General features: G+C 51.3%; 4 protein-coding genes across 7 annotated transcripts in view; 1 reads left to right on the forward strand and 3 right to left on the reverse strand.

Annotated features, from left to right (window-relative positions):
• The first annotated feature begins 23,439 nt into the window (after nucleotides 1–23,439).
• On the forward strand, nucleotides 23,440–39,991 carry sulf1 (sulfatase 1). The gene is given in 19 exon segments (XM_048977685.1): nucleotides 23,440–23,542; nucleotides 23,544–23,615; nucleotides 23,617–23,656; nucleotides 24,424–24,660; nucleotides 25,749–26,139; nucleotides 26,887–26,976; nucleotides 28,989–29,139; nucleotides 29,251–29,426; nucleotides 29,521–29,649; nucleotides 30,096–30,152; nucleotides 31,254–31,389; nucleotides 32,163–32,373; nucleotides 32,811–33,060; nucleotides 33,405–33,501; nucleotides 33,586–33,680; nucleotides 34,565–34,737; nucleotides 34,816–34,958; nucleotides 35,469–35,592; nucleotides 38,514–39,991. Coding segments are annotated over 19 exon segments (3,276 nt in total). The 5' UTR covers nucleotides 23,440–23,482; the 3' UTR covers nucleotides 39,158–39,991.
• A 167-nt stretch (nucleotides 39,992–40,158) lies between these two features.
• LOC125709212 (solute carrier organic anion transporter family member 5A1) lies at nucleotides 40,159–71,611 on the reverse strand. 2 transcript variants are annotated; one of them, XM_048977452.1, is made up of 10 exons: nucleotides 62,677–62,866; nucleotides 60,773–62,206; nucleotides 51,884–52,016; nucleotides 51,422–51,639; nucleotides 48,589–48,753; nucleotides 46,455–46,653; nucleotides 44,946–45,105; nucleotides 43,943–44,184; nucleotides 43,767–43,831; nucleotides 40,159–43,388 (listed from the first exon to the last, which is right to left on the reverse strand). In XM_048977452.1, the coding sequence occupies exons 2-10, from the start codon at nucleotides 61,725–61,727 to the stop codon at nucleotides 42,940–42,942; spliced, it is 2,586 nt and encodes an 861-aa protein (XP_048833409.1). In that variant the 5' UTR covers nucleotides 61,728–62,206; nucleotides 62,677–62,866; the 3' UTR covers nucleotides 40,159–42,939. The 2 variants fall into 2 exon arrangements, with proteins under 2 accessions (XP_048833409.1, XP_048833410.1); XM_048977453.1 differs by lacking the exons at nucleotides 60,773–62,206; nucleotides 62,677–62,866 and adding an exon at nucleotides 71,566–71,611.
• Nucleotides 71,612–93,612: 22,001 nt separating this feature from the next.
• On the reverse strand, nucleotides 93,613–97,951 carry prdm14 (PR domain containing 14). The gene is made up of 8 exons (XM_048977686.1): nucleotides 97,366–97,951; nucleotides 97,118–97,171; nucleotides 96,857–97,017; nucleotides 96,193–96,463; nucleotides 95,827–96,029; nucleotides 94,956–95,057; nucleotides 94,412–94,631; nucleotides 93,613–94,020 (listed from the first exon to the last, which is right to left on the reverse strand). Exons 1-8 carry the CDS (start codon nucleotides 97,949–97,951, stop codon nucleotides 93,857–93,859), a joined length of 1,761 nt encoding a protein of 586 aa, XP_048833643.1. The 3' UTR covers nucleotides 93,613–93,856.
• Nucleotides 97,952–101,203: 3,252 nt separating this feature from the next.
• ncoa2 (nuclear receptor coactivator 2) overlaps nucleotides 101,204–142,884 on the reverse strand; it is a 42,701-nt gene continuing 1,020 nt past the window's right edge. The window contains exons 1-21 of one of the 3 annotated variants that reach the window (XM_048976005.1): nucleotides 139,958–140,573; nucleotides 123,942–124,049; nucleotides 123,514–123,686; nucleotides 121,272–121,375; nucleotides 119,994–120,171; nucleotides 119,597–119,785; nucleotides 119,343–119,444; nucleotides 118,435–118,575; nucleotides 118,199–118,346; nucleotides 116,914–118,039; nucleotides 113,906–114,122; nucleotides 113,647–113,826; nucleotides 112,904–113,113; nucleotides 112,661–112,784; nucleotides 112,081–112,246; nucleotides 111,701–111,985; nucleotides 109,983–110,054; nucleotides 108,717–108,948; nucleotides 105,415–105,592; nucleotides 105,129–105,318; nucleotides 101,204–104,216 (exon numbers count right to left, since the gene is read on the reverse strand). In XM_048976005.1, coding sequence (XP_048831962.1) covers nucleotides 104,205–104,216; nucleotides 105,129–105,318; nucleotides 105,415–105,592; nucleotides 108,717–108,948; nucleotides 109,983–110,054; nucleotides 111,701–111,985; nucleotides 112,081–112,246; nucleotides 112,661–112,784; nucleotides 112,904–113,113; nucleotides 113,647–113,826; nucleotides 113,906–114,122; nucleotides 116,914–118,039; nucleotides 118,199–118,346; nucleotides 118,435–118,575; nucleotides 119,343–119,444; nucleotides 119,597–119,785; nucleotides 119,994–120,171; nucleotides 121,272–121,375; nucleotides 123,514–123,686; nucleotides 123,942–124,030 — 4,116 coding nt within the window. In that variant the 5' untranslated portion in view covers nucleotides 124,031–124,049; nucleotides 139,958–140,573 and the 3' untranslated portion in view covers nucleotides 101,204–104,204. Of the gene's footprint in view, nucleotides 104,217–105,128; nucleotides 105,319–105,414; nucleotides 105,593–108,716; nucleotides 108,949–109,982; nucleotides 110,055–111,700; nucleotides 111,989–112,080; nucleotides 112,247–112,660; nucleotides 112,785–112,903; nucleotides 113,114–113,646; nucleotides 113,827–113,905; nucleotides 114,123–116,913; nucleotides 118,040–118,198; nucleotides 118,347–118,434; nucleotides 118,576–119,342; nucleotides 119,445–119,596; nucleotides 119,786–119,993; nucleotides 120,172–121,271; nucleotides 121,376–123,513; nucleotides 123,687–123,941; nucleotides 124,050–139,957; nucleotides 140,574–142,884 lie in introns of those variants that run through there. The other 2 variants (XM_048976003.1, XM_048976004.1) reach the window with 2 other exon arrangements.

Below are 142,884 nucleotides of genomic sequence, written 5' to 3' on the forward strand. Positions count from 1 at the left end.
ACACGTATGAGAAATAACATTAATTTTACAGTTGCCACCCCCTCACCAGTCTACAAATTTGACCACCCCTACCCCCTCCGTAATTTTTTTTTTGTAGATCCCACTGTAAATAACATTGGAGACCCCTGGACTAGGCCAAAACTGAACAAGGAGAAAAAGATGAAAGAGATGGATGAACAGATGATTGGTCCAAAATTCCTGACATAACACAGCTTCAAAGACATTTTAGTGCCTTTTAAATTAATATGAGTCAGTACATTTTTTACAGGAGTTATGAAACGCTAAAATTGTTCAGTGTAATAGATTTAGTAGTATTTTTCTCCCTCACCAATGACATCAAATGCCACAGTTATTGTGTCAAAGATTTTGATTTCAAAGGTTGTTCTCCACTGCCGAGACCTGACTGGTTGGGTTTGGAGGACTTTCTACATGTTGGTACATCTACTTCTCCCATTAGGTGGCTTTTGTTGGTCTCCGCTGAGGGACAAGCCACGGCCCATTTAGCCATGTAGCCGTCTGTCATGGTATGAGGTGCATCTGAGTTTGGCTCTGGTGCAAAACACCTGAGGCACACAAGAAAACAAGTGGTTGAAGAAAAGACCAAGGACAGCCCACCACAGCTAACACGATTGTGGGGAAACATCCAGAGATGCTTTTGTTACAGGAATCTCCTGGGTTGGCCAATTTGCCATATGATGAAGCGGCTGCATTTCCAGTTTGCGGATTTTAGTTTTAAGCTACCCTATTGGCTGTTGAAGTCTATCTAAGGCATTCACTGGCCAATCAGGTAGTGCTCCGCTCATGAATATTAATGAGTTTTCCTGAACCATCCTTCCTGAACCAAATTCGTGTCCGGCTTGGTCCATATTCCGCAAAGTAAGGAGAACTAGCCTTTGGCATCCGGGAGCAGAGGGCCACCCAGCGACAGTGTTCCTGGCAAAAGGGGGGGGGGTGGTGCACCCTGGAGGGAATGCCAGTCCATCAAAGGATACACACACTTACACTATATGGGCAATTTAGAGACACCAGTTAGCTTGGCTGCGTGTTGAAACCCGCAGGACGTGGGGAGAACATGCAAACTCCACATGCACACAGAGAAAGGCAGGATTCAAACCCCAAGCCGGAAGGCGTGAGGCGAAAGCCCTACCATGAGCTACCATGCCACCCAAGAGTAGTGACATTACACAAAAAAAATGTGGGAGGTAGATCATTTTGTTCTTAAAGAGATATTATGACAGTGACACAGCCAGTCTGTTTGGAAGCAGCACAGTCCTCCTGAAATGGGAACTCTTAAAGATCGGGCTTTTAATTTCAATTTCTGTTCAAAGCAGGCGCCTGTGATATTTTTCATCTCGGCCCAAAAATATAAGGAGCGGCACGGGATCCATATCACCGTACATCTGTCCCTCATAGAAGGGATGAAAAAATTAACAACAGATTGAACGTGTCAGAGTCGCAGAGTGAATACCACACGCGCCGTCAGTGCCCCCCCCTTCCCTGGGGGGCAGTGTGGGCGAGTCTGCTCTCATTACGCCCTCGTGGCTCCAAGCCTTGTCTCCAGCAGTGATTTACGCTCGACGTCATCGGAGCTCAAAGCCGCCTGGCCCATGCAGCGCCGTCCCACGATTCATAGCAGTACGGCCATAGTAGGCCTCATTCTTCCGAGGCCCAACTCAAGCGGCGCGGGACAGACGGGATCTCGATTTCCTCTGATATCGCCTCCTGCCTATGTGACGACCACATGGACACGGGTGCTCCTAAGCCCTGCCCCCCCCGCCCCCCCCCCCCCCGGGACACTGTGGGCCAGCTCTGCGACCTGACATCTGATCTGTGAGCAGATCTTGCTGAGCGTGGACATTGATGGATTGCAGGGACGTGAATGGCGAGCCTCCGGTGAGCGACGGACCGCGGCCTCTTGGCTGCTCTCAGCTCCGTCGTAAATCCATGATACTCTTCACCCTCGTGTAGGGAGGCCCACACACTCTGCTCGTTACGGTAACCGCCACTCTGACACTCTAGCCGTTTCCCGGGGACCCGGCGACGCCGTACACCTGCCCTGCAGCGTCGTCCTCCAGGTTATTTTCGCACGGAATTAGGACTCTGTCAACCTGAGATCTGATTACCTTCCCCCAGACAAAGAGGGGCCGGAACAAACTTGTGAGTAATGACTGGTATGTGTTGATTCCTCCGTTGCCTTAGCTGATGGGTTGGGGGCAGGGGGGGGGGGGGAGAATTCTTCAGGGTTGCCCCCCTCACCCCCTCACCGTGTTTTCAAAGATAAGGATCCCCTCCCCATTGTTCTTCTCAAAGTCAACTTTTCTTCATGTCATCAGTGTTTACAGAGCAGTAACTCAGTCTCTCCCCTGTTCAGCTGGGGTTGAAGTGGCCAGGTTGAATGACGTGAATTAGCGCTGATTGATTTACATGATGTCAACGGCGGGATCGCTGTGATCCGGCCTCAGGGGCTTCTGGCTGCTACAAGCTCAAAGCTGCGCCCATTTACGCCGCTGGATGATGACACTGATGTGGGAAGGAGCACATTGCGTAGGGTGAAACCGCACCAAGAGAACCGTGAATCGCTGAGGACGGGGACTTGCCACGTCCAATCAGCCGAACGTGTCTGCAGCCAATTGAAAAGCTCAGAGGAGGATAGGAAGCCAGAAGGTGACTCTCCATTGTTGAAGAGCCTCTTTGTTCCTCATTTGTTCTGGCATGCGGCATGCAGAGATCCTCCCCAGATATCTACTGGGTGTGGGGAGGGGGGCGCGGCCTGTGTCGGGCCTAATGGATGCTCAGTGACAGGGTTGAACGCCAAACCGGAGATGTTTTCTCCTTGAGTGCAGACCACGCCACCCCTCTACTGTGGGCGGTAAGAAAGGGATTCTGCAGGTCGAGTCTGTTTCCGATAGTCCCCTGAGGCACCTGTTGAGGACACCCAGGACACTGATGTTGGTGACCTTTGGCCGGCACACCGGGTGACTTTGGATGTTGACGTTTTGGGCCCCCTGGCTATCGTGAAGCTCTCAGTGACACTTGCTAGCCTAGCCTCTGCTAATCCTGGTTAGAGGTAACATTGATGTCCTCCGTAACACTTGCTAGCCTAACCTCTGCTAATCCTGGTTAGAGGTAACATTGATGTCCTCCGTAACACTTGCTAGCCTAGCCTCTGCTAATCCGCATTAGCAGAAATGCTCACGACTTTTTCTACCGCAAGCCCTCAGCGACGCCTGCTACCCGAGCCTCCGCTAATACTCATTAGCAGTAACGTTCATGCCTATTAGCCATCCTGTGCTGGGTGTTGTCAACACGCTTCCCATTCACAGGCCTTCGGGCGCGCTGGCATTCAGGGTGGGCAGAATCTGGAGAGAGCGTTTGTTAAAAAAAAAAAAAGACTCATACATTTTTATACGGGCCGCAGTGTCAGGCAAGAGGAACCAAACACAAAACTGCAGGCCGGCTAGTTGCTTTGGAGACTCGCCCTGCAGTTTGAAGAGCAGAAACCCCTCTCACTGGATGTTGGAATATGGAGGAAAGGGGGAGTCTTGCTGTCACTCGGGGATGAACACGACCCCAGGACTGTCCAATGTACATGGACGTTATTTCCTGTGGGGGTGGCGACTCCGGCCGACTGCATGAAAACCGATCCCACATTGTCGGAGGTAGAGAAACTGAAAAATAAATGATTTAAATATTATTCCAGGTAAATACGGTCCCTAAAAAAACCCCTAAAAATGTAACATTTGCAGCTAATCATGGTGCTTTATTAATGAATTATTTCCTGGTATTTAGCATTTCTTACAGGGTCCTCCTGACGCAGCTGTGTCACAGGTTTCTGGCATGGAAACGCTCATTAAGCAACTGGCGTTTCATCGGGAATTCATCTGGGCCCCGGTGCAGCAGCACTGGGCGGTCAGTCCTCATGCAGCTTAATCTGCGGGATTCAGTTTCAGCGCCTTGTTGCAGGCTTGTCCTTATCTTAACCCGTGAAATTAACACAGAATTCCTTTAAGGGCCCCGATGAATCCTCCGGAATGGGTCAGGTGTGCGCTGCACCTGTGAGGTTACTGACGTCGGTATGATTTAACTGAATGACGCATTCAAGCACAACTGGGTCGCAGTGTTTCTGTTAGGGGGCGAAAAGGTAAGAAATACAAAGTGTCTTTAGTGGAGTCAGTATTGAAATATGTCAGTGTAGAGGGTGCTTGCAAAGGAGGGGGGCATCAATTGGGCTCCTGGGGGAGGAGGGGGCATCAGGTGGACCCCTGCCTGCAATAACAGATTAATTCGTACAGGAGGCAAAGATTTCACAGAAAAGCAAACGGCATCCTGCTGACCCAGCGGATTTGGGTCCGTTAAAGATGTGAAGAATGTTCCAGGAGTCCGTGACTTATTAAAACATGGCAGCGGACGCGGCCCGTCTGCCAGGTGTGTCCCGCTTCCCGGGGAAGGAGGCCTCTGTTCTTGCACGCTGACAGGAAATGAAGTCTGCGGAGAGACAGGCCGCCCCGCTTAGGAGACCAAGGGGCTGAGGAGCAGCGGAGATCCAGCTTAAACTCTGTGACCCCACATGCCAGACCATGGCCCGGGCCCCGCGCACGCTGCTGGGGGGGTTGCTCCTGAGAATTCCCTGCACACCCCTGTAAATAAAGTTCCCATATCCGCTCCTCTTGTTTTCAGTTCCTGGGGCAAAGCACAGCCATATCGGGTGGAGGCTCAAACCGTAATCAACCCCCCCATCCTATGTGACCAGTGGCAGGATGCTTTAGGGGGCCACAGCTCCCCCAGCGCAAGGGATGCTGCACTCCGGTCATTTTGGAGGTTGGAAGTCGGAGCTGGGAATGTTCCAGTATACTTGGATATTCTAGAATACTCAGGATTTCTTGCTTAGCCGAATAACTTGTGGGATTTAAGGTAGTCCGGGCTAAATGTGAGTGAACAGAGATAATGTCCATTTAACCTGCAGTACCTTAAATCATATAAGTTATCCGGCTAAGCAAGAAATCCTGCTTTTTGGTACTGGCCCCTGATTTGGCAAACCTTTACCAATGTTTTTGGCAAGGGGCTGGAGAATATGGTTTGCTCTAGCCAGTATTAGCCAGTGTTAGCCAGTGTTAGCCAGATTAGCCAGTGTTAGCCAGTGTTAGCCAGTGTTAGCCAGATTAGCCAGTGTTAGCCAGTGTTAGCCAGCGTTAGCAATTTCATTTGATACCAACACATTATGCTGCATTTTGCACATAAAAACACTGAAGCAACATGTCCATAGACAGACTTTGGACAGTATTGTGTGTGCGACCAATTTAATGATACACAAACAAGACACAAGTACTAAAGAACATTATGTAACCACAACTTTCGTTGACGAAGGGTGCAGCCATCTTGAATTCTGAGGTTGAGAGTGTAGAGGTTCTTCTGACGTTCTGAGTCAGAACTCTGACTTCAGAGAGTGTTCCAGTTGAAATTCCTGACTAGGAACTCGGCTAATTCTGACTTCCGAGTTCGAACGGAGCACACCAAGCCTCCAGAGGAAGAAAGCCCTCCATTTGCAGAGCTCTCGTTCTCATGCTCGTCGCTATGCTCCTATAGTGGCGATCCAGCCCCCACCTCCCTCGCCTCCTGCTTCCTGGTACCCACGTGGGCATTCCGAAACTCCCCCGTCACTGCAGTCTTCCGAAAAACACAGTCTGTGGGGGGGGGGGGGCGCCTTTCTCTGCTCTTCCCGAGCGGAGAGATTGGGTTCACACTCACTGATGAGCCCGTGTGGAACCGGCACCGACATCAGACGCCGGGCCGGTAAATGTTCTCGGCGTGCTCCGTGGTGAGAAGCACGTCCAGGCTCGTGGGGCGGGGGGGGTGGGCGTTAGTCTCCCTGATATACCTATTCAGACCAAAAGCCCCCCCCCCTTCTTCTGTGCCCCTCTGGGAACAGCGGCCGCTAATTAGCAGACTTGGGGAATGGGACAAAGGCGGGGGTCACAACACTTAGGTGATGCTGGGGGGGCAGCCTCTCCTCTTTCATGCATATGCAAGCACATCCGGACAGGGCGGGGGAAGCACTGACAAAGGAAGGGGTGTGCAGCCTGCGGGACATTCACAAAGCAGGGCGAGGGGCCGCGTTCACCGAGATGTGGTGTCTGTTTGCCTTTCAGTCACAGCGCCCACCCCCTCTCCTGCCAAGGAATGCCTGCGGGGGGAGGCCATCCCCTAATTGGATTACTAGCTCTTCTGTCACACCGTGCTCTTACTATGGGCCGGAGGGGGGGATTCCAATGGGTGAAGAAGGCACCCAAGCTAACACCCATAACATAACATATGCAACATATACAACATGTATTACAAAGAGAGGGTGTTGTGGTGGTGCAGTGGTTAGCACTGTATGGGGTGGCATGGTGCTGCAGTGGTTAGCACTGTCGCCTTTCACCTCTGCGACCTGAGTTTGAGTCTCCATCATGGTTCCATGTGTATGGAGTTTGCATGTTCTCCCCGCGTCGTCCTGGTCCTCTGGGTTCTCAGGCTTTCTGCCCACAGTCCAAAACCACGCTGAGGCTAATTGGTGTGTGAGTGACTGGCGTATCAGTGGGGCCTGCGATGGATCGGCGCCCCATCCTGGGTTGTTCTTAGCTTTGTGCCCATAAGCTCTGGACCCCCTGCAACCCTAAATGGGACATCTCTGTGTCTGTAGTTCGGGGCATCTCTGTGTCTGTAGTTCGGGACATCTCTGTGTCTGTAGTTCGGGGCATCTCTGTGTCTGTAGTTCGGGGCACAGCTATCTTAGCTTAAGCAAGCTCCTTGCTTCTTGCCTGGTTACTCTTACTGTGGTAACTTGCCACTGCACAGGAGGGTGGTCTCCAAAGTCCCACCACATGCCTCTCAGACTGTCCTGCTGCCTCTCGTGTTATCGTGTTACGGGACTGTAGGGCCTCGGGCCCCCAGTGAAACATTCAGCAGCTCAGGCACGAGAGGCACGATCCGGAATGATCCGGAACAGGATCACCTCCACCAATCTGTAAACAGGCAGCTGGTGGGTGATGAATTCCGTGACTGTGGGTATGTGCCCCTCCAAACCCACGCCCTCCACGAATCGACAAATTGCTGGGAGGGTAAAGACCAGCATAGAGTGGTGACACAGGCTGAGATAAAGTCAACACGGACAGGGGGGTGAATTTGCTGAGTGCGGCTGTCCGGTAGGTGCCCCCGAAAGGTCCCCGGGACAGAAATATTACCGGAATCTGCACCTGTTAAAAAGCATGTCCTGTGTGATGTTCCAGCCGTCGAAATGCCCCACGCATTCGTCACAGGAAACCGGTCCACATCAGCGGAAGGGTGCATCAGACTTGCACTGACCTGGCAAAACGGCGATTTGTGGTAACTCCTCTTGTCATGCAGACCCTGCTTGTGACCAAATTATACCGAGCCACTTGGGCACGGTGACATTTTGATCCCATATTTCCATGCTCGCGCGGCTGCAGAGAACTATATTTACGCGGTAGTTACCAGGAACAGCACTGCAACCCAGGCCAGTGGGCAGAGAATGATGACACCAGTACGTTAACCCTGAAGAGATCAGCCTGTCCTACGCCAGCAGATAATGACCTTTACGAAAAAACCTTCTGTTAGATGTTTACTTACTACCTACCTGTCCTGCAGTTTAGGAGGGGACACTTACAGGTCTGAGGCTGTTTGGGGGCAGGGTCTCTCCCAGGCGCCGTGGGTGCCCTTTGGGGGGGTTGGGGGACACAGCGGATGTGTGGGATGTGTCAGCTCCTCATCACCTTCACCGGTAAGTTTCAGGGTCATTGAACGGACAGCTCCCCCCCCCAGATCTCTCAGTCACTGCATGCTTTCTGGGATTATATTTAATCACCCCCCTCCTCCCAATACACACACACCCCTCATCGCCTGCAGATTTTCCGTCTTGCCCTTCTGACCCCCCCACCTCAGTTTAGCGGAATATGTGGCCCGATGTCAGTTTCTGAGGTGGGGGTGGGGGTGATCCCATTAAGTGCTCACCGAGATGGCAGGTATCCTGGTGGGTGCAGGACACAGGGAGGGGGTAGTGTGGTGCGAGTGTGAACGTGGCCAGCCTGCTCAAACCTGCAGCCCCAGTGTTCCTGTGAGGGCCTACGGCGCCCTCTGCAGGGCCGGTGAGGACAGTCTCCCCTTGTAAAGCAGGATCATGGCCATTCCTGGTCTGCGATTCCTCCCTAAGGCAGCCTTTAGTGTTCTTTACTGATCCCACCTGCACACTAACAATGATGACCAATCACTGGTGCCCACAAATGTCCTTCTGACTCTGTCCCCTGACTCTGTCTCCTGACTCTGTCCCCTGACTCTGCCCCGCCAGCTATCCTGCTCTGCTCTGTCTTGACGGCTCAGTCCCAGTCACTCTGACCTGACACCTCCATTTCCCCCAACTCCCCAGCTCTTTCCCTCGGCCTGGCTCCGCCCCTCTGTCTGGCTCCGCCCCTCTGCCTGGCTCCGCCCCTCCTGTACGGTCAGGCAGCACCATAATGAAGACATTGATATAGATGTCCTGTGTAAGCGGGAGGGCTGGGATTAATGCAGGGGGCCCACTGCTTCCTTTAAACACACACACACACACACACAGGATGCTGGGATGGGGGCAGCAAAGTGAGACACCAACGCAAGGTTCTTCCAGCACCTCCCGTGGGGATGAAAGACCGCTAAACTGCTGTGACGACTGAAGGGAACACGGGGCCTTGGCTTCACCTGGGTGTCCGTGCAGATCTGGGGACGTGAGGGTGGGAGAGCGGAGATGTGCAGACCGAGGTTCACTCTGACAAGATGCCCTTTGTGACAATCCATGTGTGTCACCCTTGTGTCACCCCAGACGTCGCTCCCAGTGTAATCTCCTGGGTCACCTGGTGGGTCTGTACTCAGGCATCAATGTAGGTACCAGCCGGGGGGGGGGGTGTGAGTTGGGTCAAACAGCTGTCAGTCAGCTCGCGTTTCACCCCCAGCATCCAGGCCAGGAACCTGAAGTACGGGGACCACGGGGTCTATCGCTCCATAGCTCCAACCTGGGGGGCACAGACAGCTGCCCCCCATCTGCCGGGGGTGGGGGTATGAGCCTCCCTGCTGTGATGAAGGGTGTCTGACCCCCATGCACGCCTGCCCGCTCTCCCCCGGGTAAACAGAAGCGGCCTGATGACCTCAGTGCCTCCATGACAGTTGTTGTCACTGCACATCACTGCATGTCACTGTGTGACAAGCTGGAGCAGCACATCAGACATGGAGAACCCAGATGCTCCTCAGAAACCCCTAAACTATGGCCCTTCTGGCAGAAGATTCACCGATAGGCTCAGGAAGATTTTTATTAAAGTGAATTCAGGGTTAGGGCACTGGTGGACGACCAGGTTTTTACATCTGCTGTAAATTCATACGACTAGATTTAAAACAAGGATCTCTTATTGAAAAGGTACGGCGACCAGTATATGACGACAAAGACTCTTGGTGGTTTAAAACCTTTGAATGTGGCTCAGGACCTGACCTACTGCTTACAGCAGAATAAATGCTGTAATATCATATATCTTTGTTTAAAGATCAAACATAGATAAATATGAACAATAGGGCAAGCAAATGAAAGAATTTGAGAAATGGCTTCAAACTAGTCCTGGTTTGACGGTGCGTGGTTACGATTCGCCCTACTGCGAGAATGTCACTTTAACGCTGGACGGGGACATTTGGGCGTCTTTAGGGACACATCCCTGCGTGCGAACACTCAACAAATACCCCCATCATTCCCGTCTCTTTTCATCTGCGAGCAATTAGGTTGCGCCAAACAACTTGTGAAATCAAATGTTCCTCTGCAAAGATAAGCTGGTTTGCTGCCGACGCGGACATGGGTGCGAGCAAAGAGGAAAGGCGTAAATAAAACGTTCAGCTGCGTGACTCACTTTGAAGGGAGATTTCTCTTGTGAAAGCTAACAAAATACAGATTTTTGGAATACAGGGAACAGAACAAAAATTTATGTCTAGGACATGCAGATTTAAAATCTTTGGACTGGGCTGCTCTGTGAATCAAGGCCATTATTTCCGACAGGTCTTCCAAGAGCTACTCGAAACCGCTGCAGGGGTAATTTGGACAGAGTTGTATGTGATTGTTTGCTAGTCTGCAAGAAACAGGACATGAAAACCAGCAGAAACCCAGCTGAGCAAGTCCCTTCAGGATAACACATCAGAGAAGCTGTTGGAGCAGCAGGAATCAGTGCTCATGCCCCCGGTGTCAGTCACCGAGCCCTACTCATCTGTGGGGTGGAGTACCGGTGCACCACGGGATGTTGGAGAGAGGGGCAGGAATGCAAGGATGGGTTTCCCCAGGGGGCTGAAATGCTAAATCTAAATATGGAGATGGTTACCCTGCGAGTGTAGGTTACCGGGACGAATTCTCACCTGCTTTTTTCCCGTTTTTAAAAGGTGGGCCTAGATATGGTTCAGTTGGACTTGGGCATGGTGCACATCTATACTGTGATCGCCAACACAGACATAATGTCAATGATGTGACTGGGACTCACATGTGCACATCTACACTATACACGCACCAAACTTGGAAAAAATGGACTGTACAGATTGGGTAGCGGCAAACATTCACGAAACACTGTTGGAAAGGGATGACTGACAAATATATCAAGGAACAAATGGTTGCAACACACAAAAACGCTGAGATATTTGGTAAAATCAGGGCCTCTCTTTGAATACGAGCAGCACGATTAAATGAAAATCACTGCTGCGAGCTCTATAAATCTATGAGGACCGTGTGCCATCACGCCCAAACAAAATAAGGACTTTATTCGTGAACTCCATCGTGCTGTGTGATAACTCTTTTCTTCCTATCAATTCTTCAACACAAAAAAAAAATCACAGAGTGATGAAAAAAAGCATGCTTGGGCTCGTATCGTTCAGCGCAATGTGAGCGCAGACCAGCGGGGGCAGTCATACTCGTGCACGGCACAAGGCACCCAGGCTAAGTGTGACTACATCCTGAGACGGCAGCGAAGGCATGAACTGGGCATCCGACTTGTGCTTGGCGAGATTTTTGTCCAGAAATTTTTCTTTGAATTAATAACAAATATATAAGCTAAAAGTTCAAAAATGCACAGGGTTTACTGACTTCTGCACGCATCTTCAAAAAGGGAAAATTAAAATCTTGCTGCAGCTTTCACAGAACATGAAAATATTAAACACGGGCCCAGCTAACATGGTGAAGGTCTGGTTTGCCCCCCACGTGGAAAATAAGGGCCCAGGACAGCATTAATGGGAGATCCTGTACAAAACAGAGGGTGCTCACTTTGAATTCTCATTTTGTTAGGTGCTGCTGTTGTACCCTTGAGCATCGCGCACAGTCTGATCTACGCCTGTAAAATACCCAGTCATGTAAATGGATCTGGGATACTATGGATAAAAACAATATGATAAGAAGCAAAGTATAAATGTATTCCAAGAAGCAGAAAGGATGTTCTTCCCAAGACCCAGAAGTGCAGCCAAATTATGCTAGAAGGATCCTTATTTTTTTCCATTCCAATCTGAGCTTTGAAGTGGAGGCTGAGCCAAGACCCAGAGAAAGACTTTTCAAAGGGCAGAGTATCTGACCTGAAATGAGATGATGACACCGCAGTAACAGCTGAGCCGAGGACGTTATACAATAAGGAGAGGCTTCAGTTCAGCGAGTGTTTGGCTACGTGCGAATGAAGCGCTCCGTCCGGATGGTGTAGGAGCCCAAGGCCTTAGCGGACGCTGTAATCCAGAGAGCAGCAGCCATTGTGAGCCTCTGGCCAGCCTCAAAGGCCTTTAGAAATTCTTGGCCAAGAGAGAGGGAGGGAGGCAGAGGGAGCTGGTGGGGGTGGCGGGTGGAGGTATGGGCAGGGTGGGGGTGTGACAGGAACGGGGGAGGGGGCCCCTTTGTGAATTCAGGCAGTTAGACTTGGGTTTAACTTCCCCTGTAAGCCCTGCTTTTATGACAATATGAACCTAGAATAGTCTTAAATATGTTAAGGCCATTTCATTTAACCAAGTGTTTTATTTAGCTATTGGCCACTTAACGGGCATTAAAACAGTACAGAGGTGCAAAGGACTGGGGAACCACTATTCTCACTTTGTGGGATCTGGCCGCACGCGGAGCCCCCTTTACAGACTCGGGAAGGTATTCAGTCCTCATTGGCTTGTTTTTATTGCTGCCTTCGGGATTCGCTCACTGCGAAGCTGATCAGAAACTACTGAAAAACAGTTTGATCATACATACAGTCCGGGAAGAAGTTTCCACCCCACTGCAATCCGACAGCGCAACACAGAGCAGTAAACTTCATAAACGCACAGCACTCCTTACAGGACAGAACGACATATTGCACTTTAGTGCGCCATATTTCAGTAATTTTATTTATTTACATGTATTTTAAATATTTGTAATTAATCTAGCCATATCTTCCTCCTTAGTCGTTTTTATTGTGTATTTATTCCATAAATACACACCTCTGTGGTTCCCGTGTCATATCTTGACTTTGCCTTTTTTCTGTTGGATGTGTAAGCTGTCAAGTGGATCGTGCGAATAAGCATGTGTATCGATGTCGAAACTGGGCTGGACTCCCTGCACCCCTGTTCCGGAGCAGGGCTGCTAACTGCCCATTCCCCGACCTTCCTCGGAGCGTTTGGTGGCGTTTTACCGTCATCGTCTGGGTAGTTTACAGGTGCCGAGGCTTCAGGGTGGGGCTGGCACTTGCTTAAGGAAATAAACCTAATGAATGTGCGCCTGTTTCATAAAACTGATCAATGCATTTGGGGTCATTTCCTCCGAGAGGGTTTGATCACCAGGACCAGGTGTGAGGTCCGCCCAGTGCCGCCCTTTCTGCCTTTTGTTTCTATCCTAATGCAGATGGTTTGGTCACTGGGGGTCCCGTTATAAGTCCCATCCAGACCGAGGCTTGTCAGAGTTCACGGGCGTGAAAACACGCACAGGTCCAACCTGCCTATTAATCAATGGAAATGCAAAGCGCGTCTTCAGCTGTTTTTCATAAAGTTTAACTGCGTCCGATACCTTTTAACAAATACGCACTCTCGCTTTTAATCATTTTTGCAGACGTAACGCGTAATGGCCCATCCTGTGGGGGGACAGTGTGCGGGCTGAGACGCTTCGGTTCGCCTACTGATCGGAGTCATTTCCCCGGCCGGCAGACGGTGTGTGAGCGCAGCTCCGCTTCGCGTAAACACGCCACGGCTTTTATGACTTTAACTCGGTGGGATCAGAGTGTTTGCACGATCGTTGCGGTGCATGAGTGTGTTGGCGTGCGTGTGTGAGTGCGCGTGTTTGCGGGTGCCCCACGCGCGGTCCCGGAGACCGAGGGCTGGTCGGGGCGCACGGCGCAGACAGACTCCGCTATTCACCGGCACCTCCTTCTTTAACAGTGATCGCTATAGTTTCCTTCTTTCTCTCTCTTTTTTTAATTTCGCACCTCCACCCCCCCTCCCGATCTTCCCCCTCCCCCCGTCCCCTACCCCTCCCTCTCCTCCTCCCCCCAGCCCCTCTCCCCCAGGCTCAGGTTACCGTGGCCGGACTCTCCAGGCGCACAGCGGCGTTTCCCCCTGTCCTTGTCCCAGCCTCCTGCCTCCCAGAGCCACCCAGCGGCCCCTCTGATTGGACCCCGGCGATCGGCGGCGCTGAGAGCTTCGGGACGTGTTTCAACAGATGGTTGGGGTTAGTGTGTCATCACACTGGAGAAAGGATTAGAGAGGGAAGGTTGCCTTCCAGGATCTGTGTGGTCCCCCAAGACTGAACCTTTATGAGAGGACCAGCCTGTGGGAAGCAGAGAAGCCTCCATCCAGCATCAGGTACCTGTGTAACCTTCACTGCCGCCGGGCACGTCCGTGATCGCGGGTCAGTCTGAGCAGGACGTCCACGCTCTTCTGAAGATACAAGAGTCTGCACGCTTAGCAGACATCCACTTAGCATTTTTTAAGCATGGCTAGGGAACAAAAAAAAGACAGATTTTATTCGCCTCTGTGTCTCAGCTTGTTGTAAAGTTGTAGTTTGATCACAGAAGCTCTGTGAGACTGTGTGTGGTGTTTTATTTTGTGACTGTGGAGCTCAGCATGCGCAGTCACCCACGGGGGTGGTAACTGGTGAGCTGTTAATGGCTTTCATGCAGCTTCTGGAGGTGTCATGAGGAACACTGCTCTCCCGTGGAGGAATGCCCTGTTTTTCCATCTGGGGGGGGGGGGGGGGGGGGCGCCGCCGCCGCCGCCGCCGCCCGCCGCATTTGCGTGACCCTGCGTGACACATGTCCGGCATGCGGCGGGTCCCCTTGCACAGATCGCCGGCTGTTCCCGCGCGCACACCTGAGCGGTCTGTGGCGCCATGTACCCGTGCGTATCGCCCTCTTTGCTTCATGTTTCGCTTGTGTAAATACTTAATATCAGTCTTGTTTATATTCAGCACGTCCTGGCCAGGGCTGCCGGCCTGCCTGGTAAATGGCTGCGCTGTTCGCAGACGTCTTCGGGAGGCGCTGTCAGGTCAGCGTACTCCTGGGAAGCCCTAAATTTATGCCTCAGTTAAAGTATTTCGCCAGGGGAGTGCGGGGTGGGGTGTGCGGGTGGTTTGAGCTCTGCCTGGGTGAGTGGAAATGCGATGTACGACTGTTAGGATCTGCCTGTGGCTGCCGTGGGACCCCGCTGGCCGAGATGGGCCCCCTGTCGCCAAGCCGGGCGGCACGACGGCCTGACCTCTGACTGATGTCAGCGTTTGTATTTTACTCTTTTTGCTAACGTGTAGATTGGAGCAGAGATGCGATAGTTGCGTGATGCGTAACGTAGACCTGGTGTAGCAGCACAGGTTATAATGAAGTATGAGATGATTGGCATGCGGGAGAGGATTATATCCCATCTCCGGGAAACGGGGGGGTGGGTATTGCCAAATCATCTCCCTTTGACTACCAGCCATTTAAGGGGATCGTAACAACCGCCCCCCCCCCCCCCCATGCAAAAATGAAGCCACACACATGGTACAGCCCCCCCCCTCCGCAAAAGAGCTGTATACTGGAGGGTGCTATTGGGCTTTCAGATCTGCGGCACCCCTGTGAATATCTTTTCAGGAGGTGCTCTGGTGAAGAGCAAGGTTCCTCAGACATGAATTGGGCGTTTTCTCCTCTCACAAAGACAGCCTTTCCCCCAGGCCACTGCCCCTTTGGACTTGCAGAAATTTAAACTGGATTAAATATGTCTGTCATTTTAAAGGGCCATTTAGTCCATTAGGACGGAAATGATTTTATGTGATAGCGCTTGGAGTCGTTAACTTTATGGCTGTTGCTAAGCACACTCGACCATCCATGGCGACCAGGCGTGTGTCGCTGTCCCGTTTGTCTGTGGGGGCACTAAATACTCTCACAGTTGTGTGTTGATGTTGGTGGTGGGGGGCTGGTTTGGCATCGCCAAACATGAACAATAGCAGCAGCAACCGCAAGTCACCGGCCGCTCCGCACCAACACAAATATTGTTTCATGGGTTTCTCTGTGGCCACTTGGGTTTGCTGCCCTGGGAGACCATCAGGGAGATATGGGCTGTGGGCGCTGTCTGGGCATGCAGGGGGTTGTGGGGGTGTGTGCTGGCCTGCATATTCACATGCGTGTCCGTGACAGTGGGAACACTGGGGTGGTTTAATTGTCCACGACGTCTGAATGCCCCTCTGCACTCCGAGCTGGAACGGGACCCGTGTCTTGCTGTCTTTACCCAGAATCCCCAGGGGTGGCTCGCAAAGGAATTTCTCACGCTGCTACAGCATGTTAATCATTGAGTATTTAGTGTTAAAGCTGAATGATTGGGGGGGGTATCCTGCCCCCCCTGCTGGTCAGCTGCCCCCGTCTGCCTGTCTATGTTATTCATCTGTGGCGTGTTCAGAGCGAGATGCAGTGTTCGGGAGGTACCACTACCCGTGTGCAGGGGAGCTCCTGCCGATACCGGGCCGGGTTCGACTCGGTCCTCGCCGCCACTCTGGGCCCTCGGGGACCCGGTTTGGCCCTGGGCTTCTGTGACTTTTTGCTGTAAAGTCCGGCTGGCTGCTGGCCCCTCATCCCAACCTTGAACCGCGATCCCGCCACCGGCGCTGAGACCCGGGATCGTTACGGTTATGTGTGGACTCCACGTTCTGCCAATGTCAGCTGCTGGGATCCCACCCGGCCCTCGTTCTTCTTATGCTGAGGAGGTCCCAACGGCGCCCCCCAGTGACTGCTCATCACTGATGCAGGAGATGTGCAGCCACTGCTGCCCAAGGAAGCATCTCCTGCTTCTGCCTGAATGGAAGGCGCCATTCCGGATCCCGCTGCCTGATCCGTTGTCTCTTGGTTGGTTGTCTGATGAGGTATACTGGTCCCCTCTAGGGTGCAGTATGGAGTGAAACGATCTGTTTGCAGTTTGAAAAGTGACAGACTGTCCACTGTATCTCTGACAAGCTGCTCCTGGGGGGGGGGGGGAGGTCAGTGCTTTCATCCCAGAGGGCAGCTTACTCACTACACAGCTTTCCTTAAAAATGCCCCCCCCAACACATTTTGTTCAAGTCTGTTGCTTTATGTGCCAGAGGACAATGCTGCGACCCCCCCCCCCCCCCCCCCCCCGCACCAGGACCCTGTGCCGATCAGTCGTCGTGGATCTGAAAAACGTTTGTAAACATTTCCATGCTCAGGCCATACTGGTGCCAGGACCCCGATCCAGATCCCAGCAGATATGTAATTTTCAAATTCCATGATGTGTCATTTTCCAATTACGCCCCTGTGGCACGATCGGCACGCGGGGTTCTGTGGAGAGTGGGCGGGGCCTCGCCGGGTCTTGGCGGCTGGCTTCGGCCAGGCCTTAGCAGCTCAGCGCTTATGAAAGGCTCACTTGTGCAGGCAGGTGACGGTAATGAGGCCTCTGCTCTCGCTGGGCGACTTGGGCCCAGGTTCGAGGCCGCGTTATGTCCTGGCGATGCGTTTAGATCTGTGTTTCTCAAACCAGTCCTAATTTGCTCTCTCCCACTTCCTGGATGTTGGGAGGGAGCAAAAACGTGGACAGTTTGGGGGTCTCTGAGGACTGGTTTGAGAAACACTGGTTTTGCAAGACACCAGAGGGCGACATGGAGGCACTGCTTGCCAACCGACCCGGTTGTCCAGAAATGGACCTATGGGCTTGAAATCACCTGGGTGGCTTCCAGAGAGCTTTCGGGGCACACATGACCCTCCATGTAACCCAGGTGTCCCGTATGTATCTCCAGCTCTCCACACCTCCCTGCCTGGGTATGGAGGCCTGCTCCCTGTCTGCTCCCCTGGCCCAGCTGTTGCTGCGTCCTGCTAGTTCTCCTCCACGGTAAATCCAGCTGCTTCGTGTTTCGGTTCAGGGGACTGGCTGAGCTCCGGCAGGCAGGCTGGACGCCGTGGGCACCAGGGTTAGACTCTGCCCCGTGTAACGTGATGTGCGAGGCCTCTCGCAGGTTCACAGGGCTGCCGTTTCATCTCGGCCTGACCTCCGCGTGTCTTCATTTTGCTCCTATTTTTAGCCGCTGAATTGCGCACAGTGCCGCCGTGTGAGTTAGTGCTTGAGGGACTGGGAGCCTTTTAATGCTCTGGCGTGTTGTTCAGCTTACTGGAGCCGGCTGGGGTGTCTGCATCAGCACTTACTGGCTGCCTCAACGCCTGTCACGTGTTTGCAGATGTTAGAGTGAGGCTGGGCTGGTGCGGGCCGTCTCCAGCCATTTATCCTGATCGAATCCAGCGGGACGCCTCGACCCGCGTGCTAAAACGCTCGCAGATCGCTTACGAACCGGCACATGGTGTCAGAAGCGAGCGCAGCTCTTTTGAAACCTGCCCCTTAGACAAGTGGGCCTTCAGAAGCCGCCGTCGATCGTTTCCAAACCAGTACGGGCCGTTAAACTGGTTCAGCGAAGCCGCCCGTCAGCCTAAGTGCTGGCAGGCCTCGCCTCTGACTGGAGAAGCAGATATCGGGGTTCCCATAGCAGAACGGAAGCAGGAAAATGGGAATTTGTGTCGGGATGAGCTGCTGTGCGTCACGTTGAAAGGGGCCGATTTTATTTATTCTGTGGATTTCCTCAGTGGAAACTTGTTGAAACGATTAGCATGTTTTTCAACTTCTTCGTGCCAGTGCGCCATTAAGGATTCTGCTGTTCGTCCAGTACAGATAAGGGAGGGGGGAAATCCCCTCTCCCAGCTCCCCACGTCACCTTTTTTTTTAATCTTCTTCTCACTTTATTTACTCACTGCCCTTGATTACGTGTGAACCGCCATTGCGCTCGTTTCCGCACAAATGGCCCTTCTCTTAATGTCCAGCGCAGTGATGATTTAAACATGGAATCCCTGAACATTCATCCCGCAACATGCTGTGTGTCGTGTCAATAAGTGACTGTTTAGTTTTCGCTCTTGTCCTTGTCCTGTGAATGAGGGGCAAGTCCTCCCCACCTGTTTTCTGTTTCCCTCATCACCACAAGCCGTATAACCCCCGTCCCCCTCAGTTATACCACCCATGGCCGATATGCCCCCCCCTACACCATCCCCTGCCCCCCCGATCCATATCGTGTCACAGGCTTGCCGGGAGGTGGATCACATATGGGTGTGTCTGGGGGTGGTTCCACAAATTAGTTGCAATGACCTTCACATAAATTTAGAGGCTGGGTCTCCACAGCCACGAGCAAAGATTTATGAGGAGCTGGGGGGTGAATACCTCACTCCGTGCTGCGATACACCCCCATGTCTCTCAGAGGTTGCGGGGGTGTCCCGCAACCCCTCAGATGTACAGCCTTCTGTGCCTCCTGGTCGCCGGTCAAAATCCCAGGGTCCCAGAGTTTAACATGTGCAACAGGTCTGTTTACCCCAGATGGAGATCCCTGTCCTCCAGAGGGCGCTAACGCTTCCCAGCGCAATACTTTAGTGGCGCTGTGTCACCAAAATCCCCCCTCCCATCTTTTAATCATTTCCCTCTTAGTGTTAACAAAATCCCACCAGTGTTCCCAGTGGACCCCCCGGTGACACCCGGAATACATCTTTGAAGTCTCCTGAGCAGCAGTAATTAAATGATATATTTTCATGCGTCCATAATGAAGGTCTGGCTTGCGGATTATGAGGGGTGGGTATTAATTAACTCGTAATTAAAACCCGGCCACAGTCAGCTGTCAGCTTCTGGATGAAGTGAATGCCTTTAAAAATGTGGTTGTCCAGGGGCGTCGCAGTGAGGTGGCCAAACTAGACCCAACTACTTTACTGGGGTTTATATTTTGCAGATTGCGGACATTATGCATTTTATCCGTTCATTTGGAGAGAGACGCCAGTATCGATTGGTGGATGCTTTGAACAGCTCTGATTGGCAGAATTAAATGCTCTGTATTTTGTCTTTATTTTTTGGTGAGGGGTCAAGTGGGGCGACCACAGAGTTACCAGAGGGGGTCATGGCCACTCCTGCTCCCACATAGATTCACCCCTATGATCATCTGTGTCTGGTTGGCAGCTGTTTATGCTGATGTCTTCATAGTCGTGTTCTCTTTATACCGTTTCGGGGGTAACGTGCCGACATTGGGTCCTGCGCTCTCTTCTCTGAGGTCCCTGAACAGCTGCCACGTCTCTAAGGTCCGTCGGACTCTTTCTGAACCCATGCATGATGTTTGACAGCCGTTTCTCGTAGAATCGCCTGGCAGCATACGGTGGAAATCCACGTCGTCACATAGCCGGTTTATGATGGTTTACGACGGAGCGGGTCCATCTGGCGCTCGATGGCCACGGCAGGTGGGGCTCGTGTTTGTGCCGTGGTCTTCTCCGGGATCCTGGTGGAGCTTGAACAGGATCTCCAGCTGTAAGGCCAGGCCGACTCCCGGGGTCCTGCTGCAGTCGGCAGGAGTCGTCGTCGCACGGACGGGTAGCTGCAGAGGCGAGCCTTAAAAACATCTTCCGCTGCTGGCGAGAAGCAGCTGCGGTCACCATCCGAATGCTGACGGTCGTTCCTGATTGATCTGTTTTCTCAGAATCCACAGAATGGGAGATGTTGACTCTGCCCAGTTACACCGCATTCCTATGACTGACACTATGCGTGACTTTCTCCGCGTTTAAGAGGACCCCCCCACACACACACACGCAGACACACACACAAGGTCATGGCTACATGTCTGGTTAGCATTAGCTGGCATTTAACTCGACAGCGTCATGGGGGGGGGCGTCCGTGTCTTTTAGTCGTAGACCTTGCAGTTCGTTTTATGTTAAAAGTCTTGCTTTGGGTGACGCCTTATTTTCTATGGGAGGATTCGCCCATCGCCCCCCCCCCCCCCCCCCCAAAAAAATAAAATAAAAAAGTGAAGATGCATTTAGTTACGGTCCCGGCTGGAACAGTTTGCTGGTGATTAATCTGCGTAGCTTGGAGGTTTGACAGCAGATGGAAACCGCTTCAGTGAGTCGGCCTACGTAATCAGGGCCCTGCCTGGCAGCTCGCCGCTAACGGGAGAATAACACCGTCACCGCAAGAGATAAGCAGTCTGTCTGTCCGCTTTACGGCGCAGACACAGCCCGTCGCGGCGAGGGATCAGCTGAGCACGGTAAGTCCGGCGTCCGTCTGTCGTGACGTGCCTGTCGTGTAACTCCCGCCATGTTCCCGCGAGTGTCTTTTCGTGGCCTGTTGTGTCTGTGGTTCTTTGGTGTTGGAGATGCCGGGACATGGGACCGCCCTGGCTAGTCGCACTCCGCAGTCTGGCATGGAGACAGGCTTCTGGCCTGGGGGGGGGAGGGGGGGGGGCGTTTGACAGTGATCCCTGGGGAATCGGCAGGCTGTGAATGCAATTTGCTCAGGCAGGGATTCTTCCGGATTAAAAACGGCTCTGACGCGCCAAGATCCCGTCCGCCCCGCGGGACCATCGTTCTTTTTTATTTATTTATTTTTTTTTGCACTGTAACACGTCGAATCGCAGCTGAAATTCTCCGACCATGCGGGAGCCGTCGAGAGAGAGCTCGTCTCGCAGGATCCCACTGAGACATGCATCCCCTGCGTTTTCTGGATTCGCCCACAGAAGCCAGTCCCCTGTACTGTACTGTAATTTACTGCACGCAGAATTCAAACTATGCCACACGAGTCCAACGACCCCACCCACCCCACTCCCCACCCCCCTCCCCCCGCGCACTCCGGCATCTTGGCAGCCAGAGAGGTGAAATCTGCAGTGCCCAGTGGAGTTTGCTCATGCCCGGCTTTCAAACAGTCATTGTCCCCAGTGACTGGCCTCTTCTGAATGGCCGATTTACTTTTGGGCCATGTCATCTACTTTAATTATAGTCCCCCCCCCTCCCCCCCTGCTTTGAGCAGTAGCGGGGAATCGAGAGATGGGCCGTTGAAGATGGCCGGGAGCTGCTGCTGAATGGAACATTCTCATTAAAAGGCGTTTGTAAAGGACCTCCTTCAGTCAGGACCGGCGTCCTTGTATTCGTCAATATTGCCTATATTTACGGTGCAGGTCACCCCTGGAGAGAGACCCAGGAGAAAGCTGCTGGTCTCTTCCTCAGTGCCTTGGAGCGATACTGCCGTAGCTCTGTGTTTTTTTTGAGGGTGTAAGGACCACGCCGGCCTGCCTCCCAATAATGGCGGCCACATGCAAAAAGAGCAAGAGTTGGTGAGCCGTCTCCTCCTCTAGCATCTTTGTAGCCTCGACCTCCTCACCCCGTCGCGTGGCCGTGTCGAATTCAACAAGACCACGTCAAGTAGCCACAAACCAACCACTGTTGGCACCACAGAGATGCACTGCTGACCCAGCAAGAGCCACGGTGACCAGCGAGCCGCCTCACAGTGACAGCAACCCCAGCTGATGTCAGATCTGATGATCTGGCCAGGAGGATGGACCTGGGGCCTGTCGACGTGCCATTAGCCTGTCGCCCTGTAATCCATCTGTCTGACAATTGCATGTTTCTACTTCTCGCCTTTCTGCAGAATCGGTCTCTCTCAGCCTCCGAGAGCATAACAGTCCTTCGAAGGTTAGGATCATCATGAAGAATATGAGAGGACCCTCAAGGCCTAATGGCCCTTCAGGCACTGATGTGCAAATGAAATGTCTGAGCTTCTCTGCTTTGTCTCATGTTCCTCGAGTACTGATTACTTTTGTTTGAACTTCTGAGTAGGCTTTTATCTCCTTAAGAGTCCAGCATCTGTTTGAGCATTTATTGTCCCAGTGTGCATGGCTTATTTAAACGAGATGGTTTCTCGGCTTCTTCAGAACGTCTGAGGGTCCTTCTCTTTGAACCTGGGTGCTGGAAGGAGTTGTGTGCCAATTATGCACCTTTCTTTTATCAAACCCAACAAAATTGAAGGTGCTTACTTTCGAGTGTTCGTCTTGATAGTGCTTTTGCACTTGTTGGCTTCAATAACCTATTATGGCTAATCCTGACATTGCAGGTAGGACCACAGGCAATGTAGGGGTCATTAGCTTGATCGTCACACTGTACATGTCCACATTATGCTGCTCTCCTGCGTCACGGGCTCTCGGGTTTGTGTGTGGAGGTGGGTGGAGGGGAGCTCGCTGGGGGGTGTGGGGTACGGTCGTGAAGCCCAGCAGTTGTTGTATGATGGTGGCCAGTCCAAACAGTGCCAGTAATTTTTGCAGGGCTGCTGGAGCTGGGTCTGTGATGCACTCTTTCCGAGAAAATCCTTAAACCCACATCGGAGAGCCCCCATGTTACTGCCGCAAACGTGGTAAAACGGGGCATCCAGATGGCGTGTTTGTCTTATCAGCCACCATGCTAGACCGCTGAGTGCCCTCACTCTTCCGAAGGTCTCACATCCGTAGAGAGCTGCTGTTGGTGACTCTCAGACCGTGTCTGTTTGGTGCCTTAGTCAAAGGAAGCCATTGTCTCCTGCATGCTTCAGGGCGCGCGCTGGTGGTCCGCTGGCTGAGCAACTACCCTGTACTTTGCTTCCAGCCCGGGGGCCTGAGCAGGAGAGATCGAGGACCCTGCAGTTCATGTGGTTTAGAGGGGATGCCGTCCGATTGGTCATTGTGAATACAAAGCCATTCTGATTGGCTTACACCAAGTCCTGTGCAAAAGGATGGCTCAGATTGGTCCAGAGCTGACACATACCCATAGGGAATGTCTGTCTGGGGAGTCTGTCGGGGAAGGAGATGCTCGAGGTGCCTTCAGTGGGGAATGTGGTTGTCAGGTGCTACAAGAGTGCAAGTTAAGGCCTGGGTGCAGCAGGAATGGGCAAAATTCACTTGAAGTGCTCATTGTGCCAGTGAACCTTCATTATGTGCAGCCAGACAAAGTGGTTTAAACCCTGTACACATCTGGGCTTGTGATGCTAAGCCCCAGGGAAACGTGAGGTTCACACGTTGGGCCTCCATCCTCAGTCTTTATGCTCTCTTTGGGTGAATGGCCAGTTTTCTTTTTTAATCCGTTATCTTGAAGCAGATTTTAAAAACAGGCTACTCTCCACCAGGTCGTGACATCCAAGTGGAAACTCGATCCCCACCGCTATCACCATGAAGCTGCTGTGCCTAGCCGCTGTCGCCACCCTGCTGGTGGCTGGTCCACTGGACTGCACTGCATTTTACCACACGTGCTCAGGGGCTGCGCGGCCGCGTGCAGAGAGACCGCCGCAACATCCGGCCTAACCATCATACTCATCATGACCGACGACCAGGACGTGGAACTGGGTGAGTGTCGGGGGCTCTGTAATTCTCATGAGGCCCTCACTCTCTCGGGGGCCCTGTAATTTTTTTGAACCCCTCTCACAGGGTTTTCTCTCTCTTGCTGAACTGAACTCGTTTGCATAAATAAGGAAAGTTTTCATTGCACGAGAGGCGCCCGCGGTGAGGAAAGGGTGAGGTGGCTTTTGGGGGCATGATTAAGGAAGCAGGAAACACTAACATCTACTTATTAAGCAAAACCGACCTTGTTTATTCTGGCGAGGCCCCAGACTGCGGACAGCGAGCCCAGGAGTGCTGAGATTCCTTCGCGTTTTCGCTCAGCCTGAGAGGCGTTTGTTTCGTGTGAGGTACCTATCTCTCTCTCCAGCCGCTGGGTGTTTTTTTCAGATCAGGACGCCGCATAGCATCTGACACACATTGATGAGTGAGCGCTGGACAGGAAAAGACATTTAGCAGAAGGTTTTAGGGAAACATCTTGGTTCAGCTGCTCGTCTAATTTACAGTGAGCCGCATGGATCTGGCGGATTACAGTTGGGGGTCTTAGGGATTGCAAATACTAACACGGGGCATTAAACATGGAGGAGTGTTCAAATCCGGCTTTGGGATGTGGCCAGGAGACCCTCTCATTCTTGGCAGCGAGACCCGGCAGTGGTTGGCGTGATCCTGCAGAGGGCGCTCTGCAACGACAAAACCGAGTATCTGCCAGTTTTCATAAACATCTTGGTGGGGGTTCCTGTTTGGCGTCTGTTTGACGCTCGTCTTCCGCTCCACAGGCTCGCTACAGGTGATGAACAAAACAAGGCGGATCCTGGAGCAGGGAGGTACGACCTTCACCAACGCTTTCGTCACCACGCCCATGTGCTGCCCGTCACGCTCCTCCATGCTCACCGGCAAGTACGTGCACAATCATAATACGTACACCAACAACGAGAACTGCTCCTCACCATCCTGGCAGGCTCAGCACGAACCACGCACCTTCGCCGTTTACCTCAACAACACGGGATACCGGAACCGGTAAGCCTGCTGCCCCCCTGCTGGAGCTCAGGGGCTCCTTGAGGTTTCTGTTTGGGTTCTGTGGTGGGTTCTGACAAGGTTTCTGGGCATTCTTGTACCCTGGAGAAGAGTTCCTTCTTTAATCACTGCGTTATGCTAACCCTAACCCACTGTTAATCACTGTGTTATACTCACATGTAAGTGGCTCGACTGCAGCCAAAACCCGAAAGCTGAAGCTTGTCATTTAAAAACGCTTACAACAATAAAAGCTTGTATTTTATCCATTAACAACTTTGACGAAAGCCAGCAGCCCTTCCAGGTTTGAAGTTGAAATTGGAATGGAGTGTCTGGAGATTAGCTGGCTTCCTCACCTGGAGGTCAGTGTGGTTTCAGGCTTGTCCTCCAGGGCCTGGTCCACGCTCTTTGCATGCCCACAAGCCCTCCTTCACCTCCAGACCCGCTCGTGGTTTCTAGCGGAGTCGCTGGTCCATTGTTGACTCCCTGAGGTGGACTGGCGCCGTTCCCAGATATTGGGAGATGTATGGCCTGATTCAGCGGGGAAACGATCGTATGTTTGCAGGCTCGTCTGAAAGGACTCTGGAGAAGAGGAGCAGAGGAATTTGAGCAGATATTTATCGACACGTAGAGCAAATACTCACAGTTTTCAACCCGGAGAGCAGATGCTCACGGTTATTTATTGACACTGAGAGCAGATACTTGCAGTTATTTATCAACACGGAGAGCAGATACTCATGGTCAGTTATCGATATGTAGAGCAGATACTCCCTGTTATTTTTCAACATGGAGAGCAGATACTCATGCTTGGTTATCAACATGGAGAGCAGATACTCATGCTTGGTTATCAACATGGAGAGCAGATACTCATGCTTGGTTATTGACATGGAGAGCAGATACTCACGATTATCAATACGGAGAGTAGATACTCGTGTTCATTTACTTGCGCAGAGAGCAGGATACTAGCAGTTATACATCGAGGAGGAAAGCAGATACTCGCTGTGACCTGTCCCCCATGTCCATGGTGAGCACCTCTTATCCTGCAGACATTCTCTCTCTATCTCCTCACTGTGGATCCATTCTTCCTCTGCAGCTTTCTTTGGGAAGTACCTCAACGAGTACAACGGCAGCTATATCCCACCCGGCTGGAGGGAGTGGATGGGCCTGATCAAGAACTCGCGCTTCTACAACTACACCGTCTGCCGCAATGGTTACAAGGAGAAGCACGGGGCTGACTACGCCAAGGTGTGTACCGCTGGCCCCGCGGTCCCTTTAGCTGGCGGAAAGGGCACACCCATGGTGCATGTTAGCCTGATCTGGCAGTCCTCTTGGCCATGTGACATGACAAGGAGCAGAAACCCAATTGGTCGCATTGTGGGCGGTCAGCATCATGGCAGCTCAGCTGCAATGATACAGGCCCACCTGAAGGGGGCGTGTGTCTTCGGCAGGAACCCAAACGAGCAGCCATGTGACCAGCCCAGGTGGGGCCCAGTGCTACACTCACCCTCTCACCGGTGAAGAATCTGTGTGAGGTGTACCAAATTAGTGAAGTACAGCATTATACCCTAGTGTGGTGTTTCCCAATATGATCCTTGGGGGTCCAGTTCATTGATGTTATAGCATAATGAATGTTAGCAGTGAAGATTACACCTACGGGGGTGGGGGGGTGATGGTTAATCTGCTGTGGGGGCTTTTCCTGGAGCTGATACCTGTCAGTGTGCTCCTAGGTAACGTGGAAATGCGAGGGCGGGGGGTGTTTATGGTTGGGAGCCAGTCTGTCCATTGGGGGATGTCTGCACCGTGGGTAAACGTGAGTGTGGGGTAGCAGGCGGATGTCAGGCGACCTGCTCGTTGGGTCAGACGGAGGTGTGAGGGCCCCCGCGTGTCGGGAAGGCGGTCCAGGGTGTCTGGCATGGACATGGTTAGTGTGTCCTCCCCTTGCCGTTTATAAGGGTGTATATTTATAAGGGTGTATATTTATACTGATGTCTGGTAGCTTTTCCTGAGTGAGACGCTTTGGTGTGTCTCAGTCTGGCAGTGGCTGCTGACACCCACCCCCCCATAGCCTGACAGAGACATTTGGGAACCCCCCCCCCCCCCCCAGGCAAACGTGCACCCAGCTGCTGCATGCCCACTCGTCCCTTCGTCTGGGTTTTCATTCTGAAGCGTGCTAGTCCTCAGTCTTCTCAGAACTGTACCTTCTCATTGGCCTGCTGCCTCTCCTGCAGGACTATGGTCATCAGCCACGCTGCCCCGCACGGTCCTGAGGACTCCGCCCCCCAGTACTCTGAGCTCTTCCCCAATGCCTCCCAGCACATGTGAGTCCCCCCGCCCCCCCTCACCATGCCTGGGTCAGCAGCAGGCCCGGTCAAGCACCTGGGGAGTATTGCACAAAGCAGGATTTATTCATGAGTCAGATAAGGATTGTCCAATAGGAATGCCACTCATTTCTCAGGTCAGATCCTGTAGGTCAGGAGAAAGCATCAGACAGGAAACATTTCTCAAAGGATTTATTCTTTATTATTTTTATAAAGACCAGACTGGAATTCCAGGGCCACTGATTGATACATTCTGGTACAAAAGGACAGGCTGCGTTTGCCGGTTCTCTGTCTGGCAGTGCATAGCAGACACTAAACAGCCGAGCCTGTAAACGTCCTAAAATCGTTATTCCTGCATCTCTTATGTCAACGGGCTGGGGAAACGTCAGCTTGGCCGATTCTGACGTCAGAAAGCCTGTGGATTCAGTGCTGAGGCATCTGGCCGTTCACGAGGAGCGTGAGAGCCTCGCAGCGCTGCAAACCAGCTCCCGGACCTCAGCTGGGCTTCCAGAAACGGGGGAGCAGAACTCCGCGCTGCCCTCGTCCTCGCACTCTCTGACCCCGTCCCTCCCTGGGCTCTGCGATTCACAGAGCATGCTGTTTGCTTTGGACGGCGCTCTGCGCCGTGATTAATTTACTGCCATGCTGGCACCAGGACCAGCCCTGAAACGCTCCGAGACCGGAATGTGGCTCAGGCGTGTCAAGTGCTGCGTGCCGGTTTATGGGGTCCGATTTACGGGATCGCGTTTATACAGCAGCCTGGCCGCGGAGGCCGGGGAGAACCTATTGTCAACAGGACGCCCGGGGGGGGCGGTGGTGTATGAAAACAAGTGACCGCATCCCCAAACAGAACCGTAAGTGATATGCTTAATGTGCAAGGCATGCGTCAGTCCTGCGTAAATCAAACCGGCATCTCAGCACCTTGAAGGGGCCATCGATGGTTTTAACGTGGCCAGCAGGAGCCCGTTTGGCCGAGGCTTCGCCTCTGGAGGGCCGCGTGTCGGCGAGCTTACATGCTGAGCACACATCCTGCACTGTGTTCCCAGAGAAGAGCCTTCCTGGCCCGCGAGGCGCTTTCAGCCTGGGAGCAGGAAAGGAACCCACACATCACCACGGACCTCTTTCGCTGCACTTGGTCTCACCTGTGGTTCTCGGTTGCTCCCCACCTCAGGCTGTCCTCTATGGCATGAGGGCGAAAGGCTCGCGGCCTCAGAGCCTGGGTGAGGAGTTCAGCAAGGCGGGGGGTGAGGCCTCAACTGTCGCCTACTAGCTCATTACCGCTCTGGCAGGATCAGCAGCCAGACGCCGGCCCCTGGCACCCACATGGTGCCCTCGGCCAGACTGCCCACCTGCTCTGCCTCTGACCGGACCCTCTCGGAGCGGTTAACTATGTTTATTCGACGGGTCGTTTAGAAACTTTATTTTTGTCCGTTGGTCATGGACCTATTTTCTTTAGCGCTTGCCAGCCCTCAAATGATTTTTCCGCAGCCAAGAGCCTTTGACGTTCAGCTGTGTGTGAAGACAGAGTGACCGGCATTCTTGTTAAAATGCTCACCAGGGAAAATTAGCGAATTTCCTTGAGCAAACAAGAGGCCGGTCACTTTCTCTCACTTGGGGGTCACCAGGCCTCTCTGCTGGCCTACTCTCACTCCCTTGGGGGGTCGTCGAGTCCTTCCACCAGCCACTCTCAGGGGGGAATTGTTGGACCACTCTGCCGGTCAGTCCCTCGGGGAGGGGGGTCATCAGACTCCTGCTGGTCACTCTCTTTTGGGGGGGGTTGGTCATTGGACTCATTCACCGTCCGTTCTCTTTCTCTCAGGGGAGGGGGGGTAGGTTTTGGCCCTCTGAACTGGTCGCTCTCACTCTCTCTCTGGGGGGGTTGTCGGGCCCTTTGCCAGCCACTCTTGCTTTCTCTGAGGGGGGTCCTTAGGCCTCTCTGCTTGCTCACTGGGGTGCTGCCCCCTGAATCTGGATGCTGGGAGGCTCCTCACCCAAGCCATTTATTTTCCCAGTACTCCCAGTTATAACTACGCTCCCAACATGGACAAGCACTGGATCATGCAGTACACCGGCCCCATGAAGCCCATCCACATGGAGTTCACCAACTTCCTGCACAGGAAGCGCCTGCAGACTCTCATGTCCGTGGACGACTCCGTGGAGAAGGTGAGGCTATGGAGGTGGCACTCCTCAGCGTGGGTGTCTCGGGGGGGGGGGGGGGGGGCTTCCCCTGGTGGATCCCTCACGCCTTATGTTGTGCTGTGGTCACCGACGCAGATATACAAGATGCTGGTGGACACCGGCGAGCTGGAGAACACCTACGTAATCTACACAGCCGACCATGGCTACCACATCGGCCAGTTTGGCCTGGTGAAGGGCAAATCCATGCCCTACGACTTCGACATCCGGGTGCCCTTCTTCATCCGTGGGCCCAACGTGGAGGCAGGGGCAGTGTAAGGAGCCCTTATAGCGTGAGGGACTGGGGCGCCCCGAGGGCAGTGCTGACCTGGGAAATCCCTCTTTACACCAGCATGCTTGAATCCACAGGAATCTCCACCTGGTGCTGAACATCGACTTGGCGCCCACCATCCTGGACATCGCGGGGCTGGACACACCCCCCGACATGGATGGAAAGTCCATCCTGAAGCTGCTGGAGCAGGAGAGGACAGGGAACAGGTGAGGCGCTGCACCTTCACATGCCATCCTGCAGGGGGCAGGTGACTAAATGCAGAGGCAGGCCGTGGTGTGTGTTAAGAAGCGTTAGGGTTAGGAAGTCTCTGTCAGCACTAGTGTCAGTACTGTTGTTGTCATCCGTCCTATATAAGAACATTTCTCTTTTCATAATTAAACATCGTTGTCATTTTGCATATTTATGCTTGTTGAAGTCCCAGTATTGGCAAGAGTATCTTTTTGTAACATCTCTGGGTAGCTGAGAAGATAGTTAGAAGTTTGGCTGAACCTCCCAAACTTTTGGAATGTTAGAAGACATTTGAAGGTCATCCAAATGAGGGAAGCAGTACTCAGATCATGTAACACGAGCGAATTGTTTACTGCGTGTTGGGGGGGTGGGGGGGGGTTCGGTGAATGTCAGAATAATATCACGTCATGTCACTCTGTTGCAGATTCAAACCAAACCGGAAACCCAAAGTCTGGAGAGACACTTTCCTGGTGGAGAGAGGGTATTGTAACATTCACATTTATATTTTCTAATTAATTTTGTTCCAGGCTGTGTTATGGATTCCTGTTGGCAGGGCGGCAGTGTGACCCAGGCTACCCTCATCTATCGCCGTGTCTGCCTGCGCAGTGTCTGTCTGTGCAGTGCCCGCGTGCGCAGTGTCCGTCTGCCCCGGCCATCACTGCCTTTAGGGCCTTTCCTCGGAAAGCACAGATATAGCGGTAGCTGCAACTAAGCGCGGTGTGATGTCGGCTACCGACACACGCAGGGTCTCGCTGGGAATGCGCGCATGTTTCCAGACCGACGGCACATTTCCCAGGAATATTACAGAGCCTCATTCCAAGAACCTCGGGCCCACGGCGAGGCGGTGGGGTTACCTGCAGGTGGGGGCACGGAATACGATCCACAGCTTTTTTTTTAACACTCTTTTTTGTATCACTTAACACGCTAAGCTGTGCTAATGCCCCGGGCGCTTTGTTGCGAGCGCACTGCCTGGACCCTCGTAATCCCATCAGTCTCCCTGCGTGGCCGGGATGCCTGGGACTGAGCCCACGGCCTCGGAGCCCACATTCCTGCTGTCACCGGCGTTGTCAGCTCCCACACAGCCGGGGGGTCGGGGGGGGGGGGGGGGGGGGGGGCACACAGTACTGAAAAGCTGCAGCCTGCTTGCTGGATCGTCGCTGTGCGGAAAATGAAGTGGTGTGACCCGGACCTCGATGTTCTGAGCCCAGCTGCTGTTAACCTGGACGACGGGGGGGGGGTCCCTTTCGCTGGTCTTACATACACTCAGACCCCATGCCCGCGGAACGCCCTTCGGCTCGTCCTCCTTGTCCCAGGACCGGGCGCCAGCTGTGGCTTCAGGCTGCGGACAACAGGGGGGTGTACACCACAGAGGGCCCCCCTGCCTTATTTATTTGTCTGGGTTCTCATGAGGATGTGGTGTGCGCTGGCAGGACTCGGGAAGCGGGGGGCACCAGCGAGGGGACAAGCGGTTTGGCGGTTGGGGGGCGGCCGATCTCATGGCTGAGGTCCTCTGGCACCCAGGCCGCCCCCATCTTCATTGTGACCCCCCCCCAGTCTCTCACTCGCCCGTCTCATTTTGCAGGAAGATACTCCGCAAGAAGGAGCAGGGGGGCGGCGGTCTGAGCACGCCGCAGAGCAACAGCCTGCCCAAGTACCGCATGGTGAAGGAGGTGTGCCAGCAGGCAGAGCTGCAGACGGCCTGTGCGCAGCCGGGACAGGTGGGTAGCGGGAGGACAGCAGGGGGCACTCAGGAGGCTGCCACCGGAGCCTGAAGAACTGAAGCACCTCTGGGAAATGCAGAATGGAATCACTGATTTGGACTTGGGGGTGGGGTTAAAAGATGGGTGGCTTCCGGGTGGCGGGTAGAAGACAATCAGTAAAAGCTGATAAAACAACAATCGTTACAGTGTCAGGAGCGTTTAGCAGGATGTCGATATTCGTGCGAGTTTAAATGCCACTCAGAAACCTATTCCGTTTCACGAAAGTGCGCCCGACTCCTCTCTTTCACTTCTGAGGTCTATGGTGTCATTTGTGTGCCCCCTCGTGGACGTTTAGTTTCGGCCCAGCGTTTTTTGGGCACTCTAGATGCGGGGTTTTAGCTGGTTGCGTCTGCAGATCTCCCAAGAAATGCCAGAGTCTAGGCCACTGTCCTCAGCAACCTTTCGCTATGGAAACCTGAGTGCAAGGAGCATGTGTGCTTGGCATGTATGGCTGGTGATCAGACATCCTGAGGCTGACGGCGAGTGGCCCCCGCTGTCCATTTGTGGCAGGGGTTTCTGTCCATAACTCACGGTTCCCTTTCTGCCTCGTGCGGGACGTGGCAGCACACAGCTCTCTGGCCTCCCTGGGGCCTCGTGCGCCGAGATGCCGGAGAACTGGAGCGATTATCTCTGGGAGGTCCTGACACACGCCCCGAGCTGCCAGACAGGGCGTCTGCGCAGACGCACCTCTCTCTGATCTCCCCGCCGTCTTGTGTTTCGACGCCGGGCAGAAGTGGCACTGCATCGAGGACGTCGCGGGCAAGTGGCGGATCCAGAAGTGCAAGGGGCCCCTGAAGGAGGGCCCCAGGAAGAAGGCGAGGAGCCTGCGGGGGCGTGGCTATGACAGCCGTGAGACGGAGTGCGACTGCGGGGAGCCGCGGTACCGCGCCGCCAGTGGGGACCGCCGTGCCCAGAGGCCCTTCGGCAAGCCAGGCAACCCACGTGAGTCAGTGGGGAGAGGGCGGGGCCCCGGGCCCCAGGAGGGATGGGGGCTGGGTGGGGTGCGGGATTATTTTAGACATCCCGGTGTCTTTGTGTACCCTGTGAAATGTCACTGTGATTATGGTAAAAATGTAGCGGTAATTAAAGCTGGACGAGCGCCGTCCTGGGAACGACGCAGAAAGCTGATCTGCTCCCAGCGCGCCTTTGGAATCTCGTAACGTGGCTGCTATGGAAACACGGCGCACCTGCAGGGTCGTAAGGAGAGCGTTTCATTGACTTTGTCAGGCCGCCCGTCATATCCAGCGGATGTTGGCTGGAATAAGTGGTGCTGTTGCACCCCCTAGTGGTAGAAATGTTAGTTGCGTTTAGGTTTTGAACAGCCGGACTGTCACACTCGGGGGGGCTAAACGCAAGGAGCCTTATCTCTCTTCCCCCAGGATTCCGGCCTCGGTTTGTTCACATGCGGCCGTCCCGCTCACTGGCAGTGGAGTTCGAGGGCCAGATCTACGACATCGACCTGCAGGCGGAGGACAAGTTGGACCTCGTCCCGCGTAGCATCAGCAAGCGGCAGGACATGCCAACGGGCGACGTGGACTTTGGCCTGGAATCGGATGATGCCTCGGAGGAGATGCTGGCAGACGACACCAATGCGGTCGGATATCCCAACTCCATCAAAGTCACACACAAGTGAGCCGGACCGACATTGTGCAGAACTCAGAGTTATCCAGGTGGGGGCATCAGAGATCCCCTTCAGTTTAGAGGACTTCAGTGTAATGACTGCTTGTGGCTGACAGGGGACCCCCCCCCCAGGACTTGGGGCCCCACACAAATGCATGGTGTGTAGGGTGATAAACGCCACTCTGGGCAACACAATCCCACACTCTACGATGGATAATACAGTATCTGCTCTGAGACACAAACCAGTACAATCTGAGAATCCCCAGTATGATCCATGTGAATGGTTCAGGCTCTTATCCCCGTGAGGCGTAGGCCATGCTCCCAGTGACCGCCCCCTCCCTGCCACTCCCTAGGTGCTACATCCTGACCAACGACACTGTACGCTGTGAGAGGGAGATCTACCAGTCGTCCCAAGCCTGGAAGAACCATAAAAGTTACGTAGATCAGGAGGTGAGTTCAGCCCCGGTACCGCCGGCCTGTCCATCGCCACGTAGCACCGACCGACCCTGACTCCCGCTCTACACTCGGATACAGATCGAAGCTCTTCAAGACAAAATCAAGAACCTTCGGGAGGTCCGGGGGCACCTGAAACGGCGGCGGCCGGATGAGTGCGACTGCGGCCGGAAGAGGTCAGTCCCGCTAGCTGCTGACTGCACTGTTCCTGTGTCACCTTCACTGCGCCCAGACACACAGAGACCAGACACACTGCGCCCAGACACACAGAGACCAGACACACTGCGCCCAGACACACAGAGACCAGACACACTGCGCCCAGACACACAGAGACCAGACACAAAGGCCCCCGGGGTCCTTCTGTCCCCCAGCTTTGCTACGGGCTCTTGGTGATGGATCATGGCAGGAGTCCCTCCATTTTTCTGGCTACCGTGATATCCCACAATCCCTTAGTCTCCCGAGCCTCCATTTTCACTACATCACGGCTGCCCTGAGGAAGAGTAATGGAGGATCCCAGGCACGGTTCCTTCTGGCTCTATCTGACTCTTCCTCACCTCTGCCCTTCCCCTGCAGTGTGTGACACTGCTGATGTCCACTGCTGTACGTTCTCCTGTAATCGTAGGAACGAGAGGGAGGCGGAGCCTGGACTATTAATATTTATAGTTTTATATTTACATTTTACTGGGGCCGTGAAGTCAGGAATAGTTGTACGTCCTCGTAGAGGCAGAGTCCGCCTCAGCGACCTGGGGGACATGCGGGGGGGGAGCAGAGGTGCCCTCGTCATGGTGAATAGCCCCTGTGAAGCTGTTTGCCCTTCAGTTTCCATACACACTAAATTGGCATTGGGGGGCCTAATCTACTGTAACACAATAAAATGCATTAAATGGCTTTTTTTAATGTTACTCTGGAGGTTAGAGAGGCCTCTAGTTGCTGGAATATGGACAAGGTCAAGCCAGCATTTACTTCAGTAAAATTCGAGTCCCCCACGCGTAATGTGTGTAAAATCCACTCAGTCATTGGTTAGTAAGCTCACCGCTTTCTGATTGGTCGACGCGGTCAGGGAGGTGGTGCCAGAGGTGGACAGGAAGTCGCAGCTGTTTAACGAGATCCGCAGGAAGAAGAAGGAGCGTAAACTGAAGAAACGGCAGCGCAAGGGGGACGACTGCAGCCTTCCGGGTCTCACCTGCTTCACGCACAACAACGACCACTGGCAGACCGCCCCCTTCTGGAACTGTACGTCAGTGCCCCCCCCGATCCCAACTGTCCCCCCAAAACACCATGTCACATTGATCTCCCCCCTTCTTTCTGCAGTGGGGGGCTTCTGTGCCTGTACAAGCTCCAACAACAACACCTACTGGTGCTTGCGGACTGTAAACGAGACTCACAACACCCTCTTCTGTGAGTTCGCTACGGGCTTCCTGGAGTACTTTGACCTCAACAGTGACCCGTATCAGGTGAGCGCCACCAGCAGGCCAAACTGGGCACCGTGTGCCCTGGGATGTTCTGGGTGGTCCCAGTCCGTTCCAGCAGCTGCAGGAGACCTTATCAAACATGTCAGGGGTAGAGACCCCATATCAGCCACAAATCTACTTGTATTCTAGTGAGTTTCATCTCCTTTTCTATGGAGCATTATAATATACACAAAATGCTAGTAATACACACTAAAGAACACGTATTAAATAAATGTAAGTGGAAATTTACTTTGTTGCCTTTTGATCTTGGCGATTCGGTAAACTAAGTCAGGATTTATTTAAGTCGGTCTTAGGTAAGTTGAGAGCTGCATGTGTAGGTAAGCAAGGTGTGCTGAACATGCCTCTGTAACTCTGTTTGCTTTTTTTTAATAAGGTGCATCCGTGTGCCGCTCTGTGTGTGTGTGTGTGTGTGTGTGTGTGCGTGTGCGTGTGTGTGTGTCTCTGCCCACTGCGGCGTCTTTAATGGACCTCCGTCCTCTCGGTCTTGGGCAGCTGACGAATGCGGTCTTCTCTGTGGAGAGGGACGTCCTCAACCAGCTGCACTCCCAGCTGATGGAGATGAGAAGCTGCCAGGGGCACCGGCAATGCAGTCCCAGGCCCAAGGGCCAGGAAGCCGGTAAGAGCCTGACGCCCTGGGGGGGGGTCACAGATACCCTGACACCTGCCCCGGCTGCGACTGAGTCATGTGATTTAAACCATGTGATTGAGCACTCTCTGGAGAGGCGGTTCTATCACAGTAGTCATGTGACGTGGGCCAGGTCATATGATTTAAAACTTGTGATAGAAACGACACTCCAGAGAGTGATCACTTTCAGTAGTCATATGACTTGGGCTAGGTCATGTGATTTAAATCATGTGATTGAGCACTCTCTGGAGAGGCGGTTCTATCACAGTAGTCATGTGACGTGGGCCAGGTCATATGATTTAAAACTTGCGATAGAAACGACACTCCAGAGAGTGATCACTTTCAGTAGTCATATGACTTGGGCTAGGTCATGTGATTTAAATCATGTGATTGAGCACTCTCTGGAGAGGCGGTTCTGTCACAGTAGTCATGTGACGTGGGCCAGGTCATATGATTTAAAACTTGCGATAGAAACGACACTCCAGAGAGTGATCACTTTCAGTAGTCATATGACTTGGGCTAGGTCATGTGATTTAAATCATGTGATTGAGCACTCTCTGGAGAGGCGGTTCTGTCACAGTAGTCATGTGACGTGGGCCAGGTCATATGATTTAAAACTTGCGATAGAAACGACACTCCAGAGAGTGATCACTTTCAGTAGTCATATGACTTGGGCTAGGTCATGTGATTTAAATCATGTGATTGAGCACTCTCTGGAGAGGCGGTTCTGTCACAGTAGTCATGTGACGTGGGCCAGGTCATATGATTTAAAACTTGCGATAGAAACGACACTCCAGAGAGTGATCACTTTCAGTAGTCATATGACTTGGGCCAGGTCATGTGATTTAAATCATGTGATCTTAAACCATGTGATCGAGCACTTTCTGGACAGCATTGTCAGACTGAGGTGGACTATGAAATTCCCGTTTAGGTCATATCCATGGAAACCCTGCCCCAATCAGAGTAAACGGGACTAACGGTCTGTTTGGGCCAGATGGTTACAAATGCTGTGGGGGCTCAGATGGGGGGTTCGGCGTGTCTGGGTGGTGGCATGTGTGTAATGTTTCACTCAGGCTGCGCCGGGATGATGGTCCACAGGCTCTCCCTGCCTCCTCTGCTCCAGCTCTCTGGGTCTAACGTCCTGCGTCTCCTTCTAGGAGCTACAAACTATGCATGAGGAGCTACAATGTGGATGTTTGTTCTCTTTTCCCGTCAGTCCTAGAAATTAACATGGAATTGCTCTTATTTTCCTAATCAGGAGGTAAAGATGGAGGAGGCTATGATCCACACAGGTATCCATCCTTTTTTGTATCCCGTAACTGCATGAAGCAGCCTGTTCCCACTAACCTCTCAGCATAACCGCTGTGGCGCAGGGCTTGGCTGTGTGGCGTGCCTCTAACCCCGGGGGGGGGGGGGGGGGGGCAGCAATGACAGGGCTCCTTTCTGACTATCAGTGTCTGTCTTTGACATCTGTGTGGCTGCTGCTCTGTCTCCAGGGGGGGCAACCACATTCGTGCCCCATGCAGCTCAGAGCAGCATTTTCCTGCCTGGGTCAAGCAGCATTTAACTAAGTCTAACTATCACTACCAGTGCCTACTGAATGGCGAGATTAAGACGAAATTAGATAATAGCAGGACAGTTAAAAATCAAATGAGCTTTCATGAGAGATATTTAGGAAGCTGGCACATATTAGGGTTACAGTTTGGGTTAAAATTTTATTTATTACTGAATTCAGGCATGATTTAGGGTTAGGGGTAGTGTTAGGGTCACTCGCTGCAGGAGGAGGAGGTGTGGCGTCTGTTACTGTAGCTCACTGGGTGTATAGTTTTTGATAACCCCGCCCACCTCTGTCAGACCACGCCCTCATGTGCATGTTAATGTAGATACATGTCTGCATAGCCATCCATGAGTCACTCTGCCATCAGCCTCCATGCACCTCATTGGCTTCCGCAAACTGGGCTTTGGCAGCACAGACCACACTTGCAGCGTTGTCTCACTCATGAAGACGGACCGGCATTATTAAATGTTCACCTTGATGCGGCTCTGGTGACGTCACCTTGAGGCTATCGGCCGCGCCTCATGTAGACCGCAGTGACGGGTTAGCAGGCCTGTATCAGGTCATGCCTCTGGCTGAACATGTGCTGATGGGCCTGCAGATTCTGGCTGTGGCCGGTTCGCGTCATGTGACTGAAACCCCTCCCCCTTTGATCTTTTCTGTCTCTGGCCCTGCCTACCAGGCTGCTGCAGCACCGAAAGTGGTCAAAGTTGAGGAGGCCGAGCCTTGCGTATGCGTGAGTCTCTCAGCCAATGAAACGTCACCTCCGCCCTCTCTCTCCTCATTCCACTCAGCCACTGCCTGAACACGTGAGCGCCCCCCCTTAGAGCCCTACGGCTATTGCCTGAATGATCGTTTAAGGGGGCGGGGTCTCCGTCAGTTTCAGACGGACCACGGTTGTCTAGATACTCACCTGTTCAGGTTTGCAGATCTATACCCCTGCCACACTCATCCTTCCGCCTTTTCCTCATTTCCCGTCGTATTTTGGAACACTTTCTGAAGTCCATCATCTGCTTCCTTTTTCTACACTTCCTATTCCCTCCATTCAGAACATTTGCATCAATGCGTTCATTGGATTTGATACTTGCCAAGTCAGCGCAGAGTGACTCCATACTGCCCTGTATGGCTTGGGCTTTGCCTCGTGGTCTGGATTCGGAGAATCTCTGGCATCGCAAGCCTTTGTCTTGGCCCCGCCCCTTGTCGAGTCTGGTGCTGGGTGCAAAGATGCACCATCTGTTGGGAGGGGCCCTGAGTGGACTTTGTAGCAGGGGCATGGCAGTTTTTTAAACCGGAACTCTTTCTGCGCCCTTGTCTCTCCAGACGCACGCTTACACACCTGCTCTCTGCTTCTCCCCAGAGCTCAGCCCGCCTGGGATGGACGCAGGGGCTAAGATGGCTGATTTCCCAGATGACACGGACTGGCGGGGGCTGGAGGACTTGTACAGCGTGGATGAGAGCCGATACGAGTGGCGCTCCCATTTTAGCCCCGCCGAGGACAACTGGACGAACTTCTGGAAAGATGTAGACAGTATGTTTGTGCTGCTGAGTAATTTTAAGAAACTCAACCAAACGGACGAGCTCGAACCCACAGCCGAGTCTGGCTCGGGGGCCCTTGATCTGGAGGAGGCCAGTGGGGCGGGGGGCCCAGTCCAGCCTGCCACCACTGCCACTCCCAGACCCTCCACTCCACCACCATTGGGTAGTGCACCCCCCCAGGTTGAGAAGAAGCCCCACCCCCTGAATGACATCCCTGAGAAGCTCCCCCTTTGGGAGAGGGGCCCCTCCACCGGGGAGACCTGGGCCCAGCAGCTGAAGGATGGCCTGGACGGAGATGGACTCACGTTCAGCGGAAACAGCCTGACAGAGTTGGAAACACACCATGTCCACCTGCTGCGCTTGGCCCCCCAGGTGGACCAGGGCCCCAGGGAGGACGAGGAGGACATCTTCCTGGCCCAGGGCTACCTCCCCCTGTCCCTGCAAACTGAGAGCCCTGCAGCATAGACAGCGGGTGGCGGCGGCAGCAGTGCCCCCCGGAGGAAGGTGGTGGCGCTGCCGGGACAGCGCCCGAGCCAGTCATACTCCACACACTGACACGCACTTCCTGACGAGCAGGGCGCCCCCTGGCTAGTTCCTGGCCAGTGTATGGCGGCTTCTGCTGTCTCGCAGAGCAATTTATAATTATATTGTGAATGATAAGTTGGCTTATTTTTCTACAGGTCCTTCCAGTTAGTACAAAGCAGTGTTATGCTGATCCAGTCTCTATGTAATATGTATGTATACATATAATTGCCTAATGCAGCCATGGTTGAATACTGGAGTTAAATTGAAATAGTTTAGTACCACATGGAAGCTTGTACCATTAAAGGATGTCTTAATATAAACGTCATGAAAAGCGCAGGCTTTGTGATGGCACTGGGCGCCATTGTTTTCCGCTGATTGGTACTACGTGACATTTGGTCCCTGGTCCATAAGACCATCACCCTCGTTGGGGAAAGAATTCCTGATGGGAGCTCGCTGTATTGGGGGGGGGGGGGGGGGGAGTAATTAAACCCGTATTAATTAGCAGTTATTGGGAGGTCTGCACACCTTTAACATGACATCTGCTGTCCCATGTGGCCCCAGTGGGGCGCGGTCACGACCGCTATCCCGAACAGAGCCGGCGAATCTCACAATTGTGTGGACTGACCTGGAAGGTGGATTCCCCCCAAAAAAATCAAAACCATGACTTGTAAATATTTAAACTGAGCTATTTTTTTAGAAACTTTGCAGCAAATCGGGCTTCAGGAAAGCCAATGAAATGGGTTAGAAATAAATATTTTACTGATTGATCTGTAAGAGATGTGTTGTATTTGACTGTGTAGGTTTATACAGTGGCCCCATACACATACACACACACACACACACACACACACACACACACACACACACCTGGAATAAGAGTCTGAGTTTCCATGCAAGTCTTTGCAGAACAACTTAAACATCATACGTGCAACAGGCATCCATACATTTTTACCATTTTTATTGACAAATATCAAGTATTCAAGGTATTTGCAAACCAAAATGTTCACAAATATTGTATTGATTTAGCTTCCTGACGAACATTTTTTTTTTTTCATTTTAAAGGGGTTCCTGAAATAAATAAGACAATATTGATATAAATGAAAAAAAAAAAGTTGCCCCCCACCCCCCAAGATGTAACCCCCACACTCCACAGGGGCATGACAAGATGCTTGTGTTACAAACACCTTTTGTAACAGCGAGAGGAGGTATGAGGTTGAGAAATGCCCAGAATCATCATCAAGCACCCCCCCCCCCCCCCCCCCACCCACCGCCCTAAAACAAAATAATTAGTGCAAGCATACTGACCCAAATCCTGACCTCTCCTTCAGCTCCTTTCAAGCTGGTTGTGAGGAAAAACCATCACTCTGGATGGCTTGGAGCAGTGCGGCAAACGGTACAGTCAGTAAGAGCATTTCCAGAAGATCATGGAGGATAAGTCAGGGTGAGAACCTCAGCCAAGCTGCGTCTGAGCCAACAGCAGATACTGCCATACTGCGCGGTCGACGTGCACAGAGGTGGTCACCCTGAATGCGTATTCAGGCTTTCACATTGTATATCACAAAATGTTCAGTTCGGCCACTTCAAATATGTACATTATTCTCTACTGGGGTATGACATGCCTGCTGGGGAAAAGCACTAAGGATTCTGCTCTTTGCATCATTCCATTTTCAAAATATTTCTGACTGCGAGTCAGAATCTGCAGCTGTCATCTTAAAAAAAAAACAAAAAAAACACTGATCTCACAACTACTGTTTAGTAAATGCAAATGAATCAAGACACCGTGACTGTCGTCTATCAGTGCCAATTATATGCTGTTGGAATTAAATAATTTCGGACGCGTTCACGATGCCTTCAGCTTCGCGCTGCTGGAAACTACACTCCAGCTGTCCTGATATATTTCCGGAGATATGAACGGACGGTGCGTCGGCACAGTGCTGACCATCTGCAGGCCAGAAGTTCATTCACAGAGTAATGCAGACCTTCTCACCCCGCAATAGCACCCCCTACAGGAAGGGGGTGGGCACAGGAGATCCCTGTTTAACGCTGCTAATACGCTGGACTAGCAGTTAAGACGTTTGTTTTTTGTTTTTTTTTTTTACTTTGGTAATTTCATCATATCCTTTAAACGCCATGAACGGAAAGAAATGGAAATTTGCGTTGCAGATCCTTCACTGTTTTTTCTGCACCATACGTGCACATCCACAGAGAAATCTCCTCCCTCACCACTGACCTAATCATGTCACCACTGTACGTCATACCCATTCTGACCAGCAGGGGATCTCAGCTGTCCTGCACCTAGGCTCTGCCATTTGCTTTGAGTTTACATACTGCTGTTTTGTTATCGATTACTCCGGACATACAGTAGTTACATGCATGCTTACTGCACTACTGGTTAAAATCTTAACTGATTAAGACAGAAGCCTCCCACACATCCGGTGATCGAAAGAGCGCAAGTGGAGTCAGAAGCCGTTCGACTGGGGGCACCATCAAGCACAGACTCACCCTCTGGGTCTCCCATCCTCCCCTGCCAAACCAGTGGGTTCCAGGCTCCTCAGCTGTGGCCAGGCTGTATCACATATGCGACTTGCGCTACTAGGGGGCGCTGTTGAGGGTAGGCTGTGCGCACCGGGCCTAAAGCAGGAATCAGCCATGTTCTGCTCTTCGTTGGCTGATCTTGCAAAGGTCATGGGCAGAGGTGGAGGAAACCATGCCTCCCCTGCAGGTACGAGAGCACCTGGACCGGCGGAGGCTGTCCGCCCAAGGGGGAATCGGCCATAGCTAAGATGCTTCCAACACTGCATGGGCATACAGGCGGCTAACATTAATCATCACGGGGAATGGGCCACTCACCTGAGCCACCCACGGGGGGGGGGAGGGGGGGGGCACATCATGCTGGGAAACTCTTTGTGCCACTTGATCCCCCTCCTTTTTACTGAAATCAGTGACTGTGAGCCCATGTACACGTCGTGGCTGGCAGGACCACAGGAAGTGAACAGGCTCAGCTCAGTGCCCCCTGCAGGAGAGCTTTGGGAATTTCCCTTGTCCCACTTACGATACGGTACTGGAGGGACAGGAGCGAGAAGAAGCTAGAAAGAAAGCTGTGGCGATCAGAAGAGGAGAGCAGGAGGAGGAAAGAGGAGAGGACCGGCGACGGAATAGGAAGGCACAGGAAGGGAAGGGGGATGGACCAAAAATGGAAGAGGGAGACACACACAGGGGGGAGGGGGAGAGAGGGAACGGACTGCGGAGGGAAAAAAAACAGAACCGCAGAGGCAGAACATTTAATCAGCGAGGTTTGCGAACCATCATTCGACGCAAACAAGAGGTAAGCTGTCAAGGAGAGCAAACAGAGGAAAACAGAGAGCAGACGACGGCCTTCCATGAGCGGCACGCGAGCTGGGGGGGCTTGCATAGTACACATGTCCGTTGTGCTCACCAAACAGCTTATTTGCGGCATCTTAAACAGGTCTGTTCTGTATATCCAGGTAAGACTCCCTCACATAGCACCATGGTGGATCGGAACACTTCATACGGATTATGTTCTGCACGTGCTGTAGAGGGTAAATGTGTGAGGTGCACCACGTGGCAAGGGAACCGGGCCTCTAGCAATCGGGGGGGGTTTGGCAAGAGGACAGACCACGCATAAGCCAAAGGGGTGGGCGAAGCGTGGGGCAGGAAGGCACGTGTCCAGCATGGCTGTGGAGCGGGCGGGGGGCCTCGCCTCAGGCGCGCGCAGCGGTGCCCACAGGCGAGCAGACAGGCGGGCTTATTGCTTTGAGGGCATTGCCAGGGCAGCTTTGGCTGCTGGGCCCACGGTTGAGGGAGGGCAGGCCGGGGGGTTCGGCGCGGGGAGTGAAGGCGGGACAGGAGCGAGTCCGCGCATGGCTCTTCTGACCCCCGGCATGGCAGATGAGCTCGCTGACTGTGCCCAGAGGGGCGGCGTTCTGCTGCCAGCGCTCCATCCGCTCCTCCTTGCACTTGATGGAGTACCACGTGAGGAAGATGAAGATGAAGCCCACAAACTTAAGACTGGCGGCCAGCCCGAAGTAAACGAAGCGGAAGGAGGTGACGTCGTACTCCCAGCAGGAGCCGTGGATGCCACAGTCCTGCTGCCACAACATGCAGGTGGTGTCAATGACGGCGCCGAAGTAGATGGGTGTGGGAATGTATGCTGCAGAGGGCAGAGTCAGAGGTCACGCTTCAGAGATAAACTCCACCCGGCATTACAACATGCGGTTCAAACATCTTGAAGGCATAGAATACTTTCACTTCGTTTCTGCAGACCACTGGCACGGTGAAAAATATTTACACATTTCTGAATTTTCTTTTTTTTTTAAAAAAAAGAAGCCCTGCCGGTAACTATGGTTAGCAAGTAATTACAAACAGTCCAACGTCAAGGCTATGAGGGAATTGCTGCTAAAGAGAACAAGCTAACATGGCTCTTTTGAGAAAGGCTGCTATTCTAACACCCTGCTTTTAAGGGGGGCTTTTGCAGGGCACCTCCCAAATCAAACAGCAGATGGTGCCATTTTACCATATGCCGAACTACCAAGTGTTCGGAGAAGAACAAACTGCATTCCGAGCGCAAAAGGTCGTTCCTGCTCCTCTACGGACCTGGAGGGAGTCCGGAAAGACAGACTGTGTTTATGATCCCTCTGCGTGGGCAGTTCTTAAAAACGTATGTAGCATGTCTTCTCACTTTGAACGTCAGTGCTGCTCTCCTACCTAAGGGTCACAATGATGGCAGACGGCTGGGCACAGGCAGTGATGAGCGTGACGATGAAGAGGAAGATGAGGAAGGGGATGAGTGTGCTGCAGGTGCGGTCGCATTTGCCCAACACAGCATGGCCATTCTCGTTCAGGTAGGTCTTGACGATGACGAGCTGGAGCTGGTTGCCCTGCCCTCCTCCAGGAGGAGTGATGACTTGCCGGCTCTGGACACAGGCACAGTCCGTGTAGTTCCTGATCTGGGGTTAGACAGAGAGGCATGCGGTGAAACTGAGATTCAGGCAGGAACCTCACCTGTTGTTCAATGGAGAGCCACCTACCAGCCACTCTCTGAAAAGGTGGTCTTAGGTTACTCCAAAAATAACAACAAAAAATAAATAAGAGGTCATATACAATACACATTTTGGCCATTGCAGGGGGGAACTTTTCCTTTGCATTCCAGCTATGGCAGTAGGAATCTTTTCCCAGGTCCCCCCAGCCTTAGCGGTAGGGGAATTTTCCCCCGCTCTCCGGCCTTGACGGTAGGAGACTTATCCCTCGCACTGCGGTTGCGCTCAGCTATGGACTCCAGACTGCATTCGGGAATGCGATGAAGGCTGAGGCTTGGATTGCTTGTCCCACCACATAAAATGTTTCAGATCTGCACTTAAACTCCACAAAGCTATTCAGAAGGATGAAAGAGGCACTGCAACAGTAGTGAAAATACCCATCACGACGATCTGCTGCGTTGTTCTGTATCCTAGCCTGATGCAGAAAGGTGTCCCTGAAGAACACACCTTCCCTATGTCAGCCTCTCCTCTCAGTGCCGTTACTTACCTTCCTACGCATTTGCCAATATTGTCTACTTCCTATCTCAGATTGATGTGTGCTAAGCCCTGGGAAACAGAGACTGTTTACCACGAGAACCTTCATTTAAGTGACATATCAGGGTGGCCTTTAAAGCAGCAGAATACAGCTGGAATCCCTAAGCACAGTGGCACACGCTGGTAGTTAAACTCACTCCGGTGCTGTCGTTGCCCACACTGCCGCAGCCCGCTAGGCAGGGGTTGAAGTAGGTGATGCCGTCAGATCCGCAGACAGGGGCATACTCGTGGATCCTGCAGCCACAGTTCACATTGCAACTGCCGGTCAGGTTCCGCTGGGTCAGGGTGAGTGTGGGCCTGTAGGGGACAGTCACAGTTCAGTACAGACACAGCGCTCCACCCCCCCACCGGGGAAAGTCTCCCACTGGTTTTGGATCAAAGATGGTTTTCTTTTGAGAAAAAAAAAAGCTAAATTGGTGTTAAATGATTGTAGAACAGAATGGCTCAAAGAAAATGTGGACAAGCTCATGTTGATGCGGGGGGCGGGCCTTACCCTATGGTGTAAGGGATGTTGAGGCGGGAGGCGGGCCTTACCCTATGGTGTAAGGGATGTTGAGGCGGGAGGCGGGCCTTACCCTATGGTGTAAGGGATGTTGAGGCGGGAGGCGGGCCTTACCCTATGGTGTAAGGGATGTTGAGGCGGGAGGCAGGCCTTACCCTGTGGTGTAGGGGATGTTGAGGCGGGAGGCGGGCCTTACCCTATGGTGTAAGGAATGTTGAGGCGGGAGGCGGGGCCTTACCCTATGGTGTAAGGGATGTTGAGGCGGGAGGCGGGCCTTACCCTATGGTGTAAGGGATGTTGAGGCGGGAGGCGGGCCTTACCCTATGGTGTAAGGGATGTTGAGGCGGGAGGCGGGCCTTACCCTATGGTGTAAGGGATGTTGAGGCGGGAGGCGGGCCTTACCCTATGGTGTAAGGGATGTTGAGGCGGGAGGCGGGCCTTACCCTATGGTGTAAGGGATGTTGAGGCGGGAGGCGGGCCTTACCCTAATGGTGTAAGGGATGTTGAGGCGGGAGGCGGGCCTTACCCTATGGTGTAAGGGATGTTGAGGCGGGAGGCGGGCCTTACCCTATGGTGTAAGGGATGTTGAGGCGGGAGGCAGGCCTTACCCTGTGGTGTAGGGGATGTTGAGGCGGGAGGCGGGCCTTACCCTATGGTGTAAGGAATGTTGAGGCGGGAGGCGGGCCTTACCCTATGGTGTAAGGGATGTTGAGGCGGGAGGCGGGCCTTACCCTAATGGTGTAAGGGATGTTGAGGCGGGAGGCGGGCCTTACCCTATGGTGTAAGGGATGTTGAGGCGGGAGGCGGGCCTTACCCTAATGGTGTAAGGGATGTTGAGGCGGGAGGCGGGCCTTACCCTAATGGTGTAAGGGATGTTGAGGCGGGAGGCGGGCCTTACCCTATGGTGTAAGGGATGTTGAGGCGGGAGGCGGGCCTTACCCTATGGTGTAAGGGATGTTGAGGCGGGAGGCGGGCCTTACCCTATGGTGTAAGGGATGTTGAGGCGGGAGGCGGGCCTTACCCTATGGTGTAAGGGATGTTGAGGCGGGAGGCGGGCCTTACCCTATGGTGTAAGGGATGTTGAGGCGGGAGGCGGGCCTTACCCTATGGTGTAAGGGATGTTGAGGCGGGAGGCAGGCCTTACCCTGTGGTGTAGGGGATGTTAATGCCTCCAAGGTTGATGCTCTCACAGCCCACGATGAAAAGCGTGGAGAAGCAGAGCAGCGAGACCCCACTGCAGATCATGGCCAACTTGGCGGACTCCCGGGCACCCAGTTTCAGCTTCTTGATGATGTAACCCCCCAGGACAATGCCCACCCCAGCGCTTGGCACAATAATCACACCTGAGAGAAGGAAGGAAGAGGACAGAGATGCCATCTGAGGAATCTGGGAGCCAAGAGAGAATCGCAGCACAATGGACTTTAAGGAGAATCTACATCACAGAATTCATGCAGAGTAACCCATCAAATAGGTATCACTCCAGGAGCTTGGAAAGTACCTGATGATCAGAGGGACACAAAATCCCATGGCCATCATTACTGCCCCCTGGAGGACTGGTGCTATGAATCGACCTCCCCACTGAGACAGATAGTACAACACAACACCAGGGGGGGAGGTTCTTTGTCAAGCAAGATGGGGGGGGGGGGGGGTACGGTAAGGAGTAAGGAACGGTAAGGAGTCCCTGGCGGGGGCACGGGACATGTGCTCAGGCTGACCGGTTAGCTCAAAGCCCCAAGCCCCCGTAGATGTGACACAGGAGGAGGGCCTTACGCACCACACCAAGGAGATCCGGCCAAGAATCACGAAACAGAAGCTCCGCGGTGTGTCGATATGTCTCCAATGGCCAACATGCCATTACATCCAAAATGGTGTCGGTCCCAGAGCCCAGTGAGATTCTCAAACTCACTGGACTCACAGGAGCACTCACCACAGGTCCAGCCCAGCAGGGGGCGCCAAAATCAGAGTCTTCAGGATGCGCCGGGAGGGCGATCCACATCACAAGGCATTGCAGTGTCGTCATAGTAACCATACTGCTACAATGACTCTGCTGCTGTATCCCGGCAACAAACTCAAGTATTGGAGAGTAATGGCAGGAATGAAGGCCTCTTCATTGACAGTGCTCGGTCATCCCCAAGGACATGATTTTCAGGGGGCACAATTGTGGGATACAGCCATCTTCACATTTTAAAAGGACAATTTTCCCAAAATGCATCACTAAAGGATACATATATTGATCCATCCATCTTTCATAAGTGCTTAACCAGTATGTGGTTAAACTACATTTAATGGTAATAAAACAGATACATCTATATTTCCAAATGCCTTGCTGGACAACCTTCCCAAAAAATATAGAAACACGAGGCCATTTTATTTTTATTGCTGCATAAACTGTACCATTAAATATGGCAACATGAAGATGACACTTTCTAACACATTAGTCCCTATAGAGATTAACAGGATCATGAGAGATGGCGGGCAGGTAGAACACCTTCTTCCAACGGGCCAATCCCTCCCTCTTGAAACCTCCGCTTCATCCCAAAAAAAAGGTAGGAGGATGATGGGGGGGGGGGGGGGGGGCTCGTAGCCTGAGCTCAGCACGCACAACACAGTAGGCTGGGATTGGGTGAAACCATACCAGCCTCAGGAAGGAGGTGCACTTATGACAGGCATTAACCTGGTCGGTCCCCAGGACACTGATCACTGCTGGGATTGCCTGAAGACACGCCCAGAGGACACGCCCAGAGCACAGCCTGAGAGGACACAGCCTGAGAGGACACAGCCTGAGAGGACACAGCCTGAGAGGACACAGCCTGAGAGGACACAGCCTGAGAGGACACAGCCTGAGAGGACACGCCCAGTGGAAAACATTTTTTTGCAAACTGCAGCCTGGCTCTTCCCTGTTCTCATTGGTGAGGGGCTTCTGCCTAGTTTTATAGGTCTTTATGGTCTGTTAGGAGTCCTAGCACTTCTTACTATGCTATCAGTGCACTTCCCACCCCTTAATGTTTCCTATTCCTTGTGAAGGTCACTTGAGGTCACCCTCCGATTTATGAGGCACTGCTGGATAAGTTGACAGTCATCTCTGGCATCACAAAGTTGCTTGTTCTCGCTGCCTGGCTGGTTTGTGGCCATTGCCACTGTCTCCTCTTTCACATTGTTACTGTATACTTCTGTCTTAGAGATTTTGAGCTTGGAAGCAGCCTGCGTTCACCTGGATTTAAAATTGCAGATTAAAAAAAAACCACACAGACACACAGACACACACACACAGCCCCCACCTGTGTAGATGCTGGCGTTGGACGCTGGAATCCCGAACTGAGACTCAATGAACTTGGGGATGAAGGTGATAAATGCAGTGACGATGGCACTCTCCGCCGTGTAGGACAGGCTGACGAACAGGAATGTCATGTTGCTCAGGATCCGGACGGCGGCCCGGGGGAGATCTGCAGGGAGGGGGGCAGGGGGTCAGGAGGCTGCTGACACCCCAGGCCGTGCCAGGCCCTGGGGCCACAGAGCCGCAGCCTGAGGGATGTCGTCCAGAGCAGCATCAGGACCTTGCTTTGTTTTATGACTGCGGGACCAGATCCATTCAGCGGTTCATTTCACAGCAGGCGGCCCGTTTAATGAGGAGGTCTCGTACCGCAGGAAGGTCCGCCTGACAGCGACGGTCCATCTGCGGTTAAATCTATCCCGTAATGTGCTCCTTCCTGGTAACACCAAGCGTGGCACTGAGCTTCCTGAACCAGTAACACCTCTGATTTGCATCGGTGTCGTCTTGCACATGCTGCTAGTAAATGTGCCGTGTTCAACAGCCAATCAGGACGTATGTTAGCGTGTTACTGTAGATGATGACAGTAACATGAAACCTCCCCATTCAACGAACCACCAGCCTTTGTCATCAGAGACACAATATGAGGGACACAATATCAAACCTCAGATGTCCCCAGATTGGAGGGAGGGGGCAGGTTAATTACTACGCTGCGAGAATCCCTGCCCCGCACTGTTATTCAAGGTGACTGAAACGTATAATTTACCCATCATTCATCTCTACGGCATTTTCAGGAGTGATCCAGGTCATTTTGGTGCGTCAGTGTTGCCCGCCTGGGATTTGACCCAAAACCCTTCTGCTGAGGAGCACAGAGTGAAACAGCTCACTAAGGCAAACTTAAACACCCCCCCCCACCCAGGAACCGCTGAAACCATTGCCCTGGCTGCAGGGGCGCACGGTGAACCTTTCAGACCTGACAAATATACAAAGGGGTTTGTAACAGCTTGGGGGGGGTCGAGACACCCAGGGACAGCAGACTGCTTGCTGCCGCAGCTCCTATCGAGGGTAATTTTTGCCGGACGTGTTTCCGTAAAGAGACGTGCTGTACTTTCATCATTCTGAGGCTGATTATGTCCCTAATCTTCAGATACGCTCATATGACGACCAGGGCAGATAAACTGCTGAATTAAGTCAAGCTTCAGCCGAGCGCAGTCTTCCTCAGACTTGATAACCTTGCATCTTTACGTCAGATTGCTTTGGTGGAACAGCACAGCACAGGGGGCAGGAGCAAGGGCAGCTGGCCAGCTCTGCTCAGGCAGACTGCAGGATTTACTACCTCGTACTCTAATACCCGGTTAGCTGCACTGGGTCCTTAAAATAATCCAGGCAGATCAAATCATTCTGGGCATTCTGGAGGTAGAAGGTTCTATCGCCAGAACGAGGGAAACACGGTTAGAGGAATTTATCCGAATTGATCCTGACAGTGTCCGACTGTTCACTGCTTATTGGATTTTCTAATCTTGTTATGAATGACAAAAGCTTTTAAATCCTTTGAGAAATAAGTGAAATACAACCATAATGAAGAAATGATGAGTTATTCCATGGCTGAGTCCCGCTCTCTGTCTATCTGTCTAACCCAGAGGTGCCTTTACTCCTCAAGGAAGCTCAAGGCAGTATCGCCCCAGGCCAGCTTCCCCCCCAGCACCCCCTGTATAAGACAAAGTGAAAACGGACGGCTAGGTCTGCGCCCCCTCAGAAGATGGTGCCCTAGGCGGCTGCCAAATGGGTTGATTGGCACTGGATCCTAATGGATGGACCAGCACCAGCTGAGGGTGTCAGGCAGCAAAACCCGTTCAATGTAAATCTGCTTCAGACTTTAAGGACATTTTACTTGTCAAAACAATAAACAAACAAACAAAAAAAACCTTAGTATCTTTCTGTAAAATGCATCCGGCCGAGGCAGTGTATACTGTAACAAACACTGACAATTTGTCAAGAATGATTTAGAAAGCATTGTGGAACGATCTTCTTCGGCCACATTTCACACTCTTAAATTTGATTTAGCATCAGGATGGACGGAGGGGCGTAATATGAAAGCCGAAACACTAGAACCTTCTAAAAGGTTTTTAAGGTACTAAAAATAGGACCTTTTGGAAGGTTTGAGGTTCTAAGAATAGAAGCTCCTAAAAGGTGTTGTAGCCAAAATCGATAACAGGAATATGTGGTTCCGAAGACAGGTTGAGTACACATCTCGGTGGTACACAAGCGGCTCTCCTTCTGGGACTGCAGCTCCTTAGTTACAGGATCAAGTTCCTTACGGGCACAGTCAGTCACAAAGAGATTTCACCTTCCTGCTGACCTTCAAAGCTTCAAAAGATTTATTTCTGTGAGTCTGGTGCCAGACAGAGAGTCTTTCCCGGGGCTGTGAAGCAGACCAGTGAAACATGACAGGTTAAGGACCTCATATTTCACAGTCATGGATGCTGTTCAGAGATGTCTTCAACATAACGTCTATAAAATATCGATTAATGGTGGTGTGGTGACCCTGTACATTGCACCAGCGGCTCTTCACACCTCCACGTCGTCCCTTAATGATGGTCACTAAGCAATCATGAGAAACCCAATGAAGGTCCTTGAGACTAGCACCAGGAACCTGCCGTCTACAATACGAGGAATGGAGGACAAAATCTACTGGGTTGAATGCTCTACACAAAGCGACAAACTAGCAGAGATGAAAAGCTCACCAGGTCCACGGTGAAGATACAGATGACACATTCATTCATGACCAAGCGCGGGGGGGGCTGACGTGGGAAGCACGCGAAAGCCAGCAGAGGGCGCAGTACCTTTGATATCCTTCCCGAAACCCATGGAGGAGGTGACGGTCTGGTCTTTGCTACCAGACTTCTCTTTCATGATGTCCTCGTCGCTGGAGACGTCATTGGCGGCCATCTTTTTCTTCTTCTTCTTCCTCTTGAGGCGTGGAGGAAGCTTTTTGGGGAAGGTGAACATAGGGAAGATGACGAGGAGCATGGCCATGGCGCAGAGCAGGAAGCCGCTCCACCTGTGTGGCACGGAGAGAGAGAGAGATACACACACAGCACGTCAAACCCAAGAGCAGAGATACCAGAAGGATGACAGCGTTATGCAGCACCCAGACAAATGTATGTACACACACACACACACACGCGCCAGAAAGCTCACAGCATGTCATACAGACGATTTTGACCGCTAATTCAGAGGACAAAGGAAACCTGCATAAATCATGCATCATCCAAACATCGAGGGCTCCCACGCTCGGAGCTTACCAGTTCCCCACGAAACGCGGGTCACTCTGATCGATGGTCACGATGGTTTTCGGATCCACGTAGAATCCGATCAGAACCCCTCCCAGCAGGTAGCCAACGGCTGGGCCCAGTGCTCCCATGACATACATGATTGCTGGAAAAAACGGAACCGGTCAGTAAGGAATCCTACTGTCCGGTTAAATACTGAGGCAGAAACCCAACACTACAGCGCCTCTGGTTTAACTACACAAGTACTACAAGCCTGCACTAAGGTGAAGGATGGAACACAGGGCTCTGTGGGGGGTGTAAGACAGCAAAAGTGAGAGTGGTGTAATGGCTGTGATGGGGATACTGGTCCACAGGTCCATATGGACCCAAAACCTAGAGAGCCCCTAGTGGAATTCCAGTCAGGCCAGTCAGACCAGTGAGACAGGCTCAATAAACTGGACCTTTGTGGTGACTCCATCACAACTCCGCGTGGGCTCCTCCTGCTTTTATCGGAGTTCCATTGCGGTCGTCTCTCTGGGGGTGACACACAGAAGTTTCCGGAACCTGAACTTTCCTCCAAGTGGCCTCCCTGCCGGTAAATCCCTGTACCAGACTTACAGTCTGCACCAATTGGCTTAATACACAGATTAACATTTCATTTATTTAGCGCACTCTTTCAGTGACGTACATATTTGAGAAAGCAGGGTGGGACAGTCCCTGCGGCAGCTGTGGGCCCCGCAGTATCACTTCCCTAACTCGGGGATTTGAAGCTGGTGACCTTCTGATCTTAGGTACAGCATTATCACGAGCTGGGCTACACGCTGCCCCAAAATGTAAACTGCCAGCAGGATGAAGGTGGTCCTGCCTGGTGACCTTCCTCCTCCTCTTCCTCTGGCCAGATCCCATACTCTCCTCTTTTTGTCCAATCAAATGATGCATGGAGTCCCTGACTGCCGAGGCTGGACACCTCTCGGGGAGCCGTGACACCTCCCCACGCGTGACAGCGACACCATCGGCATGCGACGGCCCCCAGACTCCTGAAAGCATCCAGCACTTTATCAAGCCATGAAGCCTTTTCACAGACACCCAGCATGCTGTGTGTGTGTGTTTTCATAAGCCATGAACAGAAGCCACCTGCTGTCTGAGAAGATGAGCCTGTTAGGGTTAAAGACACCCCCTCCCCAACCCCCCCCGAAACACTGCAAGGTGAAGCTATGTTTCATTACCCTGAGAGGAACATTTACTGCGTTCATTCAGGCATAAAGACAGATCCCCACCCCACAACAAGCCAGCTGCACCCTCAGGGTCACACCGGGGGGTTGGTCCTCAGCCCATGCATGGCTGAACACCATTGGCGATGACTGGCTCACGGTGACCCCCCCCCCCCCCCCCATGTGGCTCCAAGTTTACATCACACTTACTCTGGTGTCAGCAGATGCCAATAGCTACCTTAAGCACGGTTAAAATGCCTAAATCTAAACTAACAGTCTGATGTGTGGCAGCATTCCACTTAAAAGGGTTCCGACACTGGGGAGTTATGTAAATTTGTTAAGTATTTTGTAGAACTGTCGTGATTACTCAACTAGACTCGATTATCGATTGAAATTTTCCTTCGGGATTACTCAGCGATATAGCTAGAGGAAGACCCGCATGGCGGATGATGTTCTAAATGAAAAGCGAAAGCATCAGTTGTGTGGAAGCACATCGCATGAAAAGGGAATGAAAATGCATCGTCTATCAGTATTGCGACACCGAACTTAAATACCATCACATAACAACTGAAATGCATCTTAAAAGACGACGCTCAGGTCCAATGGGCTCATCCAGTAACGCCAAGTTGCAATTTAACCTCTTAGAGTAGCCACGCCTGTTTTTGTCGTCACTTTTGCCTAATTTACTTCGTACTATTCCTGTATGTCAAAATAATTGCCGCTTAAATGAAAGTTAGCCCATTGCTTAGCTACATCATCTTACATAAGGTACATAATAGACCTAACCATAAATTATTATTATTATTTTATCCTGTTAACGTATGTTTTAGAGCTGAAGGATATAGAAAACGTTTTATTTGAAACCACTCTGAAGCCGAATAACTGCAAGCGGTCCCTCATTTCCTGCGTCCGCGTCCTGACTCGCCACGAGACACCTGCTCATTTAACGGCCTGCGCACTCATACCTCTGCTACGCCCAGACAAGCCGCTATTTCACGAGATTGATCCACAGTGATCTGTTTCCATAAACGGAATCGTCATATTTCTAATTAATGAAATGTCATGACAGAAAGATGACAGTCAAATCCAAATATAACTGAAGCGCTTTTGTTTACCAGAGGGAACTGTAAACACCCTCACAGCCAAAAAGCCAATTAAGCCGACGCCTGTGAGGGGCCCGGCCTTTCGCGACGGCGTGTTTGCGCTCTGCTCGGCTGAGCCGCTTTGAGCCTAGCCGGGCGTCCGCTTCTGCTCTGCTGCGTTACGAGGTGGAAGCGCGTCTTCACCATCTCCGTTCTCCCCCCTTTTCATGTGCTCTCTACTGCCTTCTGTGGCACGTGCAAAAAGCGCCGGTCACATGACATTGATTTCATGCTACATGTCATACAAGTGAGGCTGCGTTTCACAGGAGCCCTTGCACCCACTGGTGTAGATGACATACAGGAAGGGGCAGGCACCGAAACAGAGGACAGTCTGTCAAACACCCTTATTTTGGGAGGTGTGTTGGCATTTACCCCCCAAACCTGACACTCCAAATGCAGCCAGCCTGGATGATCGGTGCTTCACACCCAGAGCTGTCTGTATAATTACATAAATAAATAAGTTCTCCAAATGGCCTGTGGAGTTTTCTCACTTCAGGATAAAAGGAAATCTGCAATATAAGCTGGGGTACAGCCAGTCTAGGGCACTAGGGCATCTCTGGGCAGTGGCCGACACCTTTGAAATCATTTCCTGCTGCTCACCCATCACTCAGGGTCCAAGTTGTAGGCAGGACCCCTAAATCCTGCAGCAATCCATGATCTGTTCCAGACGGGTATCAGGGGGGTCTTCCCCATCCTAGACCCTCGTGGGTACGGCAGGGCCCTGGCATAGCTGTCTGTGTTTAGCAGACCTGATGCGGAATTGGCCGGGCTGCCGTACCATCCAGGAAAGTGCAGCACCAGAACGGGAAGTTCTGTGTGCTTTTATCAGAAGGACGTGCTCAAAGCCAGCATTTCAGAAAAGAAGTCACCCTGTGTGACAGATGGGCTGTGACAGGTAGCATGTGGCCACCGGTGACGAAGCACGGCGGTTGGATCAATCCAGTTAGCGGGAAGCGGGAGAGGACGCGCCGTGCATCCTGGGATTGACCGCTTCGTCCTATGCCTGCTGACGCTGCAGGACATTCTCAGGCCCCAGCATCCCCCGGCGTGGTGCCATCAGCGGGCAGCCCCTACATCGTCCCAGCATAAAGCACCTTCAGAGGTCACTCCGTGTGATGCATAGTTCCAGGGTGTCCCCACAGAGGAAGCGTCCCATATGTGTGACACTCCGAGGCTGGACATGACCACGACTGCATGACTGCAGAGCTGGAGCGTCAGGATAAATGCGGGGTACGGCATGACGAGCCCCTGAATTACCGTCTTGGTCGTAACGACACGGCGAAGGGTAAACTGGATGTTTGCGAAAGAACAGTCTTGCTTCTGAGCTTGTAGACTAGTAAACAAAAGCAAAGCCTAAATCTGAAAAGGTCTCATTACACAATGGGAACCTGTGATTCTGCGAGTCGGATTAAAACTGAACTGCCTAGTAAATCAATGTCAAACTCCATGTGAGAAGTACCCTCACACCATACTGCTGAGCTCTGAGTACACGGACATGTCCCCACATCAACAGAACCTCCACAGAGCACTGTTTCGTTCTCAGAGAAGTCATGTAGTCCAGAACACCTAAACTGAGACCAAGTCATTACGGAGACCAGAGTATCGAGACTAAAATAAGACCAAGACCAAGGTAGGGTGAGACAGAGACAAGACCAAGACCAAGGTAAGGCTAGATCAAGTCAAGATCAGAAACACTGATACATAACACAACACACCATAAAATGCGGAGGATAGGCACCATCCTGGGGCTAAAATGTGTTGTAGTATAATTTGAACCATGGATGTTTTTTCTTAATATCAATATAAATGCTTCTGTACAAATGCAACATTTTTTTCAAATAAGACACCTTAAGAGACACCCAGCAGTGCAGTGTGGATGTACCAGTTTTAATGCCCGAGGAAAACCAAACCCCTGAAGTAACATACTTTCAGATCTTTTTCTGATGCACAATTTCAGTGCCAGATGTGGTGGAAAAGCACCATTAATCCAAATGGACAGAGACCCACATCGACAGAACGGACCATCACCTCCTCACAGAGCACTAGAGCAGGAACCAGGGGGCAGTAGTACTAGTGATAGATACGTTGGCTGGAAACAAACGCTTTCATAGACACGTTAAGGAGCAGATGAGGTGGGAACAGACATCACAGGACACATTTGTCTGGCAATATTACAGAGATCAGTAGCTGTTCACTTCCTGGCTTTACCACCAGGCAAGGCCGCTGCTGGTGTACGTAGCGGCGTTATTGGCATCACTAATTCAGCAGATGCCAGCAAACGGACCCATGGAGTGTGTGTGAGGGGGGTGGGGGGTCTGTGGTCACTGGTACCCCTGAAACCTCAGCCTCCTCTCCCCACGTTGCTAAGGTGATTGCGTTTTGGAGGTTCCCTCCCGACAGAACTGCAGTCTGAGGTTTCCGGAGCTGACTTGCATCTGCCAGCTCTGAAAGACACTCTTCCTGTTTTGGCTAAGCGTTGCAATACCATTATAAACTGGTCTGGCAAACAATATACAAATCCTCCTGTAACTAACTCCTGCACCTCAACCAGTAGGAGGCGCCGTCAATGCAGGCTATTGGGACTCGAGCCTGCAGCCTTTCGGCCAGTGGGTCCGGCTCGTCCATCAAAGGCACAGCTGCAGGCAAAAGATACACTCACAGCTTCATCACATAGCTCAGACAGGAAAAGGCTCCCAATCTATTTGTTACCCTTTCTTTCATCCATCGGTTTTCATTAGCGGCTTATTTTCTTAGGCTCAAGGTAGAACCAGCTCAGGAGAGACAGCCAGGCCCTCCAGGTCCAACCCACACAGATTCATCCTTACCGTCCCATAACTCAGAGAGACGGATCAAATCCAAAAGCGCACTGATCCACCTCAACCGTCTGCTGAAGCAGCAAGATGCTGCTGACTGCAGTGTGAGCTCACACACACCCGTCAGCTCCCGAGGTCCTCAGTGTCCGCTCTGCAGAGCTCAGGCTCCCAGAAGCCAAGGTCCTTCATCAAGGAACCCTGTGACATCCCGACCATGTGACTAACGGCACTGCCACACGCATCATTCAGCAGGGGGAAAGAAACATACAAGCCAGGTTCAATTTACAAGGCAGCTAGAGCCTCCAAAACTGACCTTATATAACTGACCTTTTATATTAACAGGCATAACGTTAATGGACAGAGTGCCTTGGGGTGACTGCGTTGTGAACGGCGCTATATAAAAATAAAATGAACTGAATTAAATAACAGTAAACCCTATGCTAAATCCATGACATAAACCTCTGAATATGTCACTCAGGGTGCTCAGAGTAATGAAGAGATCGGCTCACGTGCCGGATAACAACATAATTTTCATGGGCATGTTCGAATATGTCGGTGTACATCCTTCACTCATGCGTGGGTACCCCCTCGGTGAACTCACATACGCCTCCTGGTCCTGGGAATGAGGACTTCACTCATGGAAGCGAAGGACAGGACAACAGAGATGGACCCAGCCACTGAACTGAGAAGGGGCTGTACCACTGCGTACAGATGCAGACTCATTAGTGGGTCCAAAACAAGGCCAAAGACCCCAGGCAGTCGTCTAGTACGTGCCCGTCAGGTCCGGTCCTGCGGCGCTTAACACCACCAGCCCAGATGCATTTGCCATGATCCAGGATGGAGGACAGGGGCCTGTGGCTCTAACTGGGGCCATCTGGCTGAGCAGCACGGCAAGCGTGCACATACGATCACGCAAATGGGAGTGTGCAGCGGACTGCCATGGGGAGGCTTTGTTCTGAGAAAGTCTCGCACCTACAGTGCGGGCCGTCCCTCTCACTGGTTGACCCTACCCCCCAAACCGGGCCCCCGCTATTCGCACACTGCGGCAGTGCCACATCAACTCGGCTAACCTTCGCAAACGGGAATCGCTGATCCTTAAATCCGCCTCAGCATTTCCGTGTGGCGGAACCAGCCGGCCGTGCGACTCTGAGGCCCCAGACGAAAACGCAGAAAACCCAGGTGCAAGACCAGTCGCGGGGAACTGGAGGAGAGGGAAGGAGGAAGTGTGCGAGCATTATGGGATAGGAGCTGCGTATCCCAGCGACCACGGCATCCCGTGGCTGCCGCGTCCCTCGCGCGCTAACCGCTCACTGCGGGATGAGCGTAGCTTAGTGACGGCCCCCCAGCACATTTTTACATGCGCCGTCGACAACAGGGGGCGCCACCGGTAAAGTTCACAAGCCCGGCAAGGAAAATAAGTAAACAACACAGAAAATACCAAGGCAGGCGGCAGCCCGGCAACACGTTACCCAGGGAGACTGTGAGGAGCACCGTGTAAAAATAGATGTGGGATTCGGGGATTCCTCACAGTGAGAACAAGGGAACACGCACATGCTCAGACACACGTACAGCGACATTCAGAGACATATAGAAACACACAGGAACACGGGAACATGAACACACACACTTATACACACACGCACAGAAGTCCACCTGCAGTTCTTTTCTAAAATGAATGAAGGAAAAATCAGCACCTCAGCTTCCAACTATCACACTCACAAAAGCTTCATACCATGAAGCAAAGGCTGACAGATGAGCGCGTTCAATGGCCTAGCAGGTCAGATCTCTGTGTCTGTAATCAGAAGGTCGCAGGTTCAAATTCGAGGTTCGGCAGAATTCTCTCATTTTTGGACCCTTGAGTAAGGCTCTTAAACCCTAATTGCTCCAGACCGACCAGGCTGAACCGAAGCAGTTTGTGTCAGTGAAGAACAAACTAAATCTCCACGGTAATAACCGCAAGCCCTGCAGGTCAGGATGCAGCTGTACGGCCCTCCTGCCCACCACGTTGAGAAGCTCTCGCTTCAGCATACATCTGATTTTGACCACATAACCAGACCTACGTTTCTCGTCAGACTGACTCCAGGACAGAGCCGTGTGGCTGCGACCTGAACCTCAGCTGACATTTATACTGCAGAGGTGACGATGTAGTCATCACAGGAACAGCGACCTGCGCACATCATACCACGTGCGACAAAATAGCGAGTTGACCAAGAAGAAACCGGCGTTGTGATAATATCATTACAGGTGATCGATTAGACATGATGCCAGGGGGCAGGTGAGAGCAAATAATGTACCGTACACAGGACAGGACAGCGCAGGGCAGCACAGCACAGGACAGGACAGCGCAGGGCAGCACAACACAGGACAGGGCAGCACAACACAGGACAGGACAGCGCAGGACAGGACAGCGCAGGGCAGCACAGCACAGCACAGCACAGGACAGGTTGGCAAAGGAAAGCATAGGAAAGGGCAGGATAGCATAAAGACAGGACAACACAGGGAAGAAGAGAGGGAAGAAGAGGGCAGGAAAGGCAAAATGAAACTATGACATTGAAATCCTTTCCCCACCAAGACCGTCACAGAGTGCTGGACCCTTCCTGACTGAATATACTGCACTCGTTTGAGCAGGGAAGGAGTCTGTTAGGATGTTTGTGTGTGTTGGATTGGGGGGGGGGGTCAACACAGCACACTGTCACCATGAAAATACAGCCTACAGCTATAAATAAACAAACAAGCAACCAAGCACACCATGCAGGAAGTGACCCACGGCCTGCTGTCACGGACGCATGGGTTCAGTGATGGTCACAGAACAGTGTCCTTCCAATTGGGGTCCTCGAAGGTCTGTCATTGTGTCCCTCACTCACAGCATCAATGTATCACAGACACAGTCCTTCCCTGCATACAGTGGCCTTGACTCACAGAGTAACCGTAACACAGACATGGTCCTTCTCTGAATACTGTGTCCCTCACTCACAGCATAAACGTATCACAGACACGGTCTGTCCCTGAACACAGTGTCTTTGATTCACAAAATAAATGTATCACAGACCCGGTCCTTTCCTGCATCCAGTGTCCCGCACTCACAGCATCAATGTATCACAGACACAGTCCTTCCCTGCATCCAGTGTCCCTCACTCACAGCATCAATGTATCACAGACACAGTCCTTCCCTGCATACAGTGTCCCAGATTCACATATAGGACTATTAGCCGTTAAGAATCAGAAAGCAGCTGGTTTGAGTTACACCAGGACGTGTAAAAGATATTTAACCTGCATTGTCTCAGTAAACGCTCAACTATGCAAAGAGGCTATTTTTTACATTATAAACTAGCAAAGACATTCCCAACTCTTCAGATGAAAGCCTAAACCAGTGTTTCTCAGCCCAGTCTTCAGGGATCCCCAGAGTTTTCATTTTTGCTCCCTCCCAGCTCCCAGTGTACCTGTGCCAGGTGCTCGGCATTCTTGATTGGCTGGTTGAGGGTTGCTGGGTGAAGAAACACTGTCCTGATGCATCTAGAATACACCATCTAAAAGCTTCTCAGCAGACAATGGGTAGATGGTGCATACCTACTCCAGACTTCTGAGAGAGGTCACAGACACAGGTCAACAACCAACGCCTACAGCGCTCTCACCAAGAAAGATCACAGCATCGAGAACAGGCCACCTAAAATTCCCAATACTCAATATTGACTTTGTGTTTTGGGTGAATTTTGAGAGGAACTTGGTCAGACGGCCACAAGGGCGGCGCCAGCTCACCTAGATAAAGGGATGCATTCTCCTTCTTGACGTTGTCGTCCAGGTAGGTCGGTCCCAGGGTATAGATGGGCGTGGAACCCATGCCCACCAGTATCTGAGCGCAGATGAAGAGCGCCACGTACAGCGAGTGGTCATTGCCTTCCTGGTCCCGGGGGCATGAGGACGCACGGAGGAGGTCCCGGCCGCTGCCGTTGCCATTGAGACAGAGTCCCTCATTGGCCGTGGAGGAGTTCACCTCCTGGATCTGGTACGGAGGAGAGATGAAGTGGGGCAGCGAGAAGAGCCCGGCACCAACGGCGATGAAGACCCCGCCCACCGCGAGCCAGCGCGGCCGCTGCCCGCGGCCCCCAAAGTAGCTGATGAAGACGACGACCAGCAGGCTGCCGATGTCGAAGCAGCTGACCAGCAGGCCGGACTCAGAGCTGCGCAGGCTGTAGCGCTTCTCGATGGTGGTGATGACGCTGCTTAGATAGCCCGACACCATCAGCGACTGGATGAACGTCAGGTAGCACATGCAGAACAGGAAGCAGCGCGAGTCCGCTAGGATTATGCCCATGTATTTCCTGGCGGGAATTCGCATCAGTCCACGCAGGGGGAACCTCAGCGCTCTGCTCTTGGTGGTGGCGCCCTCGGTCTTTATGGAGCTGCTCAGACCCACCACGCTCGACGTGGACGGGGACAAGTCCGTCCTTGCCAAAGACTCCGGGCGGCTCATGTCGATTTTCCGCAAACTATCGTCGAGCGCCAAGCCCGGCTCCAGGTTCACGGATGCCTGCATCGTACTCACCAGTCTCGGCTCCAGGGAGTCCAGTTCCACTGGACAGGAACCATGCAGGATCGGCAAACTTTTGGATTTGAAGTAAGAGGCTGGGTCGGCGAGCTGGCCCTGCGGCTGCAGCTGCTGCCCGGACTCAAACAGATCACTCCCCGAGCCGTCGCTGTCGGACAAGACCATGCTGAAGGTTAACCGCGTAGCTGTGTGAGGACCGAGCCGACGCGGACACGGCAGGTAGCTAACGAGCTAGCACCCGCGGCACACTCCGATGGCCAGAAAACGCAGAAAGCAACATGAAAGCCTTGAGGGGCCCCTTCAGCCAGCGTGATTTATCTGCATTGCTGCTTGAAGTGAAGCCCTTTTCCTCTCTCTCTCTCTCTCTCGCTCTCTCTCTTTCATCTGCCCTGTGTGGGTTCCTCTTATCCTTCCTCTTCCAAATGATAATAAACAATCTTATACTGCATCATGCTGTCATGTTTTTCGTTCTTATGTCCGATATGCCCCTTTGCTCGCGCACAGCAATGGTAGTCTTACATGAGCATTCACACAATGTGTGTACACACAAAGCCTTGCTCTGGAGGCTCTTTGTCACTTGTCACCGCATGTCCTCCAAAACGCAGTCCGTCCGCTTGATCTCGTCCCGACGGCGGAGCCGGACCCTGAAGCAAAAACGCAACGCAATTATTTTTTAGTGTAGAAAAACAGTTTTTTTACGATTTAAACCGATATCACATGCATTGAAAACACCGCCGTGGTGCATCGTCCTCTATGCATGAACTGCCTGGCGAGAGCCCAGTGCAAAGCTGCCCAGCCGGCGGAGAGTCCCGTTAATATCACATACGGGGGGGAGGTTTCAAACACCCACCCCGGCATTGATATGACACGCTCCAAGATTCATGCCAAATGCATGCAGTACATCAGCAACGAGGGTCGCGGACAATCAGCGACTTCCCCCACCAGCCATACCGGTCCCGGTTTGGCCGGAGTCTCGTGCGATTCATGAAGAATAAAGAGACGACAATCATGCAGCGAGTGAATGTGGGCTTCCCATTTGAAAATAGATGGGCTGCACGCTAAACCAAGCGACCCGCTGTTCAATAAATCCCTGAATGAAGCACCAGATACTCACGCAGACGAACGACAGGCTGCGGTGGTGCCGACCCGGCGGCTCGGAGTGAATGGGACTGCGGATGGTTAACGGAGGGACGGCCCGCGGTACGCTGAGCATCATGGGCACTGTAGTCTGATATCGGCGACCTCGGCACTATGCCGAAGGCGCGATATGGAGACAGTTCCAAAGGTTTCCTTAAAGCAAAAGGAACCTGGTTCGTGCGGCATGATAACCATAATCCCCGGCAGGAGCGGTCTGCTTCTCCGCCCTGGTAGGGCTGCTAAGATCACCTCCGACTACAACAACCAAGGTACCCAGCACCCTGCATGTCAGCCTCATCACGTGTAAGGTATCAGTCGAGACCCCGGGACCCCACGCTTGACCACTGGGAGAAAGCTGGGAAATCTGAGTAAACACTCGATGCGGACATAAATTAGAAAGCAGACTTCATTCTTTTCATTCACACTGTCCGTGCTGAACCACTGGAAAATGGATGGATAAATGAGAATGTGTATGGTTACTTAATTCATTTACCCTACATGTTAAACACTTACATCCAGACATGCTGGGAATCTTTTAGGAAACCAGTATCCCTGAAAGGTCTCCAGGTTTTTAGCAAAAACATTCCGCTTATGTCTCCTCATATGATTGTAGTGAGCACTTAAGAGCCTGTTTAAATGCCTTTAAGCGGACTTCAGGAGGAGGACGTTTTCCCTCCCCATATTTGTTGCGCAATCTTTTGATCGTAGTAAATTTAGTAATCTTAAACCAAATCTAGATTTCCCGTTATTGTCAGATATCTTCTGTATATTGGAAACTTTGAAATGTTTAAGCAGCTGTCATTCTCAGACACGAGGAGTAGCAGTAACTGCGGGCCACGGACAATGACGCACATATGTGCGGGTTTAAAATACCGGCCAGCTGGGACACCTATTTACGAGAGTTTGGCTACTTCCCTCCTGATTAGAAAAAAACTATTACTCCAAATTCCATTACCCTACTGTTATAGCTGCATTTCTCATATGGCAAAATAGCTAGATGATAAATAATACTTAAAATACGCCAAAATATACATATTCTGGCATTCTGAATAAGGAATTTCAACCGAGAGCATTATTGATTTTTCTGTGCTGTCTCAGATATACCGAGTTTTATATTTACGCCGATTTCATTTGTTGTTGATGTCATGTTTACAGTTCAGGAGATGCTGAGCAGATTAAATGTTTTTAAATATCTCCGTGACAGTGATGCAGACGTCAGGACAAACAGCTGTGAGGCTGGCGGCCGTCCAGGGCCGGCTCCCAGTATAGCTGCAGAACGACACTGGATCTCAGGCTGCGGCGCATGGTCTTGTCGGGGTTCGACGGCGCCCGGGGTCCCTCTCAGGTTGACAAACCGTGCATTATGTTGCTATTCATATAAACCGGTGAAGCCGTGAATGTTTTATGAGACATAACACAGAAAATCGCCAAAGTTGCAGAAATGGAAAACGTGTGTAGTTGTGTTTATCGGTGACAAGTGAATTATTTAAACCACTTTTCGTATCTGTTAACTGATTTGATTGTTTGCACAAGACTTTCCCACATAACGGTTTGGTTCTGTGAAAAGCATCTGCGTGTTTCTGGGACGTCCGTGTGAAACGGGGGCCCGGAGCAAAGGACAGCACGGCTGAAATCTTTGGCAAGGCTGCCCGTTCCCGAGGGCTTACACAGTGACATTGCCAGAATGCCATATTATTCCAAATTTCATGCCCCCACAGGTGACCTTGGATGGGTTTAATTAAAGCAGTTTGGTTGGTCTGGCAGCAAATAGATCACCCATCCTAAAATAGCCGAGAGTGGCATGGCATCGTTTGAGGTGTGGTGCTCTTTGTCAGGCCGTTTTAGCCTTGTACGGTGTGCGGTAAGTCTGGAGAAGAAAGAGAATTGGGCTTGGCATCTGAGGACACGGCTGCGCATGAGGTGGAGATTGGGGCAGTTATGTGAAAGCAAGGGTTTCAACGTTGCTAGGGACCAAATCAGTCCCAATCCCCCCCCACCCTCTTAAACACACACGGTACTCCCACAATTGGTAGGGGCACGTCCTTATCGTCCATACCCAAACCTACACCCTTGTGTGAAAGGCACGCAGCAGGAACTCCTTACTGTGTTCATTCTTCTCATGGCCGAGCTGCAGGAGATGCAGTATTGACCGCTGCGGCTTATAAAGGCAGCGATAAGGTCATGAAGCCCAGCCAGAGGAAGGGTTTGGGGAATGGTGTATACATACTGTTATTTAGAAATTTCAGCTGCAGAACTGGTTCATATATGAAAGTAATATTATTATAGTGCTTTGGGGCACCAGTCTAATACAGAGGAAACTGCTAATAGTGATCATGTCTATCTGGGTGAAATTGATCACTATAAGGATGATCATTAAAACCTATATTTTTTTTCTTCTTTATGTCTCAGGCAGATTAGCATCCAATTGACTTTTGTATATTTATTACACAAATGTTTTATAAAACAAATGTTGGTAATAAAACAGAAAGCGCCCCTGTATTTACTTAATTTTATTGACGATTTCAAAATACAGTACAGCTGTTTCAAACGCTTTTCACATTACAGTACTGTGTAAATTAAACTACTAAACTGTATAATTTAAATATGTTGCAATACAGTACAACACTGTACATACATATTGAGTTCAGTTCAAGGTTATTTATATTTTCACAACGTTACATTGTCTCAAATTGCTTATTGTGGTTTCGCTGCTGCATCTGGGTGGCTAGTTTTTGGCGGTTTATCATCTGTTGTGATGAGTCGATATTTGTCGTCGAGTCATTTGAGATGACATTCTTTTTCCCTGTCATATTTTCCCTGCATTACACTCAGGCAGTTAGCCAGAAGCAGATGGGTTACCACAAGGCAAAGTAGGACAATCAAAATAATAATAATAAAAAATATATATACATGTATATAGGCCTACCGCAGATATTTTTTCCATATGTTGTCATGTTCAAAACGATCCAGAATGAACATTGTAAGTGGACTACTTGATTACCATATGTGAATTATTTGAACAGTATTTGTACGGGAATGATTCTGTCCCAAGCTTTTTGATCCATATAAGCAGCTGATCACTATAACCGTGATTACTATATGCAGTTTACACTGTGTGTGTGTGTGTATATATATATATACTGTATATATACATACATATATATACACACACACACATATATATGGAAGTGTATATATATATATATATATATATATATATATATATATATATATATATATATATATATATATATATGTGGAAGATGGATGGTTACATGGCATCAAAAAAGGCTGAGCTCACTGACCTTTCGCACCAGGACTGGCATAAAGTCACCCAAGAGCAACGTGAAAAACTGGTAGAGAACATGCCAAGAGGCATGGACACTGTGCAATGTCAGGGTTATTCCACCAAATAATGATTTTTGAATGTTCAAATATTAGTATTCTGCTAACATCCAATATGATCTTGATTTCTATGCATTATTCAAGGTCTTTTTGTTGTTTTGACCTGTTGTCATTCTCTGCAATTAAATGCTCTAAGTGCATTATTTTTGTTTGGAATTCAGAGGAAATGTTCTCTGCGGTTTAAGAAATAAAACAAAAATGTTCATGTTCCTCAAACACATACAGTCATGTGAAAAACAAAGTATATCCCCTTTCATTTCTATTGTTTTACGTATCAGAACATAATGAAAAATCATGTGGTGCTTAGCAGGTTGTAAAATTATTTAAATCTAACCTCAGGTGTAGAACAGCAGACAACAGATTCCTCCGTGTCGTTACTCATTTAGCAAAAATGAAGCCAAACTGGAGAATGTGTGGAAAAACTAAGTATAGCCAATGATTCAATAGCTTCTAGAACCACCTTTAGCATGCAGCATTAAGTTGAAATAACTGTTTTCTGTATGATTATCAGTCTCTCACGTCATTGTGGAGGAACTTTGGCCTACTTTGCTTTATAAAGTTCCTTCAGTTCATTGAGGTTTGCAGGCATTCGTTTATGCACAGCTCTCTTAAGGTTCCACTACAGCATCTCAGTTGGGGCTGAGATCAGGACTTTGGCTGGGCCATTGCATTACATAGATTTTCTTTGTTTCAGCCATTCTGTTGTAGAGTTGCTGGTGTGCTTGGGATCATTGTCCTCTTGCATGACCCAATTTCAGCCAAGCTTTAGCTGTCGGACAGATGGCCTCACATTTGACTCTACAATATTTTGGTATACAGAGGAAGTCATGGTTGACACAATTAGCGCAAGGAGCCCAGGTCCTGTGGCTGGAAAACGAGGCCAAATCACCACCCTTCCACCACCATGCTTGACAGTTGGTATGAGGCGTTTGTGCTGATTTCCACCAAACATGACACTGTGCATCATGGCCAAACATCTCCACTTTCGTCTCATCTGTACAAAGGACTTTGTTCCAGAAGTCTTGTGCTTTGGTCAGACACAACTTTGCAGACCTACTGCCATGCTCTTTTTGGAGAAGATATGCTTTCTCTTGGCAGCCCTTCCAAACAAGCCATACATGTTCAGTCATTTTCTAATTGTACCGTCATTAACTTTAACATGCTAACTGAGGCCTGTAGAGTCAGATGTAGCTCCTGTGTCTTTTGCAGGTCCTCTGAGCATTGTCTGATCTTATGGTTCAATTGCTGGGACGTCCACTCCTGGGAAGACTGGCAGCTCTCTTGAATGTTTTCCACTTGTGAACCATCTTTCTCGCTGTAGAAGGACGGACTTAAAATTGCTTGGAAATGGCCTTTTAAGGAAGCCTTGAAATCACCTCGTATCCTCACACCATCATGTTTTATTAGAATGCACACTGCAGGAGCAGCCCCCTCGCCGTACCTTACAGGTGAAATGACCCCATTTGAGCTCTTTCTCAGCTGCATGCCTCTCTTGCTGCTACACTGAATGTGGCTCTGATACCATTCAAAGTCCCCAGTACAAGCTTGAAAACGCTGGAGTATCTACCACAAACATCATCCACTCTTCCAGAGCCAATATATAAACTCCGGGCTAATCCAGCATTAACTGGTGGATCCAATCCCTTCCCATTAAAGAAGGACCATTTCCCTTCACCGCCAGTAACCCTACAGTTTTTATGCTACTTTTGTGTTTCACTTGTGTTAGGAATTTCCCTTTCGGCCGCAACACTCGCTTACTGTACGTTTTCAACACACAGCTGGGTGGCTTTGACTTTACGGATCTAAACCTTCGCTGATACAAACGCTCTGATATGACAATAACAGCAGGCGCAGTGTTAACTTCCATTTTAACCCTCGCACCATTCACACTTACGTAAACACAGTACAGTCAGTCAAACGGCGGCTTTCAGGGGAGCCCCATTTCCCAGTGTGCACCACAACTTCCCAAGTTACATGAATGTGCAAACATTTAAGTGCACTTGTCAATAACAGGGTTACTGCGTAAAGCATTCTAATGTTACTGCTGTATGCAGTTAATGCCATCAGTAAAATTTAATACGGGCACAATAGACACAGAATTGTGTTAATTAGTAGAGACAGACGTTTGGAAAATGTAATGCAATGAGCGAATAAACACACGACATTGATATATTTATGCTGTTATTTAAATGTTTATAACTAATAACACAAAAGTGGACAATCTTTTAGAGCTCCCCCTAAACGGGGGAGGCTTTCAAGGGAGCTCATGTCCGTTTCGGGGGGCCAAGCTCCCCTTACCTCCCCCGTAATTCGAACCATAAGGACAGTTTATTAGAACACTCTGTTATTTGAGTCCAATACGAACAGTTCAGTTACAACCAGGTTCATCTGGTCAGTGTTTTCATCAGTAAAGTCACTTAGGTCCTGTACAAACAGCTCTTGAAAAAAGATTAAGAGACAACTGCAGAATTATCAGATTCTCTGCCTTTATAGATACAGTCGTGTGAAAAGGATTCTAAGGTTTTATGTATCAGGACACCATAGAACATAATCTGGTCCTTTGTAGGTCCTAATATTAGGTGACTACAATGCCAGAGCAAAAACAGTACATTAAATATTACAGAGTGTAATTATTTATTAGAGAAAATCTAAGCCAAGATGCAGAAGCAGTGTGTGAAAAACTAAGTACACCTTTCTGAGAATTCAGAGGGTAAGTAACAGCCAGGTCCTGCTAATGAAATGCATTTGATTAATGGCTCATCAGCAAGTATGACCACCTCTATAAAAGCAGAAGTTTCAGCAGTTTGCTGGTCTGGAACATTGAGGTGTGCAGTAGCAAATTGGCAAGGAGAAAAGACAGGAGCAGTGATCGTGAAAAAGCAATCGCTGCTACCGTTCAGTCTGGGAAGGGTTATATCCCTGGCTGGAAGTAGCAATAACTGTTGTCCTGTATCCATGATTTATTTCCAAAGCTGTCAGGAGGGCAACAGTTCCCTAAGCTAGATTTGTCGCAGGCCTATCGACAAGTTAAGTAGGGTTTAGAGCAGAGGTGTCAAGCTCCAATCCTGGGGGTGGGGGAGCCCAGTGTAGCTTAGTTCTTTCCCTGTTCCACCATAAATGATTCATCTCAGGAGCTGTGTGGTAATTAGCACAAGGAGTTGAATCAGGTGTGTTAAATAAGGGGAAACCCAAAAATGAGCAGGGATCTGGCCCCCCATGACTGGAGTTTGACACCCGTGGTTTAGAGCTTTTCTTTAAGGCACATCGGAAATGCCAAAAGTCATTTTATGAGGCAAAAAGGTCATTACAGCCCAGTCAACTGCTGATTCGCTACAACCCTGAACTTCCCCTCATGCTGGTGCGTGATGCTTCTCTGGTAGGAGCCGGAGCTGCAATTTCTCACGAAATGAAAGATGCAAGAGACTCATAACATTTGCATCCAGAATGTTGACCAAAATGGAACAAAACACAAATCAAGGAGGAAGCACCAGGTTTAGTATTTGGTGTAATGAAATTCCATGAATACCTGTACGAGAGGAAAGTTCCTTCTTTTTACAGATCACAAGCCACTACTTAGAATCTTAGGACCAAAGACAGGGGGGGCCTATACAAGCAGCTGCCTGAATGCAAAGATGGGCAATAACTGTTACAGCGTGACTTAACATGGGCGGGAAAAGAGTGACGATCCAATGAGCAGCTCTAACACAACAGGGGTTTATGGGACGACAGAACTGAACTCACTGGGGAAAACTACATAATAAAGGGACCACAAACAAATGGGAAACCAAATAGACTAAACTAAAACCATGAAATAATGACCATAAATCAACTAAACAGACAAAGGGAACACAATTAGGAAACAGGTAGAGTAACATAAGCACAAAAAAAACACACAGTAACATCGACACAATGACTACAACTAAGCTAACGAGGGAGCAGGAGTGGAACATGATGAATACAACCAAAAAAGCGACAGGTGGAGTTAATTAACAATAACGGGCATTTAACTTGGAAAGCTAAACGGACACCAAAACTAGGAAACATAACAATACACAAGGGATACAACGCAAAGACAATAAAAACAGAACTGGAACAGAACACATGCAGGGCAAACCATGGACAAGAATACTAAGCTAGGAAATAACAAGCACTGGGGAACAAAACACAATACATAGAAATAAAGAGATGAGGTTGACTTCTAGTGAGCCTTAAACCATAACCTTAGAGTTTATGGTTTCATAGCAAAACATTGAACACTTAAAACTGTGCTGCAGTGGTGGAAGCAGAAAAACACACACTAGGGCTAAAAGACAAGGAGAAGAAAATTGGGATGGCCAGTGACACCTACTGGCCAAATGGGGAAGAGACGGCACTGACCCTGACACTATTTCTAACTGCCTATACCTATGAAATCCAGTATAAACTGTCTGAGCAGCATTGTAATGTCGATGTATTAGAAATGTTACAAACATGTAATTCACTCTGATTTCTTGCTTAGACTATCTTGCTTCCACAAGCTTGATCGTTTTTTTCCTGTCAACTTCGCGTTTCACCAAATGAAGCGACTCGACCACCCAGTGCACCCGCGTTAAGAGTCCGTGAGGAAAACGTGCTCACGTTTGTGGTTCGCCTGTTCCCAGCGCACAGATTTTTAGCTCATATACTTACATGTAAATAATAATAATAACGTATTTATTTCAGATCCATATACCATACGTATTTGGCAGAGGAGGGGAGCACAGCCACAGAGGGGGGCATGCAAGTTGTCACGGGGGCACTGACCAAATTAATCTAAATATTGGGGGTCCAAGCTGAGGTCCCCCCCCCGATCCTGTATATATGTGTGTTTTAGTTTATAGTAAAATTGAATAAGGTGATCCGTTACCGTTGAATCTGTCGGAAGGCGTTTCGCAGCATTGAGTGAGTGGAGTGTATGGCAGATATAGGCATTTATAAAGTTTTCCGAGGGAACACAAAAACAAATCTGTGGAAAGGCTAAACAGTTGCGAGGGAATGCTGAAGTTTTGTAAGCCAACGCAAAACTGTCAATAATAATGATATTTCCCACCCATGTGCCTTTAGGGGCTCAGTAGGAAAAATTATAATAATGGGAGGAGAAAAACAACTTTTAATAACAGTATAAAAGTATAAATATAAAACTAAACCATACAGGTACGTCATTTAGTGTTATACGTATTAGTCCAATAACTCTGTTTTGTACTTTGAACAGGCAAATTGCAGTAATTGATAATAACGTAAAAGTTTTGCAAGATCTCGCTAAAGGACTCGCTATTTTTTTCTCCTCCCATTAATTTGTTTCTCCGTCCACGTACATTTAGGAGCTTAACCGTAATAAGCCATTATATCACGGTAGGGGAGACCGGGGATGATTGTAACATGGGTTAGTTGAAAGAAAGTCTATTTCTCAAATCAGGAACGAGGTATAAATGACAGAACTCACTCTGCAAATGCTTAGTTTGGTCGTCATTTCACATGAGAAGAAGGAGCACCGTGTAACAAACACACTCATAGGTACCGGACAGCTGCATAACCTCGAGATCTGAGATCTTGAGTTTTGTCTAAGCTTCTCAGGGCGTTCTATCTCGAGACTTTGCGACTCCTTTCAGCTTTGCGGCTGATTAGTTCTGTCTTATCATGTCAAGGTCCGAACGGTTAGCTAAGAGAAGGTGGGGTTTCATTTTCGTGCATCAATACCATCTTTGCAGCTGAATACATTTCAGCGCTCCCTAGTGCAGTGGTTCTCAAAGCTGTTCTTGGTGCCTCCCCCCGCCAGAATGTTTTCATTCCAACCCACACTGCTTGCTTTCAACCTGTCTCATTCATTATTAGCTTATTAAGGCCCATATGATCCTGATTAGGGTAGGGCTGGAATGAACATTCCACTGCATTAACGTGTGTGCAAGTAAAAAACAACTCTAATCAGAACGATTTATGGCTCAGATACTTTTCATCTGCATTCAGTTGCGTTAACCAATATTCTGCTTTCTGTTTTTCTTCCACACTATTACTCACAATCACTGAGAAAAGTAAACAGATTTCAAACATTCATTAACATTCATTAATTGAGGGGGCACACGTAATTTATTTACTCGGTTACTACTTAAGTACAAATAATGAACAAATATAGTAACTGTATGAAATACACAAGTTGTTAGGAATGTGTGCACTTTATTCCAGTCTACTTACAAAGGAGATAAAAGGAGAGATTGGGAATGTGTGTACCTTCACGGGGATGCGCGCGTGTGTGTACAGCCACGGGGATGCGCGCGTGTGTGTACAGCCACGGGGATGCGCGCGCGTGTGTACAGCCACGGGGATGCGCGTGTGTATACAGCCACGGGGATGCGCGCGTGTGTGTACAGCCACGAGGATGCGCGTGTGTGTACAGCCACGGGGATGCGCGCGCCTATGTATGGAATCCTTCTTGCACCAAGTACATGCTATGAGTAGTTTGTGATGGTCGACACAGTTTGATTAATTCAAACGTCACGGTATTTAACCCTAATTAGGAATGCTGCTTATCAAAAATGGGGCGGATGGATCAGGCTCTATATAACTTGGCTACCACAGACTCACAGAACATCTGCAACATGGTGCTGCAGATTCTCAAATAACGGAGCCTCCTCTAGAAATACAACTCGGCCCTGGTCATTTTATAAAGAGCAGTCCAGTTCACCACAGGTGTCAATCAGACCACAGGTATCACAACCACTGGACAAGGGACACCAGCCATGGTACCTGAACACACTCCAAGCTGCCAGATTTTCTGCCCGTCAGTCTATCACTCAGTGGCCAGGCTGGTCTCCAAGCCATCAGTCATGACTGAGCTGCAGTCAGTAACTGGGAAACACAGGTCAGACAGCTGGGTTGGACTCGGTTGAGCAGCAAACCAATGTCAAGAGCAGTAGACTGTAGTGCCATAACCAGGCAGGGAAGTTTGACCAAATTCAGAGCTGAATTTTCTGGCTCTTTGATCTTCTCAAAGTCTCGCCTCATAGCTAGAGGCTGAATGTGACCAGGGACGGATGAATGAACAGGCTGCAGCCTAGGGGCCCAGAGTCATCAAGGGGCCCCTACTGGTATTCTAGTTTTTTAATCACTGTTTTTCAGGAAACCTGATCCTTCATGTGTCATTTATTTGTTTGTGAGTTAATGATTAGTTAAAACTGAATAGGGCAACCAGTTCTAAACGTATCTCTTCTTTGCTGCCCTTTTTATACTATTTTATCTTCCCTTGTGTGCCTATGCGAGGTCTGTTTCCTATGCAAAATGGACTTTAAGTCTCATTAATGAGTTTTATGGCAGGAAAACATGGAGGAAACCATTCTAACAGTAAGAAGTTGTTTTACATTCTTTTGGAATTTGCCGCTCACTGTACAGTTGTCTGTGATTTATACTGTCTATGGTAAATGTGTCTTTGGCACACATTGTGGATGCAGTGGACACGCACTGGATCGGAGTGTAATGATTTAAGGTTACCACTGTGGAGATGCCTTTATTCAGTCAGGTCTCTGTTACTCTCTGGTTACTGACTGTGACTGATCCTGCGGTGTAAGCTTGCCCATATAATTGCTCCTGTTTGATACAGCCCCACTTTCTCTTCAGCTTTGCGAAAATAATTTTAAAGTTACTAGTATTTAATATAGCTACTAATATTTAATAGTTTTATAGTTCATTGTTTTATCGTTTTGGGGAGGGGGTCAGAGGAGGGCCCCACGGAAAGTGTAGCCTAGGGTCCCCTGAAGTCGCTAATCCGACACTGAAGGTGACCACTACTCCTCTCTCACAGTCCTAGTTTGAAGCATCTACACGGGCTTCCTCAGTAGATTCCCACATTACACAGAATCACAAGGTTTACTCCTGCGAGCAGCACCTATCCAACCTCCTCTTCATATTGCTCCCAACTTCTTTTAAAATCCAATCTCAGGATAATTCGACGTACTTCCCATGACCAGAGCCAGCTTCACACCAAGCCTGCGCAAATCTGTTAGCTCTGTTGGTTGATCTCTAGGCGTCAGCATCCTCGGGCCTCAAATATATTATCTTAACTTCAAAAGGCTCAATAGATAGATGTATCAAGAAAAATATTCTGCTAATGGTCATTTCTTCTTTATTTAATGTATCCAGCTGTATATTCTGCTCAGGTGTCTGGCGTTCTTTATTTTATTTTCTCCCTAATATCAGTGAACATCGCGCCCTCTTGTGGTGAGATCTTACAGAGCGGCCAGGCAGGGTGCTGCGTTGTTTACGCCGTACGTTGTTTACGTCATTCTCAGCAGAGCGGTTCACTCTCAGCATGGACGATTTCAGTTCTGAAGGTTTGGCTTCGCCTTCAGATATGTGACCAGTTTACACATGAGGAACCTGCTGAATTCAGAGTCATGCACGGGTTAATGTCCCACGGGTTAATGTCCCTGTGTTTATGCCGTGCTAACGTGGCATCGGCATGTCAACCAGAAAGGTGTACAGATGAGGCATCACAACACTGCGATTTCGGAGGAGGGGCAAATTTTGGAGACAAACCCCTACACTCACCTGTAACTGAAAGACACGTAGAGAAGCCAGCATAGGTAGACCGGTTACGTAATGAGATTTCCGATTGCCGCAGTTGTCATATTCGCCACTAGATGGCACTGACGCATGTCCTTATGTTGTCCTTACTGCACTGAATCGTTCGTTTAGTATTAACCTTTTTATAACCTTTTATATACTGTACAGCGTCTTAGATTTCAACAGCAATATGTAGCCCACTTTCTGTAATTATAAATCTATAATAACACTTTGCTCAGGGAGTCAGGACACTATATCTGTAATCAGAATGTCACTCATTAAAATCCCAGTGCTGACAGGCCTGTAACTCTCACGTAATCCAGATGTATCTCTCTGATGACATTCTGCAGGCCTCCCTGTAACTCTTATGTAATCCAGATATGTAGCTCTGATAACAATCTGCATCCTCACACATGAACTACACACTCATACGCATCACTGTGAGTGCCAGCAATGCTGCTGTCAGGAAGCCCCCCCCACCCCCACCCCCCCCCCCCCCCCACCATGGAGAAACAGAGAGGGGGGCTTTGGGCTCCAGTCCAGGCGCTCTATCCATTATCCACTGAAAACATGAAGCACAGTCCTATTAAAGGAACTTTCTGGAAAACTGGGCTTCTCTGTCATGCCTCAGCACAGCCACCAGGGGCATAGCTAGACGTTGCACCAGTGGGGTGGTCAGTCTAGACCCAATCATATTACTGGGGTGGCAATGGGGTTAAATTTTACCAACCATTTTTCCATTATTTTTCTCACGATCGAGTTGGATTGATCAATATTGCATTTTTATTTTTTGGTGAGCGGTAGCAACAGGGACTGCCATGTATTTAGTGGGGGGGGCACCCCTGGTGGTCACGTCCCCTTTAACTGGTGGGTCATGAGATAATTTTCAGTGGGTCATGGAGAGTGTGGTTTAAGAAATTGTAAAGAAAATGAGCTGGCAGGACAGTGGTGTACCGTCCTGTCTGGGCTGTACCTCATGTTAGTTTGCTGCCCTGGCTCAGCCTTGAGTGACCGAGGGTCTGCAGACAGCACAGGGGGGGTATTAACACCACACAAAGACTCGGAGGGCTAAAATAAAGACCCCCAATCTCTGGCCACTAACCCCTTGCTGAAGGTGAGCAGTAATTACAGTGACCTCCCCCCCCACATCCCCCATGACAACTCCCCCCCCCCCCCAGCACTGTGCTTATGCAGTCAGGACAAAAGGTGCAGACGCAGTGGGGCTTGAAGCGCGATGCGCACACCACCCCGACAAAGACCACATCTGGCCAAAGCTGACCAAAAGCCGCTGCTCTCTGATAATAAAGCTGCTTTAGCTCTGTGGACTCCTCCCTGCGGGGGGGCCACACTCATATGCAGATGAGCTGCTTCAGAGGACGCTGTGCACATCACAGACCCCAAGGTACCTCTCTGCGGCTCCCCTTCACTCAGCTTAACTCTGCGTGCAATGAGAGGGCAAGGTAAATATCATCAGCAAAGGCCTTTGCCTGGTCTGCTGGGTGCTAAACTCAGGGGCCAAAGTGGGCCCAGTAAAGCCCCCTCCACGCATAGCCGAGTGTCCCCAAGTTTACAGTAAACATTGGCCCATTCGGCCTTTTCCGGGGTCTTTAAGCTGCTGGATATGAGGCAACACCTTCGGCCATTGTGTCCCTCCGAGAGAAACACAGCTCCTTTCGCCTTGAAAGGAACCAGCAAACGTTTCATATTCATGACAGGTACTTGCCCCCAGTGCCGTAATTACTGGGCCCGGCCAAAGGCATCCGCCTGTCACAGTGCTGCCCCCGGGCCTGTGCTTGGGATCGCTGACAGCACATCTTATCTGCAGGCAGGAAGGGCTGCAGAAGGCGCTGCATAAAGACGACGGCCATTTAGAGCACGTTAGGGGAGAGGGAACGTCCTGTGTGTGATATTCATAAGGGACCACTGAGGCCTAAGTGCTCATCGCAGATTCAGCAAGGCCCTCTGAGCCAGAGGCAGCCCCAGATCAGCGGGAGAATGTCACCCGAAACCCAGGGACGTGTCACTCACTCACGGGATCGCACTCCTGTGGGTCAGTAAAGTTAGAGGTGCTTGCGATCGGAAGGTCGCTGGCTCAAATCTCAGGGTCTGCAGAGTGATTTCACCTTTGGACCCTTGAGCAAGGTCCTTAACCCCCAGTAGCTCCAGGGACTGCTTTCTGAAAAATGTGGGGTAGTGGTGGGTCCATCATCGAACGCATAAAAGTCATCATTGGAGTGAAAGGTGCCTCCTCAGGAAGGGGCTGGTTTATGAGCTACACTCTGAGGTCCCTCTACCATAATGGATCAGGGACCCGAACAACCGGCAGTGAGGTAGCGACTGTACAGGGGGTCAGTGGGGGTGGTGGGGAGAAGGTGCCACGCCCATCTATAGGACAGGATGTTTACCGGCATTTGGATTAGGGGCAGAGGGAGATTTGATCCCACACTTCCGTGTTCGTATCCAGATTCTCAGTCACCAGGAGTCCAGCATAGCTGTCTTCAGGTCATGGGGAGTCTCACCTGGGGCTCCTTGTGCCTGGATGGAGAAACCAAACACAGCCAGTGTCAATATGCAACCACTGCACACAACCCTGTGCATCTGCCAGATATTGGGGATTTATGATATAAAACAGGCTGATTGAGATTAATTTCTGGGGAAACACAGAATGCTCATTATGTCTCAATGGGATGCTGAGTATGCAGCCATGTCACCTCAGACTAGGTAATCCATCTGAAGCTAATGCAGGCCTGGGCCTGGCCAGGACTCAGGGAATTTGTTGGGCTACTACTGGAAGAGGTGTTGGTGTGGCCAACAGGTTAGCCGATCCAGTGGTCTGTGTGGATCCCAACGCTCCAGTGAAATGACAGAGACACTGTGGCCAACAGGTTAGCTGATCCAGTGGTCTGTGTGGATCCCAATGTCCCAGTGCAGTGATGGGGACACTGTGCTGTAAAAAATGGTGCCGTCCTTTGGATGACACGTAAAACTGAAGTCCTGACTCTCTGAGGTCATAATAGATCCCTTATAAGATTTTTCAAAAGAATAGGGGGTGGTACCCCGATGTCTAAAATTGTCCACTGTGGTCCTATCAAATCTGGCCGCCTAATCTTCCATTATATCTCACTTGTGAATTCTCTCCTGCCCCTTCACACCTGAGCGTAGTGGTGCAGAATGACTGCCGTCGCGTCTCCGGTGGGGGCCACGCTGTGCTGGTGGTTCAAGTGGCTTCCATTGGCTCTGTAAAGTGCTTTGGGCATCTTGAAAAGCACTATATGAATGTAACATTCATTCATCACTCCACCTCAGGCTTACAGGATAACCTTATCAGAAAATGAAAGACATGCGATTAATAAGCTGTCCGGTTGAGGAGCAGGTGGCAGCCAAGTCATTGGTGTTAATGAGAAGCAATGACGCCGCGTTGGGTCACATGCCCGTGATGGTAACATGACCACTGAGGTGCAGCAAAAGGTGCAACTGGACCCCATGTGATGGTGAGCGGCCTGACCTGAGGGCTTAAGCCTTTGGGTGATACACTGGTGAATACCTTAAGTCCACCCCTTCTCTGGTTAATTACTGAGGCTCCCGGTAATTAGGTTGTCTCCTCTAATCAGCTTGAACCTACTGGCTGGATGTGAATGGTCTCCTTCAGTGTAACTGCTGCATGCTCCTGGTCTTTAACTCTGCCTCTCAGCAGGATCCTAGAATATTCAGACCCACCAAACAGAACCGTTTGCGTGCCATGTTACCTGCCCTGCTCAGTGTGTTTCAAGCCCCAGCCAGCAGGGGCGCTGTCTCAGGTATGAATCACACACTCAGACCACTTTGAGCTCCTGTCACAAAACAGTGACCAGTCAAGAGCGTTTCTGCTGCCCTCACCATATTTGCACAGGGGAGGGGAGATGAACGGTGGGGCTGAACCCATCCAAGAGGAACATGCCAGACCCCCCCCCCCCCCCCCCCCAAGCGACACATCTTACTGTAATCCTGAGCTGTAATGGAGCAGGGCAGCCCCTCTGCTACACCCAAGGTGATGGGGCTGTAATTGTAGCACATTGGCTTTGTTTGCCCTCAGCTCTTCGGTAAGGCTTGGGGGGGGGGGGCACTTTGTGCAGCACACGTGCCCCCACTGAAAGACCCTCTGTCTCCATTGCATTCAGGACGTGGTACCACAAAGGCTGAAAAGGCCGTAATTAGCACAGTGACAGGCAGCGAGGAGGAAGCATGTGTGCGAGAGGGGCTATAAAGCCAGCCTAGGCCCCGCCCCTTTCCCGCCAGCCTCATTAGCTCCTGCGGCACAGCGCCGGCGGCCCAGCCTCCTCCGGGGGGGTCTCTTTGCTGGCCATGTAATTTGAGACGAGCTTCCCAACAGATGACATCGTTCTGTGCAAATCTCAGACGTGCGAGCTGGACGGGCTGTCTGACCTCATCGCAGGATCTGGGCCTGCAGGCCACATCCAGGGAAGCAGAGGAGCCGACACATAGCGACGGGCACAAGGGGAGAGTCACTTAACACAGTGTCCGTCAAACACAGACGTTTCGTTCAGTATCAAACCCGTTTCTCCTGCATGATGCACGCGACCAAAGCTGTAGAACATCCTTAAAGAAGCTTACAGAGATGAAGACATTACCTAGCATATTAGCATAACATTAGCTTATAGAGATTAAAACATTAGCTAGCATATTACCATAACATTAGGTTACGGAGATGAAGACATTAGCTAACATATTAGCATAACATTAGCTTAGAGAGATGAAGACATTAGAGAACATATTAGCATAACATTAGCAGCCAGACTGACACTATAGCCTGATTAAAGCACTGGGAAGCAGAAGAATTCTATTATAAAAGCTGGGAAACTCTTACTTAGGGATGGAAGCCTGCGAAAATTATGTCTGTGACTTTAAAAACCACATGACCTGGAGGGGACACCCAAAAGATCTTTATGGGGCTGATATGCTATTGAGAGGCTGATCTACCTCCTGCCTGCCGGTACAAGAGGGCAGAGATGACAGGATCTCCTATGCAGGCCCTGATTCACTGACATGGGGGTCTGTCTTGCTGATTTGTGGATGGGGCATGGTCAGTGTTGCCAAGGACACCCCCCATTGATCTGAATTTCTGAAGGACACCAAGGGGGGTCCCAGCGACACACGGATAATCCGCCTCAGTGGCTTACGCAGTAACGCACACCAGGGTCCCGCTCTGTTTACACAGCGAGGCAGATTAACAGACGCCCGGTTAAGGGATGCTTTGTGGTTTGGATATATTGATCTATCATCTGTAGGTCTCCTGTACAAGATCTCTGACACGTGCTGCCATGGGGGTGGGGGGGTGGGGGGATGCTGTGCTTCTGTCCAGGGTGAGCGTGTTGCACATCTACCCATATGGACACAAACGCATGAAATTTTGTTCCCTCTGGAACCTCAATATCAGTGGGAAGTCATCGGTAAATTAAGAGGCCAGCTGAGCATTTTCGTGCGGACCCATGTCTGTGCTGATCCACATCTCTCCTGATCCATGTCTGTGCCGATCCACATCTATCCTGATCCACATCTATCCTGATCCATGTCTGTGCTGATCCACATCTCTCCTGATCCATGTCTGTGCCGATCCACATCTATCCTGATCCACATCTATCCTGATCCATGTCTGTGCTGATCCACATCTCTCCTGATCCAGGTCTGTGCCGATCCACATCTCTTCTGATCCATGTCTGCATTGATCAACATCTGTGCTAATTTGCCCTACAAGTCAAACATTTTTTCCATTTGCATGTTACTCACTTAACATTTACTGAAAATACACTCAATATTATTTGCTAACAAATAAATTTACAGTATGTTCACCCCTTGAGTATCTTTATTAGCAAGAAAATGTCATATCTTCTATTCATCAAAGTAATAACAGCTGATTATAATAGTTATAACAGCAGAGCATTCGAGGCAGTTCTTTCTACAAGGGACATTAAATACTGCTCTGTTTCACGGGATGAAACAGGTAACTAGTGCATTTAAAGTTAAAGGAGAGCCTAGAGTTTGACTGTCATCACCACACAACCAGTGAATAGGATGTCAGACATGCACTGTTACATACTCTTTCCACGTTGTAAAGAAAACTTGTTTTATTTGGCTAATTTTAGTTGTTCACTCAACTTTCCAATGCTTAACGAGAATTAAAAATCTAAAGTGTATGAAATAAATGGAAAAGTGGTTAAAAACCTGTGGTGTGTAAAAACTTGTGATTGGTGGTGATTATCTGTGCTGATCCACATCCCTTCTGACCTCTGTACTGATCCACGTCCCTTCTGACCTTTGTGCTGATCCACATCCCTTCTGACATTTGTGCTGATCCACATCCCATCTGACCTCTGTGCTGATCCACATCCCTTCTGACCTCCGTGCTGATCCACATCCCTTCTGACCTCTGTGCTGATCCACATCCCTTCTGACCTCTGTACTGATCCACATCCCTTCTGACCTCTGTGCTGATCCACATCCCTTCTGACCTCCGTGCTGATCCACATCCCATCTGTGCCGAGTCAGCACTCCAGGTCTTTCCCATGAATCACGTGAATACCAGCCTTAGCCTCAGGGCTGGCATGACGGGTGTCTCTATCACGCCTGGTGACCACAGGTGACAGTAATGTCCTCTGTCAGGGACCGCCACGATGTTAGCTAGCAGCAGTCACACCCAGAGAGACATGGGTCCTACGGCTCACTGTGGGGGGGGGTGTCAAAAAACAAGCACCCAATTACCACGCACCCCTGTCACTTAGGTAAGGCAGGCCATTATTTGGCATGAAGGGCAGAAGGAGGCGTCCAGTAATGGGTCACAGGGGTATACCAGCCGAAGGAGCTCTCCGCTCAGTCCACTTACCGAGAACAACAGGCCCTTAAAGAACATGCGCGCTGCCCAGCCAGCCCGCAAAGGGCAATTTAATATCTCCTCTGAAATCATTCAACGGTAATGTGTCTTATTTGCTCACCTGGGGACCTCATTAATACTGTCACCGTCCCGATTCCAGGCCCAGAGATGTCCGTAATGGGTCACACTATACCTGTGGCTGGGTGTCGGCCATCTTAAGTGGCATATGGGAAGTTACGGGCCGATCAGAATCGGGACGCCACTGGGGCAGAGGCAGTCCACTGTCCTTGCTGCGCTTCCTACATGATGCCCGATGTCCTGGTTTTATGTTACTTAGACGAACGATCAAACGCAGGCTCCTCCCAATCCGCGTGATGCCCAAACCCTTAAATTACCTTTCTGGTTTGTTCAGTCGAAAGTTATTGTGTTGGGGGCACAGCCATTATTCACAGCTTGGGGGTGGGGGGGGGGACACTGTAGGTCCACTCACCGTGACCCATCCTCTCTGCTCTCAAATGAGATCATCACTCTCCGGGTAGCGTGCCTCTCAATAGCGCCTCTGTTTTGCTGGTGAAATATTGAGGAAGATGATTGGGGGTAATTATTGGTGATTTCCCAGCTATATATGTCATTGGACGGGGTGGAGGGGGAGATTTAACTGAGGAAAAAATGCATCCCCAGCCGAAGTCCTGGTTCTGGATTAGGTGTGGCTGCCTGGTGTTCAGTATCTGTGCATCATTGCTAGGACCTCCTTCCCATGGGATTAGAGCACAACCCCAACAGCTCACAGCTGCACCCATAACACGCTGATGCCCAACGCGCAGACAGAGCATCTCTCCAAAGCCTGCGTGGGCCTCATCCCAGCACACGAAGTGCACATTTAAGCAGCCGAGGATAGGAGCCCCCTTCCGGGAATCAAACCTCACCTACCTGCGTGCTGAGCATAAACCACACATACCCATGACTGGGGCTGCCTGCTGGCGGGGTCCCGCGGGCCGAGGCTCCCCCCTTCTTGTTCATTAGGGGCTGGCGAGTGATTTTCCTGGCCTTCAGTCTCTGATTTACAGGCTGAGAGGGAACGAGGGCCAAGATGGAAGCTCCCTAGCTGGTGGCAGGGCAGACTCGGCTGCTGTCTAACCCACAGCCATTCGCTTTAATTACTTCCTTCATGCTTGCTGACTTCTGATGGCTTGATTAAGCCTCGCCGTGCAGTTCCAGTCTCTAGCGGGCTGATGAATTAGCCTAACCCTTATTAACTTACTAATTCCGATCAATGGACCGCTGGAGCGGAGAGCAACACCGATACAGGGACAGAGAGCCGGTGGAGAGGCTCGCTCAGACCCGGGCGGCATGGCAGGGAGCGAGGGCACCGTTCGCAGGAGCTGCAGTATCTCTCTGTTTAACAAATACAAACCGTACTTCATATGAAGGAAACGTCTTTGTTACAAGCTTAAGCCGTAAACTTAATCGTGTTCAGTCTCGACACTTCATCTGTCTCGCTTATAACTGTCAAAGAAAAGCCAATCTTCTTCATACGTATGAAGCGCCTTCATACGTCAAATTCTGCTTCATCTTTTGGGGATGCAAAGTTTTTTTGTGCCCCCAAAAGATGAAGCAGAATTTGACGTATGAAGGCGCTTTATTCTGGTGTGCTGGGCCAGCTGTGGGTGGGCCAGTATTCTGTCTTCGTGTCAAAACCTTATGAGTAGATGCAAAGGATTCAGAGGATTTTAAAGGCAGGTGAAGTGAGCGGGTGAAGCAGGCAGAACATCGCAGACACAAAAATGTACTATATACAGGGGTGCAGGTGTACAGATTCAGGGAGCCCAGCACTTCACAGGGGCCTTTGAATACATAAAATTGTATGCAAAATTGGACAAAGGGGCCAAGAGAGACATTTTGTGATGATTTAAGATTTTCCTGACAGTATAGCAATAGCAAATAATGAGCAAACAGCAGCAATAGATCCACTGCCTGGCCCAAAAAAAAGTCTCCATTTGTATTTTCCGTTGGACGGCCTTTAGCTTTGATTGTGGTGCCCCCAGGCCCACGCCTCTCGCACATGAAGGCCCGCAGGCCCGCGCCTCTCGCACATGAAGGCCCGCAGGTCAACGTCTCTCAGGCATGAAGGCCCGCAGGCCCACGCCTCTCGCACATGAAGGCCCACAGGCCCACGCCTCTCGCACGTGAAGGCCCCAGGCCCACGCCTCTCGCATGTGAAGGCCCGCAGGCCCACGCCTCTCGCACGTGAAGGCCCGCAGGCCCACGCCTCTCGCACGTGAAGGCCCCAGGCCCACGCCTCTCGCACGTGAAGGCCCCAGGCCCACACCTCTCGCACGTGAAGGCCCGCAGGCCCACGCCTCTCGCACGTGAAGGCCCGCAGGCCCACGCCTCTCGCACGTGAAGGCCCCAGGCCCACGCCTCTCGCACGTGAAGGCCCCAGGCCCACGCCTCTCGCACGTGAAGGCCCGCAGGCCCACGCCTCTCGCACGTGAAGGCCCCCAGGCCCACGCCTCTCGCACGTGAAGGCCCGCAGGCCCACGCCTCTCGCACGTGAAGGCCCCCAGGCCCACGCCTCTCGCACGTGAAGGCCCGCAGGCCCACGCCTCTCGCACGTGAAGGCCCCCAGGCCCACGCCTCTCGCACGTGAAGGCCCCCAGGCCCACGCCTCTCACACGTGAAGACCCGCAGGCCCACGCCTCTCGCACGTGAAGGCCCGCAGGCCCACACCTCTTGCACATGAAGGCCCCAGGCCCACGCCTCTCGCACGTGAAGGCCCGCAGGCCCACACCTCTTGCACATGAAGGCCCGCAGGCCGATGTCTCTCGGGTGCGAAAGCCCCAAGGCTGACTTCTCTCTATCACAACTGTTACCCTGATATGCACATGGAGCTGAGCACACAGGTCTTGGGCTGAATTGTTCCATCAATCTCCATGGAGAAAGCCTCTTTCCGGAGGACATGAGTCCTGCATTAGCCTAGCGTGCGTTTCTGTGTATCGGACATGTTCCTGATGAGACGGATCCGGCTGGGAGCCCCACGTCGCCCCCCATCTGCACACATGCGTATCGACCACTGCCTCTCCTTCCAGTGCGTTGTTTTGACGGCATTGAGGATGTGACCCAGGTCGGTGCTGATGGGAAACGGCCTTTAAAAGTGATGTTCTGGGCCATTAGCATGACGGCATGTGGGGTGGGTGGTCTCCGTTTCAGCACCATTGATCCTCCCCCCAAGCTGGAAATGCACTCCTCGTACCCGTGCCTGTCACGCGGCGCCTCACGCTGCACAGGAGGTGTGTGTGCGCTCAGCACTGTGAGCCTGCCCCCCCATCACTGCTAACTCCACCAAGTCATACACTAAGACTGTGTATGACGAGCGGCGTTTTGTGGGTCAGCAAAAAATACAGTGAATAACCCTTCCTCACCAGAACTGATGTTTCAGTGTAACAACATTAAGCTGCTAAATTCCGCGTATCCCCCCCCCCCCCCCTCCCCATAACTGTCTCACTCGGAGGCCCGAAAGCTGTCAGTCCATGGCTACGGCTTGTGAGGCAGACAGAAATCTGAACTGTAACCGAAATCCGTTCGGCATATGGCCTCTTAAACAGCAATGTAAACAGGGGAGCAGGCCGAGGGAAACTGTAAAACCCACTCCGGCAGGGCAGGGTGGGGGAGTGTGTGTGTGTGTGTGTGTGAGGGGGGCAAGGCGGTCCCCAGGGGGGCAGGCTTTAACATTAATTCGGGGGCTGTAATGGAGGTCGCCTGCGCCCGGTCAGCTTTCCACGCAGTGCAATGACAAGCCGAGGTCAAGCAATCCAATACGGGATTGGGGGGGGGGGTCTTCCGGGGCCCCTCCCACCTCTTTACGTTTAAGAATGTCCCGCTTGTTGATATCGAATGTCAAAACCTTAAACACTGACAGGGTCTTCCTTAGTGATCCAATCAATGTTCGCCCTGGAGCTGTGTTACAAACCTGGCAATCAGGGTCTGTGTGTTTCCAGCCATCTTATCTAGTAAAGCGGAGAGGGTTGGGAGTTCATCCCAGGCCACAGGCCACAATGCAGGGGACACCCTGAGCAGGATGCCAGTCTATCAATGGGCACAGGGCAGGGGATACCCTTACCAGGATGCCAGTCTATCATAGGGCACAGGGCAGGGGACACCCTGAGCAGGATGCCAGTCTATCATAGGGCACAGGGCAGGGGATACCCTGGACAGGATGCCAGTCTATCATAGGGCACAGGGCAGAGGACACCCTGGACAGGATGCCAGTCTATAACAGGGCACAGGGCAGAGGACACCCTGGACAGGATGCCAGTCTATCATAGGGCACAGGGCAGAGGACACCCTGAGCAGGATGTCAGTCTATCACAGGGCACAGGGCAGAGGACACCCTGGACAGGATGCCAGTCTATCATAGGGCAGGGGACAGTCTTACCTTGTGCAAGTCTTACCCGTTGCCCTGTGCCAGTCTGCGGCAGGGTGTGCATGCACACACACACAGGGCAGTTTAAGGACACTAATTCGCCCATTGGACACAAGTGCAAGAATTACAAAGCAGTAAGACACTATATAAAATGAAAAGTGTCATTTATCGATAGCCAGGAGTGCTGTGTACATAGGCGAGCTCAATGTGGGTGACGAGTGACATCGGAATCCGCAGGCGGCCTGCTACTGCTTATAGAAAACTGCTTATCTTCATTTTTAGCAGCAGCTCCAGCACCCGCTAACTTCCAAAACAGCCCTGGATGGATGTAGTCATCTAAATGGGTGGGTCTGAACCTGACGGTGTCTATCAGCAGCCGCAGGAGTAAAACGCAGGAAGTGCAGTACCGCTTGCTGTGTGTTAATGAGTTAGACGTGGGGAAGCAGCTGTTAGGGTACATTAGGGAGGCTTCATAAATGTTTCAGACGGACGGGACTGTTCGTCTTATGTGTCCCCAGCAAAATCTCCATAAAGTGCCCTAAAATGTTTATGACGGCACGTGGGGGCCTGCTGGTGTCTGGACGTGTCCGGATGTTTGGAGGCCTGCTGGTGTCTGGACGTGTCCGGATGTTTGGAGGCCTGCTGGTGCTTAGACGTGTCCTGATGTTTGGAGGCCTACTGGTGTTTGGACGTGTGCCGATGATTGGAGGCCTACTGGTGTGTAGATGTGTCCTGATGTTTGGAGGCCTGCTGGTGTCTGGACGTGTCCGGATGTTTGGAGGCCTGCTGGTGCTTAGATGTGTCCTGATGTTTGGAGGCCTACTGGTGTTTGGACGTGTGCCGATGATTGGAGGCCTACTGGTGCTTAGATGTGTCCTGATGTTTGGAGGCCTGCTGGTGTGTGGACGTGTCCTGATGTTTGGAGGCCTGCTGGTGTTTGGACGTGTGCCGATGATTGGAGGCCTACTGGTGTGTGGATGTGTCCTGATGTTTGGAGGCCTGCTGGTGCTTAGATGTGTCCTGATGTTTGGAGGCCTACTGGTGTTTGGACGTGTGCCGATGATTGGAGGCCTACTGGTGTGTGGATGTGTCCTGATGTTTGGAGGCCTGCTGGTGTGTGGACGTGTCCTGATGTTTGGAGGCCTGCTGGTGTTTGGACGTGTGCCGATGATTGGAGGCCTACTGGTGTGTGGATGTGTCCTGATGTTTGGAGGCCTGCTGGTGTGTGGACGTGTCCTGATGTTTGGAGGCCTGCTGGTGTTTGGACGTGTGCCGATGATTGGAGGCCTACTGGTGTGTGGATGTGTCCGGATGCTTCGTGTTCAGTTTGGGATGGACTGTGTGTGGTACTGGGTACCCTGTGCTTGGCTGGCCTGGTCTGCAAACTCTATCTCCATCACTTAGTGCCACAGTTCATCGTGTGGTTCCTGGCACAGCCAGTGAACATCACCAATATGCTGTCTCAAGGGCCCGGATGGGGAGGGGCTGCCATTGGCTTGCCGGCCCCCTGGGGGACCACCAGCCCAGTGTCATTACCATGTTACCCTGCCTCTTCTCATAATTACCCCCTCCCCACGTAAGAGCACAGGGGGACCCGAAATGGCAAAAGTAGGAGGGGGAGGAGGACTAACTAGTAGATAAACTAGTACAGCATCCAGAAACCCTGACTGAAAGTACCATAAATATGGCTGACAGCTCTATCAATGAGCCGGCAGAGGTGGGCCAAGGGGGTGGGTGGGGGTGGATGGGTGGGCGTGTAAGCAGGGTTACCGTGTTCCTGAGCTTGCAATCACTAGGGGTGGGGGCGATGGTTACCCTTTTCTGCCCACGCTGGTTATGGTGCCGATTTGCTAATCCAGTCCAAACCTCTGGCTCCCTGTCTGACTCCCAGCCGATCCCCGTGGAGTAAACAGGGATACGCACGGACGCATGGCTTCCGGCTGCTTGGAACGCTTAACGGATGCTTTAAATGTAAAGCCAGAGGGATTAAGGCGGATAACTGGGACACGGTTAATTCAGAAGGTCTGCAGTGCGGTGACTCTGAAGCAGGAACTCCACACAGATCAGGGACAAAAGCTTAGCGATAAAAACACAGTAAGGCGATCATGAAACAGCCCCTGAGGCACTGCCAGGCGACCCCTACGAACGGCAGCCTCATCATTTTGGGTATGGGGTTCCTGAGTGGGCAGTTTGAAAGGTAAATTTACACTTAACCGTGTGAGATCACCCTAATTGAATCACCTGCTCAGCACAGATACATGACCCTGACTAGGGGCTTGGAAGATGGATGGATGGATGGATGGATGGATGGATGGATAGATGGATGGATGGATGGATGGATGGATGGATGGATGGATGAAAAGATAGCACCAAAGTAGAATGGAGACCAGCAGCCAATACAGCTGAATGCTGGGGGATGCCACAGGGTCCCCCTTTACTAAGGCCTGGGGAGTAAATAAGAGCACCCCCTCCCACCCCACCCCATAGTACAGGGTCACACTCTGGCCCCAGTGGGACGACGATGGCCATCTGTCCCCCGGGCCCCGGTCAGCTGAGTCCCCCTCCTGCCACCAGCACGGAGACCTCTGGCCTGTTTGATCTGCCTCTCCGGCCTGTAATCCACGATCATTTGTCTGCATTTTACCAGGGATCCCTGTGGAAATAGCTGGTAAGCCTGCAACACCGATGGGATCCTCCCATTTTGGGGGTGGGGGGGTTCCGGCCCAGTGTATTTGCGGTGGCGGTGTTTTAAACATTAGGTCGACACAGTGCTTATCAGTCACGATCATTGTAATAGACAATGATGACCCATCGAACGGGGTACCCCCCCCCCCCCCCTTTTCGGGTGACGGTGACAGTGACAGCAACGGCCACGGAAAGCGAGCCCTTTAGTGTGGAGTTTATGATCCCACTCAGCAAATAGCCCAAAGGCTGGGCCAGTATAGGGTCCCGCGGCCGACTGACAGCCATTAGCCAGTCAATACAGGTAATAGATCAGGCCGCGGGCAGCGCTGGTGAAACAGGAACTGATAGGTAGCCACTTAGACAGAGTGCAGGAGTCAAGCGCTGTGGGGTGGGGGGGGGGGGCTTCCTGGGAGGTCCCAACCCCCCCCTCCCCCTCCCCGTGGGTCCCAGCCTCAGTCCCCACAAAGACCTCCATCTCATTCTTAAAATAATCTGGTCCACAAAGGCTTTGGCTCCAGAACCACTGGTCAGAACTCTTGGTCTATAGGAGCCGAAAGCCTGGAACCCAGGGCAGACGGCGCGAGGGGTTACTGCTGCCACCCGCAGGCCAGAGAGGGTGGTGCTTCGCAAAATTCCCAGCTGTTTAAAGTGCTGAAAATGCTGCAGCACCTGTGTCGAGGTGCCAGTTAAGCCCATCCGTGAAACGCGGGAGAGTGTCACTGGCTCGGGGTCGGGGGCCTTCTGGTCCAACTAAATGCTTTAGCCGGTGGTCCAGTTCAGATCCAGTCTGCAGACCCTGCATCAGTCCAGCATTTTGCTGTGTTGATTTCTCTGCTGTCAGAGACTGAGAGACACTGTCACTTGTTAATATAGTGAGTTTGAAAAGAATATATCCTCAGCAGCCGGTGGCAGGATTCAGGGTAGTCCTTGTGCTCTGATTAATTACCGCGGTGAGGGAGTTTAGCTGCTGACCAACTGGACGATAAAACCAGAAAAATACACCTTTTATTGACCATTAATAATCACATATTCAGAATGGGAGGATAAATAACGAATTTTCACAGGCTGAGGAGGGAGAGGTGGGTGACAGCTGTGTTTAAGTGCGAGATCAATGTCTATAAACGGCTGTTTAGGAGCGGGGGAGAGCGGGCTGAATCAGGCCCCATGCCGGGGGGTGCTAGGGTCCCGACTCGTAACGGCGCACAAGCACTCACAGTTTATACGTCATGATGTCAGCCGCTCAGTCTAATCCGGCGTGTTCTCCAAAGGTCCTCCGAGCTGCACAGAGCCATCCCATGGGGGCCTGAGGGTCCCAGAGGCGGGGGGAGGAGGGATTTCACATCGGGGGGGGGGGGGGTTACTTCAGCCCACGGCCTTGTTTAAGGATCACATATTTCCACCATTTGGAGTGTGCCAGGGTAATTAAATTGTCCACTGGAACCCAACCTCTGACCTCCAGACCCCCACCCCTCAAGAACACCCCCCCCCCCCACACACACACACACACTCTCATTTGTTATTGTGTGTAACCAGAGGAGGCAACGTCCTCTGTGAGGGGTCCGCTGAGGCCGGCCAGGGGGACGCGCCCCATTGGGGTCCCCTGGGGGCCACGCACACATTTAAATGAGCCCCTCTATGCGGATGGACTACCGCACTTCACATGCAAACACGGCGGGCCTTTGTGCTCAGGCCGTAAATGCCGGCGATGTTAAGCAGAAAGCAAGTCAGCTCGCTAAGCTGCCGTCTCACTGTGATTTACGCACTGCTGACCTCAAAGGGCTGGACGCTCCACTGCAAACGGACGGATGAGAAACAGTCATAGCCGAAGCGCAGCGGCCGCCTCCGATTTCATTTCAGAGGTTTGCAAAGTGAATCCAACACAATCACGTGATGCTGGATGACAGTCATACGTTCCGAGAAATACGTTAAGTGATTTTGCTGTCGTGAGAACATCATAGAGTGTCCTAACACAAGCCTAGATGGTATAGCCTCTGCTGCACACCCAGGCTATGCAGTGTAGCCTAAATAATGGCAAAAAGTAGAATACAGTAAATACATGAACCAGAAACAAAGTTGTTTATTATATTATAATTATTATAATATAAAGTATTATGTACTGTGTATAATACACTCTGACATGCCTGGCAGTGCTGTAGGTTTGTTTACACCAGTATCCCCACAAACCCCACAGTAATGTGTCGCGCATCCATGTCTGTGACGTCACCAGGCCACAGGAATTTCCGTTATAACCTCCTGGAACCACCGTCGAATGAGCGGCCTGCCGTTCACCGGAACATCGTTATGCAGCACATGCATGTTAATATAGAGGTAATATATGTAACAGTTAAAAGAGATTCGACATTTCATTTCATATATGACACTATGAGGATGTATGTTATGCATTAATAAGCGGGCTTGTCTTACAGCATCGATGTGAATCACAGGCGCTGTCCGTTGATTGTGTTGCCTGGAATTTGGCCCTAACACTGCCCTGTAGGTGTAAGGATGGTCCTCGTCTCGCTGTGCTGGCTGTCTGGTCCCGGAACGGGGTTTGCACACAGTCCACACATCCTCCAAAAGCTCCTGTCCCAGCAGGCAGTGGACGGCAGTGGAGCCAGTTGGGCTCAGGTGTCCCCTGTGTAAACCTGAGCCTCACTGCTCCTCAAGGATGTCCAGAATCCAGCTGAATCTTCTTCTCAGATCCTCCTGAATCTGCTGCTGCCTGATCTGATCTGTTTGTCTTTCATGTCTCTCTTTGCTGTGAGTCTCTCTCCCCCCCCCACCCCCACCCCCATTGACTTAAAGCATCACATAATTGCACTGACTGTTGGGGGGGGAGACTCCAGGAAGCACACTGGGAACATGTGTGGACATGATGGGACAGTGGAGGTGCAGCAGATGTGCTGGGGGGGGGGCAGACCAGCTCTCTGCTTTCAGGACACCTGATTATGATGCCCCATTGTGTGGCATGTGCTCTCATTTCCACTCTGTTGCCCCAAAGAATAGTAACGACGGACATGATGAACTGGGCCTGAAATTTATCATGGGTGGGGGGCGGCAGAGGGGCAGACCCACAATTGGCTAACTACTTCATAACCCTGGGTTTAAATTTTACAGTGAGCCTTTCTAAACGCCCCCCCCCCCCCACACTGTAAGCTCAGTCACCCATGCATACAATTTATAGAAGTCTTTCGGAGCAGGGGGGTTAAGAAAAAAGCTGTCCCCCCAGGCTCTGTGTGGGACCCCCTCAGCACCCTGAACTAGCAGTCACACACTACAACCAGGGCAGAAGGGGAGGGACAGGTGGGGGACGGAGGGGGGAGGGGGCACCACCCCCTATTCAATTATTTATCAGCAACATTCCACTCCAAAAACATTGAGTTTAGCCTCTTTAAAATCATTTGGTGACTGATAAAAGTCAGCCGATTGTGCTTAACAAAAGTGATAGCACTCATTCCACTGAAGCGCTCAGATAGCTGCAAAAGCAAGCAGAAGAAAGTATTAAAGATGTGCTTCAGATGAAGTCCTGAAGATGTGCTCGTGGGATGAGCAGAAAGTGGTCTGTTGTACCGCATTCAGGGTGGCAAAGACACACATCTCATGTAAGGTACAATTATACAGCTGTGATTTAACAGATGCAATACAAAATACATCGACAATTACAGCGCTGCTAGGAAACAGACCGCCAGTGGCTCTGCCCGAGTTTCTGCCTGTAAGGCACGTGCTGGACGTAGAAAATGCATGGAAGCAGATTAATTATTAATTATAGTGAGCCGAAGTAATTGCTTAGAAACAATGCATAGGTAAAATTCAAACTTGCCCGGCTGTCTTCCGCTCCTTCTCCAGAAATCATCCCAATCACCTCCCCACCCCTAATTATACGGATTGCTGAGCATTAGCTTCCGTGGACAAGCTGCCTTTTTCAGTCAGACATCGCATTTCGCCTTTTTGGCAAACATCTGGTTTACGAAGCGCGTCAAGGCAAGAAATGACAGGGATTGAGCTCTCGTCCCCTGGAAACCTGCCTTTAGGACAGACGTTAGACACCAAGGAGCGCTTTTCACTGCTATTACTATTTTGCTATTATTATTTCATTATTTATACACACACGGGCAAAGTGGGTGTCATTTGGCAGCCGAATGTTCTCTGTTCTGTATTTTTAAGTTATTACAACATGCTAAACTCATAGGGAATTCGATAATAAAACAAATTATATATATATATATATATATATATATATATATGTGTGTGTGTGTGTGTGTGTGTGTGTGTGTGTGTGTGTGTGTGATTCATTTAATTCGGTTTAGGGATCAATATTTTATTGTAATAGAAAAATTACAGTTACAGTTAGATGACCATGCCACTTCTAATTATTTCATAGACATATGTAATGTTCTTCCTGCATAACAATTCAAACTCACAGATAAATACGAGGACTGCCACGGCAATCTAAGAATTAAGTTTACATAGACGCCCACAAACAGGAAATCATTTCCGATATGGAAAGCAAAGGTAAAGGCAGTTTATCTAGCTTGGCGCCCGGGGATACTTCCTGATTTAATCGGGATTTGTTTATGGAGTTTTTTTTCTGACTTCGTTTTGACGAATTCAGAAGTTTTAAACCATTGGCTTAAATTATGCAAACCAGCAAATATAACGTAAATATAATGATAAAGACTAATCTGGATGACAGCTTCGCTATTAGCTAATTTTGTTTACAGCGCGATTAAATAAAAGAAAGACATGTAGACAGTCTAAGTTCTTATACACACCTGAAACCATACATTTCAAACAGAAATTGAATTATATTACAAACGAATATATTATCATTATCCTCTTTATACCAAACCGTGGCAACATTAAGTAAAAAATAACACTGGAATACACGTTTTATGATATGTATCTAATTATAAATGTTACAGTAGGATATACGGAGTTCTGTCGCATGTATAAACATTGAGGTTATTTTCGTTTTTTTCTGAAGTGTGAAATTCACATGGACATATTTATATATATAAAACGTGGTCCCAAACACTTATTACGAATAGAGTCAAGACAAATAAATAAATATATTTGGCAAAACAACAACCCATTGCATTGTCCACAAGGATGCTTACAATTAAATATATATTTAATCAAGCATAACGTTATTAAGACAGTGTTGCAGCGTCTTCAGAAGTCGTCGCACAGTCTTCAGTTGGGGCCGCGCTAGTTCCAGGGCCTGTGGTTCTGCGGCGCGGCGTAAGAGACGCTCTCTCCGGCGCGTATCTGTGTTCCCGGGCATTCACTGTTCATGGAGAATAAATCTTTGCCCCCCACTGTCAAATTCGCAGATATATTTGGGGGGATGATGGTTTCTATCAGTGGTCCCTCTGCAAATTCACAAAGTATTTTTTTCCTTCTTTATTGAGGGTTGTATAGAATAAAAGACTTCACGCCACATAGTATATGAGATCGCACCCACACTTCGTTGTTTCATTATCTAAAGCGTAAATTCGTTAGCGGACATGCGAGCAGCATTTAATAACAGATTTCTACAGACGACTCAGACACATGGGCACAATTGTGAATGGGAGTTAATTTTATAAAGACTGAACCCTAAGTTATCTAAAACATCTGCTACCATTGTATCCAAAGTTATTTCCTCTTACCTTGTACTAAACCACAAGCTCAAATGCTTTTTAAGTGCATAGAAATTTGTTTTCCCGTGAATGATTCATTATTTCTGAGCCGAGAGATAGATCTAACAATAAAAGTCCATACCTTTGTGAGTCTTCATGTGATACTTGAGTTCCTGTATTTCTTGAAAGGCGCTAGCGCAGATATCGCAGGAATAAGGCCGGTCTTTGGCGTGTGTCCGCCGGACGTGGCTGTCGTGCGCGGCGTGGGAGGCGAACGCCTTTCCGCAGTGCCTGCATTTGAAGGGTTTCTCGCCAGAATGCTGCCTAATGTGCGTCCGTAAGATGCTGGAGGCGGTGAATGCCTGGAAATCAGAGGACACAACTTAAATGACCAAATCTTTGCGAAGTTCGAAATATAGAAAATCCAAAAACAAACATGAATTTTTATTAGAAATGTTATAGGAAATTTTTCAGTGAATTAAGAAAGTACTTTTACCAAGAAAGGGAGAAAATCGGTAAGAGGACACACAACTTCTGTTCTTTTCAATGCCATAAATTTTGCGGGAAATCCCAGTTAACAGAAGGATGGCTGTACATCTGTCATTAATTAGCATGTAAGTGTCTCGCAGCAGCGTGTCTACGCCGAGCTCGCTGGGCAAAGGCACCGTGAAATGGAGGTGAATTACCTTGTTACAGTAGACGCATTTGTATGGCCGCTCCCCAGAATGGACGCGCATGTGTTTGTTAAGACTAGACGACTGCGAGAAACTTTTTCCGCATACAGAGCACTGCGAGGAAAAAGAGGATGATCAACTCTGCTTCATTGTACTGAAAATCTTAGTCATTACAAATGCCCCGCTTTCTTTAAGTGATTCATATACTGCGATCACGCAGTGATGTATCTGTACATTTTCAGTAGAAATTTCATTCAAAAATAAAATGAATTCTTTTTTCGGTAATTCGGTGTTTTATCTTGCGGGAACTGTTCTTTCAGCACCCCTCAGGATCCGACTGAAGCACACTGACGTGGGCTAAACATCGGCTACTGTGTTCACATGTTCAACAGGAAACACATGCAAAATACACATAAATACACACTTCACCATCAAAACATTGCAGAAAGGGATGCAGTCACTTCGTGGTGTTAGTGTCAGGGCGCAGTAACTTCGTGGTGTTAGTGTCAGGGCGCAGTAACTTCGTGGTGTTGGTGTCAGGCCGAAGTCACTTCGTGGTGTTAGTGTCAGGGCGCAGTAACTACGTGGTGTTAGTGTCAGGGCGCAGTAACTACGTGGTGTTAGTGTCAGGGATGCAGTCACTTCGTGGTGTTAGTGTCAGGGCGCAGTAACTTCGTGGTGTTAGTGTCAGGGCGCAGTAACTTCGTGGTGTTAGTGTCAGGGCGCAGTCACTTCGTGGTGTTAGTGTCAGGGCGCAGTAACTTCGTGGTGTTAGTGTCAGGGCGCAGTAACTTCGTGGTGTTAGTGTCAGGGCGCAGTCACTTCATGGTGTTAGTGTCAGGGATGCAGTCACTTCGTGGTGTTAAGGTTAAGACGCGGGCACCTTGTGGGGTCTGTGCTTCTCATGAACGTGAAGAATATGGATCCTGAGCCGGTCGCGCTTTTCAAACGACCTGTTGCAGAGGTGGCAGGGAAACTTCCGGTCCCCCTGATCCACGCAACGCGTGTACTTCAGGTGCTTGTCTCTGTAGTATTTGTAGGCGAAAACCTTCCCGCACCGCTCACACTTGAATCCCTCTCCAGAGTCTAAATAATAAAAAAAAAACAATAAGAAAAAGAACACAGTGTGTCACGAGACTACGGTTATAAAGGTACAATTACTTGGGAAGAAAGAGTTATATTAACTTATCATTTATTTGGTTTTTAAATAAGAATAATAATAAGAGACACCGTGATCCAAACAGCCGACCTTCCGTGGTCGGCTCGGCGTTTCCCTCCGCCATCACGGCCTTCAGCGTCAGCGGGATCCCGAGGAACTGCACGTAGGAATCTCCGTACCAGACGAGTAGCTCCTGCTTCGGGCTGATTTCCTTACAGGCCTCGTAGAAGATTTGCCCGTGGCTTTGGACCGCCAGCAGGTTCTGCTCCTCCGGAAAGCGAGCGCACTTCACAAGCGACATCCAGTTTCCCGAGGCCCCGCGGCCGTCCACGAAGTGGCTCAGGCGGCCGTTCTCGAAAATCTACGTGGAGAGAATAACCTGAATGTTGTGAAGTTTGTTCAGTTTCACCGACGAGCCAATGTTGTTTAATAAAATTGCAACGGTCTCTGGTGTTCTTAACCTACGTTTTTTTTTTCAGACAATGTAGGTTTAAATATAAGGTAATATTTAAATATAAATATAGTTTAAATATAGTTGCTAATCGAGATTTTAAGAGTTTACATAATAATAATAATAATAATAATATGTAAACTCTTAAAATCTCATTTAGCAACTATCCTTATTATATCCAACTATCCTGCGCCCTGACACTAAATGCGTTATTATTATTATTATTATTATTATTATTATTATTATTATTATTAGTTTATACTGTAAATGGAAAAACATCAAATTTAAGAGACTGTCTCCTACCTCCCACATCAATGTATTGTCGTCGTATATTTTGATCTCGCTGGTATTAACCAGTTTTCCTTGAAATGGTCCAAATCTCGTACCCTTCGGGATTACGCTTTGGCTGGCGAAAACTCCGCAATGGGGCACTCCTCCGTACTTTGTCTGGAGCACAGACAACCCTAAAAATTTTGTGGAAAATAAATAAAAAATCACATTCATATACTTTCCTTATTCTCAGATGTTAAATGAAGGAAACTTCCAAAAAGACATAAAAAATACCTTCAGGCAGCTCGAGAGCCTCCGTGTCCATGAGATGTATTTGATTATCAGAAGCTGTAAGAAAGTATGAGGGGTAAACACGCACATCCCGCAATTACGCTAAATACGCATCATTATACTCATCAGCAGAGGATAAATCTCTCTCTTACCGAGGTGCTCTTTCTCACCAGATTTATTGCAGAGCTTTAGTAAAGGGGGTTCAAGCAGAATTTACTATCATGTAAATAATAAGATAATGAGAAATTTACCGGTATTTCCCGGAAAGGCGATGCCAGACACGGCGTGGCCGCAGTTGTGCTCCCTGTTTTTGGAGTAGCCGTATAGCACCGTGAACAGGTCCTCTTCGCTGAAATTGAAAGTGCGCGTTTTCTCCTTCATTGGACTGCTGTTGTACAGGTAGACGAAACTTTCCTTGGGTGGGGTGGGCGCCTCGAAGTATGACTTGTCGCTGGAAGGGCTGCTGAACTCCGACGAGGATTTCGCCATATGCCCGGCAACACCTGCGTTGAGCTCCTCTATCCCGGAGAAGTGGACTGGGGGCTGTGGCGGCATCCTGCTTGGGTAGGATCCCCCCGCGGTGGTATATACCTGCTCCGGCTGGAGGGTGTGATTTAACAGGGACGGCAGACCATTGAAACTTAACGGCATGGTTGCCGGTGTGTCCGCGACCAGGCGTCCCAGGGACTTGAGGGGGCTGAAGATACTGCGGGCGTTTCTGAGCGCATCCACAGAAGCGGCCTGGAGCCCTGAAGCCTTACAGAAGCTGCCTTTCAGTGCGTCGAAGTGGCAGCTTTGGTCTCTCGGCGTGGGATTAACGGGAGTGAACAGCGACATAACGGCAGCGAGCGCTATGAAGGCAACTTGTGAATTCCCGTGTTCCCACCCAGTTTGATATCCAGTCTAAAACATCAGAGTAAACATCATTAGAACTAAAATTAAACAAAATGAAATGATTGATGATAGAAAATAGATAATTGCATACCTAGACCACGTAGCCTATTATTAATAAGAACGGCATGGACTGATTAAATATATTTTAAAACAAATTTCACTATAACAAACAATTACGCGAAAACAGAACGCGAATTAGGCTATAAATAAGTGAATATATGCCAAATTAAATAAATTATATGACTGGGTGTAAGGAAATAATGGAATTTCACCAATGGCTCTGCAGGCTGGACACAATTTGTGCAAATCGGATACTTAAGCCGTGCATTATAAAGTGACACCGCTGCGAGCTGCTGAAACCTTATTGTAAACTTGAATTTAAGTTAACAATGACAACAATGGGCTCAAAATGCCTTCCTGTCCCCTTGAAGAAGTAGCCGATGGACGGACCGCCCTACAAACAGCGGATAAAGCTTCTTTATATTCATATTAACAACAACAAAAAGTCCGTCTCCTCGCCGCTTTAATACACGTCCGCGCTGATTGAATATTAGAAATTTTGCAGATATAAAAAAAGCGTCAGTAAATGACACGCTCAATTCATACTTTGCAAATGTGTGAGTGCAGTCGTGCTGGCTCGTACGACTTTTAATATTTTAAGTGACAATGTTTTTTTTTCCTGCTACTTGACAAGAGCAAGATTATACCATGAGTGCTTGCTTAAGTAAGAGGCATATTTTCAGTATTAACCTCGGAGTCAATGGCATCCAATAACTGAAAGAAATCAGGGTCGTGACACTTAAATTAAAGAACATCGGGTCAGTGACAAAGGTCAGCCGTAATGAAGCCGTAACAACAGTTTCACAAAGCGTTAAGCCGCCAACAGAGGCAGTTAAATAGCTACGGAGACGGGCGCTGACGACCGATTTCTGTCAATTATAGACCTTTATGTGCGTATATATTTTTATACAAATAGTCGCATATATAAAACTATTTATTTAGGAAATATAGCATAATATCATATAATATTAAATTATATTATAACTGTGCTTTGCATATTACATTTACATATTAAAATTTAAAATGAATTTAAATGAATTTTCTTAGGAACAAGATGTGTAAGTAATCTTACCTTTAGCTCACACTGCAGTCCAACAAAGACTAAGTTTTCGGGTCGGCATATTTATTTCCAGAGCGGATCTGTCAGATATTAATTTCTGGAAATCTGAATTATGTGGGGAAGTAACTTCATAATTGCAAAAGAGACGTCGGACGGTCGCTGCGGGTTCGGCGTTTGGACCGAGCCTGTGTTTCTCTGGCTTCTGCAGGACAGGAACCAGATGGTGGTACAGAGGCGCTCTGTTCAGAGCCGGCACCGTGGACGATGGCCTTCTGCCTTCTTGACGGCCATTGGCCAGAGCTCAGCGCACCCCCAGCATCCCTGCAAACCCCCCGGGACGGTACTTTAGCACCTCATTATTACCAACCTGCTCTCCATTCGCCCCGCGGTTTTTTTTTTTTTTTTTTTTTTATACACGCGCTCAGCCAGGGTCCGAAAACTCCCTCGACGTGGTGCATCTCATAAAAACTTCACTGAAAAACATTTCCATTGCAAAGTCAAGCTGCTTGTAGCCAATGGTTAATTTCTAAGTACACAACACACACAGTTACAATGGCCCATTCGATTTTTATTTCGGAAAAAGAAAAATGTAGTGTTTCTACATATAAAGCCTCTAATTCAATTTGATCTTACTATCGAATATGGCTTATATAAAAATACTTCGGATCCAATCAGGCATGTCATAAGGAACAGTAAAGATTTGAAATAACTTTGTCTAAAATCGAATACAACGGATTATGGTAACTTTGAAACAGCCAAATACCTTTTACAGGTTTTATTTATTTCACCTCAATAGTTCACGATTGGAATTACACACCGTAAGATTTACCCATTAAACTTAATTTAACTGGCCATTCTCTGTTTGGGAATTAAGCACAACACATGCGTAATTCTACACCCAGAGAAAGAGGGACTGATTTGTTCCAAGAGTTTTCTTTCGGCAAGTTAAGAATTACAAAGATATTATATGATATTTTAGTACCTTTAACCATTCAATGAAAATTTCAAATAAAATTTAATTAACAATCTTATAGCAGATTTTAACGTCGCCCCAAACCGCTTCTTGCAAAATATCAATAAAACCTTCAGATAGAATATTTTCCAGATATCGAAAATTGTCTTTTTATATGCGAGTACAAATGAAAAGAGAATCCTCAATTGTGCTGCGGCGCGTCTAAATTGAAAAGAAATGTTTATTTAGAAATAGCAACCTGCTTGTAACTAGCATTGCGTGATTTTTAAAATTATGTTGATCATCGTAACTTATTTTTCTTACTCTTCCTATTTTAAAAATAAAATAATTAAAAAAAAAACTAAAAACACTAAAGATAATTTAAGACAGATGTTTGTAACCCAAAAATTTGTCGTTAAGTAAGTGTAAGGATGAAAATGGGCATTCCCGTTACGATACACTAGATAGTTTATATTAGGGTATACTCTTTTTAGAGTAATGACTATTTACTTTTACGTCAAAATTTCACTTCTATTCGCATGGTATAGTTGATTGTAAAGAAACTGATTTGACCTCATATAAAGCGTGATATTTTTTACGTGCAGATAAGCGCAGTTTATAACTAATGACGTATGTTTGTGCAGATCGATAACCACGAGGGTCCGGGTCTGGGATACCGGTGCAGATAATACTCTGAGCTAAAGATACCCCAGCAACTAGTGTATGAACAGAGGTGACAAGACACGGAATCAAACTATGCAATTTTAGAAAGGTTAACCTTTGTCCTATTCGTTTTCTGTTCCGACCCGTGTATTAAATGAACCATAAAACGATACAATACCCTCAAAACAATCATTTATCATCCAATTTGTTTCTTACCTCTTGGTTACGGTGTTAAGCTTCCTTATCCATGAAAAGATGGTTTTTAATATTTTTAGTGTGGCTTTCCGGACCTTTCTTTTGACAGCATACCTCTCATTCTCTATAATAAAACGAATTTCGAAGGTTAAAAACATCAGACAGAAAAACACCCTGACAGCAAAACGAATTAATATCCGAAAAATGGTGCGGCGCGCCCTCCCCGCGCCCCGATCCGGAGGAAGCAGAAGGAACAGAGGGTCGCTGCGGTAACAGAAATCTTTATTTACAACGGTATTATTTAACATCAAATAGCATCAGCAAAGCAATATTAGTCGACAACTTGCATAAATGTGTTTAAAGTTCTCTCAGTATATCTAACTTTGCATAAAATGCTCACGCTAACATTACAAACACCAGTGCAGGTGAACAACGTTATGTTTAATGTGAACAACACAACTGGGAAAATTACACGTCTTAACCCGCGACACTGCCAGCTTCCGCCGGAGAGTCCATGTAAATGTACATATTGCTTAAATTTACCGTTGCATCATCTTATATCCGTAACCCATAAAACGGTCCATGAGAAACAAACTGTACAAATAATATGAGCCCACGAGTGATCAGGGAGAAGATGGGAGATGATGAGCAGAGAGGATCAGCCGGGGAGCCGGAAGGGGGCGCCCGGCGGGAAATGCTGCGAGAGACGCACTCATCCGCTGTCGTACACAAACACTATACAAATATAATACAACTGACAACCTCATAAGAATATACAGGACAGAGAATCAGATCTAAGGCATTGTGCTAAAGTTTTAGCATTTCAAGAGTCTTGCATTTAGCTAAGAAATTGGCGGACTATACAAAAGAAATAAAGTTTTCAAAAATTTCTAAAACTAAAACAAAAAAGTAGCGACAAAATTTTGCAAATTCTTTTTTTTTTCAGTTTATAGGCAAATAGTTTCATCGTGCTCATCACTATTGCCCATGTAGAAATACTACAAAAGGATAGTGAAACCTCACCCCTACTCTTCATGGCTTGTGTTTCTTTTAAAATTGATGACAATCTTTGGATTTTTGCGAAGGGAGCGGTACACCGGTTTTTTTTCTTCTTTCAGTAAAACTGGACATCTTAAAAGGGTTTCATTATTTATCCCGGCATTTATCTAGAACACGGAATCGAATAAAAACGTGGTGATATCAGCAGAACATAGTACAAACAAGCCAGCCCTGATAAAGGGAGAGATCAGAGCTGACGCCAGCTTCTACAGCGATTTAAAGGGAGCAGGAACCCAAATCCCTCGTGAGAGAGAGAGAGAGAGAGAGAGAGAGAGAGCAGAGTCAGGCAGAGGGAGAACAGCTCTCACCCCAGGCTGAGAAGCCGGCCCGGCAGGTTCCTTCTCGAGTGCCGCGTGCCCCAACACCATTTATGTAAAGGTGACTCGAGTCACTACAGAGACGAGTCTTTTGCTTACATGCGGTGCGGTGATCTCGACAGCCTTGCAAGGTGCTGTGCAAACCCCTCTCTGTCTCTTACCTCGAGGACCGGCCATCGTCTCGTTCTCGGGCTCCTTGAGCAGTACCTGTCATCAAACCGTCCCCCAAGTTACAGAGCTTTGCGCCCAGTACCCATTTGGACCGTCAATTTTTTCAAAGGCAAGGAAATTTGGCTTGTTTCTCTGTGTGATATGGCTGGGTCACTAGAACACCTCAGAGAAGGGCGTGGCCAGAACGCGGCGTGCACGTGGACACTGTGCAAGGCCGTGCACGTGGAAATACCTGCCGAAATGGTGCCGCAAGCAGGGGGGCCCCGGCCGAACCCCAACACTGGGCCGCCGGTCCCACTGCAGCCTGCACACCATGTTAATATCTGCGGTCGCTGTGACCATCGGGGGGGGGGGGGGGGGGGGGGGTCAGGCACAGCACTGGCACCTGGCTGAGTCCACCTGGGGTGTACACTGACTCCGCAGGGAGTCCGAGATGCACAGGAACTCAGCGGGAGAGTCAATACCAGCAGGGGGGTGCAGTGGGCATGAGGGAGGGGGGTGATCATGGGGCGGATCGACTATTAAGCCCCACAAGCACTGAAGCTGGTTGCATACCCCGAGGGTGACCCCTGGGAGACGCGTCGTACTGTCCTGCCCCTCCTCACACCCGTACGAGAAAAATCATAGTGATAATACTGATTCAAACCAGGGTGAAGCGTGCCTTCAGAAGGAAATACTGTACAAACATAAAAAAGGGTTGGGCTCTCGCTGGATAGTTATTGCTTGGTTACAGACACACAGGCACGCGCACCCCAGCTAGCTGCCGTCAGCGAGCCCAGCACGCAGATCAGGGCTGGCTCACTCACACGGTTCCCCTGTCCTATCTATCTACGCCGGGCAGCGAGAAGCAGGCGACATCTGTACACTGTACACCCTGCAGGGCTTCTCTGCGACAAACAGCTGCAGACCCAAAACCCCGAACCCCAAAGTCTAACTCTCGGACCAGAAGCGGTCAAGACCAGGCCTGGGAGAGAGAAAGAACTTAAATTAAAAACAGACATTTTAATCATTATGTACACCTTACTCACGCCCCCTTTTATCGCAACCACAAGAGTCTATTATTTCAAAAATCATAGTTCAAAACAGAGAAATTCATATTTTTGACATTACAGAAATAGTTCTGAGGTTTACTTACACAGCAACCCCTGAGACACTGATCGTGAGTTTACTTTGCTTACCAACAGCTCATAAAGTCATGGAAAAAAAATTATACACAACAAAACTTAATTTAACACACTATAAACCTCTCTTTAGACCAGAGCAGTCTTATAATACAAACCATTTGAACAATTGTACAGCATTTTGAAAGCTTGACACGCCACCACCACTGCCTATAATGATTCAGTTAAAAACCTTTAAATCCTTATCGCACACAAAGACAAAAGCAACAGTGGAAATAAGAAAAATGCAAAAATGGTCAAACTGAGAACACTATGGACATGTGGGACAGCAGAGGGACCCCCCAGGCTGCTTTGGGGGGGGGGGGGGGGGGGGCGGGGCCTAGACCACGCATGGTCCTTTGGCTGAGATGAGATCGAGAAGGTGATGGTTGTCCCCAGAGAAGAATACATTCATTGGATGAGGAGCTGGAGGCTGGCGGAGTCACCCCACCCAGGTCACGCCCGATGAGGGGGGGGGTGGGGCGCCGCTGAGCAGATGAGTGACCTCCTTGGGTGGGCGGGCCATGTCCGCGGGTTGCTGTCCCACTGCCGTCCAGGGTCAACAGTACTTCTGTGGGGACACAGAGAGGCAGAGAGGGTGATGCAGCGTCAGCGGGTGTCATCAGACAGGGGGGGGGAAGAGGCCACGGCGAAAAACTTCAGCGCCCTAAACAAGCAGAACGGACTTAAAACGGGAGCTGTGCCGTAAATTCACTAATGGCCAGAAGCTCAATTATTTACCCGCCAGGTTACAGCAGCCTGACACTCACATAAATCGAAGAAGGGATGAGCGAGGGTCTTTGGGGGGGGTGGGGGCAGCTTTACCTGAAAGGTGGGGCAGGGCGCTCGCTGAAATATTCATGTGCTTTTTATGAGGTTTAAAAGCTTTCACTCTGCCCTGTGCGTGCGTGAGGCGCGGCAGAGATTGTATACGAGGTGACTGCTTTGTCTCCACCTGTTCTGGGGGGTGGGCCGGGTCTTGGACACCGAGGACAGTCGGTGTCGGTTACTCCCACAGCAGAGCATTTGCCAGTGATGGGACCAGAATGCAGTGACACCCTGCAGGGTCCCACGCCCCTCAAATGGCGTGTACACAGCCCGAGAGTGCAGTGTGGAAATCATATCACACCCTCCAGTCACGCAAGGGGATCAAGATGAATTATTCACCAGCGCCTCCTCCCAAGACAGGCCCGATTAAACAGGCCCACACCTATATGGGCTTGAAGATGAGGTCAGCCGCTAATCACACAAACAACTATAAATCTCGGGTGAGTGAACCCCCCCCCCCCATCAGCAGCCTGTTGCTGCTGAATCCCTTCATCTCCTGATCTCTGTAGTGGGTGAAATGAAAGTGCCTGTTAAAGTCTCTGAAGGGGGTTGTGGGTTCACAGCCCAAAGATGGGACCTGCTCTATCACTGAAGAAAGTACATTTCCAATGTAGAAAATAAAAGGGCTCACAGCCCAAGGGTGGGTGAGACCTACCTGCTCGGGGCCCATTGAGGGCAGGCCGGGGGTGGGCACAGAGCCCATGGGGCCCATGCCCACCTGGCCAGGCATCTGACCCATGCCGTTCAGGCCACCGGGCACGTTGACATTCATGCCCCCAGCGCCATTGTAGACACCTCCGTCGGACTGCTGGCCGAACTGGGGGGGCGACTGCTGGGGGAACATGCTGCCCCGTAGAGAGAGAAGAGGATGCGGACATGAAAGGAAAGTTCACCATCTCCCCCCCCCCCCCCCACCCGGCGGGACGTGTAGGGTGACTCACCCAGTCCCGCTGACGTTGCCCTGCGCCCAGCCGTTCACGTCCGGGGAGGCCTGGTAGGCGGCGCTGGCCTGTGCCTGCTGCATCATGGGACTCTGGGCGTGGCTCATCCTGGGGGACATCAGTGGGCTCTGGGGAGTTGTGGCCCCCCCAAAGCCGGCATCCGGTTGCTGATTCATACCTGTGAGATGGGCAGCACAAGAGAGCCTTCAACAGGCGGCATGAACTGGGCACGCACACCCCTGGCACCCCACAGACACACACACAAGCAGTTAATGTATTTTTATCATCGTGGGGATGTCCGTTTATTTCTATGGGCATAACCATAATCCCAACGACACCCTTAACCCCCACCCAGCCCTCACCTTAACCACAAGTAACCAAACAAAATATAAGATGTCTTACATCTTATGCTTGCTTTGACAGGCTTTTTAAAAACAGGTCCCCACAATGGTAAATGCAGATGGACCGCTCACAGAAATACACACGACTGTGTGTACAGTGATCTGACAGTGTGGGGACAGCACCCTCTGCTGTTCAATGCCTCTCCATGCTAAAGGCAAGCAGTCCAGTCTGACTGGTCGGCAGAACTCAGAGGCAATTTACCATCAGCTGAAGACAGCAGACAGGCTCGTTTCTGGGGTGACATCCTGTTGGAAAAGCTCTGGAAATGTGCATGTCGTCGTTGAATATGAACATGCGGGACTAACTGTGCTGGAAGGTGGACAGCAGTGCTTCACACGGAGCTGCAAATTCAGCTTCACACCCGTGTCTAAATCAACATCTTCCCCGTCATACATAATAACAACAGACAACATGAACACAATGCGGACTTCAGCTACTGCACTTGAACGTATGATTAAATATAGTTTATCTGCTTTTCCCTCTCAGCTGAAACTCTCTATACGCATCTTGCTGCCCCCTGGTGGACAAATCCTACTGTTGCAGTGCCTTTGAATCAAGTTCCTATGAGTCACTGATAACCATGGAGATGCACGGTGACTTTAATCTGTTATTACAATGATGTCAGTGTGATGCATTATATGTCATGTTATAAATACAGGGGCTTTTATCACAAAGCAAGATTTCTTGGTGAGCTAGATAACCTGTGAGAGTTAAGGTACCCCAATGTAAATGGACTATATCTTCATTTGCTTACATTTATCCCAGACTAACTTAAACTGAACAAGTTATTTGAAGGTGAGAAATCCTGCTTTGTGATACAGGCCCCAGGGGACCTGCAAACCCTGGGCAGGCTGCAGCAATGAGCTACTGGCTCGTCAGGGCCCGGGACGTTGTGTCATTGGTTGTGGGAGCTTTGAGTGGAGTACCATTGGCTGGTTAGAGCCCGGGACATCGTGTCATTGGTTGTGGGAGCTTTGAGTGGAGTACCATTGGCTGGTTAGAGCCCGGGACATCGTGTCATTGGTTGTGGGAGCTTTGAGTGGAGTACCATTGGCTGGTTAGAGCCCGGGACAGCTTGTCATTGGCCGGTTAGAGCCTCGGATGGCGTGTCATTGCTGTGGGTTGCACCAGCTAAGTGTGAGTTCGGCCCGTAATGTGTTGCCATCAGCGGCAGGATGCAAAACCTGTGTCCATTACGTGGCTTGTTAGGTATGGTTTAGGGGTGCAATGGATCACAAAACTCATGGTCTGTATCACAGAATTTGCGTCATGGATTGGATAATTTAACTTTTCTTTCCATTTATTATTTAAAGAACTGAAGAAAACTCAAAGCAAGGAACTTTGAACCTTTGTCTGCTTTGTCTACTGAAAATCTGCATCGGATGGAAGACTAGAAGACATCCATCGTTGTCTTTTTCTGTCTTATGTGGAGATCACAACTTCTTATTCTTCTGATCTCAACATAGCTGAAGTTGTTTTTACAAACAAAAGCTGTTCTTACTTAATTTGTCATGAGGAGAAGGGAAGCGGATTCCAGTAAAAATGCCACGGCGATTGCTACTGGATCCGTGTAGGTTTCACGTTTTTGTTAGTGCATTCCCATCGAAAATCTGCCCTCCCCCAGAATGTTCTACACCTAAGGGGAGAATTCTCCGTCATTGAGAGAAATTATTTTCATTTTAATTTCACAAATTGACAGCTGTAGCAAAACTATTGCACACTATCATGGTTAAACTCTGCAGGTAATCCGTAGTTCAGTAGTAGGGGGAACGCGGATCCGTACGGATCACACACCACTTTGGTCAGCTGGCTGGTGTGAGATTTTCAGTTCAAAATAAGCCTGCACTCATATGCACACGCATTTACATGTATGTAACAGTTTTATTGCCTCGACCCCAACGTTTCAGATGTAGCTGATTTTAGGTTTACAGTGGAATAATATAGATTTGCTGTAAGATTTCTTGCGTGAGCGTGAGAGTCTGAAAGCGCGAGGCTCACGCCAGATTCATGAGACCTGGTGACACTGCTAGTTTGTTACACCACTGGTATGTTTACGAAGTAATTTTGTACTGGCAAAGTGACATAAGTCTTTACTGGAGATGCTTGACAGTCGGTCCTTAACAGTCGCTCTGTTACATGAGATGGTCCAGCTCGAGGAATACAGAGAGGGCTCAGATGAAACAAGAAACAAATTGTTCTAGCTTGCCAGCTAGCATTAGCCGACCGACATCAAGCCAGTGACCTTGTTTTTATCTTAAATCAGTGGTAACGTTATTAAAATTCTCTCTGATAATGTTATATTATAGCATGTTAAAAACAGTTACATCAATGATGAAAATGACAATTTTGAAATATTTTACAATGGATTTTACATGTAATGATAAGGCATAAAATTTGTGTGATAACAGTGTTATGCTGAAACTATCTGCGTGACGCAACAGATTATTTTTGAGTAGTTTGCAAACTCGAATGTAGGGGCAGTTTACGTCCAACGTAGGGCACGATCGATCGATCTGCTTAGTTGGTGCAACTTACTGCTGGACAGACCACCATGGTAGTTAGAGCTTGGAAGGGTGTGCCATTGGGTGGTTAAAACCCAGGACAACGTGTCATTGGCCGGTCAGAGCCTGTTATGACGTGTCATTGGCCAGTTAGACCACGGGTTGGCATGTCATTGGCCGGTCAGAGCCTGGTATGGTATGTCACTGCTAGGTTAGAGGTTGAGCAGTTTATGGTTGGGACAGCATGCTTGTGATTAGAGCATGGGATTGTGCACCATTCGGTGGTTAGAGCCTGGGAGATATGTCATTGGTCGGTCAGAGCTGGAAGAAGCGTGTCGCTGGCCAATTAGAGGCATGCTAGGGGCCAGTGGGCTGGAAGGGTGGCGGGATCACCGGTACCGTAGCTTGGTGGGAAGGGGAACTGCTGGGGGTTGGCCTGGGGGATGCGCGGGTTGCTGATGGTGCCCTGCATGGCGGGGGAGGTGGCGGCCCCGGCGGGGGCCATGCCGAGGCCCGGGGCCCGCAGGAGCATGTGGCGCTGCTGCTGCTGCTGCTGCTGTTGCCGCTGGCGGAGCAGGTTGCTCAGGTTCTCCCGCTGGCGCTGCGCCTGCATCTGGGCGTTGATGGGCCCCTGGGATGGGATGGCGCAGGACACACACGCAGAGACATGCGGCGGTCAGCCAGGTCCGGCCGCGCTCCCGAGCCGCCACGAAAACCCCTCTAGTCTGACTTCACTACAAAGTTTGTCTCCTTGAAATTCATGAATGATTTAAAAGCTGTTTGTCCTACATTCAGCAGCGGTGCTATAATTAAAGCCGCCCCAGTTTGGAGGCCTGCGAACCAGCCTGTTAAACACTGGATGCATGCAGATATGTGGAAACGGCACCACACACAGTCACCAGTAGCAGCCAACAGACAGGTGAATTAGGGCTTCAGCGATAAGCTATTTCAGAGCGAGTCGTTTGTTCGGAATCTTTAAGGATTCCTAAATGGACCTGAAAGTATTTGTGAGACAGTTGGCAGGGTTGTGGAATCTAACATGTCACAGATGAAAGTCAGAGACCCCAAAATCCTGGAGATCCAGCAATAACGCGTCACTGGCTGGTTAGAACCTGTCACGTGACATTGACCAGTTAGAGGCCGGGACGACGTGTCATTCGCTGGTTAGAATCTGAGAAATGTCATTGGCCGATCAGAGCCCCAGTCAGTGCTCCAGGGTGCATGGGAGGCGTGTCTGTGACGAGTCTGGGTCATCCTCTAATCGCTGACCTGGTGTGGACCCTCCAAGGGTACAACCTATATGTCCAAGTCCAACATGACTTGACTCAAACCTGGAACCCTGAATCGACTCCATACCAGAAGCTGGTGGTGCTGCGCAAAACCAGAGAACATGCCAGGAACCAGGCATGGCCCTGGGCCGAGCACGAATCACATGACTGTCACCGATCCTGCAGGGCCAGTTGGGGGCGCCGTATTAGCTAGAAGCTGGTGAATTAGTTTCCTTTAACCCGGTGCTGACAGGTTCCACTGGGAACAGCTGTAAGGTGTCTCAAATTAAAAAAGACACTAGATAAAGGAGACACAAATCTAGACTAGCTTATAACTGACTGCTGTTGTACGCCACACGAGGGGTCTGGTAATGTGGAGGGGAGCTGGGCCACTTACCTGCGGGGGCATGCTGGCTCGGAGAGGCAGGTTGGACATGCCTTGCATGGGGTTCATCATAGGCTGCCGGTTCTGGGGAGAGGGGTTTTCAAACACAAACATTGATAAATGATACTAATGAGGAAGCAGAAAAAACCTTCACACTGGCATATGGCAAACCCACATCCACGCTATGTCTCCAAGACAGAAAAACACAGTATGTGTTTGCAGATGAAAGTGCTCACTGCCTCTTCTGTCCAGCAGGGGGCAGCTTGCTGGAGCAAAACAGACTCCACGGGTCACAAAACAAGACCCAAAACAGATGTTTCCAGAGTGAGACAGCCATCTCTAGATGTTACCTTACCCAGTGATGTCACCTCCTCAATAAAGAGTACGAACCCAGAGCCGTACTGCTGATATCAGACAGACTGTCCTTCAGACAAAGGTGCAGATTATCTTCTTTGGAGTAAGATTTCTGATTATTGCTAAATATACTCAGTGACGAAAAAAGTTAAGCGCCCAGAAGTAATGGTTGTGGTAATGATTTGGATGTAATTTGGAACACGTGCAGACCAGAGATGGGTATGCAAATGATTCGACTGGCAAGGAGCTGGCATGTCTAGTCACCAGACACAGAGGACGGCGCTTAGAACCATTAGACAGCATTACCAGCATTTGATGGAGTTTGATAGGGGTCGTAATGTGGGTTTGCATGAGGCTGGGGGGAAATCATGCAATTGTCTGGCATGTGGGGAAAACAATGGGCACTTGAGGGCCCCCACACACGTCGTGAGGATTCCGGCCGGCCTGGACAGACCACACCAAGGCACGATCGTCGTATCACAAGCATTACAGAATCACATGACATCTGCGCCTGCCATCCGGACACAGGTATTGGACTCTCTACAACACCCTGTGGCATCCAACACCGCGTCTCGACGACTGGAATCAGCCGGACTACGGGTTCACCGCCCCATGTGTAGGCTGCCATTGACATGGGCGCAGGGCGCAGAGTGGCATCATACCATATTTATCGATGAACCTCGATTCTGCATTACTGTAGATGACTGCCATGTGCATGTATGGCAGCGCCAAGGGGAGAGGACCAATCCTGCCAATGTTGCGGACAGTCACACCAGCGTTACTCCTGGCATCATGGTGTGGGGAGCCATAGGGTATGACATCATGGTGTGGGGAGAAATGGGGTATGACATCATGATGTGGTGAGCCATGGGGTATGACATCATTGTGTGGGGAGCCATAGGGTATGACATCATTGTGTGGGGAGCCATGGGGTATGACATCATTGTGTGGGGAGCCATGGGGTATGACTTTAGGTCATCTCTGGCAGTGATTCGGGGGACCCTGACGGCACAGCGCTACGTCAGTGACATCCTGTGTCCGCATGTCTTTCAATGTCCGACCACACATGACCTTTCACCACATGCAGATTCATTTCCACCCCTTCGTCAGGGTGCTTAACTCGTTTTGTGTGGTTTTAATACACAACTTTTCAAACATATTGGCTGACGAAATTTAATCAGAGGGATTGTTTTAAGTTTTACCCAGAGTCTAAACATAAGAAAGCAGAGAAAGGCATCAGCTCTGGGGTCGGGTGACACCCCAGCACCATCGTTTCCCTGGGTTACGACAGACGGACTTCGGCATGACATGCGAACTTCAGTGTATATGACACTTATGCACTGCACTGATGCACTGGGGGGGGGGGGACACAGTACCTGCTGGGCCTGGAGCCGGTGCTGCAGCTGCAGTCTCAGCGCGTTGGGCGGGCTGGACACCCCGGGGGCGGCCCGCAGAGCCGGCCGGGTCGCGATGCGCATCACGGGGTAGCCGGGCCGCTGACCCATCTGGCCCATGGGGTGGAAGCTGGGGTCCGACATGGGGTAGCCGCCCTGCGTCATGTGACCGGCTGGGGTGTACTGCTGCCCGTACACAGGGGGCTTCTGCTCCATCATCAGCCCAGGATCCTGCGCCTGGAAGTGCTCCGGTTCCACCACCTGGCCCTGCTGGCGGGATTCACAGAATCACGGCACTGTCAGAACTAGGCGGCACTGGGTATGGAGTCTGTCCCAAATACAGGACGCAGAAGAGCTGTTACCTGGTTGACCAGAGCGGGGATGCCCAGAGCACGGTCAATCTCCTCCAGGCCATCAAAGTCCTTCAGTGCACTGTACAGTTGGTTCAGTAGATTCCCCTCGTCGGTGGGGCCCTCTGATGGTGGGGGTGGACACATGGCCTCCTCCTGGGGGCTCCCGTATGCAGGTCTGTTGGGAGCACAAACATAGGTTATCCAAACCTATCAGAGCCCGGGACAATGTGCCACTGGCTGGTCGGAGCCCGGGACAATGTGCCACTGGCTGGCCGGAGCCCGGGACAATGTGCCACTGGCTGGCCGGAGCCCGGGACAATGTGCCACTGGCTGGCCGGAGCCCGGGACAATGTGCCACTGGCTGGCCGGAGCCCGGGACAATGTGCCACTGGCTGGCCGGAGCCCGGGACAATGTGCCACTGGCTGGCCGGAGCCCGGGACAATGTGCCACTGGCTGGTCGGAGCCCGGGACAATGTGCCACTGGCTGGTCGGAGCCCGGGACAATGTGCCACTGGCTGGTCGGAGCCCGGGACATTCAGCACACCTGTGTCGCTGTATCATCAGAGACGTGGGCGGAGCTGGGCATACCTGTTCTGGCCGCCATAGGGCCCTTGCTCCATGTGTAGCATGCTGTCAGGCCATGGGGCCGTCTGGTTGGATGATGCCTGCTGCTGTGAGAACTGGCCTCCCTGCATACCCAGGTCCGGTTGTGCTGGTTCAGGAAGCAGCGAGGAGAGGTTATCGGCAGCTTGAAACCCAAGGACAAGTTGGAGTCCCACAACAGCACCCCGTGAAGGAACCCCGGCAAAAACCTGGACAGAGGAGACTCACCAGCGGCCATCATCTGCGGCTGAAGCATCGGCCGGGGTGGGGGCTGGCTGCTGGGCCGCATGGGGAGGCCGGTGGCAGAGTTGGGGGGCATGCGAGCGGGCCCCACTCCCTGCTGCAGGGGCTGGCTCATGGAGTTGCTCACAGCGGGCCCCTGGGGGCCCCAGGCCTCTGCCGGCATGCCGCCTCGAGGGGGGTTAGCACCAAGCATCCCTGTGTGGGTTTCAGGGGGGAGGGATGAGAGAGAGAGAGATGCGTTGGGTGAGAGCGCGTCTGCATACTCCCCGGGAGGCAGCGCAGAATGCTGAGGGGCCCCTGGTGTGGCTTACCCCCCACTTCCTTCCTTAGAAAGTGCGTCACCCAGCACGCCCACATGCCAGCTACCGGCTGGGCAGTACCACCTCCGCGCAGCGCGGGGGTGAGCGGAAGGAGGGCGACGCGGCAACTTTCCGGCCGCAGTTTGTCACATCAAACGGGGAAACCCTTCAGTCTTCCTGGGGGAGTCTGAGCCGCTACCGGTAATCTGCACCGCATGCTGGCATTCCTGTCCCACCCGCTGAAGAATAAAATCCCACCCCAGACTCATTTTGAGGCCCCTAGCGTGACAGGGAAGCCCGGCTGCTCTTGCGTGTGACGTGATGCTGACTCAGGGCCCTGGGTGGCACACGACCTCCGGTGAGCAGGAGTATTGTCCTTATTAGCCCTTGTCGCTCTCCCTCCCCCCCCCGAGCTCCCTGGGCACTCACCTGCGCTGACCATGCCCGCCTGGTTGCCCATCATGACCTGCTGCATGACCTGCTGCATGCTGCTGCTCCTCACGGCAGGGAAGGGCCCCTGGGAGTTCTGCGGCCCCATGTTCACGTCCAGGGAGACGCTGCGTGTCGGTGGGCCCCTCCCTGGTGGGCCCGGTCTGGGGACCCCGAAACCTGGAGGGCGGCAAGAACAGGGGGCTGTCAGCGCTGGCATCGGCGTGGAGGACAGAGGCAGAGGGGGCGCCGTACTCACTGCTCTGGGTCATGCCAGGGAAGGCCTTCTGCGCCGCCATGGGTCCACCGGGGATGGGGGCAGGGCCTGGACTGGGGCCGCCCTCGCCTGTGATCTGCAGGATGTCGTTAATGATGGACTGCTTGTCCATGGCGGCAGGAAGCGACATGGGCCGACTCTCCGGGAACAGCGGGTGCTGGTTCTGCAAGTCGTCCAGAATGTGGTCCAATTCGCTAGACTGGGAGCAGGACGACGTGCACACACACACACAGAATCAGGGTCACATCACACCTGTACGAGTTACACCGTTTGTTAGTCTCTCTCTCTTTGACTCTACCACAAATTCTCCACGATCCACCACGGATGCATCCTGCTTTTTTGCAATTTCATATGTCTAAATAATTGCACCAATCTCCCCCAATGCACTGGATTCCAATGCAGGCTAACTTGTGCATTGGGAGGGAGGAGAACGCTGTCCAAATTTTAACTGCTATTCCGCTAGCAGAGTGCCCCCAGGTGGCCAGCTCAGTCCGTCAGCAGGTACCATGTTAAATTGCCCCCCCCCCCCCACAACAACATAAAATCCCCAGGAGGAATGCAAATAACTGCAGACCACACTCATGCAGGTGACCTCTGACCTTTGACACGCCCCCACCGACAGTAACGGGAAAAGTTTACAGGAGAGCCGGCGAGGTCGCGGGAGACGTGCTCCAGGACGAGGGGACGGGAGGAGAGAGGGAATCCGAGAAGCGGATTCCGGAGAGAAGTAGGGCGACCGGCACCGCGAGGAAGGAGGTTACCCAGCCGAGCAGGGGCACATTATCCCCAACGCATGGTAATGATCTGCCTGCTATTCTGGGGGGGGGGGTGGAGCGGGGGACAGGGGGGAGGGTCTTCCTCAAAATAAACCGCGCTTTGATTTCACATAAGAAACTTTTACTTGTTTATACACGCTCCGAAATTCCGACCTTCCAAAAGGTCCTAGTTGTGGACCCAAACCCATCACGCGGACAGTCCGATATAACTAATGCTGCTCGCTCCACAAAGAGGCCCCCTTAAGGAAGCTGAATCTACCCTGAGCATCTATCGGTCCACCTAATTAAAGACAGCAGGTCTTATAAAAGCAGTGATAGGCTCTGACACTGTATTGCAAAGGCTCTATCCAAGTAAACATGAGAAAACCCAAAAGACACTATTTCCTCTCACTGCCAAAAGGGGGCAGCAAACCTGATACCGACCACAACAACAACAACAACAACGACAACGATGAGAGAGTGAGAGAGCGGCGCAGGGCAGAGCAGCAGCTTCCTGTGTCTGGCCAGCGTGTACTGCGCTTTATAAATGCTCCACCAGGTCTGAGCTCTTTCACCCGACTTACTCATCAGCATCTCTTTGCAAGTGAAAAAGCGGGAATTGTAGCTGAGTACAAGTGGCAGAGAAAAGGCCCTGGGGAGGTCAGCGATGATGTAAGGCCCTGAGCCCGAGTCGTCTGTCACACTGCCTGCTGCCAGAGGCCCTCCCCATTTCTCCTGTGAGAGGAGGGAGCCGCTCGGATCTATCTGTGGGGTGTACCTTAAGAAAACGGATCACTCATTCGCTTGCTTGGGGTAAAGTGTGCCTATGGCAGAAGGTGCAGGCTCTGATTGGCCACAGATTTGGTGGGTGGGGGGGGCTGTAGGTGTGTCCCTAACCTCACCCTGCCGTAGACACATGGCCCTTCAAGCAATGCAGTGTATGAACCGGCATGCCTCAGTCTGCCCCAGTCATGGCAAAAGGAACACACAGTCACCTGACACATGGCTGGTGTGTCACGCTTTGTGGTTGTGGGGGGTGGGGTACAGTTTGTTTTGACTCCAATGCAGCCCCCCCTCCCCAACCCCGTACTCTGGCCATGAGGATCTGGCCGTGTGAAGCAGCATATGGTTCATTGTCATACAGGGGGTGGGGGGGTGGGTTTAATCAATCCCCTCAATCCACTCCCACCCCAGCACTCACTGCGGACAGGAGGGGGAGGGGTTCACAGTGGACACTCGGGCCCTGACGCTATTTGCGATCCCTGGGCCAGTGTGGCTTGTTTAAACGCCTGCACTAGAGGAGGCTCAGGTCCACTACACACAATGCAGACACACAGGCAGGAGGCGCGGACACACAGACAGGAGGGCGCGGACACACAGACAGGCAGGGGGCGCGGACACACAGGCAGGAGGCGCGGACACACAGACAGGGGGCGCGGACACACAGACAGGGGGCGCAGACACACAGACAGGGGGCGCGGACACACAGGCAGGGGGCGCGGACACACAGACAGGAGGGCGCGGACACACAGGCAGGCAGGGGGCGCGGACACACAGACAGAGGGGCGCAGACACACAGACAGGGGGCGCGGACACACAGGCAGGGGGCGCAGACAGACAGGCAGGGGGCGCAGACAGACAGGCAGGGGGCGCGGACAGACAGGCAGGGGGCGCGGACAGACAGGCAGGGGGCGCGGACACACAGGCAGGGGGCGCGGACACACAGGCAGGGGGCGCGGACACACAGGCAGGGGGCGCGGACACACAGGCAGGGGGCGCGGACACACAGGCAGGGGGCGCGGACACACAGGCAGGGGGCGCGGACACACAGGCAGGGGGCGCGGACACACAGGCAGGGGGCGCGGACACACAGGCAGGGGGCGCGGACACACAAGCAGGGGGCGCGGACACACAGGCAGGGGGGCGCGGACACACAGGCAGGGGGGCGCGGACACACAGGCAGGGGGGCGCGGACACACAGACAGGGGGGCGCGGACACACAGACAGGGGGGCGCGGACACACAGACAGGGGGGCGCGGACACACAGACAGGGGGGGCATGAATATGCGCAACAAACCAAAAAAATGACCCGTAAAGCACAGATGGAACTTTCAGGATTCACACCTCTTCATCTCCCTCTTGGAGATGTTTGCTGAGCCTCCTGAAGATACTGTAGGCCAGAGAGACGCTCGTGCAATGGGTGCAGCCCCCCCCCCCCACCTCCCGGAGGCTCACCTGCACTGACTGGTCACAGCTGCCATCCGGCTTCTCGGCCTTAACGACGGGCAGCTTGGGCTCCGCCTTTCCATCGCCTGGCTCCGCCCCCCGGCCCGCCTTCTCCTGCGAGTCGTCCTTGTCCAGCAGATAGCGCAGCAGCGCGTTGTCCTTCTTCTTGGGGCTGACGGGCTCCTGCTTGCCGCCGAGCTCGGCTGCCCCCGCGCCGTCCGGACACAGCTCCTTGCCAGTGGCCTCAGCGGTGAGCCGCGCCAGGTCCACGGGTGATGTGCTGTTCTGCAGCAACTGGTGCAGGATCTTGTGCTTCTCCTTCAGCGAAGTGACATGGGCCCCGAGCCCGCCGCCACCCGGGGTGTCCTTGCCGGTGGGGTCCCCCGGGGCTGCGGGAGAGGACGGGTCCACAGGCTCCGTCTTGGTGAGTAGTTGCAGCAGCTTGGTATGGCTCTTCCCCTCGTGGGACCGGCCCTGGAGTTCTGGCCTCTCGCTGCCGCTGCCACCATACTGCCCGAGGCTGCTCTCCTTCTCCTCCTTGGGTTCAACGGGGGCCTCCTGCTGCTGGGCCGGGTCGGGGGGGCCCTGCTCGCCGTAAGAGCCGAAGGGATCCTTGAAATCAGCCTTGGCGAGGGCGTGGTGGTTGGGTGAGCCCACCTTGGCCTCGGGGGACCCCAGAGCGGCGCCCAGCGGGACCGTGTGACATTCGCTGAGTGCCTGCAGAGCGTTTAACGACGTGCTGGTATAGCTGTGGCCGTTTCCCGGGCCACCGCACATGCCGGCGGGGGAGAACTGCGGGGGGGGCACACGGGGGCTGCCGGGGTGCCGGGGCGACATCATGGTGGCCTGGGGCCCGGGAGCCAGGCAGGGGCTGCTCTGTGACGGGCTGCCCATCCGCATCCCATACTTAGGAGCCTGGACAGGGGCTGCTGGGTGGCTGGATCCTGGGCCTCCGAAGCGGTACCCATGAGGCGGCTCCTTCAGACCGGCGGCCGTGGCAAAGCCCGGGTTGCCGCCGGCGGGGGCCTCAGATGCTTGGATGCTAGGCGGGACACCACCGGAAGAGACGGGACCCATCGTCTTCCCCATCCCTGGGCAGCCGAGCTCCGGGTTCATGCTGCACACCGGCGGCTCTCTAGGGGGCGCCAGAGAGGCAAGAGAAGCAAAACAGAGACGAAACATGGCTTGAGAGGGTTGAGAGGAGGCAGAGTGAGGCCCCACAGCACCACGAACAGACGTCACAGAACGTCATTCCTGCTGAAGAGGGTTAGGGCGGGAGGGGGGGCATGCTCACCTCTGCAGGACGTGCAGTGACATGTAGAGCTGCGGCTCATTGGTGGCCGGCGAGCGCACCAGCTTGCTCTTGGTGTGGGCCGACACGATGGTACCATCGGACAGAGAGAAGCGGTACATAGGGCTGAAGGCCTGGCCCTGCCTCAACACTGCAGGAGGGGGGGACAGGGGCGTGAGATGCAGTGCGTCGGCATGTGCGATGCCGCCGCTGTCCGGCCTGGGCCGAGCCCGACTCACCTTCCTGCTGGTGCCGCTTGGCGAAGGACATCTCGCCGTCGCTCTGCAGGTGGAAGCGCTGGATGCAGCGTCGCACTAGATCCTCCCAGCCCGGCTTCATGGAGGCCCGGAGCAGACTGGTATCCAGTGAGGTGATCTTGCCTGGGGGCAGAATCAAGGGCAGAGCCACCGCTAACTCAACAAGCAGGGGCATGGAGCAAAACAACAGAAAGCTGCCTTCCTTCCGGAACGATCCGAGTGGTTTGACGCGGGCACTAATGGCTGAATATACCGTGATTGAGCTGTGATCTGCATGGATCCTTCCCATAGATTAAATGGAAAGTTGAAACATAACGGTGAAAAAATACAGTTTTGCAGCCTCTGATACTTTGTAAAGCAGCAGTTCCCTAATTCTAGGTGTCACCGAGGTCCAAAGGACATGCATTCAGGGCTTGACATTTATTTCTCACAATGGGGGAGAATGCCCCCCCCCTTTATTGCACATAGGGAGCAAATTTTGATTTGACTGGATTGCAATACAAAAACCTGCACAGATTCAATAGCATCAGCCACAGCATTTTAATGGAGTCTGCTTCTCTCTTTCGCGTGTGCAATTGTAACTTTTGTTTTCCTAAAATGATAAGTTTTGTTTCGCGATCAAGAACTTTTGCTCGAGAGAACAGCTTGTTGCTATGTTGAGATGAAGAGAGAAATAAGTCGTGATTTCGGCACAAGACAGTAAAGGTGATGACGGATGTCCTTGTCCGTCCCCCTCTCGCTGATACGAAAAATGATCCGATCCGTGCCTCAAAAACTGTGATATGATCGGAACCATGGGCTTTGTGATCTGTTGCACCCCTAACAGGCAGAACCACCGCCCCACCCCACCTCGCCCCGCCCCGCCTGCGCTCAAGCGGGCACCCCCGCACCTTGCAGGTCCTGCCGGGTGGTGAAGCTCTCCTGGGACGGAGCCACCGGTCTCTCCTTCATGGGGATTCTCCTGGCCACGCAGATCAGACATGACTGCAGGTCTGGAGGGAGAAGCGGACAGAAACGAGGTCAGCTGCGGCCGCTGGAGCAGAGTGGCACCGCGGCAGGACCCGTCCCACTCCACTCCACAAGCTTTCGCCCTGCCTCTCCCGTATGGCCCCCCAGGGAATCCCCCTCAGCAACGGAGACTCACCTTCTCCCTCCTCGGTGATGGAGCGCGGCTCAGACACCGCAAAGCACTGCATGGTCTCATACTTCTGGCGTGTCTCTGCGCCGCCGCGCGCCTCCTCGTCTGCCTCGCACTGCGGGTTCACCAGCATGCGGCAGGTGAATGTGTGGCTGTTCCTGCGGGGGTTCTCACCGGACCAGGGGGCGCCGTTCACTGGGGAGGGCGGCATGGGAGAGGGGCGTCACACCAGGGCCCGCTGCCCGCACCAGCTAGGTCACACGTGCCACGTGCACTCAGAAGAAACCACCAGTGTGCGTTAGCAATGAGAACATCCTCAGGAAAAGAACATGGTGGGGGCGGAGCATAATGAGGGCGGAGCATGGCGGAAGCAGTGCATTGTGGGTGTGGTGGACAGGCTCACCAAGTGACTTGGGCAGCAGGTTCTTGATGAACTCGGCGTGGTCGCCCACATGCAGGATGCTGTACACACTGGTGTTCATTAGCTCCTCCTGGTTGTAGTGCAGGTACTGCGTCACGTTCTCAGACACAAAGACGATGTGCCCCTCCATGTTCACCACGAAGAAGAACCCGTCCAGGGCCTGTGCAGTTCGGGAGGGGAGGGGGGGGGGGGGGGGGTGTTACAGTAATGTGAAAAAAAATAAGAATTTGCCACGCATCTTTTCATGCATCGCTGGATGCTTCTTTTTGCATATTCCACCATGCTCTCCTTTTATGACACACACACACATACATATATATGCAAGATTAAAGCTTGGTTAGCCCTCCATCAAGTGACCCTGTAGATTTTCGGAGGGATCATATGGGTTAAGAGCTTAGTGCCGAGCCCAGGATGCAAACCAGCAACCTTCCGATCACATGGGGCAGAGGCTTAGCCCACTGAGCCATCCTGAAGATTCACCAATATGATTAACACAATTGTGCTCCTGCCCTATAGAGTGAGCGAGGGTTCCCCATACGGCAGGGTGGCCGACCTCCACAATGGGGGGGGGGTTTGCGGTAATCCCACATCGCTGTCCAGTTAATCCTCATCTGGGAGCAAAGAGGTACAGAACGACAACAGAGAATGACAGAAAAACCAAGTACCCCAGGTAAATCACCCTCTGTCTGTAGTGAGCTAATCAACGCTAGAAAAGGGGGCGACCGTGCCACGCCCACCTCGTCCTGCACCGTGGTCCAAGGCCGGCACTACAACCTCAGTGCTCCTTCCACTCATGGGTCTCGACAGACAGATAGACACTCTCCCTCTGCCTGGTGCTCACACCTACTCTGAACCTCTCTCTGGTCCGGAAGGCAACACTGATCCAGGGTCGTGAACCAGACCCGGAAGGCAACACTGATCCAGGGTCGTGAACCAGACCCGGAAGGCAACACTGATCCAGGGTCGTGAACCAGACCCGGAAGGCAACACTGATCCAGGGTCGTGAACCAGACCCGGAACACAGCCGAATGTTTGGAATGTAAAGCCATGGCTAATGATTAAGCTCATCACAGCCAAGGCGCAGCAGCTTAGCTAACTCCATTTCCCAGATGCTCGGCTCGATACAGAGTGCAGTGACATGGTCTGCCACATGGGGCTTATCCGTCCTGCTACGCACCAGCGATTCCCACTTTCCCTGCGCTGACAGCGTGTGCCACCCGTCGGCACTCCCCCAGACCCCCGCCAAGCCGAAACACCCACCTCCAGCATCATGGGTCCGAGGGCGTCCTTGTCGATGACGCTCTGCCCCGTGGACGAGACGTCAGCCTTCTGGACCTCTTCATCGCTTGCCGTGGAGGACTTCTCTGCGGGGGGGGGGGGGGGGGGGGGGGGAGATCGGTAGGGGTGAGTCAGGATGCAAATCGCGCGTTAAAGCACCCCAGGATGTTCCCCCACTATTCCAGGAAAGATCCTGGAATGAGCGAGGAAAGACGGAAGGAGGATACTAAAGAGTGGGGTACGCGGTAAGAAGAGCCCACCACATTCCGGACGCGGCGGAGGAGAGAGTGTGGTCAGCGGGGAAACGCGAGGCCAGGGACAGGGGGCTCGGTCAGTCTCTCCGCGGTTACTCTAGCTAACAGCACACAGGACATGGGGCCAAGCAAGGGGACGAGCTCCCAGGGCCCCCTGCAGGCTGAGTGGGACCCATAGCCCAGCCAGGAAATCACAGCTGGTGTAAAGGTAACTGGTTTGTATTGGTGCTTCAACTGAAGCAAGAGAAGAACATTCGAGATTGCCCAGTTTAAGCAGCGATGGGTCACTTTCACTATAGCCTCGTACAGAGTCAGTGACTGGACAGACTGTCAGGGGGGAGGTGTGCTTTAGGGCACAGCAGACAGGCTGTGGAAAGGTGTGTAAGAGGGGCATACTGGAGTTAAGGTACCTAACACCCCCACAGAGGGCTGAATCAGCACCCGCTCCACTTCAGGGCCCGTTCCCCAACGTCCCCACGTAAAGAATCGGCAAAACTTTAATGTGACACTCAGAGGATACCTTATACAGCCAGAACAGCCTGAAAAACTGTGAAATAACAAGCAATACACGCTATAAACATACGTGAAACGTCAGCGACAGGGTCAGGGTTAAACCCATGACCCCTCTGGTTCTGGCCCCCGTGGGGCCCATCACCACCAGACATCGTTCCCCCAACGCGTCTGCCGAAATGAGGTCAGATCCACAGAACAAAGTCACAGTCACAGGCCGGCTGGTGTGTTTGGGTCCCAGTACAGGGGCCCACATTCACGGGACAGGGGCCCGTGTCAGAGAGGCTAAGGAGCCCGTTTAGAGTAAGAGAGCATCCTGGAACGAGGTCGACGTGCCAGCCTTCCCAAGCGAGTCACACTGGAATACCACACAAAGGAAAACACTCTGAAGCGTGATTCTCCACTGCGTCAGCACAGAGGCATCCTGTAAGCCAGTGCTATTCCCAACACTTCCAGCATTCCGTACCGAAGGCAAAAATTTATACAAGAAAAAAAATGCGAAAAACTCCAAATTACTAAGCTTCCCACGCTGCTGACATCTGATTAGCGATTTTCAAAAACCGATAAAATTAGAACTCAATCATTCCTGCAGAGGCACAGTGGGGACATTCGAAGGAAACGTCAGCCTAATTACCCAAAGCGCCACGAATCCAAACAGGCCAGCGAAGGCACGGTTGCCAGGGATACTAATTAGGTGAAGCGGACGGCAGAAGAGCAGCAGCCTGAGCCGCGGTGCTCGCCGACATCGCAGAAGAGCAGCAGCCTGAGCCGCGGTGCTCGCCGACATCGCAGAAGAGCAGCAGCCTGAGCCGCGGTGCTCGCCGACATCGGAGAAGAGCAGCAGCCTGAGCCGCGGTGCTCGCCGACATCGCAGAAGAGCAGCAGCCTGAGCCGCGGTGCTCGCCGACATCGCAGAAGAGCAGCAGCCTGAGCCGCGGTGCTCGCCGACATCGCAGAAGAGCAGCAGCCTGAGCCGCGGTGCTCGCCGACATCGGAGAAGAGCAGCAGCCTGAGCCGCGGTGCTCGCCGACATCGCAGAAGAGCATTGAGAAACTGCGCTGGAGAAGGGAATGGAACAGGATGGCAGGCCCGAGTCTCCCTGGGGCAGCTCGCAGAGAGCCCACACTGCTCTGTTAAGCGACAGAGGGACCCTGGTCGGAATCCCACTGGGGGGGGGGTTGTAGGTGTCACTGCGCTGGTGCTACACGCTTGCATCACGCTGCCCGCAGTGACGCTGCCTGCAGTGACGCACCCACCCCCTGACCGTGAATCACAAACGGCTTCCAGGGAGCCGACTCAACCCCAGGACCCCTAGTAAGACCCCATGATCAGGCACTAGCCTGACGACTGGGCCAGCCAATGCCCAGAGCACTGGACCAGGATACAGCCGATCCGCAGGTCCAGATGGAGTGACACCACACATTACAGGCAACCCCTCGGCACCGCGGTCCCCCCGCTACCTTGCTCCTTGATCTGGCGGATCTGCTTGACGGTCTCCTTGAGGATGGCGCATTTGTCGGGCTTGACGTTGAAGTTGTCGATGTCACTGAAGTTGGCGAAGATCAGCTCGGCCAGCTCCTCGATGTATTTATTCTCATGCTCGCGGTTCCGCCGCTCAATGGTGCGTTTGGGGCTGTGGACACGGAGTAAAGGGGCGGGGTTATTACACCGACAGAGTGGTGTGTGTGTGTGTGTGTGTCAACACACGCGTAAATCTTGGCCCTCGTCACATGCACGGAAAGGTGATGACATCATCATTACCCCTCCCTTCCCTATCCCCGCCCCCCCACCAAGGCCAACAGCGCTTCAGCTGAAAAGAGACGCTACTCGGGAACAGAAATAATGCCCCCTCGTCCAGTCAGTAGGGAAAGGCGGGTTCGGCACCTACCTGGGTCCCAGGTGGTCAGTCGGACCCTCCTTACGCTTGCGGGACTCCGCCCTCGCGGGGTCGGAGGCGTGGTCACTGCCGCTGCTCATCTTCAGCACATATCAGCAACTGCGGAGGGAGAGCAGAGAGGGAGGGCGGCTTAGATCCCTGTGGAAGTGGGTCACCCTGTTCATGCCGGCCAGCCCAATGCTGCCCTGCCCATGACAGTCCGCTCAGGGAAAACATTTTCCTACAAATCCCATTACTAACTTACACAATTGGAACCAGTCGCATTGTTCCAACAATGCAATTTGTTAGCGGTGTTAGTGAATACGCTTTTTGAGCATGTCTGGCCCACGTCAGCCCCCGCAGCATGGCCGGCTAGGCTCATGTCCCCGACACCCCCAGACCACCTCAGGGCCGCCCTGAAGAGGCTGGGGACTCTGCAATCTCCGTGCAAGTGAGATTCCCCATGCGGCCCAGGGGATGCATCCTGCTGGGAATTAGGGGTCAGAATGTGGTCACGTGACACTCTACAGAGACCTGGCACATGGGCCGGCACAGAACCTGCTTCCTCGCCCAGCCGCTGTTCCATTGGTCACACGTTTGTCACATGAGCCTTTTCGCAACGCAGGGTGGCTGTGGTTGCCTAGGCAGCGGTGAGGGAGAACGCCCAGAGAGGCTGAATGAGACGGTTGCAGGGATTAGGCACGGATTCAACGTAAGCCAGCGTACACACACACACACACACACACACACACACACACACACACACACACACACACACACACACACACACACACACAGAATTAACAACCACGCTGCTGAAGACCGAAGTAAAGTTTAAGAGCTAACCGCAGGCAACCCATATGAAGCGGCTGGTTACAAACTGCGTCACCATAAACCAAACCATCACCATCCAAAAGCCACAGACACACAGACAGGGGGGCTAGCCCTGCACTGACAGGCCGTGTGACGTGAAGGCGACCCGTAGCTGTAGCAGGACGTCTTCGTTACGAGGCGCACCGACGAGGCATGACCAGCAAAGGGGCGTGAGAGAGCACTGATGTCTTTTAAAATTGCATAATTTCACCAGCTACCTCCCCCACCCTCAGACACAAACTTTGTGTTCATTGAGCAGCCGATCCAGTGACGCTAAGAGGCGGAGGGCAGGCTGTAGGCGGCACGAGGTCGTGTTTTGTGCTGTCTGCAGGCTCAGGCACAAGCGGCGTGGGAAGGCGGGTCGGCCCGGGCCCGGCTGACATTCAGGCTGGATCTACTCGGGATGTTACCAGCGGAACCTGATGACAATGCTCATCGACAAGCGCGATAAGTATAGTGAGAAACGCCTTCTGAAAGACGCTAAGACTGAGTGTGAAAACCCACGTTTTCATGCCCGTTCATAGGGGGCCCCGGGCTGACCCCCCTGCCAAACCACAATGGCCACACTTCCCCAAACTCACACTCTGAGAACCGTTCTGTAGAATCCTCCCGTTTAGCTGAAGTCAGCAACGCACTGAACCTATGTTAAATGCCCAAACACACGTGACCCTGCTGGACCACACTCGTGTGACCAAGTGACCTTCCCATCCAAAACTCGGTGAAGCGGCTGGCCACAGCAAAGGGGGCGGGCACTAAGCAAAGGGGGCGGGCACTAAGCAAAGGGGGCGGGTGCTAAAACAGGCCACTGTATGGCATCAGGATCCTCGCCCTTGGTCCCAGGGGGCACACCCCCACCCCAGCCTGTACTACGATTACGGGGCAGTAATGGCCTTAAAGTGGCTGGCAGCAAGCGCCGGCTCGCAGGACCGCCTCCATTTACCGTAAGCCGATCGCCATCATGAATGTTTTAAACTGGTGGGCTCTGTGGGGACTGGGGAGGGGGGGGGCAGAGGGAGTGGGGGAGTGTGTGGGGGGGCTGGGCAAGGGGAAACAGGACCGCCCACAAACCACTGGATTCCGGGAAACCACAGCGCAGTGCGGGGCAAGAGCCGAACTACACACCGGGAGAGCAGTGCCGGTAGATACGGGCTGCTCCTGTACGTGTGTGTGTGTGTGTGCGTGTGCGTGTGTGTGTGTGTGTGTGTGTGTTGGGGGGGGGGGGGGGGTAATCAGCAGGTTTCATGCCGTTCCTGTCAGAGGATGCCGGCTGTCCTCAGTCGAAGCCATACCAAGAAACTGTCCTACCCACATGATCACAAAATCCTGCTGATTGTGTCCTGACCAGGGCGCGCTGCAGAAGTCACAAGGGTAAACAGGGTAAATGAAGCAGCACACTGCCCATCAGGTCTGCCCGCTGATCTGAGGTCAGTTCTGCCCAGGCTGTCCCCACGGCACCAGGAGCTGCAGGCCAGACAGTCAGTGACACCCGGGGGGGGGCTGATGAGAGAACCCTACCCCACCCCCAAAAGCGGGTTTTCATACAAAAGGACGAACTGACCGTGTGAACCACATAGGCAGGGAGAGAAATGAACAAAAGCCCCAGGCCCAAGGAGGGGGTGCAAATGCGGGATGGGACCCCCCCCGGTGATGGATGACCAACCGGCCCCCCGAAAAGATACGCGTGACGGGTGCGGTGGAATTATCAACCGCATTGGCTCTGCGTGCCAAACCATGCAGTCATGCAGGAACAGGCAAGGTGCTGCTGAAGGCCCTCGCCATCACGCCGCTGAGATGCTGGTCCTGATCCCCAAGCCAGCCAGACACAGCGCACTGCCTTGGCCGGGCACTTAGAGACACACACATCCTCACTCTCTGACACACACCTGACGGAATCTCTCACCCCAGGCCACACCACCAGAGGGGACACACACATCACACACACTACCCCCACACACACATCACACACACTATCCCCACAAGTGCCCCTCCCCCAGCATAAAGTAGGCCTGCAGAGAAGGTTCCAGCAGGTTCTGTCAGCGTCCTTTTGAATGGTATGATGCCCCCCCCCCCTTTTGTCACATGTCACAAAGGCCACAATGGACGACCCCGTGGCCACACGAACGGCGCCCCCCGCTGCAGCAAGGCCCTCGGTGCGATCTCACAGTGCAGCTAAGAAACCTTTCCCACGATCATTAAGGTTGCAGAAGCGTCCGGGAGACTTGCGCCGACTCGAAGTGAAACAGAATAGGGACCCTTTCATCGTCCACGTGGAAGTGACATCACGACGCCTACGTGACTGCACAAGAAGGGGCTCATCCCTCATGGAGAACGGCATGAGAATCCCCCCACGTACACCATCAATCATCACTGCCCCTGCACAGAGGTCGGGTGCAGATAGCGAGCGCAGAGCACGTCCAGGAGGGTATGGGGTCACAACCCCTTCCGCGAGTATCTGGTCATACCCAACCGGGGCACACGGCCAGCCTCCCGGCAGCCTGAAAATCTGTCAGCAGCCCCAGGCCCAAGTTAACCAGCGGCTAGGCACCCCCACAGAGCCAAGCTGCGGTCAAAAAACACTGAGCTTTCATACGAGAGCTTCCACTGAAAGCTGTCACTGTGACAGAGATCTCTCCTGGCCAGTCAGTAGCTTCCCCAGAGTTAACAATAATCATCCACTAGTAGTTGCGTGAAGGTGGCAATTGGGCTGTGACGGCGTACAGCGTGAGCCCAACCCCTTGGCCTCGCTACCACCCCCCCCCACCCCCAGTGGTCCGGGTACTTACAGGGAGTAGGTCGGGAGAGACAGGGCCATTTTTGCCCGGCTTAGACAGGTTTATGATGCCGTCGTCTCAGAAACAAACGTTAAAATGGACAAATCATCTGGTAGGCAAGGAGTGAAATGTGAAACAGGAATATATTAAAACTTAACTGCAATAAAAAAAGCACATTTTGACCCTCATTTTATAGCCTGCAAAGCTTCTCCAATGTGATGTCCTCTGGGGGGGGGGGGGGGGGGGAGTTCAACAGCATCAGCGATCATCAGCGACACGACGGATCAGCTGCAGATGTTGGAAGCTGACTGATGGCTTATTGAAAGGTTGTGAGAGATAGGAAGGATGCGAGGCTTAGAGGGTTGGGTTGGGGGGGTGAGAGCGTTAGGGTGGAGCATTACTTGCCAGACCAAGGTCCTGGTCTGAAATCATTTCACTAAAGCAGAGTGAGAATCCAAAACACATGCGACCCATACTGGAGCTAAACTCTAATGTGGACAGGCGTGACATTTTTCACAAAACTTTAGGCCACAACCAAGGTGTCCTGGAGCCAGAAGATCGAGCAAAGATTCCTCCAGTCAACAGAAGCATGGCGCCCCATCAGCCTAGAGTGACAAAGGCGGAGGACGGCACATGCTGAACGAAACTGCCACAAGAGAACAGCTCTGGGGAGGAGAGCGGCGGGCAGGCTTCATTAGCATATTAATGAGCTGGGTTTCATTAACATATTAATGAGGTACATTGTATTAGCATATTAATGAGGGCCAAAAAGCCCACAGGCCCAGAGCCCACTCCTGGGTTAGTATCAGGCTTATTAAATGACGGCATGGAGAACGCCTTGTTAATTATGCTCGTTAAGTAATTAGAAAGGGGGGGAAACATGTCTGAACTCACCATCTTGATTCCAGGATTAGGGGAGAAGATTTTTGCTTTGATTCAAACACTCAGAATGGATCTGCAGGAAACTCTTACCATCTTACCACAGGGAGAACAGGGGGATTCCACAGAAACACTGGCAGAGATGGCCTGACTCGCACCGGAACGGTAGCAGAGCCGTGACAGAACAGGGGCGGGAGGCGGGGTGTTGTGAGACACGGACCAGCGGAGCCACAGCTAACACACACAGCAAGCAGAGCGGTTAAACTGTAGGCAAATGGTAACCACGCGGATATCAGTAAGGCTCCAGATAGGAGCGCAGAACACAGTAAAAGCTGGAAACATTTAGGTTTTTATGTTCACAATGCTTCAGACTGGCTTTGTGAACATACTGAAGGCACACACATATGTACACTCATGCTCTGACACACGCTCACACACGCCACCCTTACAGACTGTTATACACTTGCACACTCAAGCTCTGACACACACACACACACACTTACATACTGTCACACATAATATTTCTCTTGCACGCATAAATATGTAAATGCTGACAGGCACGGATGCATGCATACACACAATCTCTCTCCCTTTCACACACACACACACAAACGCACTCTCACACATGTTCATGCTGACAAGCACACATGCGCGCACACACACACACAAGCTGCTCAGCTGACTGGCTGCCTGTCCTGTGTGGCAGAGCCCCCCCCCCCCACATGACCCTCATGGTTGTAACACGATGCAAGCAGGAGGGAGTGGGGGGGGGGGGGGGGGAGGGGCCTCACCCTGCCATCTGTACATGCCACTGCGGCTGATACAGGGTCAAAAGTTTACTTGCTCCTAGCCAATCAGGCTGCAGAGCCCCCCCCCCCCCCCCCAAAAGAAGCTCCTGCCAGCCAGTCGCGTGATCACACAGCGCGGCATTCGCTTATGGCTTACGACCCCCCTGCAACGTGGTGTTAGTGTGTACCGTCCAGCTAACACAGGAAAATCAAATGGCAGCCCTGCCCCCTCGCAAACCCAGGACACACTAAACAAGCAGAGATACCTCCCCCACCAGCATGACCGGGGCGGGGGGTAACGTATGAGGTTTTCCACCAAACACACAAGAGGACAAGTGTTCCTCTTGCGTGGGGCCGACTGTGCACGTGGGGGACATACTGTCATCCAGGGTGTGACGCATCGCAGAGCAACACAGTGAGGATGCCGAAACAGGGCAGCAGTTTCGTTCTTATGAGGGGAACGCAAGTTACGATACGATCATCTTAAAATAACCGCCGAGAGGCAGAGCTGACGCATACATAATCTCGGTTTCCATCGTCATTCAGAGATGGACTTAGCAAGTCAAGCGAGGAACTGCCCAGTCATGGCCTCGTAATGGAGAGCTGGTGACTCAGCGGGGATGAACCTTCCCCATATCGCTCACTTATCCAGAGGACGACTCTCAGAGTCACTGTGCTGTGTATCCCCCTTCAGGGGCATTATGCATCGAATCATATGACACAGAATGAGGCAATCACACACACACACACACACACACACACACACACACACACACACACACACACACACACACACACACACACACACACACACACACAGAGGGGCTGCCTCCAAAGCTTCCTCACGGTGGGAGAAACAAGGCAATGCACCCACAATGCACTGGGACACAACTAATGTGATGCTCAGCTTTTGGGGTTTTGGTTCGAGTTTCAGCGTGGCTTCAGTTTGTGAAAGCAAACAGAAGAGAAGTGCTCAAACACACAGCCCTCCCCAGAGATCGCTTTGCAGAAACGGACCGTGGCCTGGTTCCACCCACCCCCATCACACGGTGCCTGGTTCTGTTTCTGGGACCCCACAGGATGGGGGTGTAAAGGGGGCCCGCACGAATACACCCAGAGAACTGGGACCACCGCTCCACTGGACTGGTGGGACAAAGGTGCGCGGGCTAAACAGCATCAGCGCCAAACCCCCTATGCATTTCAAACTTCCATCATGGGGCACATGGACCGCACAGCAGGATCAAACCGCGAAGAAGCAGCTCAATCATCCCATCCCACCACGTGCTCCCGGACCTAGAGCTGAGAACATGGCAGACGGCGTCCCGGATCCCGCAGGGCTCCTGCGGTGGAGAGTTAAAGCTGAGACCTGGCATCACGTGACCCAGGCCAAGAGCGCTGAGTCAATACGGACACGTGCTGTGACTCACTCATACTGAGAGTCTGGGACGATGCACCCGCACACCTCAGTCAGGTGATGGGGGGGGGGGAGCGCGGTGGCACTTTAAGCCCACGTGATGCAGGACCAGTGAAGCAGCTCCTAATGAAGGTACAGATTTATGAAAAGCCCGCAGAGTGTAAACATCACCCGTCTGATTAATGTGTCTTACGTGCCCATGCACCCACACATACCCCCCAGCCTAAGCACTCAAACCTCCTCTCTCTGTCGTTACTGCATCCACGACAACCAAGGACGACCCATCTGAGTAGGCACAGGCGCTATGACAGTACACCTCGGTATTGAGAAATAATATCTTCAGGATTTCTAATACAGAGATGCTGCACTGAGGCGACGTATTGCAGTGTGCAGTGTGAGCGGCAATTTCAGCCTCAGGGATCATTCCCACAAAAAAAAAAAAAAAAAGGTCAAAGAATAACACGCATGCTTAGGTTAATGCCACGCAGACAAAATGTGCAGTGAATGCGCCACAAACTGCTGGAGCATGCGCGCCATACATGAAACCTAGTGTGCATGCAGCCGTAGATCAGGCAGTGACAGTGGTGTCGATAAATCAAGGGCGATTATTTTTTTTGACTCTAACAAGGAGCTATCTCCTCATTTCTCTAGAGCTCAGCTTCCACACCGATCTCTGATTCTGAAGTGTACCGTAGCCTACGTGATTCAGGGTTTTATTTACTTTTTTAAAAAATACCATTATATACCATATATTGGCGTGAAATGTCTAGAAGGTACGACCGTCTGAAAAAATATAGACGGCAACCTAAACTACACCAGAGACGAATCAACGGGGACGCAGGCCTTGTCGGCCTTTCTAAAACAGTGGCACAGAAACTCAGCACACGCCGAATGCTGTGAGCATGCCAAGAGGATGCGGATCCTGCACATTCAGCATGCAGAGGGAACAGATGAACAACAGCACACGCACCGTAAGGAGGAGATGCTGCTCAGAGCAGGACGCCTCATGCCTGGCGCATGGCATGCACCACCCACATGGGGATGGGGAACACGCCTTCAGGTCCCCATGGAGACCACTCCACTCATACAGCATCTGGAACTTAATGTCCAATATTGCAATGTTGCTATTATGGGATGTACTACACAGCATCAGGTAAACAGGTACCTAGGGAAACCATTCCTATTAAATTCCTGGTGGTATTGGGCAATTTGTGTGGATGGAAACGTTTATTTATCCACCCATCTGCTATACAATTATTCAGGTTATTCCGGTTCCTAGGCAGCATAGGGCACGAGGCAGGGGACACCCTGGACAGGAAGCCAGTCCATGACACACACACAGAGCAATACAGAGATCGACTGCAGGAGGAAAAATGACACAGAAGACACAGAGGCGGAATTCGAACCCTCAACCCTGAGGGTGTGAGGCAATAGCACCGTTGATATTTTCTCCATGCCATCAAGGTTCCATTGATTGAAAAAAGAAAAACCCTTTCAAAGTACCAGGAGTCCAGAATGTTAAAACCCATCAGAGCTCGTATATACCCACACTTTATGAACGTGACTCAAGAGCAGCTTGGCTCTACAGTGCCACCCCAGCATCAAAGTACTTGGTGGCCTGGCATGGCGGCACAAGAAGTAACACGGGTGGTCTAGCAGTCGCCGTCTTAAATTGGCCAAACCTCACAGAAAAACCCAAGCTTACCTTGAACTGGGAACTTTTGAAGCAGGGGAGCGGACACTGGGGCGGCATGGTGGTGCAGTGGTTAGTACTGTTGCCTCACACCTCTGGGACCCAGGTTTGAGTCTCCGCCTGGGTCACATGTGTGTGGAGTTTGCATGTTCCCCCCATGTCGTCGTGGGGTTTCCTCCGGGTACCCCGGTTTCCCCCTACAGTCCAAAAACATGCTGAGGCTAATTGGAGTTACTAAATTGCCCCTAGGTGTGCATGTGAGAGTGAATGGTGTGTGAGTGTGCCCTGTGATGGGCTGGCCCCCCATCCTGGGTTGTTCCCTGCTTCGTGCCCATTGCTTCTGGGATAGGCTCCGGACCCTCAGCGACCCAGTAGGATAAGCGGTTTGGAAAATGGATGGATGGAACGGACACTGACAGAACAGCCTTGGGAGACTGCAGATCCACAGGAGCGGTACATGGTTTATGGTCGCCTGACAAAAATCTGACCGCTTCTCACCTTTAAACAATGCGCAAACCCCAGCCTTGAGGTGACCCTCTTGGGGGGGGGGGGGGGGCTCCCAACTTTCTGAGGAGGACAAGCAGGTCTGGAGAAGAAGGTGAAGCGGCTGTCGGGGTGACCTGACCTCACGGCCTGGCAGAATCGGCCCGGTACAGCCAGATGACCGCAGGTTCACAGTACGACCAAGTGGCACCCCACCCCCAACTACATCAAATAAAAGACATCAGTGAGGACCGTTAGTGCCCATTACGGCACACAAAGGCGGCAGAGAGAGAGGGGAGTCAAACATTAACCAGTCAGAAGACGGGGGGTGACGACGGGGACAGCAGAAAGAGTCGTGGCCTCCGGGAAGAGGGGCATTTTAACATGGTATAAATACAGAGAACCAGCACACCAGATTTCAGTAAGCACACCCACATACCTGCAGGAAATTTAAAATATGGCGCAAAAAAAATTATGTATTTAAATGTATTTTTTTAATTCAATTTATTGTCTTTTGTACCTCTGCACAGGTAAAACCAGCACCGGCACCAAAACAAATTCCATTAAAAGGATTCTAATATATATAAATCACATCAGGGTAAAGAGCATCCAGTCGGTAGACAGGCTTCATCCGACAGCCATTGCGAGGCAGCCAAATTAAGTGGTACGTTGACAAGCGGGACTGCAAGATGACAGACGCTCCGCCTTACAGTGCCCTCCGCTGCCAATCGCCAATAGGAGCTCCGCCTTACAGTGCCCTCCACTGCCAATCGCCAATAGGAGCTCCGCCTTACAGTGCCCTCCACTGCCAATCGCCAATAGGAGCTCCGCCTTACAGTGCCCTCCTCTGCCAATCGCCAATAGGAGCTCCGCCTTACAGTGCCCTCCTCTGCCAATCGCCAATAGGAGCTCCGCCTTACAGTGCCCTCCTCTGCCAATCGCCAATAGGAGCTCCGCCTTACAGTGCCCTCCTCTGCCAATCGCCAATAGGAGCTCCGCCTTACAGTGCCCTCCGCTGCCAATCGCCAATAGGAGCTCCGCCTTACAGTGCCCTCCTCTGCCAATCGCCAATAGGAGCTCCGCCTTACAGTGCCCTCCTCTGCCAATCGCCAATAGGAGCTCCGCCTTACAGTGCCCTCCTCTGCCAATCGCCAATAGGAGCTCCGCCTTACAGTGCCCTCCTCTGCCAATCGCCAATAGGAGCTCCGCCTTACAGTGCCCTCCTCTGCCAATCACCAATAGGAGCTCCGCCTTACAGTGCCCTCCTCTGCCAATCGCCAATAGGAGCTCCGCCTTACAGTGCCCTCCTCTGCCAATCGCCAATAGGAGCTCCGCCTTACAGTGCCCTCCTCTGCCAATCGCCAATAGGAGCTCCGCCTTACAGTGCCCTCCTCTGCCAATCGCCAATAGGAGCTCCGCCTTACAGTGCCCTCCTCTGCCAATCGCCAATAGGAGCTCCGCCTTACAGTGCCCTCTGCTGCCAATCGCCAATAGGAGCTCCGCCTTACAGTGCCCTCCTCTGCCAATCGCCAATAGGAGCTCCGCCTTACAGTGCCCTCCTCTGCCAATCGCCAATAGGAGCTCTGCCTTACAGTGTCCTCCGCCGCCGACGAGAGCTCCTGCATATGAGCTCCTACTTCACATACTACTTCAGTTACTGTCAGTATGTATCAGTTCTGCTTTAATAAACATTATTTTAAGGGACGACAACAATCTCATCCAATCGACGGCTCATCTCATCCGATCTGAAGTGCTAGAGCTAGGGGAGATCCCCATTTAAGACGATAAACCAGCATTTCGGACTAAAAAGAATCACATTTCACAAAAGGGAATCATTTTAAAATCAACGAGGACGAGAGAATTGAAAATAAAAGAAAAAAATATTGCATCAGCAGATCGGCATAATCACCAAAGCGAGTGCAGGAGACGCACAGTTCACGTGCTCAGATTGTGCTCTGGGTGTGCATGCATACTGCACACTTATGAGCCCACGGCTACACACAGCAGCTGTGCTCATAAACATTTTAAACCACTTTCAGGACTTTACTACCTACACGTATTTTCTGGTAATTTCCCCAGAAGCTAGACTAACAGTTTTGCCTTGGATATACAATAAATTCCTTGACAGCATCACAACTATTCGTGTTTTGTTTCCAGAAGCATTTTTTAAACTTATCTAAAGCAGGTAAAAGGACGGAATACTGCTAAGCACTCCGATGTGAATGTGACATTTCAGTGACACATAATACAACGCATGCCTGTGGTTTTGGGGACAGGACTGCCATCCTGGCCAGGCCAACCGTGTACGGTTAGGGAAGAGCTCAGGGTGCAGTGAGCGAAACCCAAAGAAGCAGCCACCTCTCTGACTAAGCTGACGTGTCCATAAGTTTGGCGCGGAAGTTACCGTGCTACTTTGAGAGCGACATGACCAACATGACCCAGGGGAAGGGACTCTGGGCGAACAGGACGGCACAGAGCGGACCGGGGCTGGGCTAGATCAGTGCCCGCTCACAGGCAGAGAGTGGATTATTTTTCATTAAAAACACATGTGTGGATGTTCAAAATCTATGATAAAAATGCACTGAAGGAACCCCAGGAGCCCGCTGCAGCTTTCAAGCGCAATAAAGGGGCATTACTGCAGTTACGGTCACACCTCACGACGACAGCAGAAAGGGCCACGCTCTGCATTCAGCACTTATCAGGACACGCGGAGCAAATAGGAGGGAGACTCCGCATTAAGGAGAATCAGAGAGACAGCGGACACCAGCTCAAGGGCCAATTCTTTCAAAATTTACTGGTTAAACCTTAACCATTGTTTGCCTAAATGGCCAATGACCATAAAAGGAGAGAGACGGAGAAACTCAAGGTACACAGCGGAGTTTGAGCTGCAAAACAAACCTGAGAGGAATCTGCGCTTAGGTATTGGGTCACCCTGCTGCATGTGCATGCACCACTGGGGGGCATTTAAGGGCAGCGGGGCGGTCCCCCCTGGCCCAGGGATCGGGCCAGGTGCACGGCAGGCTTCTTTTCACGGCAACCACCCTGAAGTGACGTTGTCAGGGTGAACGGGGGGCAGGGTAGGGCCACCAAGAGACAGAGAGATAAAAGTAGCAGACAGCGTGGAGCTATCATCCGAGCGTCTCCGTGTGCTGAGATTTACAGTGATACCTCAGATGACCCCGGGTACGAGCCGGAACCCCAGTGTGAGCGCCACCCAGAGCGGGAGCCGGGACTGGGCATGACCCCCGCATGTCTCACACCGATAACCACTACTGTAACTGCATGATAATTAGACAACAAATACTGATAAAACAATAGCACGAGGATCACGAACCACAAACAGGAATTTTTAAATTGCAGTCAGAGAAATTTACACCTGTGTCGCTAATGAAGTGGGTTTAGCGAAAGATCTGCTTGCGGTCTGGTGAGATTCCCATCGCGTGGGTCTGAATCACGAAATGCCAGCAGCTTCACTCTGACATTCTGATGGAAGCGAGCTGGTGAAACCAGTTAGTAGTGATTCAAGCTGGCACTAACCCTAACCACTGGCCGGGGTCGTCGGTACTGCTGGGGCGACCAGATCTCAAAAACCTTCCCAGGCAAAACGGGGCACTCCGCAAACCCGACACGGAACTAGAATTTGGGGCAGCGCAATTTCAGAATTGCTCCGTGAATTAGGTGACCCACTGTTAACTAATTAATTAATGGGAATTCATGATAAAGGCAAGCAGACACTGAAGTGAGTGACACAGCCCAGAAACGCAGCCCCCTCCAGCACGCTGGTCACTGGTGACCGGCATCCTCCACACATCCAGGCCTCACCCTCCTGTCCCGGGTACAAGCCTGTTTACGCCTGGGATTTGCGGCATTCCGATGATAAATTGCACACATTGTAAGCAGAAATTTGCCCTGTGGCATATTGCGTTTATTCCTCTGTAGTCACTATAACCAGCCTGCAGCTCCTCTACTAGGCCATCCAATCACTCTGTCGATCCTGGGATTTGAACCAACAATCTTCTGATCACAGGCACAGCGTCCTAACTAACTGGGCTACATACGCACGACTGCTGTGCCAATCTGAGGGCTTCAGCCCTTCACAGCTTGCCTTACAGCCGTAGGAACAAAGTGGCTCATCAGAATTACGGAAAACAAGTTACCCAAACGACTATATGGATTCTTTAGGAAGATGCAATCCGGTGTTGCGTGACACGTGGCAGACACGCCCATCGCAGGGCTGCTTGCATAACCTACACATCCTTAGGAGCAAGCGCATCCAACTAGTCCAACATGGACCCTGGTAAAACAAGCAGAGCGTTTTACAGGAACAGGAGAAGTTGTGTGTGAAGACTCACTGCCTACTGCCTCTATACCCACCCCCCATGCAAAAAGCAGGAAAAAAAGATAGAATCCCCACCTCAAACCCCGAACGGACGAAACTGACATCTCTCACGTTGTGAAACTCTACTCAAGCGATGAGGGAGTTTGGTAAGTAGCTTAACTCCGGCTCACACTATGAGCTCGCCTGGCCCAGCACTGAAGCACATTCCTCTACACATTTATTTTGGTTTAAGCAGGTGTGGATCTGGTTTTTATTTCCAACTGCCAGCACTGACAGCGACGCTGACCCCCACTCCGGTACTCGATCCTGGTTGAATGACAAAGCACTGATGACAGTGATTTTCTGGAAGCCCAGAAGAGCCACACACACACGTGTGTGTGTGATGTTTCAGACAGAACATGTGCTGCTTTTACAACCTGAAGACTCCAAAAGCGGGACTTTCAGTGTCTCTGGTGAACAGCCCTCTCTGCATCACACCACAACCTCCCCCGCTTGAGCAATCTGCTCTAACACAAATACTGTGGCAGATCCAAAGTTCAAGTCCGGCTCGGCCCGGCACGTACCGAGGAGCAGCGCGTGTCCCCGCAGCGGGACAGCCCGAAAAAAGGAGGATACACCTCCCACCATCTTAGAAGATACTTCTGTTTCACATTTACAAACATTTCCACTGCCTTTTTACTCTCCTCTTAAGTAGCAGTTCAGCTTTAAAATGACGGTTGGCAATGCGGACCCAAGGCCTCATTCAACAGGACAGACCCTTCCTAGGTCTCCATCTGGAAACGCCACATCCATCGCAGTCAGGCAGGGTGGCACCGGACCGCCAGAACCCACAAACGTTAAAAGCTGTGCACCAGTGGAGATCGTCCGCCAGTGCGTCCAAGGCAGAACGAGCTGGATGTTTACTTATCCAGCAAAATGTTTAAGGACAAGCAAGGTCAGGTGTTCGGCCTGTAAGGAGCACATCAGCCTGGGCTCAGATCCCACTTAAGGTCCAGGCACTTAGATTCATCACCCTTGGTTCCACTCTCCTGCGGGAACTCTCCTGCGGGAACTCTCCTGCTCTTGTTCTCATTATCGCAAGACACTTAAGTACTCCATTCTGCTAACGTGTCGTAGCACGTGAATGTCATTTTTTTAAAATGATGTATAGGCGATGGTGCCGCCCCATTCGAACCCGGCGCCACTAACCATCCCTTAAAAGTCTCCAGAAGACCATCAGGCCCACAATGATCAAGTGATGAAAAACTACCTTCTGTCCCCGGGAGCTGGGAGGGAGCAAAAATGTGGTTCGCCTGGGGTCCCCGAGGACCGAGTTGGCAAACACTGCACTAGACAATAGGTGGAGTTTCGATCACAAATCCCTTTAAAATGGTCACATCTATAAGCTGGAGCTTCTGCCAACCAAACAATGTTAAGTGCACTGAGCATTAAATTAGTTATTACAACACCAACAACCAAGAAACTCGCACAGTAAATATTAACAGTTTATATTGGGTGAGGATGTTGAGTGTGAAGCTGTACATCAAACAAAAAAGTGCAGGTAATTTCAACAAGGCTACAAAGTGTAGCATGAGCAATAATCATAGTGATGATAATCACTGTTATCAAAGTGTGACACTGAAGGTGTCACTCAGGGTCTTACTGGTTGAGAAATTCCCATCAAGTGGAGGGGACGGGGATGCCCATCACAGGGCACATACCAGAGCAGGTCCACACAGCAAGGAAGGGGGACACATAGCAGAGGCCAGCTTCGAACCCCTTTAATTATTATTAAATTACCCCCAAAACAGCCATAAAGCCGCTTTCGGAACATAACAGTGTGCCGTTTTGCAGTCATGGATAATGTGGCAATCTGGCTACGCGGCAGTGATAGACGGCAAACGCACACATGCACACAATCACTTTTACACACACACACACACATCCTCTCACCCACACACACAAAGACACACGGCCCTAGAAGAATGAGACTGGGGGCATACAACTTAATTTATATGTAAAGGTTTTTTTTGTTTTGGAGGGGGGAGCCAAATAAAATTTTTGGGGGATAGAGAAGTTCACCCTGGTTCCTACACCCTTGAACCCACACACACGGTGTAACCTTTACCCCTCCTGCGCGTATGAACCCGATAAACAAGAAAGCTGAGACTTTATTATGTAGTTTCAAGGCCCGGGCGCGTCACGGTAGCGCTGCCTGGAGAAATGGGGCGCCGGCCTGCCTGTCACCTCCGTAACCGTGTTCCTGCTACCCTGTCCCCTACGGCCCGGTCCCTAAACGCACATTTCGGCCAGGCACCAGTGTAAATAAGGCCGTACTTGCCATTCGGAGGCGCCCCGGAACGGCTCACGCCAGCAGCCGGTCCCAGTGGGTCTCTCTACCGGATACACCCCCGTAGCCCGGTCGTGATATATCAGGACTGGCCGCGCCGCCCCGGTCAAACTTCGGTAATGCGCCTGGACCCCATCTGAGCCCCATAAGTTCTCAGCGATAAAGCGAAAGTAGTGGCGCCGTCTGAAGTGCCGCGGAGGCTCCGGCGGAAGGCGGCGACCTGCTACCGCGGATCCCGGACTCTGGCGGACGTGCGGTAGTCCGCCGCGGTGCCCCGTCTTCGGAGCCAGGCGGCCGAGAGACTCCGGCAGCCGTGTTGAGCGGATCCCCAGGCTGCCTGACGCGCACGGCTCGGCTCAGATTCCCCTCCCCCAGCTATTTCCAGATTAACTGCGCAGCCGAAATGCCAGAACCGTCCGAAAAGCAAAGGCGCCCGTTCCCGCATGTCCGTGCACTCACCGCGGCTCGTCTTCTCCGGCACAGCGGTCGTCACGGCCGCCTCCGACCTTCGGCTCCGCGGAAGAGCGCTGCAGCCGAGCGTGGCGCCGCCGCCATGTTCCCGCCGCCTGCTGATGACGGGCTGCTTGTTTACCTCGCCTGCGGTCCTCCCCCACAAGCCGGGCCACTGCACTGCTAGAGACACTGGGCCGGAGGAACCGCAGCGCGGCGAGCGGCATCGAGCAGGAGGAACCATGGCAGGGAGAGCGGTACCGGCCCGGAGGAAAAGCAGCGCCGCGCACGGTACCGAGCCGGAGGAACCGAGGACAGAAATAAAGCAGCTGGAGATAGTTAGCGGTTTGTTTTACGGAGACATTATAGAACCAGGCGTGCTCACGTTTGTATAATTATGTATAAAGTTATTATTGTTATCTACAAGGAAAACAATGGGAAAAAATACTGTCAGACCTTGGGGAATCTGCGATAAAGATTTACGACTTTTGATCCGAAAAGGAGGAGCGGAACCGAAGACAGACCCGTTTCTTTCAGCTTTGTGCGAAATTTGCAAACTACTGCCTAGATATCTCTATTCAGACTGCAGTAAGACTAAATATGTTTCATGTTTATGCGCAGCACAAGAAACGCATCGAAGTATTTTTAAACATGCCTTCAAAATTGTAACATATTGAAAAATCATCTAATTGTATCACTTATCTGACAGCAGATTAAATATCCGGGCCAAGAACCATATGTTATCATCTACTGAATGTTTACAATGCTGGGGCAGTGGGGTGTGGGACGGTATCTTCTGCATGTTCTCACCATGTTGCGGGAGTTTCCTCTGGCTAAATGACACGCACAAAACAATCATTCAATGTAAATACCCTGCCCAGGGTGTCCCCCAGTCCCCTGTACTGCCTGGGATAGGCTCCAGGCCCCCACAAAATAAAAATCAAGCTTCTGAAAATATCCCATATATTCAATAATACTAAAAAATGACCAGGCCCATCAGACTACGGGGATGAATGAGGAAGGCGCAGCCCTCCAGTGGAGAGTTCCAGAACCTGACTCAGGACCCACAACACTGTGGTCTCTTCGCTGCCCTGGTTATAAGGAAGCAGAGATTGATTTAATATTCTATTCCATGGCTTTATGTTTCTCTTTCATGAGATTCAGCCATTCTGCCAAGAGAGGAATGCTGCAGACATCATGCTGGTCTCTCCCATCTTCCAGTGAGTCGAACTACTTAAACACGCCTGATTTATTCACAGTTAAAATGAGATGCACAACAAGAACCAAAACGATGCTCAGAGTCCAACTCACCAGCTGACATGTTTCTATTATCCAAGTCATATCGGACACACCAGTAGGTGGCGTAGTGCTCAGTTCCCCACTCGTACTAGCAAAGGGTCTCCACTTTCAAGTACCCAGATAGTTGTGGTTTCCTGGCAGAGGAATTTAAGTTAGTCATATCCCAGTTTGAGAATGGAGACAGTACAAGACTCCTCAGCCTCAACAAAGTAACGGAGCTCTGTTTGTTCAGGACCGTGAATGTAAGAGCACAGGCTACAGATCAGAAATGGTGATTTGAAGAAGTGTGGCAGAAAGATATGGAGGAGGAGGTGAACCAATGGCAAACAAGGTACTACCAACCAGTGGGAAGAACCGGCCCAGACTGCCAAATCGCAACCAAATAAATGGCATGGCACATCTAAAACAGAAGAGCTACCCGTGCTAATTAGCACAGCGTGGGCAACGTAGCATCTAAACGATGTCGACTCACAGAATGGTGGGTGGCTGATTGAATCCCAAGGATGGTCCCGCTGTAATACAGCCAAGCATGGGCCTCAATCTGAATCACTCCAATCGTGTTCACGAAATAGACAAAATCACAAGTAAAAAAAAAGAAAAAAGAAAAACAGATTTACACTGCTAATGAGACTGAAGGTAATAATACGAAAACGACATGTTCCGATTAGCTAAATTTAGAAATTCAGAGAAAACAGAGAAAAAACCCACAACTCAGAAACTGTAACTGAACTGAGTCACCATCCCAGATAAATAAATTTGACTCAGTCCAGTACACGTGAGCTTTGACGTGCAGAGCTGTCGTAGCATTAGCAGCAGGCCACAATCTGTTTGCTAAGCACGATTTTCAAGAGCACGATGGTGTCTCAGCAGGTAGCCCTCTGAAGTCGTACCTCCAAGCTTGTGGAATCGGTGACTCCTGCTTTCATCCATCACACAAGGTGTAGTAGTGTGTGTATCCTGCATGGACAGTCTAGGATAGACCCCAGCTCTACATGACGCATAAGGTTATGGAAAGGTAGGAAGAGCAGGCTACAGGGAGGATGACCATTGAAACAGAACAGATCAAAAAAAAAAAATGCAAATGAACTGAACCAAATTACTTTTGACTATGTATCTCTGAATTCGACGGAGCTCTTCCCTGCCCATAGGAAACCCACATCAGGTTAGACTTGACTGGTTAGTCTTCCTGCCTGCTGTGCCTCTGTTCCACAGTTCCACAAAGCAGTACTTCAGAGACCAGAGGGAATCGCACACAAAGTCTCGTGTAGATGCACCGCCCCAAAGAGCATCTTGCATTTGCGAAAAAAGGTGAAATGACGCCAAAGTGACAGGTGTACAGCTTCCAGCTGAGCAGCAGTCGCAGCTGATCTGGGGTCAGTTAACCCGAGCTGCTCACGGACACGCTCTCACTCAGGCAGCTCGGTTCGGTCCGGTTCAGGGCCCATCTACCTCTGTACTCGGGATTTCCCAAAAGACGCAGTGCAACGCAAATAATGGGGATGTGAAACGCGTTCAGCTCTGCCAATCAACCAACAGGATGACCAAACTGGGATTATTTACAACGTTATTTTGATTTAATTCGTTATTATAGCAAAAAAAAACAACAAATAAAACAAAACTAACGCGTCTTTTCGTTT

The sequence above is a fragment of the Brienomyrus brachyistius genome, chromosome 15 (assembly GCF_023856365.1).
Source record: "Brienomyrus brachyistius isolate T26 chromosome 15, BBRACH_0.4, whole genome shotgun sequence".
Lineage (NCBI taxonomy): Eukaryota > Metazoa > Chordata > Actinopteri > Osteoglossiformes > Mormyridae > Brienomyrus > Brienomyrus brachyistius.

Bases quoted from the DNA above. Each gene is read 5' to 3' on its own strand.
- LOC125709212 (XM_048977452.1), bottom strand. From the start codon at position 61,727: ATGGTCTTGTCCGACAGCGACGGCTCGGGGAGTGATCTGTTTGAGTCC. The intron at 45,106-46,454 runs GTAAGGCCTGCC...TGTCCCCTACAG, and splicing joins AACATCCCCTACACCACAGG to GCCCACACTCACCCTGACCC. The intron at 43,389-43,766 runs GTAGTTCGGCAT...TGCCCTCTGCAG, and splicing joins TGTTCTTCTCCGAACACTTG to CATACATTCCCACACCCATC.
- prdm14 (XM_048977686.1), bottom strand. From the start codon at position 97,951: ATGTCGCTGTTCACTCCCGTTAATCCCACGCCGAGAGACCAAAGCTGC. The intron at 97,018-97,117 runs GTATTTTTTATG...CAAAATTTTTAG, and splicing joins GGCTCTCGAGCTGCCTGAAG to GGTTGTCTGTGCTCCAGACA. The intron at 94,021-94,411 runs GTATGGACTTTT...GTGAATTTGCAG, and splicing joins TCACATGAAGACTCACAAAG to AGGGACCACTGATAGAAACC.